This window comes from Hippoglossus stenolepis, chromosome 15 (genome assembly GCF_022539355.2).
Source record: "Hippoglossus stenolepis isolate QCI-W04-F060 chromosome 15, HSTE1.2, whole genome shotgun sequence".
NCBI lineage: Eukaryota > Metazoa > Chordata > Actinopteri > Pleuronectiformes > Pleuronectidae > Hippoglossus > Hippoglossus stenolepis.
In genome coordinates this window covers 18,947,014-19,086,504 of record NC_061497.1, presented here as the reverse complement: position 1 = coordinate 19,086,504, position 139,491 = coordinate 18,947,014, and the positions used below count along the sequence as shown (strand labels likewise).

The window sequence follows — 139,491 nt, the reverse complement described above, 5'->3', positions numbered from 1 at the left end:
GAAGCACCAGGCGTCCACGGGAGAGAACAGGTTGCTGAACTGCCACACCTTCAGTCACAAAAAGAGATGGGACATTAAATCCTGACAATGATATTCTAGAGGGAAAATTCTTCTTGAAATTATGTTGAATTCTACCAAACATGAAATATTAGATAATGCAGTGAAGGACAATGCATTTTATACTAGAGATATACCTGTACAATATTTATCTCTGATAAAGCGTTGGGTATCTCCAAGGGTGTAAGAAGTACTCAATTCTTTTTCTTAAAGTAAAATCAACACAAATACAATTAATTATACAATACAATTAAAATTCTTGTATTTCTAAATCAATAGTCCAGAAGCATTAGTGTAAAAATTAAAAGTGCTCACTGTTCAGTAAAACCTGTGACCTCTCAAGGACAAAATAAAAATAATATTTAATATGAGAAAGTTATGAGTGCCGAAATAAAAAAAGTAGTAATTTCCCTAAAATACATATACACACATCCATTTTCAAAATGCGGCAGGTGTGACCAGGTTTTCACAAACAACAGACCACACTACGGCAGTTCAAAAGTGCACGGAGGAATAGTATTTGAATGAATGCATAAATGTGGTATATGCAGTTAGCTAGTGTACAAAGTATCATGATACCACAAGTATATAGTAAGTAAATATTTGACTGTACTTTAAACTGCCCGATGCCGCTTTAATGAAAGTTTAAATACATGCTTTTCATCCTCTGTCGTTGGCTCTTGGCTTACCGTCTGTTTCACCCTCCACCTGGCTCCTCCATGTGAGTCCGTGGTCCTCTCCCAGCGGAGGGTGACCATCCCTCGGTCCTGCAGCAGAGAGGAGCACACCTGCCTCATGAGCTGGGACACCAGAGCCAGCTGAGACAGGGACAGACTGTCCAGGAAACTGGTCACGTGGCACAGCACCTCGTACGGCAGCAAGCTCAGAGAGGCCTCCTCTCCTCCTGCACGACCTCCTCTCCTGCTCTGAGAGGGTAAGGAGTCCGCAGAGCTCCTGGACGGCTGGGGAGCGTCACCCAGTGGGATGGTGGAGTGCAGGCTGAAGCAGCCCAGACTCTCACTGGAAGCAAAGTTGAAACTCTTTAAAAGTGCAGCACATTTTTCTGCCGTGCATGACTTATGTATCCACTGGGGATTCATGGGAAATTTAATTAATCACAGTGGATCAATGTTGATTCATCTGGTGCTGAGAAAACAGCTTCTTCACAGATGTTCACCTCCCTCCTTCTTCACTCTACTAGCTCACTACATTCTGCACTTCCCCTCACTTCTTTGCTTTGCCTGGATGAAATCACTGATGTTGAAGTTCTTATTGGCAGTAAAACAGTTAAAGGAGTAAAAGAAAAGAGTGCTCTGTTGAAATTTCATGGCGCGCCTGTGAAATTATGGGACTAATGTCATGAAATTGAAAGGAAAATGATAAAGTCGAGCAGCAGAACTATGTCTTCCTTTATTATTCCACGCATCCTTCTTTCTTGTAAAAATCTGAAGCCTTCATTACCCACAATGCCACTAAACCACCGTGAGTGACAGCCTCCTACAGAGATTTCATAAACTCACCTCTTTAACTCTCAACCTCCAGATGTTTCATTTTCCAACGTATTCAGAAGAACATGCTGAGACACATGTAACTGGCCTTAAGGACATGTCATATTTACAATAGTAGATTATTTTTGTCTTGTATTTGTCATGTATTCATTAACACCTCTACTGTATTTAAAAGAAGGAAGGTGGAATCAGTTCTTCAGCATATTAAGGACAAACTTTTTGCATAACCTCACTTGAAGGTGACGCTGGCTTCATGTGTGGACGGCTGGAACCTCCTCTGGCTGTAGGTGCAGCCCAGGTACGCGAGGGGGCACCTCTGCTCGAACCATCCATTCACACACATCTGGATGTCACTGTGGATATTCCTGTAAACACAGAAACATGTTGAACTGAAGGTCTCGTCTCCAAGACGAAGACCTGATCTGAGTTAAAACACAAAAGTTCACTGATATATGACAATTTCTCAGGTTCTCTATCTTACTTGAATCCTAAAACTATGAAGAAACCAAAACATTTTGTTACTGCAGTAGAAAAGAAACCCCACTTGTAATGTTTGCCGTATTCTCTGCGCTGAAAGGTGTGTCCGCAGAGGAAGGTGAAGGCGGAGCTGGCCTTGTGGTGTCGGCTGGTGACGCTCTCCACCTGCAGCTGAAGGTGCAGCTCCAGCGGTTTCCCGGCAGTCAGATGGGCCAGCGACGTGTTCCTCTGAAAGGGAGCGGACAGGAAGTTGTAGGTCTGCGTGCCCTCGTCTTGCAGCAGACCGTCTGAGCACGCGCTCTCTGCGATGAGGTGACCCCTCTGCTCCTTCTCCAGGGAGCACAGCAGAGAGGCCTGTGGGGCAAATCAAACGCACCCTGTGGTAAATATTCAAAATCTTTTTCTCCCAAATTGCAGTTTTTATGGATGTAGCCTTACATTGATTTCTCTCCCTCACCTGAATTTCCTCCCACACAGGCATGTCCTTTAACGTCACCCCCAGGTCGCTGGTGTCCACGGCCCGGCTCTCCCTCCTGTAGAAACCAGGGTTGCGGATGCGGCACTGCTTGGCAGAGAAGCTGGTTGGGACATTAAATGTGCGCACAGTGATGATCTTCATGGGCTCCAAGTATCCGTACACAAACTTCTTCTTCGTCAGTTTGCCGCTGGATGAGGAGGAGGAGGATGTGGCTGCCCTGCTCACCTGTTTGCAGGTGTTGGATGCTGTTGCACCCACACACATATCTGCTGCATCTTCCTCAATCAGGCCCAGGCCTTTGCTGTTCCCTTTAGCCGGTCCCTGGCCTGTGCCTCCCACAGCTGCCTCTCCAGCCTCCCTGCAGCCGCCCCTCTCCATACTGAACATATGCTCCCAAGCCCTGTAGTTTTCTAACAGATTAGCATCAATGCTTGAGGCCGTGGCAATAGCCTCTCTCTCCTCCTGAGTCAACAGCTGATCATTTTCAACCTCAACTTCATCTTCATCGTCATCTTTGTCTTGGATGTTCAACGTGACAAAAGACTCCCAGGTGTGAGCACCGGCCTCCTTTTCTGCTGCCTCCTTCACCAAGGAAGCTTTTTTCTGCCTTTCCTTCCTCCTCTCCTCCTCCCTCCTTTCTTCTTTTTTCTCCTCCTCATCTACACCCTGGATGAGCTCAGGGAACAGTCTCTTCATCTTCATGGAGTGAAACAGGCGGTCCTGGTCTTTCAGGGCCATGGCCAGGTCCAGACATCCTCCCTGCTTTCTTTCTCTGAGCAGGTTTTCGTGCAGCTCTGTGTTGGGATAGGAGTGAGCATCTTGGGACGGCCAGCGGTTCCACTCCATGGAGCAGCACACCACGCTGGCCGGGCACACCTGGAGGTGAGCGGCCTGCGAGGAGCGGGGCAGCTGGACCGGGCAGCCGTACCCGGCGTTGAGGCACGGCACCCTCACGTTCGGGCAGAGCAGCAGGTGATCCTCCTCTTTGCACAGGTGGAACAGAGCTCCACAGTGCAGGCGGCAGGGGATGAGGGCACAGCACACAGAGACCTCCACCCGAGCCCTGCAGCGCCGGCTGTAGCAGGAGTCACAGTGGACATGCTGCCGCTCCCTGGACGCTCGAGACTGACGACTCTGATGGGAAGAACAACGGAAAGCAACTATCAGTTAGTAGTCAAGAGAGTAACACAACAAATGTCCACATTACTTTTGCAAGATCATGTATATTTACTATAAGTTTTATTACATCATTACCCTTTAATCTCTATTTACCCTGCTGACCTGCATACGGGTCAATAATCATGCAGCCAAACTTTTTTAAACCAACAAAACTTTATATAGGAGATCCTAAAGTTTGCGAAGATACCTTCTCCTAAACAAAATGAACTTTATAGGACAGAGTCACACAGGAATGATATGTTTGACCTTTAAGCTACTTAAAGGGAAATAAAATGAGCAAACTATTTGAGGTAACAGTTGCAAAACAAAACCATACCATCCTTCAGATCCTCTTGTTCCACTTTGTGTGATCTGTAGACGTCTGACCTGGAAACAGAGACGAAACTATGAATTTCAACGTCTCACATTATAATCAGCCTGGCAATATGCAAACAACAGAGACTAAGAGTCAACACGAAGAATGAATCACTTTGGCCTACCGCCGCACGAGCTGGAGAGAAACATGTCCCATGCACTCCGTCTGGTGCTTTAAAGACCAAGTGTCCGTTTGTGCTGTGTGTGTGTGTGTGTGTGTGTGTGTGTGTGTGTGTGTGTGTGTGTGTGTGTGTGTGTGTGTGTGTGTGTGTTATTAATAGAGCAAAGTGCTGGGGGAGAAATGTTACACAGGTGCTCAGAAACGTGGTTTGAGTTACCAGTCCCATAAGGCATCAGGGAATCTCTCTTTCCTCTCATACACATGATCATGCTGCTGATCACTGATTTCAACCTGTGCGGAGCAAAATCAGGCTGATGTCACATCCCAACAGTGTCCTCTTGTGGAGATTTAAGACAATTGAAACTTAGAAGAGCCGAAGAGCTGTAGAAACTAATGAATGCAGTTTGGTGGCTGTGACTTGAATCCAGTGAGAGGAGCAGAGGGACAATCTGAGGAGGGGGGGGGGATTCCTCCTGCTGAACCTGCTCGGTGCCGCTCGGCTAATTTTAACCCGTCAGTTCAAAGAGCACGGACACTGAAAACAACATTATAAAACCAAAGAGAGGAAACAAGACGTCCGCAGTGGCTCATTGGTAAGACCACAAAGTTTGATTCTGTTGTGAGTGTATTGATAATGTATTTTTTTTCCTGTTGTATCTAAAGTGTAAGCAGTGCAGTGAAACTACCTGACAAGAAGTAAAACTGTTTAAAAGTTATATTATTTTGGGCATGTAGGCCTGTAGTTTACCATTTACCCTGAATATCAGCTCTTAAATAAAAGTAACAGGTTGAATAAGTACATTTGAATAAATTGTTTATAAGAATGCTGTAGAGCCAATGGACATTTGTTTTATTCTTAATGCATGAGTGTGCAAATGATTCCTGTCCTTGTCTTTTGTGCTGCTGATCTTTGTCACTAACTTAGTCCAGACTGAAATATCTTAATAACTATTGGATGGATTGAAGTGACATTACCTTCAGATTTGCATTGTTCTACGACAATTAAATCAATTGACTTTTCCAATAGCTGCATCATCATCCTCTAGTTTTACCTATGCTTTATTGCATCATGTTTTATTGTATCAATTACTGGGACTTGTAGCACATCAGGCCTTTAAAAACTATTCACCAGAATCATCTGTTCAAAAGAATCAATCTTTGGTTAATCTAATAATTTGACATCACATTGTTTTCTGTGTTTTCTTGCAGGATCACTAAACGTCTGATCCTGTAAAAATGGTGAGCACCTTTAATTTCTTCACTGATCAAAGTTTAAACCAACACAGTGTACCATGTTTAAAATGCTCTTATTCTATGCTGTCATCTTAGTTCATCTCCTTTCTTTCTCATTCAATCAGAGTCGTCGCTCTCGAGCGTCCAGGGAGCGGCAGCATGTCCACTGTGACTCCTGCTACAGCCGGCGCTGCAGGGCTCGGGTGGAGGTCTCTGTGTGCTGTGCCCTCATCCCCTGCCGCCTGCACTGTGGAGCTCTGTTCCACCTGTGCAAAGAGGAGGATCACCTGCTGCTCTGCCCGAACGTGAGGGTGCCGTGCCTCAACGCCGGGTACGGCTGCCCGGTCCAGCTGCCCCGCTCCTCGCAGGCCGCTCACCTCCAAGTGTGTCCGGCCAGCGTGGTGTGCTGCTCCATGGAGTGGCTCCGCTGGCCGACCGACGACACAAACCCACACAGCTACATAACCCTGCAGGAGAATGTGCTGAAGGATAACGAGGGGCAGGGGGAGGCTCTGGATGTGGCCGTGGCCCTGGCTGATCAGGCAGAGCTCTATAGCCGCCTGAAAATGAGGCCCCTCTATCCAGAGCAGATGGAGGAAGAAGAGGAGGAGGAAATAAGGGAGGAGAAGAAAGAGGAGATGGCGATGGCAGAGTTTGTCACTGGTGTCACAAACAGTGATGCCAATAAAGGTGAATGAAAGCACTGTTTCCTTCCAAACTAAATAAGATGACCAACTAAAATCAGGCCTGCAAAACAGCAATTTATGAGGATTAAATTTTTATGATGAAATTTTGAAATGAAAACCTTCATATGCACATAATCACATAAAATACTGCAACTTATTTATGTCATTTTCTATCTCTCTACTTGTATGATTTTCCATGGGTCGCCACACATCCGTCTCAGCAGAAAACAGTTCTGTACAGAACAGTGCCGGGCTCGTCCTCAGCAAAGAGAAACACAACCTGTGTGATATGATGTTCAGCATGGAGAGAGGCGGCTGTGCTGTAGCGCAGGAAAACCTGGGTAATCCCGAACAAAGCCCAAGACCTGCTGAGAGGGGTCAGGCCCAGAGTGCGGGGGATTTAAAGGAGGCTGAGACGCAGGACAGCGGGGTGATGGGACTGGCCCCGTGGCAGGAGGGGGTGATGGAGCGTCTGGGGAAGCAGCTCACGCCACAGGAGTACAGCATGTACATAGTGCATCATGGACGCATGCTGCTCAACTTCGGACAAATCCACGCCTGCACGCCGAGGGAGTTAGATTTTGTCTATGGGAGCCTGGAGCCTATTCCTGTCCAGACGCTACGCTCCTTCAAGGTGATGACTGCAATTTACTCACTGTAAAATAAAACTTTCATTTCTCAGGTAGCCTTTAAATCAGGAACACAGCTGTAGTGACAAATGCAGCCAGTGTGGTGCTGTTACCTAATGCAGCTTTAAAATCAACCTAATAATAATTTACAAAAGCTTTTTTCACTATATTCTATCCATCTTCCTAATGTAATGTAGTATATTCCCATGTGTTTCTTCCTTCAAGGTCCCTGAAAGCTATCACTACAGGAGTCGGGTTCATATGTACGAGACGGTAGCGAGGGCTCCGTGTGAGCAGCGCGGCGTGGACACATCAGACCTCGGCGTCAACGAAGAGGACTGGTTCAGTGACGAAGCCGCAGCCACCCTGCTGGGATACACTGAGGGGGAGGTCATGGGTCACAAGGTCGGGGTCAGACGACGCTACCAATATAAGAACGTATATTGATGTGTCCAGTTGTGACTGTAGATGCAAATCGGTATGGTCCTTTAACCCGAATGAATCAGGTCTGTTTGTTTCCGTGCAGATCAGCGAGTCCAAGGCAATCGACTGCCTCTACATTGACGTGGGAACGCAGACGCACTCGTTTCGCTCGGCACCGTTCAAACGGAGGACGACCCTGGCGGAGGTGATGGTGGACAGGCCGCTGAGGCTTCGTCTGCAGCTGCAGGCAGAGAGCGTGAACAGCAGACACAGCAGAGCCAGCTGCGTCTTCGCCTTTCTCTGCGGTCACACCTTCCACCGAAGAGAGTTCGCCGCACATGTCAGGTGTCGTACAACTCTACCGATGTGGTTGTGTTTGTGACGTGAATGTGACTCTGCTCTAATCCTTACTCCTGACACGTGTCATTTTCAAGAGTTTGTTTCTCTTATCTCAAAGGACCAACACTGAGGAAACAATGCAAACGATTGGAAATCTTGACATAGGATAAACTATACAAACGTCATGCAAATGTTCATATAAAACAGGACCAGGTTCTATTTTTATCTTCATAGTTTTTTGCCTTTGTTCGCCACCAGCTACTTGTGAAGGTTGTTTGATTAATCTATTAAAGGCTGGATGACCTATATCAGGAGCATTGTTGTTATATCCTCTTTACAGATGTTTTTATCAGTTGTATATAATCAAAGGGGATTGTGGTTCCTTTAGAATCGCTGACTGTATCTTTAAATCTCGTCTCCTCTCCAGGAACGTCCACAGTGACATCCTGACATGTCTGAGTGGATGGTTCGAACAGAGGTGCCCCCTAGCGTACCTGGGCTGCACCTACAGCCAGGGGAGGTTTGAGCCGTCCACGCAAAAGGCCACCGTCACCTTCAAGTGAGCAGAACTCACATTTCACCTCCATCGGTCTAGATTCACATATTTTCTGTGAATAAAATCATCACCATTTTTAAAATCCAAAATTTGTTTTCCCCACAGTCAGCAGCTGAGGAGCTTCAACTTGCGACCGACCCTCGTAGACAGAGGAGGGGGGGAGGCCTCCCTGAGCTCGCTGCCCTACGAGGTGCTGTGCCACGTGACCAGTTTCCTGGACAGTCTGTCCCTGTCCCAGCTGGCTCTGGTGTCCCGGCTCATGAGGCAGGTGTGCTCCTCTCTGCTGCAGGACCGAGGGATGGTCACCCTCCGCTGGGAGAGAACCCCCGACTCACATGGAGGAGCCAGGTGGAGGGCCAAACCTGTGAGACATACACACAACAGCATTCAATCCATACACAACTAGAAGCTCACTCAGTGGAGCACATACCTCCACCAAGGCCCAACAGTCTCCTCACATTTCATATAATCCCCTAAATATTCCTTATTATTTCAATATCTATGAATCATTCCCTGGAAAACACAACCTCTTTGGCGGAGGTAAATAGCGGTGATCCATGTTTCCTTCCTGACTCCTGTTTCTCTCCAGGTCTGGGAGTTCAGCCGACTCTTCTCCTCGGTGGACTCGTGGCACATGTCCGACATCCCTCCTATGTCTGCTCATCTAAAAGTCTGTCCGCACTATGAGACCTGTGTGCACAGCGAGCCTGTTCCCCTCCCCAGCATGAGCGACAAACAGAGGTGCAGCCAAGAAGAGAGAATGAGTCTCGTCAACCTCTTCACAGGAAACAGATGGTAGCAATGAAAAAGAACAACATTTAATTCTTCCTGCTGTGTCGACTTTTAATTATTTATTTCTGGACCAGTATAAAGATGATGGGTTGTAACCACTATGTGTCATGAAGCACCACAAATAAAATAAAACCTGCTCGAACTTGTACAGTTTTTCTTTTTATGATATATGTAATACTCAATATTTCCGAAGTAATTATCTACGTATGCATTTTTATATGAAAAATATGAAAATGTTTATTATATAATGCGAATCAACAATATTGTTAAAAAATAACAATGTTAATAATATTTATTAGATGTTTGATTTTTAAACAGATAGTTTATGATAAATATTCAGATATTTTTTAATTACTTTTTTTGTCTTTTTATCGAAAACTGTCAACATTTACTTTTTAAATCTTCATATACGTCATATATGAAATTAAGCTGAGTATTGTTGAGATACGGACAAAAAATATGTTGTAAATGAATAAATGCTTTAGAAACAGACATTACATACACCTTTCACTGTAGTGGTTTGTATAGAAATATTATAAATTAAAGAGAAATGTTATAAAGTAATGAAATTACTGTAGAGATTAGCTTGATTTGTTTTCATAAGGAGAAGCAAGTTGAGAGAGATTCTTGGATCTGGATCCGCCCCCTGATCTGGATCCACAAACGTATCCATTCACCGAGTTTTGTGGAAACCATTCCGCTAGTTTTTGTTTAATCTTGCTTACGAACAAAGCATCCAAACCAACCAACAAACAACGCAAAAGACGAAAAACAACCCTTTCTATTTACAGCAGCTGGAATCCTCCTATCCACCAAGCTCCTCCTCCTGCTGCCGGTGGCACTAATCACCCGCCATAGCACTGCTTTGTTGTGAGTGCAGCAGCAGCACGAACACACAGAAGGTTACGACGAGGTTATTTCCTCTGACTGCAGCAGGAGCCGTGCACACGTAGGAGGAGACGCCATCCAGCTGCAGCGGAGGAGCAGCTCACCTGAGGGCAGATACTCAAGAGACGAGCGTCAGTTTGCGTCCTGCGCGGTTTGCACGAAGCTCTTGTTGTTTTTCTGCATCTCTGCAGCATCAAGGAGGGAGATCTCCGGGCGATACGAGGATCCATGAGAGGCGCTTCGAGCAGCACACCGCTTCAGTATCACGGTAGGCCACAGTGAGGCTGGTGGATTCACTGGTGCAGGAAGACACTGAGCACCAGAGACCACCGCTGCAGGAATGAGATGCAAAAAAAAAATCAAACCTGTGAGATTCAATGAGAGAGAAGGCTTTTTGCAAATGAGCAGAATTGATCCAGTGAAATGTTGCAGAAAAGCACCTGTACTGTATGTTTTTATTGCATTAGTGCTATAATAGAATGCAGCTCTATAATGATGTAAAGAAGTGTGCACACATCCAGCTGCCCTCGTGCATGTGCAGGTTGTGTGGGGGTTCAGCAGCCATGGATGCTGGGAGGCTGGAGCAGCAGGTGGCCAGTGTGGAGAGAGGCATCGCCTTCCTGCAGCAGGAGCACCTGGCCATGCTGACCGGCCTGCAGCTGGAGATCACACACCTGAAGAGGCGCTGTCATGGTCAGTCCACCGGTGACCCTCTCCATCTCCTTCTTTACGTGTCTCTTAAAATCATCGTCATTGTGTCTCACCCTGGCTCATCTACTTCTACTGCTCCTGTCTGCAGAGCTGAGCTGTGAGCTGGACTCCAGGTTTCCTGACAGAAACACAGCAGGTGAGACACTAGAGCTGCTCGCTGATCTGTGGGTGAGGCTGAAATTTTATATCATAATAAGGTGCAATGGCTCCAAAGAGGAGGCCGGGAAATTCACTAAGGACGTCACAATAGAAAATGTACAGTGATGAGCTGTACAACATTAGTTTTACATCCATTTGCCTGATTATAAACATGAGTTCTGATTATGTTAACTCATATTTCAGCAGTGTAAGGTTCCATGTATACAGACTATAGCTTTCATAGTTTCCTCTGCCAAGGAAAATGTGTTTTCGTCTGCGTTTGTTTGTCAGTTAGCAGGATTACATAACCATAACAGAGAGGTGGAGCGTGAAACCAATCAATTTTAGTGCAGACCTGGATCAGGGGAGGAGATCTTCACATAAGCCGTTTTCAGACATGTCCTGCAGAGGAACTCCAGAGAATTGGATCCGTACTTTCTCAGCAGTTTGTCTTCATGCACATCACAGCAGGAGATTCTCTGCTCAGACGAGTTCACAACAGCAACAAATAATCCTCAGGATTCAGGGGTGGTGCAGCAGGCGGAGGCAGTAACGTGCTCTGCTGCGGAGATCACATGACTTTGTTTACAGCTCATCGACAACAGTGTTGGCTCTTATCGCCACAAACTCTCATGTCAACTTTGTCAGTGTATGGCAGCACTTTTCTAACCTGAGATATTTATATTATTTAGTTTTTGTCACGTGTTAGAGGCATCATCAACCGATCCTGCAGAGGATCCCCTGCTGTTTTCTCACATCGACTCCTCCGGACTTTCTGCAGACTTTACACTAGGGGGCCAGGCGGAGAAAGTTCGGAGGCTCTCACTCGAACATTTGCGTTCACAAATACAGAAACATAAAAACTGCGGTGGACCTGCAGAGTTCAGTGCATGTCTGAAAGCGGCTATATAGAACTATTTCATATCTATAAATTGACTCAATAGAAACTTTTTTTCTCTTCTCTGAAGCTTTCTCAAGACAACTGGTTAATTTTTAAGTTTTATATGTAAACAACTAACTCAGTCTTTGTGCATCATCCATTTTTACGAAATCTAAATCTTTATATATGTGTATTATATCAATAATGCACATATATGCCCAACAAATGAGGGAACACAGAAAAGCCAAGTGAAAAGAAAAATGTATTAAATGCGATATGAGAAGGATTGATGAAGCAGAAAGTTGTTTGTATACAGTGCAGTCATTTTCTATGTGTGTATCTGTGTTTCTCAGAGGAGGAAGCGGAGCTGGCTGCACGTTGTGAGGCTGCAGAGCGTCTCCTGGAAGACCAGCAGTGCATGATGGTCGCTGTGCGTGGTGAGCTGCGGGCTGGCCGGGCTCGGACATCAGCACTCAGTAGGAGCCTCAGGGACGAAGAGCGGCATTTCCTGGAGGAACTGAAACGACGCAGCCACAAGATCACGCTGCTGAGTCGTGAGCTGCAACGCCAAAACGTCACCACGACGACCCTCTGCCACGAGCTCCACACCGCACGCTTAAAACTGTTCCATCAACGGCAGAGCGCCGAGTCTGCTGCGGAAGGAGGGGAGGAACCCAGAGGACAGGATGGAGAAGGAGAAGGAGAAGAAGAAGAGGAGGACGAAGACGATGATGAAGATGAAGGGGACAGCTCAGACTGGCTTCTGTCTCCGCCTCCTCCCGCTTCCCCCAGCCAACCAGAGGAGCGACACAGGAGGCGTGTCACCCTGAGGGAGGAGCGGGTCAGGGCGTGCGTCCCGCAGGAGAGAGTGACGTCACCGCAGCGGCCACACTCCATGCCCGACCCCGCCCTCTTCTTGGTGCCACTTAGATTCCGCCTCCTGCGTTTGAACCGACCAATCACAATGCAGGGCGCAGAGGGGCTGGAGGACGAGTGGGAGGATATCGAGGACAGCAGGGTGCACAGGAGGGTGGACATGGGAGCAGGGGAGGGAGAAACCGCTCTGTGATGACGATGGAGAGGTGGCGTTGTCTTCCAGCAGGTGTCGGCCGACCTCGGTCAACACGTGATGTGGTTATTCTAGAAAAAGATGAGGGAGATGTAACCTTGTGATTGTCCGTAGAGTTAGAGGTAGTTGCACAGGCGCGAGTGATCGATCTACACGTAGACATAGTAGCGCAAATTGTCACATTGATGGTACGACATGCTACTTGGAAATTACGAGGAAACGAGTGGGTCAGCAAAGAGTGAACAGTGGTTCAGTTTTATAAATGGATGCCTTTTGGTTTTAACAACACAGCTTTTGCCTGTAAGTAGTAGCCTTTGCCTCTGGGTGTGTGAACATTGGTCTGTGCCATTCAACCAGCGTCCAGGTGCAGAAAGTCACTCGTGAAGGCGGTGTAGGGACATTTTGTATGATTTGCACTTTATTAAATTCATGCAATGTGCCTAACAATGGCAGAACGATACTCCTCTTGTCATGTTGTCTGTTTTCAGGGTTTTTAAAAGGTTTCTTCGCAGCAGACATTTTGTCAGTGTAAAAAAAAAAACAACCGTGTCACTGATGACATTAACAAAAGGCTCTGTTCTGTGTCAACGTCTCAGTGGGTCACGTGTGTATGTATACGTCAGCATGAACAATGCAAGGACACAGAAATGGAAGCAGCGAAATGGAATTCAGCCATCATTCATTTGATCATTTAGACCTGTGTTTTTCCTCCTGTGACCATAAATCCTTGTGTTATTGAGTCTCGGTTATCAATCCATCCATTACACCCTTTATCCCTTGAGGGTCGTGTCCAGCTGATATTTCTGCAGCGGTGTAAGCATCAGTGTTCATATCAGTACAACATATATGAAAGATTTTGTCCTACAGAAATGTACAATTTTAGAGTGAATATCCACAATGAAATCAGGCAGATGAACCCGAAACCTCAAGCAACAGATAACACAACATCTGATATGATCTGCGGTGGCAGCACAGACACACAAAAGAGAAGTGGAGAGCAAACCTCAACACACAAAGTCTCTTGTTGACATCATTACTGTACCAGGTCGCAGTTCAGATCATAAAGAAATGTATTGCTACCAGCTGTAGCATTCAAATATTATCATATATAGCAATGAGAAATTTTAAGAGATGTGGGGGAGAGAGAGTCTGAAAGACAAAAATTAAGAAACTGCACACAGATTTATTTGCAATGCACCCACTAATTCATATTTATATATATATATGAAGGTTTATTTTTCCATTTTTATCTATTTATTTATCTTAACTTAAACTAATTTCAACTGTCTGTGTTTGAAAAATATACAAATTAATTGAGAAAGAAAGTTTTAATTACAATCTAGATTTTCAAATCCATTTATCAACTCGGTGATTCCTTTATTAACAATTATAAGGAGTCATTCAATTAACATTTTTTATTTAATCACTGACACAAAACTACACTTGTCTCAGAGCAAATGTCCCATTCTAGACTGTTCCCACTGTTGTCTTGGCGACCGTGCTCGGAATGTTAATGTTCCTCTGCAGCGCTGCCATGGCAACCGCGGAGCTCCATCGTTTCCAGCTCACTCCTCAAATTGTGCAAGCCGAGCGGAGCCTGAACACTGGAGGTTTGTTTCCAGGACTTTGTGTTTGGAGAAGGATGTGACGTGTCGTTTTTTTTACAAATATAACAAAACACTGAGGAGCTGCAACCCTCCTGCTGCTTGTGATTCTACATCTTCTGCATGTGCTCACACTCAAGGTTGCTAGAGAGTGCATAGAGCGGTAACAGGAAGTTACATCATGAACAGCAGGGAGGTTGCCCTCTTCTGGACTTGAATGGGTACTAAGTGTGTGAATGTGCATGTGGGGCCTACAGGCTCCAGCACACACCCTCTCCAGCCATGAACGGCGGACACACACACACACACATGCACTGAAGCTCCGTTTGTGTAACGTAGTTTCGCAGCAAGGACAAAAGAGGGGAGTCTCCTGCTCTGGAGGAAAACCTGGGAGACGCCACCTCTCTGATTTCAGGAGTCTGGAGGAGAGGACACAGACTGACAGTCTCTCCCTCTCTCTGCACTGCCTGGTAGGACCCATCATGTCATCTTGATGCTGTACTTGTTTGTCCTTGTGAGCTCGAATAAGGTGTGTTACTTTTTCAAAACTAATTTGAGGTCTTGTGTGTTTTGATTCATACAATTCTGTGGAGCTCAGAGGCAGCTCTTCGTCATCGAGCCCTTTCATCTGTTTTCCAGGATTCCCACATGTCCCTCATCGTTCCAGGGCTCATCTGAACGGATCCAGTCTCCGAGGTGTTCCAGTCCGTTCCACTGAAAGGTGACACCGCTGCAGGAACACTTTGTAATCTCTCTGTCATCAGCTGTTGTCTAAGGCTCTTAGCTGCTTGTATTCACACCTGCCACACATACAGACACACGCACACATGTGACTAAGCCTGTCGCAGTGTATACTTAGCAGCTTAATACAAGGCGTTTGTGCATTTAAGATTTAAATAGTAACTCAACACCGGGAGGAGTTTCCATCATCTCTCAGGGTGAAAGCAACAAAAATACGTTACAATCAACTGTGATTCAACTTTCTCTTAATAGCTTGAAACGCTATTAACACTGTTGTCTTTTCTCCCATAGGCTTTCTGCAGAGTTGCATTGCTGTTTTGTTCAGAAAGGCACCATGGGAAACATAGTGCAGTGCTGTCACACTCTGTCACACTACTTTAAGTGTAAGGACACAGCAGGCCAGGACGAGGCAGAAAGATCCCCCCTGCTGTCCAGCGAAGAGAGTGAATGTTGTGACGACCTGGAGGACGATCTGTTGACCGTCTCCGCCGGCGTGACGAACCCATCCCTCGAACCAGAGCACTTCCTGTTCCCCGACATCATCCTGAGCAGCAGCATGGGAGGGGACATGACCCTGGTGGAGCCCATGGTGTGTCTGCTGGTGTCCGAGGAGGAAGAGGGGCGAGGGGAGGGAGTGAGCAGGGTGTTTGACCCGGGACAAGAGAGGAGCATCATGAGGAGAAACAGGGGGTTCTCTGAGGTGGAGACGCAGACGGAAATGGAGACACAGATCGGTATGGGGGTGCAGACTCAGACAGAGACTCAGGCAGAGGTTCAGACACAGACAGAGATGTTTGTGTGTCTGAGGTCTGAGGATGTTGAGGAAAAACACGAAATACTGCAGAAGGTGGAAACATCACGAGGGAGACACTCAGAAAATCTCTATAATTTGCCATCAGAGAAAGCGAGTGAACAGATGCTGGGATCTGAAACCTGGTCTGACATTTTTATTGGGTTAGAGGAGTCAGGGAAAGTGGAAGAACATTCAGAAAGAAACAAACTGTCCTTCAGAGATTTACACGAGGAAGCAAAAGAAGAAGAAGTGAAAATCTGTATATTACAAACAGAACAATACACTGAGCTACAAGAGGAGAACACTGAAGAAGCAGATGTCTTGAAGGTGCAGCAGAAGGATACGGTTGGTGAGGAACATGCAGAGTTTACCTGGACAGAGGCGGATGTAAAAGACAAAGGAGTAAGTGTTCAATCAGAGTGCACTTCAGTGATGCCGGCTGAACATGATGCAAACAACACGGAGGAGAAGGAATCACAAAGGAAGCCGACCTTTGACCCTGCAGGGTGTCATGTAGACCCCACGCAGGAGAGCGGGCAGGATGACGAGCAGATGAGTGAGCGCTCGCATCAGAACGTAAACGAAAAGGACCTTAACACGAAAACAGAGATGAATCTGTTTGAGGACGACACAGATCACTCGACAGATCGTTTGAAGGAAGAACATGTTGAATGTCAGGAAAACCCACCGGAGAGGGAAGAGGACGAGGCCGAGAGTTCAGGTCTGCAGGAGGCTGTGGAGACGGATCTGACTCAGGAGGAGGAGGAAGGAGCTGAGAGGAAGAAGTTGACCTTGTTTTTAGTCGACAGGTTGTTTCTGGCAGCACCGCATGTCAAAGGTGGGTGGTTTTATTAAACTGAATTATTCATACATGCTTCTGCAGCTTCTAGTGGAAGCTTGTACAGCAGATCATCGCACATCAGAGGCCGACTTTTATTCGCAGACGAAACAATAACAAACAATTATTATAGTTTAGATTTTAGGATAATCAGCAGGCCATGATTAAATGTTAAAAATATATGGCAAAGTGAAATTGAGAAGAGGCAAAGTGAAATGTTAATTACTTTTCCTTTTAGTTTTTTATCCCATATGTGTTAATCATTTCTTCTTCAATCAGACAATTCAGTTTTAGGTTTTTTTCACACATTTAAGAATTTTATATTTCACTTTAATTGTTTATTGTTATTCCATGCAATTTTATTTAATATTTATTTATATTTTACAACTTTTCTATTTTTAATTTAAAGTTCTGTGTAAAAAAGTGTTCCTCCATATGACAGTTTTTATCTATTTGTGTCTCTTGTGCACTGTTGTCAGCAGCTCCTCCTCTTCAGAATGCAGAAAGCCCCGAGGAAGCTGGTGTGGAACAATGTGATCCTGACAAAAAGGAACAACTCAGCATCCGTGACATAGTTGATCTCCAAGAGACGGGATGTACTGTCAGAATCCAGCCTCCTGGAACAGAGAGTTTGGAGCTCCAGGTTCTGTCCTTATTTCCCCTGAAGATTCTTCCCTGTATCTTCACGTCTCTCTGATTCACTCTCTCCTCCGCTCTCAGGTGTCAGGCCAGATGTTGGTGGCCGAGCTGCACCAGGTGCTGATGGATCACGAGGTCACGTGCCATCGCACACGTTTCTCTCTGCAGCTGGGAGGCACCGCGCTGGACAACCTCACAGAGCTGAGCTGCATCCAGGGCCTTCAGGACGGAGCGCTGATCAAGCTGGTGGAGGGTAACGCCTCCGTCTACTCTGTCCTCATTATAAGTTAGATTTTTCTAGAAGTTCAAATCAGCATCAATTATAAGTTCGACAGGTGCTGAACACATTCTCTCTCTTTGTCTCAGTTGTTCTTACTTGAATATAGAAGTGTTCATTAGTTCACAGATCTGTTGATAGAGAAGAATGTTACAGCTACAACTGGTTCGTCCGCTAACCAGAAGGTCGGTGGTTTGATCCCAGTCTACTCCATTCCGATTGCCCAAGTGTCCTTGGGCAAGATACTGAACCCCAAATTGCCCCTGATGTGTGACAGAGGAAGACGCTGCACATGGATGCAATGTATGAATGTGTGTGTGAATGGGTGAAACTTTACTGTAAAGAGCTTTGTGGTCATCAAGACCAGAAAAGAACCATATTGACACAATATATATAAAGTTATAAGTTCCTAAATGTACTGGTCACTTGCAGTTGCGTTCTGTGAAATATACAATATTTACATAGTGTGTGAATTGTTTATTTCTCAATTATTATATTGAACTGTGTATTAAATTCACCTATGAAATGATTGCATGATAAACTGTGGTTTTCTGTGAGTTTTTACAGGCTGTTTTAGAAAGTTTAAATATCTGTAACTAACACTGCTCTGTTGTTGTGTTGTCCAGAACATACACTGGTTTGTTTCTTTATCGTCTTTCATGAAACGCACCGCAGCAACAATAAACACGATCCCTTCATCATGCACTCATGGCAGATTGAATCCAGCACTGTACGAGCATCTCCTCTGATCTCGTTGCAGATTGTTACACAGTGCGCGACGCTCGTCTTCATCTACGTCATGTCTGTGATCTTCTGAGGAGCCTCGACCCTGCGGACGCTTACAACGGCGTGAACGGCAGCTCGCTGTCATACCTCACCTTTTACACCAGAGGAGACAAGGGTAACATTCTTCTCTTACACCTCCTCACGTCACACTCATTCTGAGCATTTCTGTCACTCAACATATTCATCGTTTCAGACGGTGAAAATGTGGGGAAGAGGCGAGTCTCTGAGAAGGAGTCCGTTGACCACAGGCCTCCGGAGTTCATCCTCCCTGGATGTAAGGAGCGACCTCTTCTTCCACTGCAGCCCGTCAGAGACGACTGGAAGGTGAGAGATGAACCTATTACTGCAAATATGACTTTGTTAAACATATTGTGCAAACTTCAATGCAACATGTTCTCTTAATTCATAGTGAAGTGTCCTTACAGCCTTTACAGTGCCTGCGGGTTCTGACCATGAGCAGCTGGAATCCTCCTCCAGGGAACAGGAAGATGCACGGAGACCTAATGTACCTCAACGCCCTGACCATGGAGGACAGAGAGCTCAACATTACGTCGTCTACACGTGGTTTCTACCTCAACCAGTGAGCGTTACACTGTCGTTGCTAAGTGCTTAGTTTTTAAGTTCCTATTGCTTTTGTAATCAATGAGGTTTGTAGAAACTCCTGCTACAGTTTGTGTGCTCTGACTGCTCCAGGTCCACTGCCTTCAACTTCAACCCGAAACCTGCAGCTCCCAAAATCCACTGCCACTCCCTGGTTGAGCTGCTGAATCACGTCAGTCCTGCGTTCAGGAAAAACTTCAGTGCCCTGCAGAAGAGAAGGTGAGCGTCTGTTATCACCTCCAACCATCAAGTGACGAGAAAATATCAATCTGGTAAAACATAACCTTCTGACGTTGCTAACAGGTAAATGTTGTCTCTTGCTTTGAGCCAGAGTCCAGCTGCACCCTTATGAGCGTTTCGCAGCACCTTTTCAGGTGTTCACCTGGGCGGCCCCTCACGGAGAGCACACCCTGGACTGTGTCCGAGCAGAGGAGACGCACGCCAGCCACATGGGCCAGGACAAGCACACAGCCGGGCAGGTTGCAGACACAAATTAGGGGAATCAGGCTAAATTAGGAAATATAATATTGCACTAAACTACAGAGCTAAGGGCACATGTATGTATGCACTGATAGTGATGATAATGCTGATATTTAGATTGTGTGTTCTGACCACAGAGCCGGGATTGGAATGAGGAGCTGCAGGGATGCAGGGAACTTCCCAGGAAGTCCCTGCAGGAGCGTCTGCACAGAGAGAGGAGCGTGTTTAAGGTGATTTCAATTCTTCTTTCCAATGTTCTCCCAGATCAGTGGAGAAGCAGATTTGTGAGATCATCAGTTTAGAGACTTAAAGTATATAGGATTGAGACACATAACACTTCCCATATCCTCTTAAACTTCTCTGTGCTGTTCAGCTTTTTAATAAACGTTATATAATTCCCCCATGTTTCCGCTCTGGTATTAGATTGTGTTGCTTTTTTGTTGCTCTTTTGTTTATTACCTTTTTTAAATCAATCTTCCCAGACCAACAGTGACTTTGTTGCCGCTGCAACACAAGGTGCTGTGGCCGTAATCGACGGTAACGTCATGCCGATAAACCCCAGTGAGGCGCCTCATATGCAAATGTTCATCTGGAACAACATCTTCCTCAGCTTGGGGTTCGACATATCTGAGCACTACCGACCACTGGGGGGCAACACTGCTGCTCACGCTGCTGCCACCTGCGACTTGAGAGGAGCTCAGGTAGATCCAGACGTCAACACCTGCAGGAGAAATGAGGATGTATCTGACTTTTACATTCAGTTGTTCTATCAGGGTTTGATATGTGAACATTAAAGGGAAAAAACACATTTATCAGTCATACATCAAGGTGACAATCCTCCCTGCAGTTGCATGGACTACTTTTCAAATGTTCCCTTCAGATGTTGTGTCTGTCTGATCTTATCCCCCCCCCATGCAGATGTTTTCATATTCTTATCATCAATAAAAAAATAATCAAACTGATTTTATGCAACGCAGGCATATGCATCTGTCGACACAGATGGGCTTCACACCCTTGGGACGGCTGTGGTGGATTATCGTGGTGTCCGTGTCATCGCTCAGACGATTGTTCCTGGGATACTGGAGAAGAGTCAGGAGCAGAGTCTCGTCTATGGCTCTAATGACTATGGAGCAACTGTATTTACGCACCCAAGGTAAAATTCACGTCAGCAGAAAACAAAAACGTCTATTTCAGATATTTACGTCTTGATCAAGTAAAAGTTTAACCTTACTCAATATGATCAGAAGTATTTTTTCCCACAGGTTTCTGGAGCTTCTGGATAAAACCTGTAAACCACTGAGAATCCAGCGTCACCAGGTGCTCAACCACGACAACATCCCAGTGGAGCTTTGCTCTGGCATTGAAACCAAGGGCATCCTGGGTAATGATGGACGACCTTACATCTTGGATCTTCTCCGCACCGTCCCCCCTGACCTCAACTTCCAGTTCTCGGAGACTGCAAGTGAGACGAGGGAGATGAGGGAGATGGTCGAGGAGGTGCCAGAGGAATGTAGGAGCTTGGGTTACCCACGGGAACATCGTCACAGCCTGGCCAGCCTGAGACCGGAGCTGAAAGAAGCCTTTGTCCAGCAGAGGTGAGGGAGGGGAATGTGAGGCCCCTATAGAGCCCCATGTAGGGCCCCATTAAAACCATTGGAAACAAAGCCTTTAATTCTATTAACTTGTGTTTTGTGTTGCAGGTATGAACTTTATGTCAAGATGGTGGCCCAGGGGCTCAGCCAACTGGAGGACCAGGATAAAGCTACGGAGCAGAGTGAAGAAGATCTGGTCTGTGAGCCGAGAACTGGAGATACAACCACAGCCGCAGATGCCATGGGTGACTAACACCGGCAGAATATTGATTAACCAGGAGAAGCTGGTTTACTGCAGAGAGAAATTGAGTTGAGAAACATAAGACTGAGAAAGTACAGAAGGTTGTGATCATTGATCGGTTGTGATATTTTGTAATGATTCACATTTCACTCATTTAGAATCTCAGAGAAGAGATGTGATGACGAAAGCTTGTCAGGCTGTCGGATCCGTGAGTGACACTCGCTTTGACATCCGCTTCAATCCAGATGTTTGCTCTCCAGGTACTGAATACGCACACACACACACACACACACACACACACACACACACACACACACACACACACACACACACACACACACACACACACACACACACACACACACACACACACCAGATTAAACAGTGTGTGTCTTTGCCGCAGGTGTTCGTTTCTCAGCTGAGTCTGTCGAGGACGTTCAGAGACAGAGGAAGTTGTTATGGGACGCAGCCGCTTTTCTATTGTCCAATCAGATTCCAGCAGTGGTGAGCGTTGTGTGAAGCAATAATTATGTGCATGAAGTTTAACATGCGTGATGATAATGGTGTTTATGTGTGTGTTTGTGTGTGTGTGTGTGCGTAGCTGAGGGACTGTCTCGACCACACAGCAGTGCCGATGGATGGAGGGACCCTGACGTCGGTGCTCCACCAGCAGGGTGTGAACGTGCGATACCTGGGCACCCTACTGGGGGAGCTGCACAGGGTGGAGGAGAGAGGGAGACTCGGCCACATCAAGGTACTTTTACCACAAATGTTATTAACTCTATACTAAAAAAACAACTTTATTGTCCACTTGAGTTGAAAATGATCTTTATCTCACAAAAAGATAAATAAGAGCAGCAGCACAAGAACATGCAATATGTATACCATATGTGGTAAACTCTAGTTAAAAGTACACCCAGTACACAAGTAAGGAAGCAAATAAAATGCTTAGAACAAAGCATGAAATATAACAACATAAAATAAAATATCGTGGAGCAACACTCATTTTTCTTGCTGATTACATGTTCTTTGAATAAAGCTTTTGAGAGAACTGATCAGATGTTCCCTCACAGAGACTTGCTGTCAGTGAAGTCATCATCAGAAGTGCAAAACACATCTTCAGGACCTTTCTACAGGTGATGTGCTCAAATATTGGAAACTTAAAATGTTCATGTTTTACAATCTAGCAGTAATTTTCCAGCTAAGTGTCTAATCTTCATTTTCTCTCAGGATGTGGAACCTGCAGCTTTCTCTGCTGCCGTCAGTCACTTCCTGAACTGCCTCTTGAGCTCCTCGTCCTGCACCCCCGACTCCGGCTCAGATGAGCTGCTCTCTCGCCGCAGGAGCCGACGCCGACGGAGCCACGGGAGTCGAGTCGCCTTGTTGACGGACAGCGTGTGGGCGAGGCTGACCCCCAGCGAGCTGTGGGGCAGGATCAGGGCTGAGGCCGGAGACTACTTCAACTACATGATAAACAGGTACATGGTGTGTGTCTGTGATTACTGAATGTGTGTGGCTGGATACAGGATTTTACACTTTGCCTCTCTCTGTATCCAGTGACAGTATAGATGAAGTGATAGAAAAGCACGGCCTTCAGAGGATCTCCCTCCTGAGAGAGATCGCCATCAAGATGGGCATCCAGGTTAGACATCTAACATGTCACTCTTCATCATACATTTACATAGGAGTGGCACTCAGCAGAGCATGTACCTCCACCAGGGCCCAACTGTCCCCTCCAATACAATCAAGCTGCACCACATTTCACACACTCTAAAACATGCATGAGAAATCAGTGAAAATGTCAAAAAAAAGTCCATTCTCTTACAACGTTAAAGAAAGTGACAAAAGAAATCCGTGGATCTGCCTTGTCCTGATCTGCACCAACATTTTATGAGTTCTTTTCTGAAAACGATCTGTTTTGTTGGTTTTGCGTAATGCTGCTGACAAACAAACGGACAGAGGTGAAAACATAACCTCCTCAGCGGTGGTAACAAGCAGCCACTGGGGGTCACCAAAGGGCAAAGTTATCTATTGCCGCTTTAAAATGCAGCAAGTTTTAATGTTGTATATCAGTTAACACGAGGTTAATGGTACAATGAAAAGTGTTGGACAAGAGGACAGGTCAGCTCAGCAATAAGAGCAACGTTACAACAAAAATATAAAGTAAGAAAAAATTATAATAAATAAAATTCAATATAAACAAATCAGAAAATGAAATGAAAAACCAAAGCTGGCAACTCTTTTCTCACTCTCTCTGTTTTTAGGTACAGCTGAGGGAGTATGTGTTTGAGTCTCGACACAGGCCGGTGTTTGGTGAGGAAGATGTCGTCAACATGTTCCCTGTGGTCAAACATCTCAAGCCCACAGCGACAGATGCTACACGGCTTGTGCAACGTGCACAGGTGGCAGTGCAGCAGGGTGAGAGCTGCACAGACATCAAGTAGAGTGCGTGTGTTTACATTGAGAATCACATGGTGGCCTCGCCTGGGTGCTGGATGTGACTGAACCTTGACAGGAATAGTTGCTCAACTGGACCTGTAAACATGACTCCACTTGATGGAGGTCCATTTGCTCACTTATACACAAACATTGTATTTAGGGTCATATCCAGCTTCTAAAACGTATATCGTCCATCCACGCTTCAGTGATTCACACAGACTTTAACTTGCTAATGTGTTAAAATCATTCAGCGTGTTAAGAGCTCACATCTATATTCTAATGCAGGTGTCCTTAGCTTGTTGTGTACATGTTTTGCTCATGTTTTTGCTCTCAGGGCTTCTCAGAGACGGCTATGAGCTGATAAGCCAGGCCCTGACTCTGTTCAGCAGCGTCTGTGGGGTCCTGCATGAGGACGTGTGCGTGTGTCTGCGTCTCCTGGGACGACTCAGCTACATCTTGGGGGAATATGCGGATGTAAATATTCAATAATGTTCCTTTCATGACTTATTGTCTGGTCCCAGACTGTCATAAAGCACAGTTTTCCTCATGTCTCACAGGCTCTCAGCCACCAGGAAAAGGTTGTTATGAGTAGTGAGCGACTCCAGGGTATTGACCATCCACAGACCATACAAGACTATGTGAGTTCCTTCACCTTCTTATCGATCTACAGACAGTGGAGCACGTCAATCTTCTTTTCTCTTACAAACATCTCACCTGACTGGAGGGTTTCTCCTGTCTGTCGTTCAGACTCACCTGGGCTTGTACTGCTTTGCTGGAGGCCAACTCTCCATCTCCTTAAAGCTGCTGTATCGAGCACGGTACCTCACGCTGCTTGTGAGCGGAGAGGACCATCCGCAGGTCGCACTGCTGGATGTAAGTGAGAACACATCTGCAAAGTATCGCCTTCTTTCTTTCTACTTCACAAAAGAACCATTAAGATGTTATTGATCTATTCTTGACATTTAAAGTCATTTATACACTTTCAATGTGGATTTGGTTCATTAGGAAAGCCTGAACAATGAAAGCTCAAATGTTAATAAGTGTTGTCTTTGCATAATCCTGCTGAAACAAACCGAGAAACAACTGACTCGGGCAAAAACATGATATCAGAGGTAATAATACAGCAAATCAGAAAGGAGGGAGCAATAGAAAGAAAAAAGCCTTTAAGTAATGTTGGGGGAGACTTAAATGGGAATAAATCTTGAGGAGAGATTTTTTACAAACTAACAAAAAGACTCAGGTACTGGTAAATTCAAATAAGCCATGACATCTTTTTGTATTTGTTATTAATGTGCCTGTTGTGCTCCACTACATCAGAGTATGCTGGGTCTCGTGCTTCATGGACTGATGGAGCATGAACTTTCCCTGAAGTTCCTACAGAATGCCTTAAATTTGACCTCAAAATACCGCGGCGCCACATCTGTGAGGCTGGCACACAGGTGACTACAAGTTTATTTCCATGTTCCGCTGTTTTTTCCCCACATTTTTCTATTCAGAAACAGACAGAAACACATTACAATTACAGAAAATGCGAGAAATGCTTCCTCTTCATTTGCTATTGTAACGTCTCTGCGTCTCCATGACTGTCTTCTCCGCAGTCATCATCTGCTCGCCACCGTATACGAGACCAAAGGAGAGTTTCGATCAGCTCTGCAACATGAAAGAGAGGCTTATACGATATATAAGAGCCAGGTGTGTTTTTAAAGTGTGGAATACCGTGTTTGCTGGTGTTGTGTTGATGCTACATGCTCCTAATTTTAAGTAAAACCCTTTTGCTGTTGCACATATGAAGGTCGGTGAGAACCACGACAGTACGAAGGAAAGCTCAGAATATCTGAAGAGCCTCACTCAGCAGGCTGTGGTCCTTCAGAAAGCCATCAACCATTTCTACAGTGACACGCCCGGTGCCTGTGTTCCGCCTCTGAAGGTTTGTACTGATTAAGTCCACGTCCTTAAGTAGTAAGTCAATTTCTGCTTAATCTCATGAGTGTTTCTGTCCAGTTTTCCAGTCCGAGCCTTCAGGCGATTATTCAGCAGCTCAACCTGACGTGTGGAATCATTCTCATCCCCCTCAGGTGAACGATTAAACACTTCCAGTTAGGCTATCAATTATATTATGGTTTTAATCCTGATCTCTCCTCTCCTTGTTTAAAACTGCTGCATCCGTTGTGTCTTTCTCTCTAGTGCAAAAGATCTAGCAGACCTGAGGAAGGGGATGAAGAGACAGGATAAGGTTCAAGTGGAAGAGCTGGAAAATCAGTTGTTAAAGCGGAGGAAAGACACAGGACAACAAAACTGAACCATGCAGCTACAATAGAACATTGTGTTTTCTGTCAGACTTCTGAAAATGGCCGATGAAAGTTGGACACATTGAAGGTGAACATACTTCGGACATCCAAGGAACAGACAGGTGCAGGCAGTTTGTTCTGCTGTTGTCTGTGAAGGATGTTACAGCTCTTATAAATGGAATCCATGAACGAAGCTGGGTGGCACTCTGGTAAAGCGGTAAAGTGGCTTGCACTGCCCCTAATAGGTTATAGATTTGATCCAGATGGCTAACTTTCTATGTTGAGTCTGCATGGTCTCCCTGTGTCTGTGTGAGTTTTCTCCAGAAACTCCATCTTCCTCCCACAGCCCCAAAACATGCAGCTTATGTTAATTAGACAATAAATTGAGTGTGAATGGTGATCACTTTGTCCGACAAATGCATATACCCTTGACTTTATATTATTATTCTGCTGCCAGATTTGTACAGTATGTTAAGTGCAACTTCTACTGAGAAACAATAATGTAGCTTCACTGTACTAAAAGGCCAAAGTTCCTGTATTTTTTAAATGATGTGCTGTCGTCCTGCAATCCCCTGTGTGTCCACTGGGTCTCACACTTGTGCCATGAACACCTCTACAAACATGACTGATGATTTGTTTATGATTATTAAAATAGCCCCTTTTATCGTTTTGAATGTGTACTAGCAGACCTTTAATATCCATGTTACTGTAGGTAAACAATAAGCAGATAATTTTAAAAAAGCAATAAATGGAGTTAGTGGAAGGCTTTTTTAATGTCTCTTTAAGCTCTTGATCAAAGCCTTGGATACACTTTGATGTGCTATTGTAATGTCATCATGTGACATTTTGACAGTTGGTCTATTGACATAAAATGAGGCGATATTGACTGTGAACTTAGTGAAATGTATTTTAGAATTTGACAGAAATTACTGATATTTCAATGTATTGCTCAGAACTGTTAATATGAAAATGCAGCCACGTGGCTGGTGTAGAATTATAAAAGGTCATGTTAGTTTCCTTGGAGTCGTTTCATTATTCACCACCTTTGGAGCAGCTGCATGATTTTTCATCATCACTACAGCTGCTCATATAAAGAGAGATACACTTGTTTTTCAATAAGGTTGTTTAAATTCAAACTTGTGCACATAATAATACTACAAAAGAAACTATAAGAATTGTTAGTAAAACCACAGAGAGCCAACCAGCCCATTCTTTATATAACTAAAAACACTACAGTTTAAAAAGTTGGTCAAGTATCAGCTGTGATGACAAAATGAAAATAAACATTAAATCAATTCAAACAGATGTTGGAAACCAATATACTGAGTATATATGAAATGGATGAATGTGGAATGGAAGTAGCCGAGTAAGAAAATGAATCGGATCTGTTTAAATGCTCTCGCTCAATGTCTTTGTTTGCTGGTTGTGATTTATTGTCAGATTTCACAAAAATGTTTGGATGAAATATGAAAAAAGTGGGTAGGATTCAATAAGTGAACATTTGCTGACATCATTTTATTTATTTTGAACATTTGTTGTTCATTTGTTTGACATGCCTTTTTTCTTACTTGCTTATAGAGATATTATTTTAATGTTAAACATGTTCAAATAAAAATCGAATCTAACCTACGTCTACTACTACTGTTATTATTATTATTATTATGAATGTCTATTGTTATCATCATTATTTTTTATGTTGTATCGTTATTATAGTATATTATTATTATTATTATTAATGTTTTATCATGATTATTATTATTATCTGATCCACTTTAATTACCAGAGGGGGAGATGTGCACTTTGCGCGCGCCCTGCTCACCTCTACGTGCGCGCAGCCGATATCCAATCGCGACCGTTAGCTGGAGCGAGCGCGCTGGTACCAAAGAGGAGAGAAATCTGAGCGGCGGCACCGGCTGATGTGAAAAGTCACCATATCTCATCCAAACCCGGCTTCCCGTCGCCTGCTCGGACCCGTCGGGGGGAAATGAGAATCGCCATTTGCCAGACGGTGAGTTAGTCATTGCGACACGCGGCTGTATTTTTGTTGAGGCACTTGGGAAGACTTGTTATTTTGGACGACGAATCGCCTGCAGTGTCTGCGCTCTCCCGTCCCGATCTCAAAATGGCGGAGAGGCCGAAGGCTAAGCTAGGCTAAGCTAAGCTAGGTGGCAAAGTTGCCCCTCGCAGGCGCCTCGGTTTAGAGGCTGGACGTCACGGTAGTGTCGCGGGGATACAAGCGGACTACGCCTCGTGTCACTATCGCCCGTTGAAAGCGGCTCTGCGCTCCTCGGCCCACGCGGGACTCGCATCGAGACACTTGTTGTGAAAGCTAGCCGAACATTTGGCTAACGCTAGCTTCGGCTATTTATGGGAGTTCTGCGGCGAACGAGCTAACGTGGTACGTTAGCAGGCTGAGCTAGCTTTCGCTGCTGTCAGTTTGCTGCCATGTTTTTCTACAGCCGGGTGCAAACAGTATGATGATGTTGTTGAGGAAAAATGCACAATTTGAATGTCACGCGTTCAATCGAACCCGTGATTGTTGTGGAATCACTTGATTTGTACGGGTAACTTTACGCGCTGATAGCCAGTGCTGTTTTCTGCGAGTGAATAACAGCTAATAGCCCTATAATCAAACTTGGGTCGCTTATCACATCCCCCTGTACACGTTAACGAGGTGTCGGTTGACATATCGTCAAGGGTCGGTTGTGTTGCTCGGCTTCTCGATGCCACAGACCAACGCCCTTTTGTGTTTTGAAACGATGACTGGGTGTTAGCATAAATCTACTCGGCTCAAACTGACAGCTCCCCCGGTTTAACGCGTACGTTGCCGTGCTAAGCTAACGTTAGCTGGAAAGGGCGTTGCTGAGCCATTGCTGCAACTTTGCCCTTGTGGCCATCGAAGCTTGGGAGAGACATCACCGGGGCCAGATTTCCTCCTCCATTATTAAAACAGTGTTCAGCCCATTTTGGGTTGTTTTTTTTGTGCATGATGCGCGCTCCCTTAACGCAGTCTACCCAGGATTTACAACCAGGGTGGAGGCTGAAAGAGGATCAGTCCGGGAATAACGATACTGAACCTGGCTAACGTGCACAGATTTCACTTGATTCATAGAAAGGTCTCGTGTGCTGAATTTCATCAAGCCAACTAAAGGCCTGCAGGTTGTCTAGTAGCTGGTATTGCGTAGCATTAAAGGTGAAGGCCTATTCCTTTAGAAAAGGTTATGAGAGAAATTATCATTTATTTCTGCTTAATTTTCTCCATCATCTTCATCATCTTCTACCCAGAAAATGTTGAGCTACATTAACGTTGGTGTTGTTGCCACATTCACCTTTTTTCCCCTCTGTATGTTAATAACTACACTTGCTTAATTGCAATACTTTTTAATGAAAGGATAAACAAATATGTATTGGTGTTATGTTTTGGATATAACGTGATCTTCTTGTCACATTTAAGTCCAGAGCATTGAAAACGCATGCAGTATGTCATATATACTGTTTGACTAACTTTTGAACTGTTTTTATTGTGCAGCAATACATCATTTACTTAATATTGTCGGGAAATCCTGGAGTTGAGAGACATCATTGTTTTCAAAGTAGTCATGAAGTGCTGTGTAGGTTGCCAGTTGAGGGAAACAAATGATTTTCCGTGCTGTTTTAATTTGTCATCAAACATTGCCTTGTCAGTTTGTACTGTCATGGTCTTGTTTGGCCTGAAGGTCACCCCATGAGGAGGGGCATTGCTCAGCAGCTCCACACAAACGGAGCACGATGACTGAAAGCTTGATGTGCTGCTTTCATTGCCTTTTTGTCTCCTGGTGTTTACGTTTATTGGCTCCTCTTCTGTAGTCAATGGTACTTTTTGTATATCACTCCTGGTTTAAAAAGTACGTTAAGATTAAAGCAATACTCTAGACAAAAGAATTAGCATCGGCCATATATATTAAGGTAGTTTCAATTCAAGACTTTAGGATCCTTTCGAAACAGCAGTTTGGGGCATATTTATCCTCTGGCTCTTCTTCTAATCCTGATGCACAGTTAGGTGCCCCTCCAACTATTACTTTAATTATGTTTGTACAACCTACAAAATGACAAACAATTTGTTCATTAATTGATTAGTTGCTCCACAGGTAGTCTGCAACAGTTTTAATTAAATGATTGTTTAAATCAATTATTAAACGCGAATAGCAGCAACCGTTCGTGGTTCCAGCTTCTCCAGTGTGAGGATCATTGTAAATTAAATATGATTGGGATCAACTGAACAACAAGACGTCCAAGCTCATCTCCTGGGGGTTTAAGAAACATGACATTTTTGTATTATTTTTATAAGGATCACACACCGTTGCATTTACAAAGACATTTCTTCACATGTTCAGAGAATGTTACATAAATGTAAAGCTTGAAAAGTGTTGTCTGTGTGGAGAATAGAGGTAGAGTCTGTGTCACATCACTGCTGTAGGCGACGCTTGTTTAACTGAACATGGCTCTGTGTTGACGTAGAACAAATATCCGGTGCCCTGAAAAAGACAGATGAGGCAAAATTGACGTCACAGCTGGCTATCGTAGCCCCAAGCTAAGTCAGATAAACTTTTCACCTTTTATATTTCAGTGTTAACTAAGAGGCTATGGTATAGGAACATTATGTAGTTCTTGAGTGAGCAGGAGAGGTATCCAAGTTGTATTTATGTACTTTGATCATGAGTGGATGCAGTAAGAAGGGATCCTACTCCATCTTATATTGGTTCTTTGAGAATGTTCTTGTTATCTGTTGAAATGTTTTACTCAAACCAATCTGCCTGTTTTTTAAAATCTTCTGACAGTTTTGTGTTCCAATAGTTTATTCGTATCTATGTAAGAGCTGCTATGTTTACAATCGATTTTAAGTCTATGAAATATCGGAGTGAAAAGTGTCCATCACAATTCACCAGAGTTCAAGGTCATGTCTTCAAATGTTGTCTTGTTTGACAGTCAAAAAGTAAATATAAACGTACTCCTAATTGCTACAGGCAAAGAGTGCTACACACTGTTCCACAATGAAGTAACTGTGCAGAGCACAAAGTTAAGCTGAGCGTACACTGTACGATTTAAGCCTGTTTTTGTTCCAACTCTTTTTAGAGTCGTACGATTTTCAACTTTGTCATTTGCTGTGCATTTTGCGATTTATTGCTCCCGAGTGATCTTCAGTCTCTCCGATAAATTTCTGACATGTCAGTGGATTCCTCAAACTCGGTTCCTTTTTCCTGACCTGCCTATGCTAAGTGAAAGTGAATTGAACTGAAGAAGCCGCTTGGATGAGAGATGAAACGTTTCACTTAATCACATGACGTAGCCTCTGTAATGGGCTTTCGTTTGATAACATTGTATACACTGACACAGGCATTTTACAAGTACAGTGTGAGCAGTCCGGTCATGGCTGACAATCAGACCGTACAAGGAATTTCATAAATAACTAAAGCAGTTATTTAGTTAAGTGGTTGGCAGTTATTTTTATATCAACACTTTCAGCACTAATCTAAGCTTAATTCAAAGTCAAACTGCTGACCATCTAATCTGTGATGTTGTCAAAAGGCACCATCTTGAATGACAGATTTGAAAAGTTGTGACTTCATAATGGAATATAAAGCTTATTTCGATGTTGAAGTTCTGAACCAAACGTCACCAGGAAATGACCACCTGCATAGTTCACACATCAACAGACACGTTTGTTATGAAAACAGTACAAACCCTCTGGCTCTCCTTTTCCTTTGGTAGAATCTTGTTTATGTGTGCAGGTGAATTCAAAGTCATCGTGACCTGTTCAGAGAAACGGACTGTGCCATCAGACCGGTCATAAAGAAATGGCCTCTGCATTATGTCCTTTTGATAAACCTGACACAGACAGGACCTTGAACCCTTCGTAATTTATGACCCTGACCATGTTCCCACTGACTCACACTAAGCAAAGATAACAGCACATTTGCCTCTCAGTGCAATAACTGATACCAACAATCTTAGTGTAAGAAATAGAGACTTGAAAATGCTTTTACAAGATAAAATTTGTATCTATTAGTACATGTGTATCTCTCAAATACAGTAGGTGGCGAAGCTCAGGAGTCGAAGACAGGTGCAGGAGCCACGGATTGTCTTGGTTATGTAATAGTTTGGAGTTTGGTCAAATGGCTATTTTTGAAACACACAGAGTGCTGCTCTGCTACAATCACTAGTGTCCTGTCAACTCAGAGCATTCATCACGTTGAGTTCTCTCTACGACACTTGAGGTGCGGCCCTGGCTCAGTGTTTTCTGGCCCTTGCCGCTGCCATGCTTCCAATGGAAAGAAATGCTCATCTGCAAAGTATAAATACATGCAGAACAAATAACCAATCTGAAATCCAAGACTTGTCTACAACACCATTCTTTATTTTCTTGAAGCAGTGTTTCGTGTTTAGAAGCAGCAGCTGTCAATAGACAAAGAAATTAACAAGAACGATGCACCAGACAAAGATACAGACAAGGGCACCTGCTGTTTAGGTCCTCTCCCAATGTCTGGGGTTAATCCTGTTAGCTACCGTCCAGTCCCTTTACATTGCACTGTCAGCTGTGAGGAGGACTTGTGGTCTCTGTCACTTTGAAACACACACACACACAGACTGTAAATTGTCTCGTCTAGCCGCTAAGCAGCTTAGTGAAATTGTGGCCCCAGGTGCTGTGTGGAAGCTTAGGAAGTGATTCGTTATTAGTTTAGCGATCACTGAGGGGTGAGTTGTGATTTTGCAGCGTGTGATGTTGATCTCAGCTCTTCTATTGGGATGGTGGGATGATCACATTGTCCCCAGAAGTCAGACTCAAATTATAGTAAATGTTCGAAACTGCTACAGTCATAAATTGTTTACAAAGGTTGGTAGAAACATAAACTGGGCTTTTGCAACATCCACAGATCAAGAAGGTTGAGAATTCCCTATTCTAGTTGTACAACAAATATTTTTTCTCAATATGTGTGGAAATGTTTGTCATGTAGTAAAATCTGAGGCAGCGATGAAGGGTCTGAAGTAGGGCTGGGTGATATGACTTAAAATCACGATTAATTTACAATTATTTTCAAACTAACACAAAGTAAACTTCAAGTCCTGTACATGTCCTAATAGCTTCTGATTGTGTTTCTTGTTAACTTGTAAAGGGAGCTCAGGTAAAGGGTACCCGGGCCGCTGCAAAATGAACAAAGCAGAAACCTTACAGTTCATGAATGCACGCATTGGGGACGGTTATAACAGAATTAACCGACATGAGCAAGATTAATTTGGTTAGAGGTTATAAATGTCGTAAAAGTTGCCCAGCCCTAGTCTGAAGATCCATGACAGAGCCTCTAAAATAGTGTCTTATGTGTCGTTCATTCCTAGAAAGTACAAATACTTTTCCTGTATTTTTTTTAACTCACTCCTCTCTCTCCCTCTTCTCTTCATCAGGTGATGGGCACGTCTGATCAGTGAGTGAGATTTGGACCATTGTGAATACTCGTGGAGCCTTGTCACGACGGTTGATTGACAGCAGCACCTCCAGTTTAACTCCCCCCTCGGTGGCCCTTTTTCACCACTTCCGAGTCTCTGAAGGAAGAAAATCCCAGAGGGGCCAGAAACCTCGTCGCCACACACTTCCTAGCCAGACTCCCCCAGTACCTCACCTCACCCTCACCTCCCCAAGAGGGAGAGAACAGCAGCCACCATGGTGCTGTCACAGAGACAAAGAGATGAACTGTGAGTGCTTGGGTGTAAATGTGTGCCGGCTCATTATACATGCAAACAAGAACAGACATGTTGACGAACAAACATTTGTGCTCGTGTAGAAGTGTATTTAAGGCCATGTACATGTAGGCTTTTTAGCAATAACTCAAAGCTTGTCCGCAAACACAAATGTACATCCCCTTAAGAAAGCAGTGGATTATGATCAGCTGTTTGAGTCATCGTGAAAAAGTTAATACAGATGTAGTGGGAAAGTGCGTTCATTAACAAGAATGTGTAACCATTGAGGAAATGTGACGAGATGTGAGCTTCAAGGTGCTTCACTTGATAGCTACTTAGTGAATATTTCATAACCCACATGACCGGAGCAAAGAAGTGAGGGGGATGGGGAACGAGGAGGAACTTGAAAAAATGATGTTTTTTTAATGTGCGCCACTCTGTGTAGTGGTATCTGGCTCGCTGATCGCATGGCATGCACTCCAGTTCAGCACAGCCCAGTCTAGACAACACAACATATTGTATCATCTTTGTCGAACTCTTATAAGTCAAGAACAAGTGGACTGTCTATGTTGAGTTTGTTAAATGGTTCGATTGGGATCGTCAAGTGGAAATCCTGTTGCCCGTTGTGGTTGAATGTTCAAAGTTTATAACACACAGTTGTATCAGGGTTACAATTATAAGCTGTTCAAAATAGCTGCAGCCCTAAATTTAGCCCCGTTACTCATTAAATATTCAGCCATCATCTCAAGGAGCTGCTCAACTCATTTATTCAAATGTGTGTGTCTATACGTCTGTATGTTTGTAGAAGAGCCTCAGTGTTTAAGGTTGTCTCCATGTGCTTGTGGTTGCCCTGTGCTTGTGTTGCCAGCGTTCAGTCTTTGTGGCAAGTGGTTTCCAAGCAGCAGAGCAAAACACAGTTTCCACATGATTCAGCCCTTACATTTTATTTTCTGTGCTGGAGATTTGTAATTTCTTTTGGCACATATTCAAATTTGTGGACATTTAAACTGAAGCTGTTAAACTTGAATCCAATGGCTCCCATTTGTTGGGTGTGGCCTCCTCTTTTTTAAGGAGCAGCCAGCATCTCTGTTAAGGTGGAGTTGATATTTAATAGATAAAAGGCTTTATCTGTTTAAGTGTAATTCATTTTACTATTTTAGGAATAATAACTTGAAATTGCCCTGATAATGACTACCTTAGAATTGGCTCTAGGTATATGCATCTTTGACGAGCTGATCTGTAACTGATGACGTGTTAACGCCTGAAACCTTTTTAAAACATGTTTTTTTCAACCTTTTCACAGAAACCGAGCTATAGCCGACTATCTCCGTTCCAATGGATACGAGGAGGCCTATTCCACCTTCAAGAAAGAGGCAGAGATAGATATGGTAAGGAGCGACAGAAAACACCAAAATGTTTAGACAAATGACAAAACTTTGTTAACTTGAATATTTACTGAGAGGTTAGTGGATCCTTTCTCACTGTCTGTGTCTTTCCTCTACCCACAGAATGAGGAGGTAGATAAAAAGTATGCAGGGCTTTTGGAAAAGAAATGGACCTCAGTCATCAGATTACAGAAAAAGGTAAGGAATGTTGAACTCTGATTGTGTTTTTTGAATTTGCCGAGATATTTGATACATGCTTTACAATTCAAATGTAATGCAGACTTATCCTGTGGGCTTGCAGTGTAGCTGTTGGTACTTGTCACCATGCTCCCTCTCCTACCTAGAATAATGTAAATACAAAAACAAGTTAACTTCAGCAGCTTTTTCGAAATCGTAATTAAGAATAGACATATTTCTTTATATTTTATCGGAACAAGCTTTTTCTGATCGCTTTCTTCCAACTCCTCTGGTCCTTGTCTCGTCCCCCTGCTTCAGGTGATGGAGTTGGAGTCAAAGTTAAACGAGGCGAAGGAGGAGATGACACATGGAGGATCTGTGGGTCAGAAGAGAGATCCCAAGGAGTGGATCCCCCGTCCCCCAGAGAGATACGCCCTGAGCGGGCACCGTGCCCCGGTCACGCGTGTTATATTCCACCCTGTCTTCTCTGTCATGGTCACAGCCTCTGAGGATGCTACCATCAAGGTCTGTGTGTATGTTTACAAACAGGGTTTACACAGTGATCTGCCCTTTTATTAAGTACAGCTACCTACATCTGATTTAATACAGCACAATAATCCTGATCATCAGTTCCAAATGCAACCCGTCATATTCAGTTACTGTTGAAATTTATGATCCACCTTTACCACCATTCAATCTGATGCAACAAAATCCAAACCACTGCAGCCTCCAGAGAGTCCATAGACCTAAATCAATACCTGTCTAACAGTGTAAACAAGGAGCTCTGCAGCATGGCTTTTGCATTGTATTATATTGTATTACATTCACATGTATATGCCTACAATACTAAAGGCAATTTGTAACTGTATAAATATATCTTAGTACAAAGGGTGTGTTGTTAATATATTATATATAATTATTCATAAAAAGGATTTGTTTAAGTCACTTAAGTTTTTTGGAAAATGTTTAACAAAGTTAGTGGTGTAGTGCAGACTTTAACTACTTTTAATTCTGCCCTAAAACATTGTTTTACAGCTTGAAAACAAATATTCATGGACAGCAATTAACAAGATTATATATTATGCATTAATTTATGTATCGCGAGGTCCCATGTCTGCTCTCTGCAAATGTCAAAATGTCTCTAGAAATGACTCCTTTTGCTCTTCTTATCTTCACATAGTCTAATATATAAAAGTGTCTCTAGCAGGAATATTGAAGGGCTGTGGTGGCTGAATGCAAAGTGAATGAAAGCAAGATCAGTGAGCGTTGCATCTCAGCACAACACAGCCTCTGCAGCTCTGACCCTTCAGATCAAAGCTGTACTGCAGATCTGAGGCTGCTCTGCCTTTTTATCCTCCCTGCCTCTGCTTCAGCATGCACCCCCCTCTCCCTCCCTTTATCCTCCTCCTCCCCCCATCCTCCTCTTCCCCCCATCCCCTCTTCCCCCCATCCCCTCCCGGCCCTTCCTCCCTCACTCTTGTTTCTTTTTTCTGCTTTGTCACTGCTCATCTGTGTGGAGATGGGCTGATGCACTTGTTGTCAGAGGCAACACTCCCAGAGCAGAGCACCATGGGAAACATGCAAATCTGTTCCCCCTTTCAGCCACTACTCTTCATTTCAGTTTAGAGTAAACTGTTTAATATTTAACAGTTTATCTGTGTGTCTGACTGCAGGTTTCATTATTCACTTTTCAGTTCAATGTTAAAACAAACGATGTGACCTGAAACTCATCCCACCTGTTGAATCTATCAAAAAATACATTATTCAAACAACACACTTTTTGCTGGAAACTCAATTAATTAGAAATTTCACAGTAAAATGTGACGTTTAGAGTAAGGTAAATAGCTCGAGGCAGGTGAGACTGAAGTTCCTGTGTCTGACTGACTGTCTGTAATTGTAGGTGTGGGACTACGAGGCCGGGGACTTTGAGCGAACCCTGAAGGGCCACACAGACTCTGTGCAGGACATCTCCTTTGACCAGACAGGGAAGCTGTTGGCTTCATGTTCAGCTGACATGAGCATCAAACTCTGGGACTTCCAGGGTTTCGAGTGTATCCGAACAATGCATGGTAAGTGATATTTAAAATGATAATGACTATAGTACAGGAGCACCTGAAAAACTGCTGTCGCTTATACACAAACATACATATACAATAATATATAGGCTGATACAGAAACTTAGAAATTTCTTAACTATCTCATTTTTGATTTGATGCAACGTTATTTTACTTAGAAATGGACCCAACAAATACAGTAAATGGGTGTTCAATCATTTTCTGTGTATTTTTAGTAACTGAATACAAAAGTCTTTTTCTAATGAAGAGTTGGTCTAATGTTATGAATCTAAATAGTTTTGTACACATCTGACTCTGTGGTTTAAGTATTTAGATGAACTCAGACCAGTCGCACAACTAAACTATTGACTGTGTCGTCCAGGCCACGATCACAATGTGTCGTCTGTAGCCATCATGCCAAATGGTGACCACATAGTGTCGGCTTCCTCTCACCACCACAAGCTCACATAGCAGAGGAAATCATAATGCATTTTGATCATTTTTTCCATATTCAAAAATTCCATCTTTTCATTCTTCCTTCCCATGTTTAAAACTATAGAGCTGATACTGTTTCTTTAGCATAAAATTTGATTCATGCTAAAAGCTGCTCTCTCACAGTTTGACTTACAATGTATCCATGTACAGGTACTGTGTGAAGACCTTCACAGGCCACAGAGAGTGGGTGAGGATGGTGCGTCCCAACCAGGACGGCTCATTGATCGCCAGCTGCTCCAACGACCAGACGGTGCGTGTGTGGGTGGTCACCTCAAAGGAGTGCAAAGCTGAGTTGCGGGAGCATGAACATGTGGTAGAGTGTATCGCCTGGGCCCCTGACACTGCTCACCCCACCATCCTGGAGGCCACAGGCTCCGAGGTAAATACGGCTGCTACAGGATCTGACCTTAACCCACAGAGGATGTTTGTGTGCGTCTGGTTCAGCTGCAGAGTTTCCCACAATTGTTCATACCAAAGTGGAATCACATGATCTGCATTGACTGCTTTATTAGAAATCAATGTTCTTATTTTAAGAAAATGTTAACATACAACAGAACAAGCTCTGTTTCAGTGAGGCCAGTGAGGCTTTAGTAAAGATGGAAATGGAAAATGTTCTGTTTTTAGCAGTAGAAGATTTTGAGTCAAACTAATCAGTCTGTCACAATCAGCTGCTTTTGTATTTAGAACTCCCCACACTGATCTTCAGGTAGTGAGATTTCTTTGCTGGTGTCTCTGTGGGGCTGTACTTAGAAACAATGATACACTGGGCACAATGCAAACAACTGTATATCATCAGGTTTACAGTGACAATGCTAACATGCAGATGTTCAGCAGGGTTAGGATTTGACTGTCATAAACTACTTATACACATTCACTGATGCTCACATCTGGAGATTTTCATGAAATATTTCAGAGGGGCTGTATGTGAATTTTTAGTTTCAGACATTTTCACATTCATATTTGAGAATACTGTGCACAAAGCAAAAATATTAGACAAATTTAAATTTGCACCTGATGTTGGTGTTTGATTGAAAGTCAGCAAATTCATCTGAACAACCCACACACCAACATTCCTGCAGCCTTACCACTGTCATGACTGTAAATTCCCCCTTCATATCTTAGAAGCATCTTTTTGATGCATTGTTCTCTTTCATGTAGACTCACTGTTTCTTACATCTTCCCTGTCTCGGTTTTGCAGAGCAAGAAAAGTGGAAAGCCTGGCCCCTTCCTTCTCTCTGGATCCAGAGATAAAACCATTAAGATGTGGGACGTCAGCACTGGGCTCTGCCTTATGACTCTGGTCAGTTGTTCAAGCGATGGTTATTATGAATGTCTCTGTGTTCCTGCTAACGAGTAAAGGGAGTGGTGGATAATCGGTCTTTGTTCTTCAGGTGGGACATGACAACTGGGTCCGTGGGATTTTGTTTCATCCTGGAGGAAGATTCATAGTGAGCTGTGCTGACGACAAAACCCTTAGGATCTGGGACTACAAGAACAAACGCTGCATGAAGACCCTGTGTGCCCATGAACACTTTGTTACCTCTCTGGGTAAGACACAGTTACCTATGAAATTAATTTTGCATCACCTCCTCCTCCTCAAACGACAGAGGTACCCTGTGAAAATACATTAACTGTTTACCCCTCTTGCAGATTTCCACAAGACTGCTCCATACGTGGTGACGGGAAGTGTCGATCAGACAGTCAAAGTCTGGGAGTGCCGCTGAGACCACGTCCGTCTCGTGCCCTGTCCTGCCTCCGACTCCCCCCCACCCAAGCTCCAGAAGCAGTCCTAACACCCCACCTGACCCTCTCCCTTCTGTCCTGACACCCAGCCCCTCACCTCTCGCACTACAAACCATAGTTGACCATGGCGCTTTCCCTTCTCCCCGTCCCCTCCCCTCGCTCCCCTCTCCTTCCCCACTCCCCTACATCAGTCCAGCCCTATTAAGAAGACTATTGTCCTTTTATGTAAATTATTCTGGATGTAGGGTACGCTTAATAAATGTCACGCAATCTCTGACACATAAACACACTCAAAAGAATAAGAAGTATTCCTTGCATGGTGAAACAAAAAAAAATTGTATACTGTTAAATTTGCCGAAATTAGCATTCTGTTGTCATGACTTCCTGTCGGGTAAAAGGGTAAATATCCTTGTGTGCTGGCACAGGTGGATTTCAGGTAACTGACAGTGCACGGAAACCAATGGCACCCCACGTTGAAGGGGTTTAGGTTTATCTTTAGATTTGTTTTACTCCATGCCTCCATTGTTGTGGTCTGCCACTGCACAGATGGTGATAGAGAAGATGTGTGGAAAGTCAGCGTAACAGAAAGAACGAGTGGAAGCTGTCCAGGAGGAGATGAGAATAAGTTGGAAGAAAAAAAAGCGTTCAGCTTCCTAGTTGAATCACATGAGGTTCTGTGGGTGAGTGTACGTGTACGTGTGTGTGTGTGTGTGTGTGTGTGTGTGTGTATACATGATGTGTGCGTGTGTGTATGTATGTGTGTGTGTTTGTATATTATGACAGGAGAATCTCTCCACCGTCTCTGCTCTGATGGTCAGAGGAGAGAGAGAGAGAGGAGGCAAAGCTTCTCACCCACTTGTGTTCATTCATACGACTTCATCTCTTTTAACAAACTTGCTTTCTAGACACTCACAGGACCTTAATGATCCCTAAGCTGCTGAGAGCACAGGCACACACCCCATAGCAAAAGTGTGTTTTACAGAGGAAAAAGTCTGCTCACCTTTTATGAGATTTGTGTGTGTGTATGTCGCCCCGGAGAATCGCCCGGTGCCCTCTTGCTCGCTATCTCTGCCTTGTTAACCCATTGAGGGCTCCCTCACGGGATTTTCATTCTGCTTTCTGTGGTGTCACTGCTCTTCTACACACACACACATACACATACACTCACAAAATGCACATACACCCACAGTAAAAGTTGTGTATCAATATATCTGGATGTCATTGTTTGCAACATAATGAAATAAAATTCTGTAAATATATGTTTGATCTATTTGTGTGGTTTCTTTGAGGGAAGGAGGTGAGATGAAGGATGACTTCTGGGAGTCAGACAGGATTCACCACGGCAAAGTTTCATAGTGAGGTCAGATACTGGTGCACGTTCGAGTCCACACCACATTAAACATGCTGTTCATTCACGTGCTCCTCAGATGCTCCCATATCCAGCGTTGTTAGGTCATCACCTGCACTTTTCACATTTTTTGCTCCATCTTGTGGTCAAATTAAAATAGATAAAATGTCCAGAAATTATAAGACTTCAAGTAATGAAAGACAAACTTAACTTTGAGAGAACATCTTGAATATAACTTAATTCAATCCATGTGGTGAAATTGGATTTAGTTTTTGTTCTCAATGCTTCTCTCTAAAGCAGAAGATCCAGATTACCACCCAACTATAGAGTTGACTTTTTAAATGCCTTGGAAACCTAAACTCGAAACGGTGTGTTTAAGTAGAATCCTGTCTCCTCACTCTCCCTGTTCTGAAATGCAAATTTTAAACCGTCACTTTGTGTGACACACGCACATGAGCCCATATGAGCACTTGTGAGTGTAAACTACCAAAAGCACAGTTTGGTCCAGACAGAAAAGTCTGTTGCCAACAAAAGTAGGTGTTCAATTTGTTTTTGTTTTTTTTAAAGAAGTCTTGCTCTGATATTTTAAAATCATCAGGGTAAGAAGAAATGGGTCAAAATCTTGAAAGCTGCTGCTCCACAAAGCAAATATCATTTATGTATAAGTGTCTGGCTGTGATGTTATTTCTGTCTCTTAGCATCTGTAGCTTCTTCCCTCTGAGCATGAGGTCACACACTGACACTGTGTTTACTGTTTCTAACGCAGATAAAACAGGAACAGATCAGTCGTGACCTGGAGCTGTTTGTTAATCAAAGATGAGATGTGAGATGTGAAGGATGCGGTGCTTCGATTTTAAGCTGTTCAGTGTCTTCTTGAGTCAACGATAAAACAAGTTGTGACATTTATTCCTCTGGTGCAGCTCAGCTACTTCTACCTCGAGCTCCGACTGGGGAGGTGAATACATCAGGAGGCAGCAGAGACAGTTCAGGCCCCCTTATCAATTATGTACGGTACCCCAGCCTACTTCTGTGCTCACGCTCGCACCTGCTCACGCACCCACGCGGCAATTACTCTTTTCTCTGAGCTCTGCGGTATCCTGGCAACAGTTGCCTGAACGGCGAGTGTGCATGCACCACACCTTGCTCCGTCCTGCTGGTCTGTGAGGGTGGAGAAACAGGGCGAGTGGTGGAGTCGAGCGCAAGGACAAACGCACACTCGTGGGTTGGTGTAGTAAAAGGACAGTGGCGACAAAAGGGAGCAGTAAGGTGGAATGAAACTGCTGAGCCAGACGTCTGCAGAGAAGTGAGTTAATGAAAGGATAATAAACCTGTCTGAGTCCCAACAGAGGAACTGGAGTAGAAACATTGGCCTACATCCGCCCGACACCACTCATGCCTCCTGCACACTTTTCCTTCTCATGCAAGCCTAAGACGTAAAAGGAGACGAAGCTCACTATTTCATTTATTTGCCCTCAAGGTCACAAAATTCTCCCTTTCTTTCTTCTCTGATAAAACTGTTAATATAGATTCACCGCAAAAGAAATGAAGTGAGCAGTGCTGCACTGAGGTGTAAGTCGGCATTGATTCAGATAAACTGGCAGGATGAGGAAGTGCTGAGAGGTTTCAAGGTCAACGTATGCAACAGAGCCGTCTCTGTCAGATGCAGCAGTATCGATTCTCACACGGGCCTGAACACTTCCATTTCAGCAGGCCCAGCTCCTCTTTATTCACGTGCGCAGAGAAATACAGTTTCCAGTGCAGAACTGAGCTCAGACGCCTGCAGGGCCTGTGTTGATATATAGGTTTGTGTGTCATCCCACTATAGTTTACGTGACCAGCGTTCTAATCCCTGAAAAGCCTGAGGAAGACAATGAGGAGAGAGGTTTAGCTGCACTGGTATCAAGCATGTTGCAGGATGTGGCGCTCTCTGGTGGCAGCACGTGTGGGGGGTGGGATCCATGTCCCTATAAGGGCAAAAAACAGCCGTGTCCCTGCTCCGTGTGTAAGTGATCAGCGGTCACATGGAAGTCATGGAAAACATAATGAGCCTGAGGGTCTGAGCAGAGGAGAGACGTGAATGTGAATTGGTTTTTGTATTCATTATGACATGAAGTCCAAGAAGACTTGATTAGCTGTCAGTTCTGTTATCACTAAAACTCAATTGCATCTTTCTGTCCTCAGTTTGTCTTTGCTGTCTGCCGTCACCCGTCGCTGTATTCAGTCTGTCTTCATGTCCCTGTGTGTCCGTTTTCTATGTTTTTATAGACTGTGCATGCTTTATGTCTGTGCTTCTACTTTGTACGTTTCAGTTAGCGTCAAACAATGCAGTGCAATGTTGTGTTAAGTCCATATTTCTGTTAACATTAAAGGTACAGTGTGTAGAAATTACAATTACATTATCAATTTGCACATATATATTAGATATAATTGTTATTACTATGTTAGTGACGGTGTAACCGCCTTAAATTAAAATCCATTTTTGGTTGGACAAAGCTGCTGGATGTGGCCTTTAGCGTTTGCACATTGATGCAGCAGCGTGAATTCGACAAAGAAGAGCTGCAAGTGTAAGGATGTGGTACGAGTCAGGGAAGAACCCATTAAATTTAAATGTTTGATTTCTTTTTCACTTTCTTTAACATTGTGAGACAGGGCTTTTTCAACATCTTGGTTCATTTCTCTGATGATAGTTCATGGATCTTTTCTGGTGCTTTCCTGAGGAGACTGTGTGGCCCTGGTGAAGATATGCACACTGAGTGTCTTTCTAGTTGTTGATGTATTATGAGTCTCTGTGTTGCATGTTTTAAATGTAATCAATATAATATAGAGGTGTCCTGAATGAACAGGAGTCTTATAATATAATATTTTTTATTATTGCTCTGTGTTTATAAATGAGTCATTAATGCCAAAATTTCAATTTCATGCCTGTTCTCTTTTAGGATAACTTTGTAACATCTTTCCAGGGGAAACAGATGAAACGCCACTTCTTGGCTGACTTTACAGCAATTTGTGCACTGTCACTGTTTGATATATCAACTCAAACGTTGAATTGTATGTAGCTGTGGTTAAAGTAAGTCTTTTATCTTAGTGAAGGTTGAGAAAAGGAAGTACATTTCCGAGAAATGTAGATTTTCAACTTTTTACCAAACAGAAAATGACAAAGTGAGGATATGTTTCAGTCTCTGAGATGCTTGACATCCTTTGACATTAAGTTGAATTCTTCATTCTTGGTTTACTGTTTGTTCTGACTTGAAATTACACTATTCATACTTTTACAATTTCCTCACATACAATACAAGCAACATGTCCAAAGTTTTAAGGCAAATAATGAAGGTTTTCTTTTGTTCCTGCGTGTCCGTGAATCCACACACGATTTCTCAAAGTCAGTTTCAGCTTTATGCACTTCCTCTGTTTAAAGTCTCCTGTGTTGCATTCCTTCCTCTTTGTCTCTGCTCTGTAGATCCACCAGTGATGCAGCACTTCTATCTGGGTCAGCCCGTCCCTGCCTCATGTCCCTCCCACCATCTCTGTCTCTCCAAGCCACCCCTCCACCTCCTCCTCCTCCTCTTTTTCCTCTGTATATGCATACCTCCCAAAGGACGTTTTTTTATGCAGATCATGTGCTTACCATGTGCTGCAGCTCCGTCTTCCCTGCTCCCGCCCTCCCCCTCTGTTTGTGCCTCATTCATTTTCTCTCATGCATGCTGTCATGGTATCTCAGCCTGTTGCAAAGTGACTCCCTCCCTCACACCCACACACACACACTGACACTAGCATTTGTCTCTTACCATCTTGAGCTTCTGGTTTCCTCTGACAAACCTGACAAACTCAATTGTAGCATGACAGTCTAGACAGTAATGGTGTTATTAGCGTTTGTACGTGCACGCAGCGCGCATGGCGTGGCCAAGGCAGCCCCCTATGTACCTCTGAGCTGCTGCTTTGATTGGCTGAGACTGTCAGATCCTATGATGTGTTGGAGGATGTATACGACTCGAAGGCGTCCAATCAAAGACTGTTACCATGCAGCCACGCATGCACTACATACGTGCATCTGTATACAGTGTGCAGGCAAACATGCTACTGGAACACAAACCATTAATCCCATTCAAGATTTATTTATCCCCCTGGGGGAAATATTGCATGAACCATCACTGCTGTTACATCACATAGTACATATCATCGTATAACCTATACACACATATATCCATCATTAGTCACTGCCTACATCATTCATTAGTCACAGCATAGTATATACAATAACAGAGGTAGACCAGGACTTACATTCACTATGCACACAAGGAGTTGTTACACAGAAAGAGAAAATCCTTGTGATGCGGTGAATCTATTTTTTTCAGTGTGAGAAAAGACAGAGAGAGGGAGTGAGATGCAGTAAAGTGGCAAAAAGAATATAAGGGAATAAAATATTAGGGAAAAAATGAATAATCAAGTATTAAATAATAAACTTACTTCTTTGGTTTGAATATATTCTAACAACTATTACACCCTGATTAATACATACGAAATATATTTTTCAGTTGGTACATTTCCCATGGACGATGTCTGTTGTTTTCAGAATATCCCTTTCATCTATTATCATTGTATCTGTCTTTTGGACCTCATAGACATTAAAAATGTGACAGTGCATCCACGTGCCTGTAGTCATTCATTTTGTTGTGGTGTTTTTCTCCATAAAGAAAGTTTCCCTACTTCTGATTTTAAATAATACAACTCCTATGGAGAAGCTGTTCATCTACACGTGTTTTTTTTTGTTGAAAGATCATAGTAGCTTTTCCCCCTCCATAATAAAAACATTACAACTTCTGTTTTTAAATTGCAGAGTTACTATATAAGAGTTCTCCTCTGATTGCAAAACCCATTATCATGTATTTCTATAATTTAAATAAAAGGCCTTTCTTCTCATTGCTCTATAGCCTGAATCATTTACATTGTATTGATGCAGTTGTATCTGTGATGCAGAGTTTAACCTCATTAGTGTTTCACTGTCAACACATACTCGAGTATTAAGGTTTACAAACATCCACCAGCTCAGTCTCAGTAACACTAGTATTCTCCTCCACCTTCTTAACGTGGTAATCACGCTCACACACACACGGATAGGCCCCGCCCCTCGCAGTTTGATCGACAGCCCTGATCTCGAGACAGCAGGGTGGCCAGTCACGCTCTCGCCATGCAAATGAGCCGCTCGCGCCGGGCGGGTGCCCATGTGGACCAGCACCATGCCTTGTTGTTCTGAGCTCTGATTGGTCCGCCGGCGCCCCACTGCTCTTCATGCGCTGCGGGCCACGTGCGGGAGCGAAAACGCGGAGGCCGGCGCGCAGCGGGAGGATTCACCGTCTCCCGGGGCCCTGCGGGGAACGCGACCGCAACCGTGTGCGGGGTTTGCACCGGGAGCTTGTGAATAGACGAGGTTCCCGCTGTGACGATGAACCAGGAGACACAGTGGAGCTCGTGAGGGCGCGCGGCTGCGGGGGAGGAACCGCGCGGGAGCGGTGCGGGCGCCTGGTTTTGCGGGCGGCCGTAGTAACGGGGCGGGGCAGGAACCCGGGAGGGGCGGATCTTAACGAGAACACGACTCGCCTTGTTGTGTGTATTCCCGTGCTCGCATCGCCATCTTGTTGCAATCCTGTTTTTTTTTTTTTTACGTATGCGAGGATCTACTCTCCGTTCAGACGGATTAGAAATCTCCCCCTCAGCCTCCCGGAGCCACACAGGGGACGAGCCGCTCGGGTCTGCGGCTGTGAACCGTGCACACGGCGCTTCCCAGCGGGACCTCACCCTCCCCTCGCTCGGGTCTTTTTCCTCCCTCGCTCTGTCCCGGGCCACCGGGTCGCCTGCCGCGAGGGTTTCCGCGCAATGAGCATCGACACGCTCCTGGAGGCGGCCAGATACCTGGAATGGCAGGCCCAGCAACAACAGATCGCACGTGGTAAGTGGACCAGCGGAGCGGTGCGTCGTGCTGACCGGACGTGACACCGAGCGGCGGCGGCGGCGTGCGCTCGGGCACCGTTTCCCGTTACTACCGAACCCCCGGGCTCGCGTTTGCAACCGGAGAGGAAGCGAACGGAAGTGTGTGTAGTATTTATTCGTGCTCCGAGAGGAAAAGGGACTCGAGTCACCGGGAAGTACCGACTCATCCCCGAGCGGTGCGTTAATCGTCAGTGCACGCGCTGCTGTTGTAAAGGCGGAAACGGACGAAGTTGTTTTTCCGAACTACTTTGCGCGCTCTCGCCCGTGTGTGTGTGTATGTGTGTATGTGTGAGTGTGTGAGAGGAGTTCCCGACAGAGCCCGTGCACAGTTCATGTGTGGTGTCTTTGTTGTGCAGCCGCGTGCGTTTGATCCCGGTGAACTCATCTTAACTCGGTAATGGCGGACACGGTGTGATAGTGGAGCTCCGTCTGCACCGAGCCGCCCCGGGCTCCGCGGCCGTCGGGCGGCGGCAGGGCGGTGGCGAGCAGCGGCGCGTCTCTTTACATAACACCGCGCAGCTCCCGCATGACACACACGCACAGGGGCGGGTGTACTCACGCGCTCACTCGCTTGTGTGCGTGCACGCGAGCGTATTTATATATCAAAGGATCGATTATTATTGTTCGGTGTCCCCCGATCAGAAGCCGATGAGCTGTCAATAGACATAATAATGGGGGGAGGAGGGGGGGGCTCTCAGTGTTTCTCCCCCTCTGATGACGTGTCAGACCAACGACCCCACCCCCCCTCCCCCCTCCTCATACTTACCCTACCGCGTGCTAGGATGCGCCCACAGTGACCACGTGCACACCGCCCCCTCCCTCCTCCTAGATACACAACTACACACACACACACACTTGTACACGCCTCGTCCCCGCCCCTCCCATTCAGCCTACTGACAGTCGTGGGGGGGAAGTGGGGCAAACCTCTTGTGCGCCTCGTCCCCCCCCCCCACCCTCACCCTCACCCAAAGCCCAGCCTCTCTCAATGCAGGAGTTATGTAATTTACGTGTGTGTGCGTGTGCGTGCGTGGTGTACTACAAGAGCTAGAAAAATACATTAGGTCAGTAAGCATCAATGTCAGACTTTTATTTTCCACTGCAGCTTTTATCCCCATTACCCGTTTTCTATGAATTTACTCGTGTGGGGATGATGCTACAAAAACATATCTGGTCAATAAGAATCAACTCTCATGTCAGATATTATCCTTACTTCCCGTTTGATCCCCCCCCTTCCTGAGAGAGAGAGCGTTTTATTAGCAGACGGAAAGAAAATGTACAGCGTGTTCACTTTGCTGTGAGCTGTTCCTAAATGACCCCGGTGCATTCTTCAAACTCCAGCTCTCAGCAGGAGCCACGGTGCTGCTGAGCCCTGCTTTCAAGAAATCTTTGTCACGGTAGAACTGCAATGATTAATCAGAGGATCGATTTAGTTGATTCATAGATTTAGAGACTAAGCAGCAATTAGTTTAATAACAGTCTATAATAACAGTCTGCTGTGTGTCTACCATCGGGATTATGAGGATTTAATGCTTTTCAATGATGGCTCTTATTTCCTCTGACAAATCCTATTGATTTATTTGTGTGGTTTAATTCGAGGTTCATGTGTGGTTTTTATCTTTTTTCTGCTCATGTTCCATTGTATTTTTTCATTTTATTTACTTGTTCTTTATTCATTCAATCATATTAAACAGATTAATAAAGAAAAATGGCAGATTAATCAATAATGTAGTTGGTCTATAAAGAATATGGTAATTTCCTGTAGTGATGTATATTAAAAATGATACTTTCCTGCATCACAATCACACTTGTGTCCAAAGCATAAATATATGTTACTGGAGAACAAACTGACAATAGCTGTGAATCAGAAACTATTGCTTGACAAATATTATTAAAATTTTACATTCTGCTGTTTTATAGACGAGAACGATGCCTTTAGTGCTGCAACTTATTCTTATCTTTCTGATTAGTGACAGATGGACAAATGGTGCAATATGTTCAGTTGGCTTTGATTCTATTATCGTTTCTTGTTGTCACATCCAATAGAATTAAAAAGCTGTTGTTGTGCATCTCATCGTGACGACAGTATCTCGCTGAGCAGGCCTTCTGTCTCAGCTGAACCATTGAGGTGAACGGAAGCTGTGTCATCATCGTGTGTTTGCAGCGTCACGTAGAGAAGAAATGTTACTTAACACGCAGCCGAGCACGCTGGCATGTGCTGCGTCTGTTTTCATGATAGCTGCGGTGGTGGCTGGGCTTTGTGTCGGCGTGGTGCAGGTTTGAGGAATCCCTGGGATCTTCTGTTTCTCAAGTTGCTGTCACCATGGTAACTGAGGGCTTTCCACATCCCTTTTGAGTGTGCCTGGCACGGTGTGCACTAACTACTCACTCATATCATCGTGTGTGTGTGTGTGTGTGTGTGTGTGTGTGTGTGTGTGTGTGTGTGTGTGTGTGTGTGTGTGTGTGTGTGTGTGTGTGTGTGTGTGTGTGTGTGTGTGTTCTGTGGGCGCAGCGTGGGAACATTCCTGCACGTGTGTGATTCTTTTCTTCAAACATATTTTAGTTTCCTTTGCTTTTGTTTGAAATGCAACAATGCTTCACTTATATTGTGGCACGATGCCGACTGTGGTCGACCCAGCTGAGGGGATCTTTGACATCAGTCCGCGTCTGTCAGTCAGACGGCCGTGACACAGCTCATGGGTCGGAGCATGCTCAACGCCGGACTGGTCCAACCGAGGGCAGACGGGGGGGGGTTCTCTCCAGTCAAGAAAGAGATGCAGACTTTTTGTTCTCCCTACCCACTGTCTGATTCCACCGATGACATCATGCTTTGTGTGCACATAGTGTGAACGTGTCCACTCCGACAAAGTAATCGTCAGTACAACAAAGAAACAGCAAAGATAGTTTACATCCTTTGCTGCATTTGGTTGTCTAAAAATAAGATGAAATTAGTATACATTGAATTTATAACATGGGATGGAAAATAAATGAAATGAAAAAAAAAATAGATTGTATTCCCAACTTACTGGTGTCATCCATTTGTTTCCTAAAGTCCAATCTATTTATGCTCATTTTGAGTGAATTAGTGAAATAACCTCTCAGGTGAACTGTGCAATCTGTCCCTGGAATTTAATATATTCAATATGTGCAGTCCCACTCCCCCTCTAGTGATCCTCTTCACAGTTTATATATTATTGCTATTTTCATATTTCCTTTTGTCTTATTGGCATGTAAATGATTTATCACTTTTTTACTGATGCTTCCATTTTGTTATTTCTCACAGAGGAGGAGCAACGCAAAGCGAAGGAGCTCATCAACAGGGAGGCGGAGTCAAGGCGTGTGGAACTTGTGACGTCGTCGTCGTCTCCGCCAGTCAGAGTCAACCACATCAGCTGGGGCGATGACACTCACCGTCAACAGCCGCATCACCCTCCCGCCCCTCCGCCCCCCTCCCTCCAACCTTATCAAGTTCCCATCACCGTCATCCCAATGGTCCCCGTTGTCACTTCGACGCCGTCGGTCCCACCACTACCACTCCCAATGCCAATTGCTGCGGCAGCGACGTCATTCAACGGCTCCCTGCCGGTGAAGAACTCCTCCTCTCCTCCTCCTCCTCCTCCTCCTCCTCCTCCTCCGCAGCAGCCGGCCTCTCGTCACCTGTTGTGCGCACCCCAGATAAAAGTAGAGACGAGTCAGCAGCTGATGGGAGCAAAGCCCAGCCAATCACAGCCTCAGGTTCAGATTCAGTACCCGACTTCCATTAGCATTAATGGTTCTAGCTCTCATCATACACTGGTTCCCCATCAAGCCCCGCCCACACCTCAGCCACGGCCGAATGGCGTGACGATGGAAGACATGAGGGGGATGGAAGGGAAGAGGAGACCAGGAGGGTCAGTTTGTCTGTTGATCAGAGTTGATACTAGTAACTAACTAATGACTTTATGGTTGTGTTTGATCATTTACTCGTGTGTTTTCAGAGCGGGGACCAGAGAGGTTCATAATAAACTGGAGAAGAACAGGTGAGTCATAATAATCAGAACTTTGTTGCACTGACCAAACAGCCGTGTTGTTTTTAGCTTTACCAACACATACATACATACATGTTTTTTTGTTTTATCAAGTTTGTTAGGAAAGGTCCTAGCATTTCCTAACACAGAAAACTTCACACGTGCACACCCTCACCCCTTCAGACTGTGATGATGATCGACTTACTGCTACATTGTGAATATTCTCCAAGACGTCTAGCAAATGACAACCAAATCAAAAGTGTGGGTCTTTTCTCGTTTTTGATTCTTGGCCCTCCAGGCGAGCGCACCTCAAAGAGTGTTTTGAGACGCTGAAGAAGAACGTTCCAAATGTTGATGAGAAGAAAACGTCCAACCTCAGTGTTCTCCGCAGCGCTTTGCGTTACATACAGGTAAGGAGGGATTAAATACATTTCTCACAGCTCTTCCAGTTAACGTTTCCAGCCTTTTTTTCGGGTACCACTCGCTTCTTGTTTTTCATCATCTTTGTTTTTCATCTTTCTCGAGCTCTGAGACCAGAATTCAGTTTTAAAGATACAATGCTGCTTTTTTCTAAGCTGGGCATTTTTTGTTGGTTAGTGTCTTGTGGCCATTAGATGACATCTGCCAAATAATGATGAATCAGTCTATAAGAAAGTGGTGAATAGTCTGCACAATATAATGATATATATCACACCTGAGCTGCTTTCAGACATGCACTCAACTCTTATAACCTTCTGACATTCTCCAGACATGTAGAAGACACAGATGAATATGTCAAGAGAGTTTTACGGTGATTAAGGGCAGATGCTGGTGCTGATGTGCTGTAAAGAAAAACAAGTGATCTCTGCAGCGAGAATTTATTCATAGCTTCCCTCACCTGAACGCTCCTGAGATTTCTGTGTGGTTGTGAACGGGTCTGACCCAAGAATCTCCTGCTGCTTTGTTCATATGTGAAAAGCAAACTCCACAGAAAGGTCCAGACCCAATTGTGCAGGAATTTTGTGGGGTTCATGTCTGAAAACAGCTTTGTTGACTTGTTGTTGGCCTTTCAGTCAGACGTTGTGTTACTACATCCTGTAATCTTGTTCTGTCGGGGAACCAAGTATTAAGTAACCTGAAAAGATGAAGGAGTTACATGTGTGTGTGTGTGGAAAGACTTGCAGCATAATGCACTTGTGTAGAAAAATAATTAATATCGGGAAATTGATCTGAGGGTGATGTGGGGGAGGGGGCTGTACAGCTCCAAGGGGTGAGCCTTCAGTCCACAGAAGTAGATGAGAGGAGATTTTTGTGCTGTGGCAGAAATGAATTGAGGCCCAGAGCTGGATTCAGTCGTTCTTTTTTGTGTCATGATTGGGACTTCAATGGGGAGTCAGTGGAAGAAGCTAAATTAGTCTGTAAGATGGAAGAACTTCGAGATGTTGGGATCAGCCTTCAGGGAGCACAACAGCAGGATCTGAGGCGCTCGATGACACGAGATGGTGTTTGAAGCGCGGCAGATCATAGCTGCTGGTGAGGAAATCCGTACTGCACCGTTTTTCATGTTGTAAAAGAAATGTTATCATCCCACTCAGCAACAGTACTCAATTATTAAATAGGTCCATCCACAGGAGGTTAATTGAACAAATTTAAGAACTGATTACTGATTTATCAAGCAAAAAAATTTTAAATATTCACAGACACAGCCTCTCAAATGTGAGTCAGAGGTCTGTTAAGCAATCAACACGATTTTTGCGATTAAATAAAATGCTATTGAGCCTCGTCCCTAAACACTGGTGACATAACTTCCTGCATCCATGTTGTGAAAAGTATATGCCCCCATTTTATCCAACTAAACCTCTAGAAATAGTTATTATCTTTATATTTAGGCCAGTACATTCATCGGCCAGTTTTATTATAGATAAGTGACTCGCCGCCCCTCCCCCTTCTCCCCTCTCTTTTTTCCCCTTCTTCTCTTGCTACCGCTTGCTAAGCTCAGTCCCTCTCCCTCAGCCATGTGAGATCTGAGCACATGGCTAGTGCGAGCTCGATGACGTCACCGTAGCTCCACCACTCCGACCTGCTCTGCATCTCTCAACTGCAGAGAGAGAGAGAGAGAGCGAGAGAATGAGAGAGAGCGAGGCAGCGACAGACAGCGTGAACGGAGCAGGGCAGCACCACTGCCATGGTTATAACAGGGGGAATAGTTCAGATCAGATTTCCTTTGTCTTCCGACCCCTGTCTGTCTCGCCCTTTTTTTTTTCCTCCTTACCTCGTCCTCTCTCGCCCTGTTGTCTGTACCGAACACTTGGTAACCATAGCAACAGGCAGCAGGTTGTCCAGGACACCGTAGTCAGTCCGTTCCTCCCTGTTTGTCTGCACAGGAAAGTGCATATGAGGTTGTGTGATGTAAAGATTAAACCAGTCAAATCCAGGTTATTGGTCATTTTGTCGATGGTTATTGATGCTGTTGGGCCGCTGGGATCATCCAGGGCTCTTGGTGCTGTCGTCATTCCTATTGCAGGTGTGTGTGTGTGTGTGTGTGTGTGTGTGTGTGTGTGTGTGTGTGTGTGTGGCTGTGTGTGTGTGTGTGTGTGTGTGTGTGTGTGTGTGTGTGTGTGGCAATGACCTTGTGTGTGTGTGTGTGTGTGTGATTACTGCAGAGACGCCTGTCAGGACAAATATCATCACTCTTGAGATATTTGCACCTTTTTCATCAGGGAGTAGTTGTGATGAAAGAGGAAGAATAAAGGAGGCATAGATGAGGTGAAGGAGGAGGGGAAAAGGGGGGAAGGGAGTCCAAGGAGAGATGGATGGGGGTGTAGAAGGAGAAGGAGTGTGGGAGGAAGAGGGGGAAGGGTGTGGATTGATCTGACGCACCCTACAGGCAAACATCCAGTAACATCACCCCTTAAATATAATTACCCCCTTGTTCCTTCAGCAAATTGGATAGTTCCTGATGTTATTTTTTATTTTTATTTTTTTAACAAACAGTTTTTCAAGCAGCCAGATCCTTGCAGATGAGGTTGCCAAGGAAACGGTAATGGGTGGAAGTTGTTTCCTTGGTGATATGGTGCAGGACTCAGTGTCTGGGTTCGTATAGGAAGACCTTGAGATGATGTTCATGGATACACATGCACACGTACGTCGCCGGTTGTAGTTCCTCTGTGGTCATCTATTGGCTGTGACTGTGTGTGAGGAAGCAGTGTCGATCTGTTACACAGTATATTCAGCCAAGTGTGCAAGTATAAATTATGATATCACAGACAAGAAGCTGGAATTAATTCTAGTAACGGCAGAAGGTTGCGATTAACACAAGCGTAATGTTCCTTAAAATCCCAATATCTTCACCTTAAATGTGTCCGTGCTGCTGACCTGAGATTGTCTGGGTCTTTGCATTTTCAGAGTTATTATCCATTTTTAGCTAATTAAACAACAACTGATTCTTCTACGTACTGAGCTGAGCTTCACAGAACTTTGAATGAACAGGTGAAAAGCTCTTTGTGCAGCAGCGGTGGTTTCAGGGTTCTGCAGCTGGTATTAACTTTACAGGCTTGTTTAGAATGAGCACTGGGCTAGTTCTTACAAATTCCTTATCTCACATCCTGGCTCAAAAGTTCTTTAATCGACTCTGCCCCAAAGTGTAAAGTGTCTTTCTGGGCCCACATCACATCCTTCCACCAGGTTTCAAGACAGTAGGCTCAGTAGTTTCTGTCTAATCCAGCTAACAGACAGTCATTGGTCTATTTAAATTACTAAAATGAATATACTAAGACAACATGTGCAAATTAATCAGGTTTATTTCCAAAGCAATAACAAAGGAGTGATAGCACCAGGACATAATTTTAATCTTCTCTAATCTCATGGAGCTCATTTACTGTCATTTCTAAAAATCTCCTCTTTCTCACTTGACGTCTGTAAAAACGGCCCCTTCCACTTATTGTTATTAGGTGCAGGGGGGTGGTGTCGGATGAGAGGTATTGAGCTGTTATGAACGAGTTTACCAGGTCTGAATTGTTCACCGTTTCAAAGAGCGCAGAGGAAACGCGTGCGAGGCCGTCAGGTGCCTGTGGAGTAAACAGCTTTGCTCAGTGAAGTGAGTGAGCGCCCTGTAGTAGGATCATGTGTCCCCATATGCTCATTTCCTGTATTTCAAGCTTTCTTTTCTCTCTGGGCTGCAGGAATCACTTCTCTACCTGTTTTTTTCTCAGATTTTTAGATTTCAGTTTTGTTATCATCCTCTGCCCTCCTTTATCCACCCATTTCCTCCCCTGTTCCTCACCCCCTCCCTCCCACTCGTACCTCCCAAGTAATCTGTGTTAATGTTCTTAGTCTGTGGTAATGTTTGGCGTTCAAGCGTCAGCTGACCCACACAGAAACTGGGTCACAGAGATAGCGTGGTGAGGCGGGGAAAGCTGTACTCTCCCTCTTTCTAAATAATTCTTGCTGTGTTTTTCCTCCTCATTGCTAAATCTGCAAACACACGTGTCTCTTACAACTCTGCGTACGACAGGGAGTGAATGCTTTGATTCAGTTGTATGTGACTGTAAGCCAGTGACATAAGCACGGCCGGGTTGATGATGAATTGGTGTGATTGTTGGCAGCAGAAGACAGCAGGACGTCCACTCCCACTCCGACCCTGTTCTCTCTCTCTCTCTATATTAAAAACAACAAGCGGTATCCAGGAAATAGGCGGAGCTGTAGATGACGCAGACAAAAGCAGCGTGAACATGCTTGAATTTGCAGGCATGCCTTCCTGCTTGTGTGTGAAACTGGGATGGTGCAGAGACCATCGTGTTTCAGGATTGTGTAAGGGAGCGAGAAAGACAATTGGCCTTAATTCCTTTTTCCTTTGCAATGCCAGTTCCTTGAATTGTAGATATTTTAAAAACTAATCCTCACTTCATAGTGTGCATGAGGTTTATTCTTCAACACCGGCCTGGATCTTTATTTACAAGAGACACAACCAGGCCCTCATTTCTTACTTCCTCATTTTCCTACGTATGATTTATTGCCCATCTCTCCTGTTTTATGATCTTCTCTTATTTGCCTTGTTAATTTGCTGCTGCTGTTAAAACAAACTCCACACTTCCTCCATCTGTTTCACATTAATAGGTTTTTTGTGTTGGGCTTTCTCAACACAGAGGGAAAAAACCACAAAGCAGCATCAATCAGGATGAATTAAATGAGCGATGACAGTGTTTATAATGATGAGAGAATCTCAGATCAACACAGGTAGATCTGAGACTGTTTTGAAACAATGAAAAAGATGCTGTGGGAACCAACCTTATGTGAACCTTTTGTAGTAGATATTCTTTTTTCCACATATGTTGTCTGGCCTAAGCTGAACAAAGACTTTTATCTGAGAATGAATTGCCTGTGTTGTATTTCTCTCATCTGTAGCATGGTTTTGCAGAAGAGTTTAGAAGCGTTTTAACAGTATTTTCTCCTCTGCTCTCTGTCTCCCCCTGGAAGACTCTGAAGCGCAAGGAGAAGGAGTACGAGCACGAGATGGAGCGTTTGGCCAGAGAGAAGATCGCCACGCAGCAGCGGCTGGCCGAGCTGAAGAACGAGCTCAGCCAGTGCATGGACGTCACGGAGATCGACAAAGTCCTGCGACAGACCATTCAGCCAGAGGACGACCAGGCCTCCACGTCCACTGCATCAGGTACAGTGACGATGCAACAACTAGAGTCGATACTCTTACACAGAACCAACCACAAGAAGTACAATGGTAGGTAAAGATTTTCAATAGCAGAGGAGGCACGGGAGAGATAGATGGTTAGATTTAGTTTGAATTTCAGTTCAACTGTCTCTCGGTTGGGGTTGGGTATCGTTTGGATCTTTTCCAATACCTGTGCTTTTAAAATGGTTTTTCATGTTCCTCCCTTTACAAGGAAGTGTTTGCAAACATTTGCTGCACGTCCTGGTGTCGGAATCCTTTTGAAATACGGACACACTTTCCACCGTTAGGCTTCAGGCATTTTGTTGTCGACTCAAGTTTGAGGTATCTAACTATAGGCTAACGTAATGTGTGTTTCCACCAGAGTTAAGTGTAATGATAACTAGGCACGTGCAGTGATGGTTATGTTGCCGGTAAGCAGGACGACTTGTTCAGTAAAAAGCCTTGGCACCGAAATCTGCGCTGTGATTTGGTCCCTGGATTTCGGTACCCAACCCTACTCTCAGTGGAATATTATATTTCATAAATATTCATGTTCACACAGAGGACAGGGAACTGTTTTCTTGCATCATGACATGATGACTGACAGGTTTCCTCTCTGCTTTACAGAAGGAGAGGACAACCTTGAGCAAGACATGGACGAGGATGTCTCCGCTCCTCCTGCTCCAGCACTCCTGACCAAACCAGCGCCTCCCATCCTACACGCCCAGCCGCTCCTCACCCCTCACCTGTCAATCCAGCACACCGCCCTGCCTTTGTCTGGAGTCTTGACCACGCCCTCCCCCTCAGGTCCCCCTCCTCCTCAAGCCATCGCTCCGGCCCCAGGTCCGCCCCCTCTGCCGCCTGCTCATCCCATCCAGCCCCCGGTTTTGCAGGTCCAGCCCACCGTCATCGCTCATGCCGCCGTCTCCCACCCTTCGGTCATCCAAGCTGTCAATCACACACTGCCAGCCAATCACAAGCACCTCACACACATTGCCCCATCACCCGGCCCCACCGCCTCTACCCCACAGCCATTAACGGCAGCTCAAGCCAACCACCAACATATAACCGCCCAGCCCATCGGACATATCACCGTCCACCCGGTGGCTCACCTGGGAGCTCCACTGCCATCCCACCTCCCGACTCTTTACCCCCAGGGTGTATCTGTCTCCCAGCCCACCATGGTGGGCCACATCACTCACACCTTCACCCATCACACTCTGCCGCATGTCCAGGCTAATCCTCAAGCTAACACTAACGGAGCCCAGGTAAACAGCGCTACCATGGTGAGCCAGGGGAGCTCGTTAGGGAAACCCACAGCGGTGCTGGCCCCCCACCCCCACCCGCAGCTGGTTGGACAGGCGACCGTCCTAAACCCTGTCACCATGGTTACGGTCCCCACTTTCCCTGTCAGCACTCTCAAACTGGCCTGAAAGAGTTACAAAAAAAAAGAAGATGGGTCGGACTGAAGGAGAGAAAGATTCAGAACTTCTGGATAAGTTGTCACACTCCAATCAATAACCAAGAGTCTCTGACAGACATGAATTCACAAAAACGTCATCAGCTGTTTTTTGGACAAACTTGTGACAAATATCTCCAGAGATATTCGGTCACAGCTCTGTTAGTTTGTGAACAATAGGACTAAAGCAGAGTCAGGGGGTCCGGCCATTGTTTATGAGAATGCGACTGACATTTGTCTCCGCTGCAAAGACAGGAACTCTTGTTTTACCTTCCTTCCTTCCTTCCTCTGCCTTCTTCTCTACTTCCTTCCCTCCTCTCCTCCCTTTACAACAAGAAGCACTAACACGATAAGCTCAGTTCACACTCAGGCATCAAGGATTTACCTTAAACTCTTCATTCACCCGTCGAGGGACAACGCACGAGCGAGAGACAGTAGTTTGTCGTTTTGGCTGTTGTCATGGTGATACAGTCTGTGCCCGTTTTGTATTCATGTGATCTCAATGTCATGTGGGACATCGTTGGGGAATAATGTCACTGACGGGTTTGAGAGCAGCTCAGTGGTCTCACTAATAAATTGGACACAGAGTGTGAAGTTGACCACATCACACACAAAGTTAGAGCAACACTAAGCAACTTTATATCTAAAAATAGCAGCTTCATTCAAAGGTTTCATGGTTCACTGACTTGGAACAGAGAGAGAATGTTTCCTCTTTCATTCCCACTCCCCCCCCCCGAATGACCGGTTTTGCGCTATGTAACTGGTGAGCGTGTACGATCTCTTCTGAGAAGTGTGGAACTGACACAGATTCAATTGTCAGAATCAGGTGCAGCGAGTTGAAGAGTAAAGCTGAACTGTAGCTCAGTTAAAAAGATGTAGAAGTTATTAAAAAAACAGAGTTTATCTCCAAAATTCAGCTGCAAACTTTTAAAATATGAAGAAATCTCAACTGAATTTGGTGGATTTGTTACAGCTGCAACTATTCTGGTGCAGGAAGCTGAGGATCATGGGTAATGTCCACCGTTCAGTTGCGTTTCAGGTCAGTGAGTAGAGTTAGAGTTTAGTTTTCTCTACATGAAAACCTCTTTAATCACTCTGGCTGTGGCTGCAGGGGGCGCTGTTGCTCAGTAAAAGTTGCATAGTGTTGCTTTAAATGGAGCTAAATCATGAAATCTTAACGACAGTTATTCATCATTTGTTATCAAAGAAAAGCTCCTCATTTACATTGCTTGAATTTCTTTTCACCCCTTTGTTTTTGCCTTCGATCTTAGTACAGAAGTATAGAGTAGAGAACTTGCTTCAGGAGGTTGGTCGTCTCCAGCTTCCTCCAAATGAAGGTTCTTCACCATTTCACCTGGAAAATAGTTACAGAAAAAGAGTGAACAGCAGGTGGTGATGCTTTAATGAAGTTAGAACCAATCTGCAGCTAAAATATACACAACCTCGTCTTCTTTGTGAGAGATTTCTGTCCTGCTTTCAGCTTCTGGTGGCGTGAGTGGAGGTGTTTATCCTTTCTTTCTTTTTGGATGGAGAGTCTGAAACAGTGGAGTGTCCCCCACGGATGAGGCGCAGGTTTAAAGAGGAAGAATTGGGGCTATGATTGCTCAGCTCGCTCACATCGACGGACAACAGGACCTTGGCCTGTTTGACAGACGTTGAATTTCAACCAAAATACAGAATCATGAGTCATAAAACACATAAAGTGAGACCAAGTAAAGTTTGAGTGAGATTTTCGCATATTGTCTTGCTTCATGCAACCAGTCAAATGTATAATGATGCTTCACTGCACTACCTGTCCCACAGTGAAATTATTTATCAGCTGTTTTCTACAGGATTTTGAAAGAGTCGTGAGAATGTTAGTCTCTTGGACATATTTTACTGTCCGATTGATTTAATCAGTGCTGATCTAAACCAAACAAAAGCCTGTAACAAATTTAAGCCGACATGGCAAGTTTTTAACTCATCAGAATTACTGGAAATACGTTTGCTGACTTTAATTCCAAAAGACGGCCAAGGACAATGAAGACGTTCACACAACCATGTTACTGCTCTCAAAACCTTCAGCGACAGGGTTCCTCATGATGTTCCTCTAACACACCGCAGGGCAATACGGGTTTCCATCCTCTATTCTCTCTGATGCAACAGCTCCCTCTGCTGCCTCCCCCTGGACCTCATTCTGACGTCTCTCACACACACACACACACACACACACACATGCAACACAAACTTCCTGCACAAACCTGGACTAAACACTTTCAGTGTAACTCCTCAGTCTTGTCCTTGAAAACAGTCGAACGTTATCCTGACTGGTGCTTTGTGCTGTGGTACATTAAACACAGTACAGAACATTGGCCACATGATAAACTGCAGAGGAGACTGAGAGGAATCCCAGAAAACATCTTTTTAAAGCTAAAGCTCCACGTTTGGATACAGCACAAAAATATTAAGTTGAAAATCAGTTTTCATTTTTTTCCACTCCAATGTTTTATAAACGGACATCAAGCTGACTCCTCTGCTCCAGACCAGACATTTTTTCTATATTTCAAAAATGGAAAATGTGTTGTGTCGCACACTTTCTTTGTGTGTGTGTGTGTGTCTGTATGTGTGTGTGTATGTTCAAGGTCATACTCAAACAGCTCGTGGCTCCACAGCCTTCTTCTCAGCCTACACGTGTCACATCATCAGATCTCCCATCAGTGTGTGGATGTAGTCGGCGTCTCGCGGATCTGCTCTTTGCCTCTTCTGCTGTTTCTCAATGTTGCGTCTGTACATGTGAGTGTATTCAATGTTTTATATTCTGTACTATAGTTAATCCTATTGTACCTGTAGCATGGCTCTGTTTCTTTGGTTATACAGTTTGCCCTGTGCATGAAAGAGTGCGCGTGTGTGTGTGTGTGTGTGTGTGTGTGTGTGTGTGTAGCAAGCAAGCAAGTTATTTTTGTACACAGAGGTGATTTATGGTATGAGCCCGTCTGGGTGCTGTGGTGTGTGCCTATACTCAGTTTTCCTGAACACTGTGACAACTCTGGCGAAACACGTACGCACTGAGCGAATGGAAGAGACAAAGATTTACTGTCATACATGTTTTGTTTTCTTTTTTCCTGTTGGTTTGTTTTTTTTAAGTTTTTCCATTTTGTGAGTTGGACTGAGTCGCGCGGGAGTGAAAAAAGAAAATGACAAAAAAAGTTGTTGCTCTTTTTCTTGACAACAAACTGATGTCTAATATTCAATTTGAGTTTTGTAATATTTGTATGTATGTATGAAAGTTTTGTAAATTTGTGATGGTATGCACGTTTTGGCATATGAGTGTATGTATCTTACAATTTGAAATGCTTGTTTCTTTGTTTGTTTTTTTGCATGTAGATTGCCGTTTAGGTTCATTTTGTTTAAAGGTTTTGTTTTCATGTTTATTTTCGGGACCATGTACAATACTGTATAACGTGGGCAGGATCTTGGACCTCATGCTACATTGATATTATATATGAATATAAAAACATGTTTTCCCTATGGAGAAAGTTTTAAGTTATATATCGCCTGTACACTTTGGGCTGCCTTTTAGATCTATCTGTCCACTGTTTAAGATAACAATGATGATAATGGATAAAACATATTATTAATGAAGAATTATGCTGATGAAATAATAAAGATTCTTAATAAATCTTATTACATTTACAACACATCTTGCTCCTGTGTTTTAATGGTCGCGTGAAAAAATATATACAGACAAAACTTCCTTGCAACACAAAAATTGAAAGATAAAAAAAAAAACACAAGTTACAAAAACCTTGAAAATGCAGTTTACATGTTACAAACCCAATATCACCACAATGACCACTAGATGGCAGCGCTACACAATTATCAAAGATACTAATTGATGAGCTGTGCTATTACATTAATAAAACCAGAATGGCTGCCAAGGCTCAACAGTTTCCTTAAGTTCTATCAAGCTGCACCAAATTTCACACACTCCAAACATATGGCTGATTATTTTCATCATATTTCCATGAATCAATTCCTTGGACATTGGTGAAAATGTTGAAAAACGCCTCTTGCTATGATAAAGAAAGAAAATTCCTGGATTTGCCCCCTGATCCGGGTCTACGCCGAAATTTGATGGGTTCTTACCTGATCCATTTCACATCCTCAAACCTTCGTGATAATCCGTCCTGTAGTTTGTTCGGTAATCTTGCTTACAAACAAACCAACCAACAAACAAATGGACAAGGGTGAAAACGAAACCTTCTTGGAGACAACAGAACGAAACTGTTGACTCATAGTGAAACTTACAGATTAGATAAATCCACCTGTGACCTGCTGAAGTGCTCTTGAACACCACACTGAGCCTGTGGCTGCTCCTCATGCTTCTCCTGGCTGCACAAAGAAGAAATCTAACAGAGCTCATGTGTCTGTTTTGTCGTTGTGTCCTTGTTCAGAGTTTTCACATCGGGCTCCTCTTTGATGCTCATTGTCGATTACGTTTGTTGACGTGAGTCTTTTTCAAAGCTCAAGCTTCTTCTATTTATCTGGAGTTGTTGTCAAAGCAACAAACCTTAAGTGCAGCTTATTGATATTTAGATTCATCTTGGTCAAGAAGTTTCAAGTTGAATTTGATGCACAAAGAAATCTTTAGATACAATTGTCTTGTTTTGTTGACGATATAATGAAAGTGTTGGGTTGAGAACACGCAGCTTATCGACAAGTCATTATGATCATAATTTAAAAGCCTCTATTTATACATAATAAAATATAAAGCTAAATAAAAGTAAAAGGAAATCGGTCAATTAACAGACAACTGAAGCTATTTCACATTCTTTCATGTAAAATTATGAATCTGTCATTTGAACACTAAAACGTATTAAAGATTTTGCAGAAGTCACTTTTAATTTGAAGAGTTTTTTTTTTACGAGATTTTAGTTTCATTTTAAAAAGCAGGTTTATGATAATCACTTAGAAGTCTGGTGCACGTACACTGGGGAAAACCTCACTATTCATGCATTGTCCTGGAGAACAATAATCAGACAGGGCTCTGGATATCATGTGGCTCGTTTCCTGTTCTGACATCATATTCAATAAACGGGGGCTGTCTCTGTCTTCCTGTTCGCTGCTGGTCCGTCTCCTCTCCCAGGGAATCGTGGGAGGATCAGCAGTCGCCTCTGTGACTGTGCTGCATCTGCTCCTGAATCCTCTCCAGCACCTCCTGCATCCTCCTCAGCTACAGACACCAACAAATAAAGGAGTAGATCAGGGCCGATCACATTTGTCAGTGAGTGAGTGAGTTAGTGAGTAAAAAAAACAAATGTACCTCTTCGTCTTTCTCAAAGATGAGTCTTTCCTTCTCACTGTCAACGGCGGCGAGCGGCAGAGGGAAGTTGTCCTCGCTGCCTTCTTGAAACTTCTCACGCAAACTAAAACACACACAGACAAAGAAGAAGAACAAAATCTGCATAAACATCTATTGTATGTTTCATTTTTTACTAACTTTTATTTTAAAATGTTCTGAAACATCATAACTGAGAATGTAAGAAAAGGCCTGAAGAAATCTTTAAACGATTTATATATGATATGGAAAATTCAGGCTTAAGAAATTACCCATTCCTTCACAATTGGTATTTTAACAATGTGTTAAATAAGCCATTACATATGTAGTGAAAGACCATTTCATGTACCAATTTAATGTGGCCGATTTCAACCCTTTCTTTCTGCCTGAAAATACCAATGGAAAAGAAAATTTAAATACAAATCTCTCTCCTCCAGGAAGCTACAGTTTAAGAGGCAACCAACGAAGTACTGGAAGCTCAGTGACTCAAACAATGGATGTGTATATGTCCTGCCTCGTCCCACCTGCGTTTCCTCTCCTGCACCACCATGCGGGTCATGTTCTGGATGCACTGCGCTCGGTAGTTCTCGTAGTGCGTCTCCCGCGTCACATCCTTCAGGTCCTGCATGTGCGTCCTCACCAGCATGTTCCTCAGCAACAGGAAGTCAGAGTGAGCCGGGTTCTCCACTGAGATTGGAACAACATGACAACATGTAGCTGGATCACACTGGTTTTGATTTTATTTTTAACAGGACAACCACAACGAGAACAACGGATGTGAACGGGCTCAATTCACATTCACAGAAATACGAGGATATTGTGACCTTTGACCTTCGAGCACCAAAATACAATCAGTTCATCCTTGAGTCCAACAAAATATTTCCTTGGGCTGTCCTTTAGATATCGTGGTCACAAGATTGGGACGGCAACCAGAGAACATAATGTCACTGATTGTCACTGGAGTATATGTTTGTGTGTTTTACCTTCGACCACCCCCCAGGGATACAGACGACCTCTGAATCTGCGACCTTTACTCTCCACTTGAACGTTACCCCCGATCACTGCAAACGGGATGCTGTCCTGCAGAGAGAAGGAGAACCAATGAGCTGTCAGTCTCGAGGTGGATCCAACAACTCATTTATAACATGAGGATTCAAGCGAAGAACCTTGAGGATCTGGTCGTGCGTCTTAAAGTCTTCGTCCTCGTCTGAATCACACTCTGGAAACTGGTAGATGTTGATGCCAAACTGTTTCATCTCCTCTTGGATCTTGAGTCCGTGGAGACAAAAACAAAAACAAGGCTTTAGAGCGATTATCTTTTATGTGATTGAAACTTAAGACAACGTGAGATCTCGTACCTTCATCTTCTTCCTGCAGACCTCTGCCTGTGTCAGACTGTCGGCTTTGGCCAATATTGGAACTATGTTGACTTTTTCGTGGATGGCCTTCATGCACTCAACGTCCAGAGGTCGAAGGCTGATGGGAGGAAAACACATAAGTGCGTACATACAAAAATAAACCCAAAAGAACAATTTCTATTTCAGCCACATGTGCACAAGTCAAACACCAGAACGTCCGTGTACCCGTGGCCGAAGGGAGAGATGAAGTAGAGGCAGCAGTGAACTCTGTTGTCCTGGATGTTTCTTCTGTTCAAGCCGCTCTCATCTCGGAAGTACTTTTCAAACTGCTCGTCGATGTAGTCCTCTATATGCTTCCAGCTGATGCAAACACATAAACTCTGAGTGAGTGAAACAACAACAACTAATGTAATCCCCTGAGAACAGGCGATTACATTAGTTCACAGCAGAGAAAATCTTTTGAGAACCCTTGTAAATGCCATGATCGGTTGTTTGTTCCTGCGACATCATCTATTCGCCTGTCGTCTCTGACTAACTCTTCAACTCTCTCCCCAAAAAGTTTGTGTCCACGTCACGCTTGAACTTTTGGCTACACTGCCCCTGTCATGATTTTCGTTGGTACTGCTTTGTTTCGTCTGCTCTATATGTATCCGTAAAGTTTCAGAAGACAAATACGTATGAAACAAGCACAGAGAACGGAAGGATACATATTATTTATATGTTAGCAAAGTATTAACTTTGTTTATAATTTTGATATTAAAGAAATAGTTTGAAGATTAGAATTAATGTGGTTTGGTATCATGTGTTTCTCAGGGGTGGGGGCTTGTTTGATGTAGGCTCCCCCAGGTCCCTCTTGTCTGGGGCCCCCAAATCCCTTAAAACATTCCTGGCTGACCACTGACATGAGCGATTTTTCAAAATAAAAGCCTATTTTCTGTGCTTGTGTTGCCTTGGAACCAGTTCAATAAAGCAGCAGTGATTCCTGTCTGGGTTTTAACCTGCAGAGAGATGCTGACCTCACCTTTCTGAGTTGTTGACGGCGTCTCCGAACCCGGGCGTGTCTATGATGGTGAGCCTCAGTTTGATTCCTTTCTCCTCGATGCTGACGGTGTGTTTGATGATGTCGACTGTTTGACTGATTCGTTCTGCAGACGCACACAAGTGCAACGTAAGCTGTGGCAGCATCACTGACAGCTGATGACATGAACCTGTCCCATATGCAAGTGATACATGAAGTAACCTCACCTTCAGCATTAGGAACCTTCCTGTCTTTGTAGAGGTCAGTGAGGAACAAACTGTTGATTAGTGTGGATTTCCCGAGGCCAGACTCACCTACAGAGGGAACAAGAGAGACACTCTGCAACCCAGATTCAAAACATCACATCCAACTGTGCAGTGTTTGTCTCTGAGCAGACAAACAGAGAGGGACTGACCTGCCACCATGAGTGTAAACGTGAAACCTTTCTTCACTGTTTTTCTGTGAACCTGGTTGGGCAACGTGGCAAATCCCACATACTCCTTGTCCTGATCCTGCAGACAGAAATGGATTTAATAGATGAGCTGAAATACTTTGCTCAAAACATCATAGTAAATATTGTTTTTGATTTCATTTCAAGTAAATCACAGGTAAAAATTCATCGAGATTAACTCAACGTTTCAAGAAGCACATAAGGATGTTGAGCCAAACAATGAAAGTGCATTTCAAGGGCATATTGAAAACTCAGTTACTCCAAAGTATACCTGAATGCAGTACCATGCTATATTTATAGTAATACTTACTTTAGTTTTATATTCAGATATTATTTTGTGTGTTTGAAATAACTCACAACACCGCACTGCCGTCACAGAAAAGCTTTGTCCAACTTTACCCAGAGAAAATGAAATGAAACACTGAAATTTCATCATTGGTTTAGAAATCAGTTATTAGTTTTGATCAATAACCAAAATGTGTCCTGATTTCCCCTGTGATGCTGCAGCCTTATAAGCAGGTTTACTCATTGACCATCAGTGGCATCAGTCTTTATCAGCGAGGGGGAACTTTGCAGCTCTGTTTTGAAATTGAAAGCAGCTGGCTGACCTCTGTGCAAAGTAAAACTCTTTTTTTCACAAGTGCATGTGAGAGATTTGTCAACAGGATGAGAGCTGTGTATCTGACAGTGGGTCAGGGTTTGGTGATGTACAAGGAAATAAAATGAAAGGTCATGTGTTTTTGTTCTGCTTCATATTTTGATTCGTTTTTGTATTTGGGAATTAAAAGGTTCATAGAGGGTTAGGGTTAAAAATTCTGTTTGTTTTCAATCGCCAAATGCTCTAAAAAATAACTAGATCACAAGGCAAACATCACGACTGTCATCTTGGGCACTGACAGATAATAACACACAAACAGTAATGATACACACAGGTAAAAACACGCAGAACACACCTCTGGAGAGTCATAGGGGTCAAAGCGTCCCCACGGACTGTGTGGACGGGAGACCGAGCTGCCCGTAGAGTCCAGAGACGTCTGAGAGATGAGCTGCTTCCTCAGCGGCAGAGGCTGAAACCCTGAGTCCACTCCTGCACGGTGTGGTCTCTGAGGGGCTGTTGGAGAATCGGTGGTAGGGAGGCAGGGGATGGGACGGGCAGGAGGGGGGGTCCCGGGAAGGCTGGGGCGTCTCCCGTTGGTTGTGGCACGGGGTCCCTCTGCCCCGTGGTTCACTGACATCTGGTGACCTGGTTCCTGGTGCTGATCGCCAGGCTGAGAGACAGCAGGCAGGTCCCTCATGGCGAAGGGAAACTGAGTGTCCTCCTGATCATCAATGGACAGACTGGAAAACTAGGACAAGAGACAGCAAAAATGTCCATATTTCCCCTCATCTGTTGTGTATGACACATGGATTTACATTTTATTTATTTCACATTTCAGATATGGGCCCTTGAATAAACATGACGTGATAAGTTTTCTGTTGCAGTGCAGCTACACCCTTTCTACACTGATTGGCTGTGACCCGGGATCCCTTTATACCATTACAGAGGCCCTCATCCATCTGTCCAGCGATGGGGGAGATACACACAACAGTCAGTGTTGATCTGCAGGTTCGCAAACACGAGGGTCAAATTGGATGTATTGACTAGACTCAAGTCTTTTGTTTAAAGGAGAATTTTTCATTGTCACCCTTCTGTAGACAAAGCAAGTGGATGAAAATAGTCATGAGGGCTACAAGTCTCTGTCTGTTTTTGTGCTCTCTTCTTTTTTCCAAAGGCCTCGGTCCACACCTGCCTTGGTAATTTCCTCACAGGAGATACACATCACTCTTTTTGACCCTGTCTGAAGGCAGCAGCACAGCTCTCACTGCTGCTGGTGGCCTGAGCAGGTTGGGTTTGGCATCCCTCTACCTGTCAGCTCTCATTACCCACAAAGCTTTGCAACGGGGCTTAACCCAGCTTAATGCTCTGTCGGGGTGGGGGGAAGTTGGTGATTTAACTCTTAAATACACACACGCACACACATTTTCACAAGCTATCAACACTATGATTAAAGAATATTCCACAAAGTTGTCCTACCTCTGATAAGGTTGCAGCTTTTTTGCGAGGAGAGCATGAATAAAAAAAATATGTGGGAAAAAAATGATGGTTTGTAATATAATACAAATGCAAAAGGGCTCGATGTATAAGCTGGATATTAAGAACAGAAATGGATGTTAATTCACCTTTGCCAAATAAATCAAAGAATAAATTGAACTAATAAAATGTAAGAATTACTTACTAATACAAGTAAACACAACTTATACATTTTATCCTTTAGTTTGAATAGATCACATAAACCCTGTAGAAATACCACAGGCTGTTCTATTGGTTTTTCACCGGGCTGAGAAATGTGATTTCCACAAGCTGTTGGTAAATTCAATAAAACAATGAAGCAGAGGTGTGTGTGTGTGTGTATAAATGCTGGTGTTCAGTGTGGTGGTGGACGTACCTTTCTTATGGTTGCGGAACCTGACCGGAGAGGACATGTGCTGCATGCTGCTGCTCGGTCCCTGGATAAGTTACACAGTGACCACACAACAACAACTACACGAGAAGTGATAAAATGTGAAGAGCCATATGGTGTGCGTGTGTGATCACTGCTGCTCCATGTGCTGGACTGAGCTCAGGGTGCAGCTCGCTCACTGGGGATAATGTGGTACAGTGGAGGACAGAGGAACAACAACAACAATAACAACAACAATAATGAAAAAATCATAAAATATCTATGATAATAATAATAGAAATACTACTACTACTACTACTACTACTACTACTATTACTACTACTACTAATAATAATAATAATAGTAATAATAACAGTTAAGTGAAGTTTCCAAACGATAGGTTATATTCTAGCTCAAGGTTTTGCATCTTATTTTAACACGACTGGGATAAATACAGTGTCTTGAGTAATTATTCAGACTTCACTTCACCCTTCACTTTATGCAATTTACTATCTTGCAGGTTTAAATTCAAAAGTGGAATTTGCTAAAGTCATAATGACAAAGGGAAAACATGTTTTTAGGAATATTACTATTGTTTTCTTTTTTTGCAAAATATATTTCCTTTAAAAAGGTATCGATGCCCTGCTTTTATTTTCATTGGCAGATTGTAGATTGATTCAGTTTTATCCAGTTAAACATTTGACCTACAACACAAGTGAGTGAAGGAGTCTGAATAGTTTCTGATGCACATTCGTGATATATCCACCATCAATTTAGCCTATTAGTTCCAGGTGTTGCTTACATTTTATTATATCTATATTTCTATATATTTATGTATTTGTCGCAAACGACCTATGAGTTGCCAGGTTTGAGTGTTATTTGGATAGATGGGGGATGTGTGACTCTTACCTGGCAACCTGCACTAGCACAGAGGAGCTAGCAGCATTAGCAGCAGGTGTTTGACACTGAAATGGTGAGTGAGCGGTTTTATTGGCAGGTTTTTGTTGAAAGTGTGAATAAATGCATTGACCACAAAAGATGGACGCTTCTGACGTGACTGTGATAAAGTTGGAAATCTATTGTCAGAAGCACAACCAGCTAAAAGCTAATTTCATCCTAATGTTATGACAGCTAGTTAGCTTAGCAAGTAGGCTAATGCTAAATATCCTTAAACATTTTTGTATCTGCGAAAAAACAAAGCAAGAACAATGTAAATGACATTTATTAAAGATGCACACAAAAATATTAAGTTTAAAATTTTAGTTTCTGTCCAAATTTAGCAAGGAGCTAGCAGAAGATTTGAAGGTATGAAGGCTAATGCTAACATTTGAGAGGTACTTACATAACATTACATTTCCTACTAAAGAGCATTTGATATACCTTGTGTATATTTTCTATTTGTTTAATTATGAGTACCATGTATTAAACCTGCAGGTTAGCTTTTCATTAATTATTTAATTCATTATATTCAAACAAGTAGTAGTACATTTAAGCTAGTGAGTATTTAATGGTAAAAAGTAATTTCAATCGAGTCCAAGTACTTTTTAATCTTCTTTATTGTCGTAGTTTGTTCACAGCTCAGAGTGTTGAATGTGGTTTTTACATTTTTAACAGAAAAATTCATATAAGGCATTCTGATAAATATGTGACGCATGCAATTCAAAGCATAAAGTGCTATGTGTTTCACAGTTTCTGGCCACAAAGTTGATACTTGGACCCAACTAATAGATTGACTATGAGGTTTAGCTTATCACAGATATACTATTATCATAGTATTGTAGAATATGGTAAAGGGAAATTGTAAATACTGGTTCACAGAGCAACATGAGGCAACTGTTATAAGATGTGTGCACTGTTTCTACTTTTCCCTTCACGTTCTCTGAGCAGTACTCCTTACTTTCAGTTCTCTCCCCGTCGTCGAGAAGGCACCGGTGTGTTGATAAAATGTTTTTACAGCAGGGCTTTGCAGATGGGTCCTGTCTCACCCAGCAGATTATAAGAATTCAGAGGAAGGAGCTGTCCTCCGTAGATCTGTCCCACAGCGCTCTGCACGTCTTCCTGTGCTGGCCGAGCAGAGAGCTGTTGACTTGGACTCGTCCTGAGGGGTTGTTGTGTTCACAGCTTTCAGGTCTGTCCTTGTCTGACTCTGCGCTTGCAGACATGCAACACTGCCTGTTGTCTTGTGAGTGGTTCGTACAGTCTCTGCTCAAGCAGCTGAGGTCGTGCTCTGTCCTCACGTCATCAGTGTGATGCTGTCCATCCAAATGACTGTCAGGTTTACTGTCTTGGTCTTGGCTTTGAGGCAGGTGACTAGACTCCATGTGGTCATTTGCATTGTCTGTACAACTCTTAGGATCAGGGCTCTGTCCTCGTGGCTGTGAGCAGTGGGTTAATTCATGAGATGTCAGGGTGTTGCCCTGGTTGTGAGAGTTTAGTTGTGTGTGGTTTTGCCAGAAAGCTCGACGGAGCTGCTCTAACTCAGAGAGCAAAGGCAAACCGATGTCCAGGTGCATGAGCAGGTTCTCCAGCCACTCCTCCAGCTTTGAGAAGGAAGGACTGAAACGGTGAAAGACAAAGATTAGTGATAATGAGGGGGCTTCAGGGCCTTGCATGCTGTACTGCAGTAGTATATTAAATATTTACTAGACCGGTCTGCACTATTTTAGTTTGCGTAATGCTTTGCTTGGTACAGAATTCACTGTTTGGCCAGCAAACACCCAAGCGCTCTACTGAGAAGCTTGAAGCTGTGTGCCTCATACTTAAGTTATTATGAGACTATACTCTACATACGTTTTGCAGCAACAAACCAGGAACCAGTAAATGATCACATGACTTCCTGTAGTAGTTATGGCAACATTTTGTTTAGCAGCTTTCTTCCCAACAATATACCGTCATTGCCCTTTCACATCATCAACTTGTGACTCACAATAAACTGACTTACCACAAATCAAAACTTATTTCAACTTTTAAGTAGTGTAGATGTTTTGTTAACAATAACAAAGTAATGACATTTGAGCCAAAATACTAACTAATATTTACATGCCGATTATATTTTTGCTTCAATAGAAATTTGTGTTTGCAGTTCTGCTTGTGCGGTCATACCGTTTATCAGCGTCCATGTCACAGCACAGGGCAGCCAGTGGCAGGAAGGCAGAGGGGCACAGTGGAGGGTGGTACTGCTGCAGGAAGCTGACTACATTCAGCCCAAAGTCGTTTGTACGGGGAAGGTAGTCAGGGTCGGCACTCACTCTGCCTATTATCTTAAGAGAGATAAAGAAAGATACTATACTTAGATTTCAAACTAGAAGTGAAGATGCTTGAGTTGTGGAAAAACCCAGAGAAAATATGGATACTATCATTTTTTTCCTCTGACATGTACACAACCCTGTAACCTCATCACCACATCATTTTGATTATTAGAAATCACGTGAATTGTATATTTAGGAATGTTTTACCTCTATGGTCTTACCTCACATATCATGATACCAAAAGAAAAGACGTCCACCCGTTCATCATAGGTTTTTCCTAAGAGGTGAAGAGGAGAGTTGGAGATGTAGAGATCAGTGTGTTTGCTTTGGATCTGCTATTAGGCCTTAGAGTAACTACACACTCCTCCTTAATGCCTTTTTGCACATTTACCTCACTGTGGCACTTGTGATAAGGAAAGTGGAAGTTAGTCAGCATTTATTTGGAAACCTCACTAACAACAATGTGTTCATCACTGTTTAGAAATCTTCACACTCACATGCTGTGAGGTCTGACTTGACCTTTATTCACAATCATTGTTTCATTGCTATTTATATTTATTTCCTTATATTTGAGTATGTTTCTTCTATCACTACTGGCAGGCCGATGTTACAGAAAAGGAAATTAGGCTTACAATGGATTTTTATCATCATCTTGTTTCATACAAATCATCCCAAATTTTAATTGGGGTGAATGAACTAAAGCATTATAACTAGTTATATTTTACTGGAAACAAACAATCTTTACTTATTGGGTCTCAGAGACAAATTGGATGCCATGGAGGTTTCTTGATGTAGAGACTGCTGTGCTGATTGGCTGGTAGGATTGACATTGAGCACTCACCATGGATCATCTCAGGGGCCATCCAGTAGGGGTTTCCTACCACAGTGTACCGCTTCCTCCTGTCAGGCCTGCGGAGCTCCGACAGCGTCCCCTTCGCAGGCCGCTCCATAGAAGATGTTCTGATCTGATTCTTCTCCTCCCTCACCAGCCTGGCCAGTCCAAAATCTGCCACCACCACAGACTGGTTCTAAACAAGCAGACATGGAGAGAAAGAAATAGTAAGAACATTCAATGAAGGTGTTATTCTCAGTTTTATTTAAAAGAGGAAATAGTGAGCACACTCAAAATTCAGATCGCCACTCGTTTACCTCTCTAACCAGGCAGTTGTGAGAGTTTAGATCTCGATGGATAACATTCATGGAGTGTAGATAAGCCTTCGAAGGAGAAATGTTGAATATATTAGACAGAGTTTATAGGAGATTAAGCAATGATTTTGAACTTTTAGAATATTGACCAGAGAGAGACTCACCATTCCAGCCGCAATATCTTTGGCATAACTAACTCTTGTACTCCAGGGAAAGTCCTTGTCCTGCAGCAAAATTAATGTGATCAGCATAGAGTGTCTGGGGACTCGTGAAGAACCATTAAAACCCAAACAATCTAAACTTACCATTTTTATGATGGTTTCTCGAAGAGTTCCTCCCTGGATGTATTCAGAGATGAAGTTTATTCGTTTGTCTTTGTAAAACAGCCCAATGAACTTTAGCACATTGGGATGGTCCAGACATCGCATCACCTTCACCTGTACATAATCAAAACATGAAAATAGACATATTGACCATGAGAGGCCCTGGTGCATATGAGTGAGTTTATCATCTAGAATAAGAAATTTAAGTTTCCCTGCTACTTGCATCTTCAAACACGTGGTCATTCCCAGTCTGAGGACAACTTACCTCATTTAAGAAAGTCTTGTGCGTCTCCTCATCAAATCGAATCAACTCTTTCATCACCATCACCTCCCCTGTCTCACGATGCGTCACCTTGACAGAAACAAGATGGCTGTCTTACATAACTTACAAAGAACGGACAATAGGCGCACATGTTGTTCGAGATGCTTCGAACAAGTCAAGGAACAAATTGATTTGAAAAAAGTAACTGTGGTACCTTGACAGCCTGACCAAAGAAGCCCTTGCCAAGCACTTCTCCATGGATGAGGTCTGAGGGTCTGAAGATGCGATGAGTCCGATCTCCATGGTCGGCACGAAGAGACTCTGAGCGAACCATGTCTCTCCTTTGACATAACAGCGTCAGTGCTCCAGTGGACAGAGGACACTTATCTATACTACAGCTGCGCCTGGGAAACAAATGGAAGATTTAGACAGAGAGAAAGAGGGGAATCGTAAGTCAAAGTAGGCTGGAAATCAGCACTTACAGGATATGTCTGGATCGCATTCCCATGGTTCCTTGGTGCTGAGGTGGTGAGAGGCTCAATCTGTTTTTTTCAGCCGTCTCCTCCCCTGGATTTGGCTCTTCCTCCAGACTCTGGAGTTTGTGGGTTGATGAAAGTTTTTTGTGAGAACAGGGGTCAGAACAGGCGATGCTGTCCTGAGGACTGTTTGAGTGCAGGAGGTCGTCAGGAGGCCGCGGGTTGTGTTCAATGGTGAGCTGCAGTGGTCTGCTAGTGTCCAGGATCACACAGTGTATCTAGAGGAAAGAATATTGGGTTGGCCGTTGGGGACATTGTGGTTTTTTCAGTAAGGTGGTTTGAGGCCTACCTCATCCGGGGAAATGTTGCGAACAGGAATGCCGTTGACCTCCAGCACTCGATCGCCGGTGTGGACAGAGGACAGCAGATCTGGGCTGAGGACAGCTGAGTCTAACCTGAGTGAGAATGAGTGGTGGGGTAGGAAAGATGGGGTCGGACACAAAACAAAGAGGTTTAGCGAGGTTAAGGCATAGTAAATAAAAAATTCACTATTCATCATCTTCTAAATCCAAACACTCACTCTGTCACAACGACATGAGGACTTTTGTCTTGACTGTGGTCAATGTCCACAGTCAGACCTCGGTGTTCACCTGCATTGGGTGGGAGAGACACCAGCGCCACCATGTGGGGACTCTTGGTGAGTTGAGCAGCTGGTCTCACAGCTGACGCCACATCCTGACGGAAACATTGACCACTGCAGAATAGAAAAAAAGGAGCACACATCAGAATCAGAAATGTGCTGGACCAATAATTAAATGTTTTCTATTTTTATCATCTTTCTTTCTGCTTCAAACTTACCAGTAGAGTTTGGTGCGTTCAACGAGCGTGTACGTTTCTCCATCGCCAATCAACATATCGCAGCTCATGCAAGTGAAACATTCAGGATGGTACTTCTGCTCTCCAGCTACCTGTGTGTGTATATGGAGGTACTCTGGTAAAACACAATGCAAAGGCTGTAGGAATATCGTTTTTTTTACAATATGATATTTGCTGGGGTCAAAGTTGAAAAAATGCAGCTCTGAATTTTAAGTTCTTTCTGGACATTCCTGCATCAATGCTTTTTTTAGCGTCAGGATGTTTTCAGAGGATTTCCTCTGGTTTGAAAGTTGAAAGGGACAAAAGTGAACACATTTATTTTCTTATCAGGAGGGAACCAAGAAGCAGGAAGGCTTTGAATGCTTTGAATACTTGAATAGTTGTTATGACTGTTATGCCGAGATTCTGAACGCAATGTAATATTTGATTGTAGCCGCACTCTAATCTATAAATATTACATAAGGTGCACATTTGATATTTGAATGAGCTCCTGTTAGTTTGAACAGCCGGTGGTTCTGACTGATCAATAAAGCAGCTATTTTTAAATTAGCTCATCAGCTATCAATCAATTTGCTACTGGTTGAGTTCAGACTGTTTTGGAAAGAGTTAGCAGGAAAACAGGAAGGATTCTCTGCCAAGGTGACTTTGTGCCAGTTATTGGGTCTTTATCTGTGATGTTATGACTTATTATCATGGAAGTTCATCAACATCACAAAATAAGACGAGAGTGTTAAAACTAGCAGGGAAATGAGGCTTTCCTCTTATGTGTAATCTTGTGGTACAGGTAGACTAAAGTTTGTAGTGTGCACAGATAAAAGGCTTCAGTAAGGAACTATTTTACTCTGCTATTTCTTTGAGGTGTCAGAGTAATAGCATAATCAAAATAATACACACTGAATTTGTAGTTGCTTTTATTTCCTTTGATCGTCTCCCTTTTATAATGATCTCCACCAAGGAGGTTAGGTTTGTTTGTTTTTCAGCAGAATTACGCAAAAACAACCAAACTGAATCTTATATGAAACTTGGTTGAAGGTTGGGACCAGGGCCAAGAAAGAAACCATAACATTTTTGATCCAGATAAAGGGATCAATAAAGGGCTCGATACAGGAATGTTTAATGTCACTTTCTTTAGCATTTTGAAGTTTTCACAAAGTTCCCTGGGATGAATCCGTAGATTTTTATTTAAGAAATCTGACTTATTTAGGGAACCCTAACCCTATCTATTTGAAATTTGGTGCAGCTGGAGTGAATTTAAGGAGACTGTTGGGCCTTGGCAAAGGAATGTGCTCTACTGAGTGCCATTTGGTTGAAAAAATATATTGGAATGTCACCATAATTAGTCCTGTTGTGATGGTCTCCTTGCAGCCGTGGCAGTGCTCTCCATAACGGCCCCAGTAGTGCTTCTTACAGAAGAGCTGTCCCTCTCTTTCATAGTACCAGTGAGACAGGATACAGCCACATTCACAACACCTAAAGAAAAGGGGGAAGCGTGATGTTGGTGGTGTGAGTAAGACGGAGACGGAGAGTCAATAAGATGTCAACAGATACTTCTGACGTGTGTCCAAGCAAAGTAACATGAGCCTCATCTGTCATGGAACACGTGAGACTCGAGGAAAGTCGACCCGTTGGATCGTCTCATACAGGATCAGGTAGAACACTTCTAGGTCAGCTGGGCCATGTTCTCCTAGTTTGCCTATATTTAACCACACCGTGTTGTGTTGTGTCACTGATGCCCAGTTCCGTTCCACTGTTTGCTTGTTTCACTCTGCTTGTGTGACAGTGTGACTGGTTTTGAGGTTGAGACATCAACAGTTATCTTCACTTAACGGACGGTGTTGAAATGATGCATTACAGATCTCAAATGGCTGATGACACTGCGCCAGAGTGCACATTCAGCTGGACACCATAATTATATGGCTTCTTACTAAAGGAGAAGTCATGTAGGATTCCAGGCAAGTCACATTTTTTCACAGAAAACAACAACTTAATGTTTCCCATGGGCCCACCCACTCAAAACACTACTAGAGAGAACGAAACAAAGTGCAGCCATTACAACGGTCACCACTGAAAACCCAATTCTTCTTCAAATGCAGTGCAGCACGTTCAGTCCTCTCAGTAGCTAAACCTGGATGTGAAAATAAATTGACACAAAATAAAAGAATTGTTTCTTATCTCCAACACAACAGCCAGAGTGGGAGGGGACTTCCTGGACAGAGTACAGCTCCATGTTTCCTCTCTCCCTCCCGCCACTGTAAAGGCCATGTTGCTCTTACAATAGAGAATGAAAAGCTTACTATTGAGAGGGAAGTCCGGGATGGTTCGACTTAACTTTTCTCCAACGTAACTTGAAGACAGCATTTCACTGTGATCGATCAACCTTGATCAATCAAGCTTTTCTTGATTAATTGTATCACCATTGCAGGCATTAAATATTGTTACACAACTCAAAAATGGTAATAACCATTTAACCTGCTTCTTGTAAATGATGGTACTAATCAGTCACTTTGGCGGTTGAGTATCATGCTCACCAAAGACTGCTTCATTGTTATTAGTGAGACAACTACAACCAATAGGTCTTAATTTGAACTAAAAATGAATTAATTTCATGAACTTGGAGTAGGATCATCTTTTATGCCATTTATTGTATGAGGATCAATGTGGACATGATGAATGAGGGTTATCTTTACCTCTGCCATGGAGGTTTTACCCCTGTCTGTCTGTTTGGGGGTTTGTATGTTTATCGTATACGTTTTAAATCAAGATTACGCAAAAACTACTGGACGGATTTCCCAAAACTCGGTGAAAAGATGCGGTATGTGTCAGGGAAGAAACTATTCAATTTTGGTGCAGATCCTGGATATTTCTCGGAGAATAATTCATGGATCTTAATGAGAAAAATCTGGTTTATTTAAGCATGTGATTTCTATACATCTGGTTATTTGGTGCAGCCTAATTGAATGTAATAGGACTGTTGGGCCTTGGAGGAGGTATGCGCTCTACTCAGTGCCATTCTAGTCATTAGTCCTTCTTTAGGTTTCCCGCAGCTCGTATTCAGTAGAGTAAATGCACTCATCGGAATCATTAGTCTTAACAGATGCTGGGGAAATATTGCATGGTGGGAAGAACTGAGATCTGTTAGGGCCATCTCTCGCTCGTTACTGAGGAAATAATTAAGTACTAGAAGCGTCAGACAGCTGCAGGTTTATTTTTGACCTCCTGTCTTTGTCGTTGTGCCGCTGGCGACGGATGTGGAACCTTTCAGCTTCACATCTGCGATTCCGCTTCAACATCTGGTCATGAGAAAACCCTGGATTCAGCACAGGAGAACTTATCCACCCTCTGTTTCCTACTGCAGCCCTTCTCATTACACTTCTCATTTTCTCCACCTGAAAGTGTTACCGTCATCCGACTCAAGCTACATCTTCATCCATTAACCTCCTCGCGCTTGTCCCTGTTGTGTCTGTGTCACCCTGCTGAACTTCCTTTTTAAGAAACAGCAGCTTTTAACAGGAAACATTAGATTTTGATCTAATTGTATTGTGTTGGGTGATGCAGGGATGTGTATATGGTGTTATGGACAGTATGTGGTATAGGTGTGGGTATTTGGAGTTTATTCTGTATGACATAAGGAAGTGTATTTGATGGCAGGGATCAGAATTAACAAAGAGAAAAAGTGTATTTATGGGTTTTACTATTCGCTGCTTCAGTCCCTGACAATGTAGTAACGTTTCCTCTCATTGTTTTGGTTATACAACTTTCTCATACATATGTTGATGTGAAAGTAAAGTAGAAGTTCCTCATGTGTCTGTTAGTCACAGCAGGCTTGTGTTTGAGGAAGTGTTGAGCTACAGTTTTCTTAGATTCTCTTCTACCGCTTTCTCTCACTTTTACTCACTCTTTCTCTCCATTCAGTCACTCACATCTCACCAGTTAGAAACAATGGCACTTACCTTCCCTTCATTCCTCTCCGAAACCTCTGGTCCCGCCGTGACATCGTGCCCTGTCAGTTCGCAGATAGACAACCCAGAAACAATCCACCCAGTGAAGAATAGGCCTCGTTAGTTCATGAGCGGATCATACATGTACTCTGCTGTGAGCGGTGGCAGGTCTCTGTCCATGCGATCAGAGGCTTCCTGTGTACCCTCTCTAATGTGCAGAGACAAAAAAAAACTATGACCCACTGACACCAGCAGCCCAGTCTCCCTCTGCCGGCTGCAGAGAAACAGACCTATCCCAGTAAAGAAGCTGTGCTCCACCCTCCCCCTTGTGTTCCTTCCAGTATGTAGACCTCTGCAAGATACAGTTACAGTCTTCTGCTGAGTCAAAAGATCGTGGGAGGGATAAGCTTACAGGCTCTTACACGTGAACCTACATGAGTGTTAATAGGAGTAAATATGAGTCTGTGTTTTTCTCGGAAGTGGTGTGAGAGAGTCTGCAAGCCTGTGTGTTTGGAACTGAGCTCTGTTTCCCATCAGCACAGGCATAATCTCTTTATGAATGCCCCAATTACTGCAATGTCCTGATCCGACAGCAAAGCGCTCTATTCATCACACACAACGAACAAAGAGGGAGAATTCAGTGAAAGTGCAAAGGAAAGGGAAGGGGTTTGAATCAGAGGAAATAAACTGGTGATACTGTTAAATATGAACTCAAGACACCCTCGCATGATCTGTAAGTGAGGCTCTGCTGCTGTTTTTGTCTTTTGCTGGAAGACACCAGACTTATAACAAAGTCATTGAGAGTGCTTAACATTGGTTAGTTAGAGGGTTATTAATTGTATTTTTAAGTGCATTTTCTATAATTAGATCCAAATGAATTTACGTAATGGACAGTGCAGGTCCTACAAACTGATTGACAGAAACAGGTGTTTGTGGTGCTGGTGTTTCTAAGAGACTGTACATAAAGTTGGAAGGCACGTCTCCACTTCTTCCTGCTATTCAGAAATGAAGCCAAAATATCCCAGATAAGAACGCTGCCATATTGCGCCAAAGATGTCATTTGGAGTCATAGCCTTGACCGTAAGTAATTGGGGCATGTAGCCAAGAAGTTCTGCCAATACATCCCTTCAACCAATTGTCAGTCTCAGCTGTTAATCTTCATGTTTCACTCTGTTTTTATAGCATTCACAAACGAATCGAAGCCAAACATACAAAAAAAAAAAAATTAACGCTTAACACTAAAATCCCAGAAATTATCTTTCAAAAAAATGTATTTCACTTGACTTTTTAATTTGGTCCATGTCCCATCCGTTAACATGGAGGTGGTGGGGTTTGCGACCTGAACTGCAGCCAGGCGGTTTTTGGCTTCTCTGTTGGGGGAGCTGTCTTTTTATCCATCTTCATATCATGTCTATGCATTTATGTCTGTCTCTTACATCTAACAAAATAATGAAACTGAGCCATTTGTCCGCCTTGAAATCACGTGATACATATTACATTATACTTTTGTTTTATTGGAGTGAGGGTCCGTTGTGTTCCATGTTGTTGTATGTCCTTTTTGATTTTGTGTGTCTTCTACGGTTGCATGAGGAACAGTCGACCTGACTAGAAACTGTGCTGTGTGTAGTCTTGTGAAGTATGCAGCATCATGTGTGTACTTGCTCGGTATTTGGTTAGTTTTAATATGAAGACACTGTTTGCCTGTGGCTGATATTTCTATTTTCACCTGCCGAGGCTGTGCTGTGTTGTTTCCCTTTTGCGTCTAACATGTGGTGGTTAGAACCACAGCGGATCAACACATCGTAAAAAACCCACATCTGCCTCCAAAACTGCAGCTTCCTTCTGTCGCCTTGTGCAGTCGAAACCTTGTGTGACTGTTTCACATTTCATGTATATGTGCAAAATGCTAAATGATCGTTTAAATAACAACAACAGTAGTAGTTGGTCATTTCTTTATTTTAGAGAGCGCTGTCAGAAAGTGTACAAAAGTGCACAATTGTTTTTTTCATAGGCCATGTAAAAAAAAACACAGGTATTAAAAAAGACATGTTGAGCTACATGATAGAAACACAAATGTTACGCTCAAATGAAAGATGAGATTCAGTTACACTGTTTTATCCCCATGATATCACAGGCTACAGTGTGATTCAGCACACATTCAAGGTCAATGTAACAAACACTTATATTTATCATAGTACTACAAAACTTTAAAAAAATGTTAAAACGCACTCACACACAATAACTAAAATAATTCACACCGTATTAATTCATTTGAATTTGTTGACTAAATAGCTAAAGAATTTTTTCTGCTTTTCCTCAGCATAATTTAAAACGACGAGTAAACGTGAACAATTTCCAACAGTGTTAAAGCAGTTAAATCAAAAAACGAAGAAAAAGAAGAGTACACAGAAATCGCAGTAATGCTCCTCTGATGTCATTTAAATGCATCATGGCTTCAAATCATATTATCTCACATTTAGATTTAATTCTTTCCACAACAGCAAATGTAAAACTCAAATCTAAGCCACGTCAGAATATCATAACAAATACATCCTTCTAACAATGTAAAAATATGCATGTTAACCATAATCTTACATTAAAACCAATTTAGCTATAAAACAGTAGATGGAGTAAAAGACGAGTTTATAGCTGGAGACCTTCAGCCTCCGAGGCCTGAGCACAGTCATAATGAACACTGACGGCTTTTCAGAGATCAGATAATTGCCGCTCAAAAACACAACACCATGAAAAATTCCACCAATGACTGTGTTTCTGTCTGCTGGACAGACTGTGGAAGAGTTTGCACTTCGATGTAAAAAGTGAAAAAACAAGCATGATACTAAAGTCCAGTCTTACTGGATAAAAACGTGACCTTGGAGAGGTTTTACAAACCAGAAAGGAAGGAGCTGCCCTGAAGGACTCACCCACCGAGGATTCATGGTGACACTTGCACCAGAACACAAATGATTTTCAACGCAACAATAAGCAAAAACTGTAGTATAGCACAGTTTGGTCATACAATTTAAAAGAAATCCTTTATTTCAGTGGTTCCCAGCCTGAAAGTCAGGATCCCCAGAGAATCACAAGGTGATTTATGGGTAAATATTTGTACATGTACTTCCTCATTCAGACATATTTTAACATGTGCTTTTACAACTGATATGCTGAATATTTTAGATTAATTATTATTAAAACAACTAAAAAACAACAACATGACAATGATGCATATTGTTTTAAGGAATCACGACCCTAACAGGCTGAGAACCATTGCTCTTTTTGAAAGAGACCCTTGTATAATATCTAAGCAAATGAAAAGATAACATGTGTAACGTGTTTAAGCTTTAGCTTCAATGGCAGGTTAGACATTTACAATCTGGGATCGTGCAGTAGCACCACTATTGTTTCAATGAGGTCACTTCCTGTTCGTTGGTCGCTCACTTCCTCCTTCGGCCACAGTACTTGCCCTGACAGCCAGCACCTAAAAACCAGAACATAGAAAATTTGTGTTCTCTTGCCATAAAACAGTAAAAAAAAAAAAAATCTCATTGTTCAATTATAATTCAATTATTGAGTTAGTTTATCATGAAAACACAAACAAATTTGACGCGGATAAAGAATTTGTTTGAATTTGTAATAATAATTAATAAATTCGTAATAAGCCAGTAAACGTTCTGTCAACTTAGACTGGGGTGAGTTTTAATCATCATACAGTGTAACCTGGGAAGTGAGATAATATGCTGTGTGTCTATGTAAACCTCATCCGATGACTGCATTTCACATAAGTCCAGCCCAGTGTTTTACAGTGAACAGATAGAGATTACTGTAAAGCAATACAATATGTATGGTTGTTACCTCTGTAGGCTCCGGATCCTAGTAAAGCCTGCATTGCTGCATATTTGGCGGCCATCTGTGCCTTAGCTATATATATAGGACAAGAAAGAAAAACAGAAAGTTATTTTGCAGATATATAAGATTCTACGATTACAGATTATGAAAGCCTCCACAAACATTTTTTATTTGCAAAATACAACATACATTCAGATGTTATAATTTGTGTATTTTGTGCTAAAGATTCAAGCCTCCAAAACTTAAAGCAACCCTATGTAACTTTTACTGAGCATCAGCGCCCTCTACAGGCCAGACGTGGAGATAAATTGTTGGGCTCTGTGTCTGAGCGACTACGTGGTTTTTCTAGGAGACTAGGAATGTAAATTGTGTCCGGCGAATTGAAGATGGAGACTTGGCCCATGTATCCACTGTCAACACCAGAAGCCCACCGTTGCCCCCAGGGCCTGCCACATGGTGTTTTTGATGCCCTTTGTGGCCATAATTTTATGATTTATAATTTATAATTAGTATGGTGTTCCTAATAAAGTGCTCAGTTTCAGTGTATGTGTATGTGACTGATAACCAAAGACACAGGAAACGGTGAGTTTTCTTACATTTTTGCCCGGCCCCTGCATATCCTAGAAAAGAATAACAGGAAATGAATGATAAACAACTGGTTATCTTTACAATGATGTAATTTACCCTGTTTATGATCCCAGCAATGACAGGAATGGAAATTATTCACCATGCAAGGTCTGACATGTTTCTGTTTCATACCTGGTTTGTGTGTCACCATATTTGTTTTATCAACACTTTAAACTTATGGCTGATCATTTCATAGAGTGGGAAAGTGAATAATTCTGTGTGTTTTACCTGTATATCCTCCTCCAGTTGTCCCACCATAGCCAGGGCCAACTCCCCCTGCTGGAACAATGGAGATTTTACAATCCACATAGCTGACATAGCAACTCTCAAGCTTGAAGACAAGGTATTTACATGTGTCTGAATTTTGTGAATGCATCTGTTGTCAAATCTTAAACTGTAAAAGTATTATACTCTGAGATGACTGTCTTTTACTTTGTCAGTGCTTCATTTAAACTGACCTGGTAAGCCGCCCACTCCTCCTGCCCCCGGGCCTGTTCCTGCAGCCCCTCCTGCTCCCCTCCTCCTCCTCCTCCTCCTCCTGCTACACTGCCTGAATACATGAGTGAGTATAAACTTATTTAGAAATAAGCCAAGTGCTTAAAAACCCTAGAAGATAATCATAACAGAGGAAAGGCTCCTCTGTCATGATTATCTCCTCCATCAATACCAGACAAATTGTCCAGTACGTTCTTTGCTGCACAAAATGTGGTGCAAAGAGATATCAAACTGTAATTTGATGGATCTTTGTAATTTAATTATTCTCCTCTGTTGTATGTATTCCTTTAAAAAAAAAGAAAAAAAGGCCTTTATAAACTAAAAACTCACCTGTGCCACCTCCAGTGAGGCCTCCTGTTCCTCCACCAGGAACCCCCCCTGCTCCACCACCTGATGAACACAGGTCTGGTTAGAGGTATTAGATTCCACAAATGACAAGTAATATAAAAGATCCGTTTCTCAGGAACCTAATTACTGCAAACTGTATTTCTGCAGTACTTTTACAAGTTCCTAGTTCCAAGGCTGACCAGACCTTGACTCATTTCCTGTTGCTTTGAGGTATAACATACTCCTATGAATGATGTAATGTCATGGTTCCAGTAAGCAGCATTCAAAATATCAAGGTATTTGAGGTAATTACATTTTACATTTGTTTTTTCAATATCTCCTTGCCATAGCTCACAGAAAGGTTAAATGAAAATATTCACATTCATCAAAGGAGAATTTTACCTGGTCTGTAGCCGGTTCCACCCAACGACGAGCCATAACCTGATTTAGAAGGCTTCCTTGTCCCAAGTGCTTGGCCACCAGGCCCATATCCACCAGCCCCACCAGGTCTGAAACCCCCTTGCCCAGTTCCAGCACCTCCTGGACCAAAACCACCTTGTCCAGCACCTCCTTGGCCATAACCACCAGGTCTAGCACCTCCTTGGCCAAAACCACCAGCTCCAGCTCCTCCAGGTCCATAACCAAAAGGGCCTGATCCAGTTCCACCTGGACCATAACCTCCAGGGCCATAGCCTCCAGGTCCAGCTCCAGCTCCACCAGGTCCAGCTCCTGCTCCTGCTCCTAATCCTCCTGCTGGGAAACAGCACAGTATATTTATATATGAACATGAAAGCAAAGTTTACTTTCTACATTTAGCTAAAACTAATACAGTGTAATAATATTGGTGATATTCCAGTGATAAATCCTCCCAGCATGGAGGTTATAATGCTCTGTTTTAAAACTATTGGAATTTTAATTAAATAAAGGGCTATAATAAAAACATAACAACATTAATGTATAAAAACATACTTTCCATCCCCAAACCAAACCCAAACCTCACCTGATCCATAACCTGAAAAAAAAGATGAGAAAGGGTTCAATCAATCATTATTCTACTAATCACTCTTCTTATTCTTATATTAATCTTGATCAAATTTGTTTCTCCATCAGTACAATTCATATCTTTAATATCTGGCCATATTGCTTCACTTATATAATCATAGTTTACCAGATTTAGAAGGTTTTCTTTTTCTATATCCTTGTCCCCCTGGTACGAAACCTCCTGTTCCAGTGCCGGCTCCACCTGGTCCGTAGCCTCCTGTTCCTGTGCCGGCGCCGCCTGGTCCGTAGCCTCCTGTTCCTGTGCCGGCTCCACCTGGTCCGTAGCCTCCTGTTCCTGTGCCGGCGCCGCCTGGTCCGTAGCCTCCTGTTCCTGTGCCGGGCCCGCTGTTCCAGCGCCTCCTGTTCCTGTGCGGCTCCACCTGGTCCGTAGCCTCCTGTTCCTGTGCCGGCGCCGCCTGGTCCGTAGCCTCCTGTTCCTGTGCCGGCGCCGCCGGTCCGTAGCCTCCTGTTCCTGTGCCGGCTCCACCTGGTCCGTAGCCTCCTGTTCCTGTGCCGGCGCCGCCCGGTCCGTAGCCTCCTGTTCCTGTGCCGGCTCCACCCGGTATGAACCCTCCTGTTCCAGTGCCGGCTCCACCTGGTCCGTAGCCTCCTGTTCCTGTGCCGGCGCCACCTGGTCCGTAGCCTCCTGTTCCTGTGCCGGCACCACCTGGTCCGTAGCCTCCTGTTCCAGTGCCGGCGCCACCTGGTCCGTAGCCTCCTGTTCCTTGGCCAGTGCCTCCCGGCCCAAAACCACCAGGCCCATATGAGCCAGCTCCAGTTCCTGTTCCTCCAGGTAAAGCCCCTGCACATGGGAAAAAGCAATACATTTTTAAAAACCCTACCTTGGTTTTACACTGACGAAAAAAAGACAACAGACAAAGTATTTGTATTTGTAATGATTAGCGAGTTATGATATGCATATATATAACAGGATATGTATGTATATATCATGTAGAAAGACAGAGAGAACTACACTAAATAAGTTTCATACCTTGAGCTCCACCGAGTGAAGATGATCCATAGCCTGTCAGAAGGAGATGGCTGTCTGAATTTATCTTAAAAAATAATACATTATTAAATATTGTCAATATTACAAGTACACGGTGATTATACCTGATTTGGGTGGTTTTCTTGATCCTAGTCCTTGGCCACCAGCAGTATAAACACCAGTAATGCCCCCTGATCCACCAGGTCCATAGCTGCCTGCTCCTGTGCCTACACCACCTGGTCCATACCCACCCGGCCTGGTTCCGACACCACCAAGTCCTGCCCCGGCACCTCCAGAGCCACCGCGTCCATAACTACCAGCACCGCCAGGCACAAAACCACCTGCTCCAGTCCCATATCCACCAGGCCCAACCTGACCCCCTGCTCCATAACCTGTACAAATACAGTAGCCCAGTTTAATTAACTCTTGTCAACTGTATGTTGTCACTCTGATTCTCTTTCAGTTCTTATCTTACTTTTAGGTGGTTTTCCGGTGCCGGTACCCAGACCTGAACCTGTGCCATATCTCGAACCTGATATGAAATATACACAAAACCAATATTTCAATGACATATCTTTTAAATTACATGTGTTCTTTAATTATACTGGTTTCACAGAGGTCAACTTACCACCAGGACCCACACCACCACCATATCCCCCAACTCCACCTGGGCCCACTCCACCAGGGCCCACTCCTCCACCAGGACCAATTCCAACTCCTCCAGCACCAAGTGTTCCAGCACCTCCAGGACCACCGCCAATGCCTCTGCCTCCATACCCTCCAGGTCCAGCTCCATATCCACCAGGCCCAGTGCCGTAGCCCCCTGGGCCGGCCCCGTAACCTCCTGGTCCTGCACCATAGCCTCCTGGACCAGTACCATAACCACCAGGACCGACTCCATATACTGATGGAAAGATAAAGACATTCAATGTGATTTATTTCATGGCTGATGCCAGAAATTGTGCTTATCAACAAGATGACTGTACAATTCAAAGTTTATAGAACCTTTGCCGGATTTTCCTGCTCCTCGTCCTACTCCAGCTCCAGTTGGGAAACGTAAACCTGAGAGAAGAAGAAGATTTTAGGTTGTTTCAGTCATCAGTTTACTATAATTTAGATGGTAAAGATGATGTAAGTCAGCATACCTCCACCTGGTAAAACTCCACCAGCACCATAGCCTGTGATGGAAAGTGTGTGAAATGTAAATACTGTATGAATATATCATTGTAGTATAGGTGTAGGTATGAATGTTTGGGGTGAATACGCAAACATTTAAGAGATTACAACATATAGCAGCTCACTCTTTCCAGGTTTAAGGGCTCCTACTCCACCAGGCCCACCAGCACCAGTGACCAAGCCTGCTCCTCCAGGACCGGCTCCAACACCACCAGGACCGGCTCCAACTCCTCCAGGACCGGCTCCAACTCCTCCAGGACCGGCTCCAGCGCCACCAGGACCTCCTCCAACTCCCCCAGGACCACCTCCAACTCCTCCAGGACCGGCTCCAACACCCCCAGGACCTCCTCCAGCGCCACCAGGACCTCCTCCAACTCCCCCAGGACCACCTCCAACTCCACCAGGTCCACCACTTGTGCCTCCTGCCACAGTGCCACCAGTTGCACCATCTGTTCCAACTCCACTTCCATTAACAGCACTGTCTCCTCTTCCCACACCTGTTAGACCACCTGCTCCTCCTACTACTCCTCCTGTTCCTCCGCCAGTGCCTGTTGTACCTTCTCTCAACCCATCAGGACCCCCCTCGCCGTCTCCTTCACCTGGTGTGTCACCTCTGGGGACACCTGCAGACGGGACACAGAGGGAAAGCAAAACTTTAACGAGGATTAAAACTGAAAGAACAAAATCAGTAACTATTAACATCCAAACCACCTTTACAGAGAAGACGCCAGGTGAGTAGAGCTCCCATGTGGTATAAGACTGAAGTTTTGCTGTTCTGAATTTATCATATATTTGAATAGGTTTATTTAACAGGTTATCCAGATAAATTATTTTATCTGGATAATTCATTTTTGTCACCTGGAGGTTTGAGAGGTTTGACTCCAGGCAGAGTCCCACTTGAGACATCACCAGAACCTAAAGAAAATATACAGAGAGACTTTAGAAGAGTCAGGAAATGAATTCCTAATATTTTTATGTGACAGAAAAAGTGAGAGGCACAGGTGAATTCACCAGCTCCTGTGGAACCTGAAGGATATGAGATTAAAAGTTTTTCCAGATATAAAGGTAAGTAAATGTGTTGCTTTTAGACGTTGCATGCAGTATGTGAGTTGAGTATTTCTCTAAATTTCATCTGAATTCTCGCAGTAGTGTGGATATTATGGCTTTTTCATTTTTACTTGCGATTATAAAGGCTGCATCAGTAAATTTAAGGTTTTTTAGAACACTATGTAAAAAAACATTTCTCTTAAAATCTAAGCAAACATGTTGCCAGACCTTATGTAAGGGTGATGTAAACATAAAGTCAAAATACTTTCAATACAAGTATATTAAAAAGATCCAATTCAAAATGTTTGCTAGAAATGTAAAATAGCCCAAATAGTGATATAAGTTATATTATAATAAGTGATGACATAAAGTAAATGGCCACATGGTGGCACTGTTCACACCAAAATAAGATCCACTGTTTCTTTGCTTTCCACCAAATTTATGTGTAATCTGTGAAACAGTGAGAGACTAAAACCTAATCTGTGTTTTAATAGTGACGCCAAAGTCTCTGACAGAACTGGATGAACACACACTGTTCACACACAATCATATAAAAGCTCAATGAAATAAACACTGACCTGGAACTTCGGTCCCATTGAGTCCTGTTTTATAAAGATAAATAAATAAAGTCATTAATTTTAAAAGCAGAAAAGTGTGAATGCAACAAAGATGAAGTCCAAGTATAGAGACTTAAGACAGTGAAGTTTATTCCACCACTAACCCTATTTACAAAACACTGAATTAATTATTAGCTAAATAAATTAGCACCTTTATGTTGCATTAAAATGTGTAATGACAAACGTACCTGGTTTTGCTCCGATGATGGGGATTCCTGTTCCACTCAGGCCGTCTCCATCACCACCTGCTCCCACTGGTCTGCCAGCTACACCAGTACCTCCTGTTTCAATATTGGTGAAGCAGACTTTTCACACCTGTACACTTCACTAAATATACATTGCAATATATAAAAGCATGTGTAAATAAATACAAATGTTTCATATTTTTCAGCTAATGATATTTGAAAGTTTTGCAGTGAAGTCTGTCTCAGCCTTGGACCTGAACTTTAATTGTCATCTATGCACATCATCTGTGCACGGTTTCAAATTAAGGGTTAATGTCTCAAATTTCCCAGTAAATATAAACCCACCTTCTCCTGCAGAACTCCCAGACCCTTCTATCACACTGCCAGCACCACCATCACCTGGTACAAGATTTGAAAGTGGTGTAGTATGTGTGGTTATTGATATATTCTTGATATGTAAAATCAATGAATAGGATAATGATCACATTGGAAGCTGACAAGGATTATTAAATGATTATTAAATTCTAAATGAATAGGTGTGACAGAAATATTACACATCCCAACTAAAGATGTCAATGTTTTTCCATCCCTGTTACACATATTTTACATTAAAACTAATGGAAACCATGCAAACACAATGTAAATGTATTGTTGTGTTAATTTGTGACTATACAGATACCTTCTGATGCTGGGGCTGTTGTTCCTCTTGCTTCTCCAAGTCCTCCTCCTGATCCCAACAGATAATCACATAGATAATCTTATTAGTGATGAATAATTGACCAAATCATTTTACAAAATTTACTAAATCCGTATTCTAAATCCTCAAAACAGATGCGCACCACTGGGTCCAGCTGTTGTCCATGCACCGCTGCCAGTGCTGGTGCCATTCACTGAACCACCAGTGCCGGTCCCTGTTCCTGCTCCTCCTGTACCAGTTCCAGTAGTAGTACCAGTGCCAGTGCCAGTACCAGTTCCAGTTCCAGCACCAGTTCCAGTAGTAGTAGTACCAGTGCCAGTATCAGTTCCAGTTCCAGCACCAGTTCCAGTTCCAGTTCCAGCACCAGTTCCAGCACCAGTTCCAGTAGTAGTAGTACCAGTGCCAGTACCAGTTCCAGTTCCAATACCAGTGCCAGCACCAGCTCCTGTCCCCAGTGCAACTCCACCAGGTTGTCCTAAAGTTTATGAATGAGATAATCTTGTGAAATCAAAAAGAGGTGCGTGTGAACATCTCTCAGTTCAACCACATTAATGTGACTTGTAGTATTTCACTAGGCCTCAGTATAATGATGGGATGTAAGATGTTAACTTTGAAACCACTTCTATCTTTCTACCTTTTTGCTCACATGATGAAGTCTCAAACTACTGTTACAAATAACAACAATAATAACATCCCATATTTCTGATATATTCCTATATCTTCTATAGCTATACTTTTATGTTGCATTCCTGTTAGTATTTATATAACCTTAGTATTTGTTTATTTACGGGCCACGTGTAATCATAGCATGTAATGCAAGGCGCCTGCAGTTCTGAATAACCACCAACAGAGGTCAGTGAAAGAACTGTTCATTTCACAGAGAAAACCAACTACAACCTCTGTACAACTACAGAAAATAACAAATGGAGAAATAGAAAATCCATCAATAGGGATTCAGAAAGTGTTTCATTGAAAGATTTAACTAGCAAACAGAACAAAGAAGAAAACAATCTGCGTCCTTGTTCTCATTTTGAAACTCACCATCTCGTCCTACTCCACCTCCAAGTACTCCACCACCAGTTCCAACTTGTCCTACACCAGTTTATTATTAAAAAAGATGTGTTACTGGAATTTGGATGAAACCTACATCATCATGTTTTTAATTGGCAAAAGTTTTTTTTTATTTTTATACCGTATTTAGCAGCTTTTGATCCAGGTCCATAGCCTGTAAATAACATAAATCATTTCAATCATTTAATTACAGGATTCCAGCAAGTTTGGATTTGGAATAATCTATCATGGATTTAAATTGCCCCCAAACCTGTTCCATATCCTGCACCATAGCCTCCTCCTGGTCCATAACCAGCACCAGGCACAGGTCCATATCCACCAGGTCCATATCCTGTCCTGCCTGTCCCTAGTGCTCCTCCGGTCCCAGGGCCGAAGCCCCCTGCTGCTGGGACACCAAATCTCACATTCACACCAGATCCTGGAGCTCCGCCACCACCAGGAAGCCCTGCGGTGGAGCAAATGGGTGATAGACGTAGCTTTAATAAAGACGTAGAATATAATGAGTCTTAAAATGTTAGCTGTTCAAGAAATATACCTACTCTGACAAGTTTGGTTTGTTTTGCATGAAAGTATATTTTCAGTCATGAAGAGGTTGAAACTTACTTGACAATTTAACTCCCTCAGAATTGTCTTATTATAAAGACCCATCTTATAATGAACATCAAATTATTGCTTTAACCTAATTGATTATATTGATATCACTTTTGAGCCCTTTATTTGTTAATACTAATTGTAAACTGCACGTTTTCTCATAAACATTATTGACATGATGTTTATCCCAAAGATACTGTGTAATGTATAAGTCGCACCGTATTTGAGAGACTTGGCTCCCCCAGGATATCCTATGAGAGAAACAACATGAAAAGAAGTGCACACAGTTTGGGTTCAGTATTTATTTTTCATGTGCACAGATCAAGTACTGTTTATTCAGTCCAGTATCTCTGACAAGGCTGTTGTAGCTGCAGTTTGCTGGTGGTAAAACTCCACTAATATATCTACATCAACAAACCACATGAATTAAAGTTATGAAAAGGTTCAGGAACTAATGAAGACGTTCTTCTGTTTTGTACCTCCAGCGCTGCCTGGTCCAAAGCCACCTGGTCCACCTCCCGTTCCAACACCCGAACCAGGTATCCCACCAGTTCCCTGTCCTGCTCCTGGTCCACCACCAGTTGATACTCCAACACCTCTTCCTGGGACCCCTCCTCTTACTCCGAGCCCAGAACCAGGCCCAACTCCAAGTCCTCCACCACCTCCTGGCAGACCTGCAGCAGTTTATTAGAAACTGTAAACTAATCTGAGAGCTTTTGTTTTTATATATAAGCACGATTGGTTTTTACATGTATTTATTGATCTTTTTGTTGATGACAAACAGATACATTTGTAAATTAAGTTATTACCATATTTCCGGGCTTTAGCACCAGCATAACCTGCAAAGTACAGACACATTAAGTCGTTAAGAATTTACTAACCAGTGGATGTATTTGAATTTTTGACATTTGTCTGCATGTCCTTAACTTTCATCTTAAACCTTCATCCTACCTCCAGGTCCATAGCCAGCACCGCCAGGTCCATATCCGGTACCTGCACCACCAGGTCCGACTCCACCTGGTCCATAGCCGGTACCTGCACCCCCAGGTCCGACTCCACCTGGTCCATAGCCGGTGCCAGCACCACCTGGTCCATAGCCGGTGCCAGCACCACCAGGTCCGACTCCACCTGGTCCATAACCGGTACCTGCACCACCTGGTCCGTAACCAGTACCAGCACCACCAGGTCCGACTCCACCTGCTCCAACTCCACCTTGTCCATAACCGGTACCTGCACCACCGGGTCCAACTCCGACCCCAGGTCCATAACCAGTGCCAGCACCACCTGGTCCGTAGCCAGTTCCTACACCGCCAGGTCCGACTCCACCTTGTCCATAACCGGTGCCAGCACCACCTGGTCCGTAACCAGTACCAGCACCACCAGGTCCGATTCCACCTGGTCCATAACCGGTACCTGCACCGCCAGGTCTGACTCCACCTGGTCCATAACCAGTACCTGCACCACCAGGCCCGATTCCACCTTGTCCGACTCCACCTGGTCCATAACCGGTACCTGCACCACCGGGTCCGACTCCACCTGGTCCATAACCAGTGCCAGCACCACCAGGTCCGACTCCACCTGGTCCGTAACCGGTGCCAGCACCACCAGGTCCGACTCCACCTGGTCCGTAACCGGTGCCAGCACCACCAGGCCTGACTCCACCAGCTCCTGTTCCTCCCAGTGCTCCACTTAACATTCCTTCAAGGAGAAGAATTGTCGTAATTTATTTAAATTCTTTTTTAAATACAGTTTTACAACAAGAAAACGGTTTGATACCAATTTTCAATTATATAACCGTTCTTACCATATTTACGAGCTTTGGCACTGGCATCATACCCTGAAATAGAAGTATAGTTACAATATGTTTGCATTTGATATTATAATACAGTTTCCACTTTTAATATTGTGCTCAATTTCTGTGATTCAAATCAGCTGTTACCTCCAGGTCCTGTTCCGGCTCCTCCTAATCCAGCTCCAGCACCACCTGGTCCAAACCCAGTTCTACCGGGCCCATAACCAGCTCCTCCAGGTCCAGTGCCAGCACCACCAGGACCAAGGCCACCTGACCCCACGCCGGCCCCACCTGGACCAAAACCGACCCCAGAGCCAGGTCCTACTCCTGTGCCGGGGCCAACTCCTCCTCCTGGTCCTCTACCTCCAAGGCCTCCAGCTGCACCAGTGCCTGCGCCGCCTGGACCGAAACCATAGCCCCCACCTGCTCCACCTGTCCCGATGCCTGAGCCAGGTCCCAGTCCTGTGCCAAGGCCAACTCCAACTCCTCCACCTGGTCCTCCTCCTCCAAGGCCAAACTGACCTGGAGAGATTGAGTCATGTGTGTGTCTCAGCAATACGATAAAATGTATATTCATCATGCTATTTTGCGTGTTTGTGCAAGTATGTCTCACCATATTTGCGTGCTTTAGCTGAGCCAGGGCCGTAACCTGTGGCACAAAACAATGCTTTAATATATATCATATATATATATTACGTATGTATATTTATTGGGTGCATCAGATTTACCCAAACCAGGCCCGCCTCCTGTTCCAAACCCAGGTACAGCTCCCGGTCCACCTCCTGTCCCGACTCCTCCTCCTGATCCAGGTGTGACCCCTGCTCCTCCTCCAGGAAGTCTTCCAGCTCCAACCCCTAAAGCGCCTCCTTGACCAAGTGCACCTCCTCCAGCTCCAGCTCCTCCTGGTTCAGAAAATAAACAGGTGAACTAAAACATTTTTAATAAATTTACTAATTAACACTAATGCATCATGCCAGTTATTTAACACATTAAATGATCACGTAACAGCTGTTTAACTTAAGGGTGACGCCCACACTAATGTGTCTTTACCGTATTTAGCTGCAGCTTTGGCTGGATTCTTTGATTTGCCTGCTCCTGTAGTTGAGAGAATAAATAATTCAAAAGACAATGAGCATATTTGTTCCTTTACATTTATCATTGACTTCATGTAACTCTACTGACAGCTGCGAAGGTTACTACACTGCTGGTTCCTGTGTACCTGATTTCGGTGATATGAGAGGGTAACCACGAAAAACCCCTGGCAGTTGTTGTCCACGACCATCTAAGGTAAGAAACACACAGAGATACTCATCCTGTAAAATACCAAAATAAAAGCCTTGGATAACATTTATTGGTATTAATTATTTTCTATTATATTTAGATTAAAAATCTAAAATGTTAATTCAAAATCTGTATTATAACACAGTTTATTTAGGGCTTTAGACACTGACTGCCTGCTCCTCCTGGTCCAGCACCACCCTGGCCGAGTACTCCTGCCCCTGCAAGGAATAAAGCAGTGATTCTTATTTTTAGGCCAGTCGCCTTGTCAAGAAGTTCCACTCCAACATTACTGACGTAAAAAAGTATTAACACACCAGTCTGAGGCCCAAGTCCAGATCCTGTGGCCACTCCAGGGAGAACACCGCGGCCTCCAAAACCTAGTGATGGGCAATGAAAAGACAGAATTCATCACAATGTGTTTTGTATTATTCTATGTTTATGTATTTTTTATGTTTCCTGTGTTACAACATACCTTGGCCTGGTACGAATCCTCCTTGATAGAGCCCAGGCACTCCTATTCCTGTGAGCAAAATTTAGAGTATTGTCCCAAAAATCCAGTGTTTTGGTTTGATGATACATTATGAACTGAACTTAACAGAGGAGGTGTCGTATTCCGGAGTTTACCTGGAACTTGTTTTGATGCTTTACCACCGCTCTTCCCTCCAGGGCCTCCCCCAGTGGTACCAGTCTGCGGAAGGAATGGAACTGAAACAGGAATGAAAGAAACAATCACTTTACTAAAAGAATGTGATTAATGGTCAAAACAAGTTTTTCTATAGAAATACAACATTGTCTTTTTCTGTATTATAGAATACACACTGTATTTGTTTTTATCATAAACAGTAGAATGTAATGTATAATGTGAATATAAGTTTACTGTGAATCATTTTATCTACCTCCACCTTGCCCAACCCCTGCACCGCCAGGCCCAACTCCAGCTCCGCCAGGCCCAACTCCAGCACCGCCAGGCCCATATCCTGCTCCCCCAGGCCCATATCCTGCACCGCCCAACTCCAGCACCGCCAGGCCCATATCCTGCTCCCCAGGCCCAACTCCAGCACCGCCAGGCCCATATCCTGCTCCCCAGGCCCAACTCCTGCACCGCCAGGCCCATATCCTGCTCCCCCAGGCCCAACTCCAGCACCGCCTGGCCCATATCCTGCTCCCCAGGCCCAACTCCAGCACGGCGGCCCATATCCTGCTCCCCAGGCCCAACTCCAGCACCGCCTGGCCCATATCCTGCTCCCTGACCCAGCTCCAGCACCGCCAGGCCCATCCTGCTCCCCAGGCCCAACTCCTGCACCGCCAGGCCCATATCCTGCTCCCCCAGGCCCAACTCCAGCACCGCCAGGCCCATATCCTGCTCCCCCAGGCCCAACTCCAGCACCGCCAGGCCCATATCCTGCTCCCCCAGGCCCAACTCCAGCACCGCCAGGCCCATATCCTGCTCCCCCAGGCCCAACTCCTGCACCGAATTGCTGTCCATATCCGCTCGCACAGGCCACCTCCTGCACCGCCAGGCCCATATCCTGCTCCCCCAGGCCCAACTCCAGCACCGCCAGGCCCATATCCTGCTCCACCAGGCCCAACTCCGGCACCACCAGGGCCATAACCTGTTCCACCGAGTGATGTTCCAGCTCCACCTAAGGTCAGCAAATAAAAAATGTCATATTCTCAGCATTGAAACTATGTAATGTAAATATATAAACAGCAGTTTATAGTTACTTGTTTTAGGAGGTTTGGGACCAGTTCCACCAGGACCTGGATATTGACCAACACCACCTGGTCCATAACCACCTCCATAGCCTCCTAAGCCACCTGGGACATGACAGAGCTTTGATTATTACACATACAATACGTCCTTCGAGGTAAGATCTTTGTAAATGTAAGGTGGCTTAAGAAAAAGACTTTGGGGTGAAACGTCATGATTGACCACTGAGACTGACTTGTGACACTGACACTTGGTGTCTTGGTTGAGCATGTTTAATAGTGGTTACCCTGTCACTAGGATATTTTGTCTTCATTTATGTACAAAGTGACTGGAGTTGCCCATCTTCAGTCTGATCCCAAGTGCTCTGACTAAATTGATGAATAAATTGAATGTACAGATATTCTTAGTTACAACTTAAGACACGTGCACTTGAACCGCTATTATTAATGCATTCAATTGTTCATCCACTTGTTGCATGTAAGAAGACAAACCTATACTTTTAAAGCTGTCATTGTGTCTCATGTGAAGACGAAGAAGTTGTAGGCAAATGAAAACCACTGACCTCCAGGTCCGTAGCCTGTTCCAGCCCCGAGGCCTCCTGCTCCTAGGTTAGCCCCCCCCAAGCCTCCTGCCCCGAGGCCTCCGAGTCCTAATGAGCAGATAAAAGAGAAACACTACTTAGTGCTTTCTATACTTTCTCTAGTTAGGTTACAATCCACTACATCATGCATTAATGAATTCAGCGTGTCTCTGTGCGACTCCACCCTTTTGTAATGTGATACGTACATGAAACCTCACAAGGATTTACTTTGAAAAGTTTTGAAATATGGTTTGAAGTTTTCACGTTTGACTTCAAAACCTCTTAACAATACACCGACTTAGTTTCTCTTTTCTTCAGGTCCCTGCATTCATGGAATAGTTTGTGCACAATTTGTCTTGACTTTGTGTGTTATAACAGCACAGTGTTTGTAATTGCATGTCTCACATTGCTTGTTCAGGTGAACCAGGATGTTTGTGTGTTATTCTTCTCGGGTGGAGCAGGACAACACAAACACACTTTGTGGGCATCATTGTATAGCGTAGATGTGTGTGCTGAGTCGGCCAGACGTTTGGTAAACTGGAAAGTGTGACATATAGTACGAGTCTTGTTTTCTGTGCTGACCCTGACCCCTTTCATACACCGACATAATGGGAGGAATTCAAAAGGTTCCACAAAGCCGAGGTTTAACCTCTTAAAAATCGTTTGGATATTATCACCAACATTCCTCATCCTGCGTAGGCAACTCACATGTTTGGGGGGGATGAAAAACAGAGAGGCCTGAAATTCCAAAGCAAATCAGTCTTTCTGACTGACGTGATGACTTCCGTCCTTTATCTGGGACCTGCCACGCCTAAGACATGAGTCGTTATCACTGCATGTGAGCGTGTGTGTGCGCATGAGGGTGGGTGGCTCTGAGGCGATGAGGAAAGGAAATAGCGGTGCATGTATGCAATCCTTATCCTGCTGCCCTGAATTTTCCAGAGGAACAATATTTACAGTACAGAGGCTGTTGACCACTGATCCATGTGTGCATGAAGTAGTTTATGACCTGATTCAGCTTAAATATTATTAATTTATGTCCAAACAAAGTTCTGGCTGAACTTAAACAATCTGTTTCTCTCAATGACACTGATACGATTATTATTGCAGAAGATAAAGATATATAAGACGTATACTTTTATCAAATATTTGACGAATTAATCTTAAAAAAAACATTATTTCATGCTTTGCCTTTTTTTGAGGAGTAAACCAACGTGCTTTCAGTTAACTCAATTTAATTACTGAATTATTGTTCCTCCTCTCAGCTCGTTAATGGGACATCTTTATCGTCTACATACCTGTACCAGTCCGGCCTGGTTGGAAGCCACCTGGACCAACTCCTCCAGCTCCAGGTCCGTAGCCCCCAGCTCCCTGTCCTGCTCCAAGCCCTCCGGTTGTTCCTCCACGACCACCGTAGCCACCTTCGACACACAAGTATGATCCCAAAATAAGTAAATCTGATATACATTAGCAGTGTTTTAAGAGTTTATAACCATCTTGATGAATCTCTTCTATACCTCATCCAAACAGCAGAACATTTTCCATGTTCAAGTTCATTACATTTGAACTTTCTGTCTAAGAAGCCTTTTTGACCTAATTAAAGACTCCACACTAATTAATATTGTTTTTCTTGAGGGTTCTACGAAACACAATCTTAAATCAGTGCACTAATAAAACTGTCTTACCTGTTTTTGGAGGCTTTCCACCTGTAAGAAGAAAGTAATCATGACAATTTAATCAACAAGAGCATAATGGAAAATGTCGCGCTACAAGAGGTGGAATTAACAATCAATACGTCAACCAGCCGTATTTTGCTTACCGGCCCAAACACCTTCAGGGCCGACTCCTACACCACCACTGCCTGGACCAAAGGAGCCGGGTCTGAAACCTCCTTGTCCGACTCCGCCCGGTCCGACTCCCCCAGGACCGACTCCACCAGGTCCAACTCCTCCAGGTCTGAATCCGCCTTGTCCTTGACCACCATAGCCCCCTGAAGAATATGCAGAGTACACCTTGGTACAGAAAGTATAAGCAGCAGCACATCATACACACACTTTTAGTCAGATTTGTTTCCTTTTGATTGCAATTTATATGATTCATATACAATTCATCTGTGAGACTCACTAGCAAATCACTACCAATTCCTCCAACAACTGATTTCATTAATACAAAACTTCTTAATAATCTTAAATGTTTTTAAAGTATTAAGTTGATCACCACAAATGCATCTGAAAGCTGATTCCTGTGAGTTACTTGCAGTGATTCTAGCAAACAGTTGAAGATGTTACTCCTTAACGCATCCACCTCCACCAACTCCTGGACCAAACCCCAGATACCTGCACCAGCTCCTCCGGGTCCGGCTCCTCCACCAGGCTGAAATCCAGTCCCGGCTCCTGCACCAGGCTGAAATCCAGTCCCGGCTCCTCCACCAGGCTGAAATCCAGTCCCGGCTCCTCCGTATCCTGTTCCAGTTCCACCTGGTCCAAATCCAGGTCCTGCACCGGCTCCTACACCAGCTCCAGCTCCTCCACCAGCACCAGCAGGTATGTATACACCTGATGCACATGATGTTCAAAACCAAATGATTTATTAAGTGCTTCAAGTTATAATTGTTTTTTTTACTGCAGCGCTCTTCTAGTAAAATGTTATTTTTATTATTGCACTGTTCACTTGAAAAGAGCAGAAAAAGAGCAGGACGCCAGCTGTAAACACATGAGCTGTGTTTTCATTGTTGCGGACGTCTAACACATGACAGGAATTTATGAGTCATCAGTAAAGACTAATGAGGCATCATTTTCTCCTCATTGCCAGCACTTAAAAAACCACATTTAATTCGTTTAAATAAACAAGGATTATATTTAACAAGTGGGATCAGCTGCCACACAAGCTGAGTCAAGAAGTGTGTGTGTAGCGATTATCAGTCCCTGTGCTTTCTGAGTTTCTCTGCTGATGATAGCAAACAGTGCCTCATCCAAAAGGCATTCTTCTTTGGTCATGATTCTCACACTTTTCTGTACCTATATTCTGTTTCACAAATCACGATCGCCAAGAATAGAAACAGGGCAAGCAAACAGCTATAAAAGGAAAGGTTCTTTAAGATCCCACAGTCCAGATGTGAGAAGAAGAGGTCTGTAGGGATTCCTGAAGAATGTGAGTTACTGATCTCACAGTAATGCCATGTACAGCACATTAACAGCGCACAGTAAATAACTGAACTGCTCAGTCATTCCACTCTACCCGCTGCATTCTGCAGGAGAGGAACCTCCCCCCCCCACAAGCTTTTGTTGTTTTGGGATCTTTATTGAAATGGGACGTTGCACAGGTAAAAGAGCAGCTTGGCATGGTCACACTTTGTCAATTTGAGATTTAATTATTTTCTTACTGAATAAGTAATAATAAACTAATTTCATTACTCTTTTTTCTTTTTAGCCACTTGGCAGTTTATCTCTGAAGGGATGACGGTGACTAGTTGGAGCCAAGCCCAGCTGACTCTAGGCGAGAGGCGGGGTTCAACCTGGAGGCATCATCAGCGTATCGCAGGGATGAACACAGACAATCAGGGTTGTCTTAAATCTCTCAAGAACAGTGACCGGGGTAATTTGCTGCTGAAATTCATGGTTTTAGAGAATTTTTTCGTTAAACCCCGGCTCTTCATCTAAATATGTTCAATACTTAGTTTCGTCTGTCTAGAAGTTTGGTTTTCATTACAATGAATATTCCAGCTACTATCTTGGCTGTGGACTCTGATACGGTCACTTAAGCTGCAGAGCCAAGAACAAACGTTCCAGAGTTGTGTCAGTGGCAAACAAAATAGTCTGCAAACCCCAAAAGCCCTCGACCCAACTCTGCACTGAGAGGAGGAGGAAGAACTTGAGGAGATAGCTCTCATCCTCCTTTCAACCAGTTTGAGCCTTTGAGCTCTGGGAGGCGCTATAGAGCCCCTCTTGCAACTAAAAAAGTCTAATTTGTCTTAACTCCACAAAGTGACATCCAATCCACAGATGACAAGAACTTTCTTTAACCTTCAACCTCTAATGACAATATTCCACTTAGGTGGTCAATAAGTTCTATTCTTAATCTGGTTCAAGGTCCACTGGTGCAGTCTTCAATGTTGATTTCAAAATGGATTTTAAATGATGATGTGCACATGTTGTGGAGATTAGAAAGACAGTATACATTCTTGTGGCCGACTATGTAATCACATCATACTTTGTTTTAAATTTCGAGACCTTCGCTCATATCATCCTCTCTCTCTCTCCTCTTCTCCTCTACATTCAGCTCCACTGTCTCCTCCCTATCTCTGTCCCTGTCTTCATCTTCATCCAACATCTGTCCATTGCTGTTATCACAAATATTCTTTGCCGGTAACTTCTCAGTTTACTTATGACTGTACAAAAATATAACAACCTAAGCACAAATACTGACTCAGTCCGTTTTAGTAAAACCAAATCTTTAAAACGTACCAACCAATGACAAGTCTCCTCACTCTGCACTGAGTTTTCACTGGCTCAGCTTGACCTTGTAAGAATTGAAATTACACAACAGCCTGAAACACCCGTTCAAACCACCCACAGTGCACCCATTAAAACGAGGAGGAGACTGAGGGCGTTCTCCTCACATCAACCAGATATCAACTTAACCAGAAGAGACAACGAGACAGCATCTGCGTGGAGGAGGTCTGGAGAACATGGTCATAGGTAAAGCTTTTTAAAACGTGCAGTTCCTCATTAAAATATTTTATCCTAATTCTAAACCTCTAACATTGAAAACATCCCTGTGCTTTGTGAAGACACAGAGAACTTTGTACTTTTACACTTCATTCAAGCAAAACTCCAGAAACTGAATTCTGAGTAGTTCTGTTTAAAATCACATGTTAAAGTTACAGCAACAACAAACTAGAAATCATTCAACAGAAATGTCAACAGAGGCATGTTCTGTTTATTACCAAGAGAGAAGAAATCTGAGTGGAGTTGGAAGAGTTCCTGAAGAGTTAAAGCCCATCCAGCACGAGCTGTGTTTGTTTTGCTCCACAGTTACATTATTAATGTAAAAAGAGACTGGAGTTGAGTTTGACCTTTGATTGAGTTAATAAATCCATGCACTCATTCATAACGTCTTCACAGACCTGAAGACAAACCTGCAGAAATTGGAACAATGATAACTAATAATAATGATTAATATACTGTCAAATAATATTGAAAATACTTCTTGCAGTTTGCATTTTAGGAAAAACCTGCAGTTGGATTTTCTTTTCATCATCATCATCAATAATCTGCAGCTGCAAATTTCTTCTAATGTTAGACAAACCTCATCATCATGGTCACTATCATCACTTTTATATTTCCTGCAGCTCACACATAAATATAAAAATGACTGAACTACCAGTAAAGAAAATAGGATCTGTGTCCATGCATCCCTCTTCTACTAAAACTGCTGCATAAGTTCAATGTGACACCTGATGCACAGGTGCTGAGCTGCTGCACACATGCGGTAAAGAGGACCCACCTCCTTGCAGTGACGGTTTCCACAGAGCCAGGAGAAGGACTCCGTGTAGGTACGTGGCCGCCGTCCCTCTCGCCATCTTGCTCCCAAATGTCCCTCTCTGCTCCAAAGCTCCAGGTTTTATCCCCAGCAAGCCTATCAGGGCTCAACGAGGCCTTCAGAAAGAAGGAGGGAAAATGAGTGAGGGCAGAAAAAAAAAGGAGCAGGGGGGGGGGACAGGATGCAAGACAGGACACTGCGTAATTGGCTAAGAGACACGCAGTAGAAAGATAGACACGGTAAGAGGCAGAGAAAGCACAATGGATCACCTCATTATACCAAATAGGTTGTTCCAACCCCCCCCCAGTGACTCTTGCATTTATTTGGTTCTCTACTGCCAAAAGGAGGGAGTAGGCAGGGTGGGCAAGGAGACAGAGATGGAGGGGGGGGGGGCAGCATGTATGAGATACAGGGGAGTCTGTGAATTGTAAAAACTGGGGTTCCCTCCTTTTCTGTTTCTCCAGACACCTCAGAAAGAAAAAGGGAACGGTGCCAGAAGTTCCTGGTGGATTTCCAAACAGCGTCATGTTTGAGTTGAAGGAAAACACAAGAGTGACTCAAGAGGTACTTCATGAATCCATGGTATGTATTTATGAAATACAGCTTTAAAACATGAATATATGACTAAAAATGAAATCATAATATAAATATTGTGAGGCTCACGTGTAACCCATAGAAACAGATGATGGTTGGACACACTAACCCTAACCCTAACCCTTAGAGGTAGTGTGGCACAAGAGAGATTGTTTCTAAGACTAAATGAAGTCATGTCAAAGCCTTAGACTGGTCAAATAAAAGAAAACCTCAATCAGGTGAATTCATGTGACCTTGAAGTCAGATCATAGCATCTTCTGCAGAAGAGAGAAAAGAACAGAAAACCGAAAAAGGAAAAGCAAAGATGGAAAAGATTTTTCTCTTAATAAGATTAAGTCGCATCATGATCAGAGAGGTCATTTTACCAGTGAGTCACCTCTGGGTGAGTCCCAGCGGTCGTGGAGACACACACCGGTCAGCATACCTGGAAACAATCACTGTTTCTTTTGTTGTTGTTTGGACCAGTGGTATCGCTGGGATTTTTTCTCCATGTTTGGGCTGGCTGGTCCTGTCCCAGCTCCTGAGGGCTGAGGTCGGAGTCTGGCAGCATTCTGAAACATTTTCTTTGTTTGGTGGAAATGGGCCTGGAAACAGATGAACTAAACGAGCTAATGGCACCAAAACACAGAGTTGGTGAGGATCGGAGAGTGAGAGCAGGAGAAACCATGTTACAGAGCTTCATGGCTGATGAGAGGACATTCAGGAGGACAAACGTATCCATCCGTCTCTACATAGTTTATACTTGGAGGGTGGCAGGAACCATTCTCAGCTGACATAGGGCGAGAGTAAGGGTTCACTCTGCACAGGTCATGAGTCCATCACAGGGTCGACTGAGGCCCCATTCAGACATGGTATTACCATCTGTCCTGAGAGTGTGATTGGATCGTACCTCCCGGCTCTATTTGCAAATAAACACGTACGTCATCCACGAAGACCCAGTCTGTGTTTACAGATGTGTCCGACAATGACAATGTTTTGTGTGTGTGTGTGTGTCTGTGTGTGAGCGAGAGAAAGAGGAGTCATGAGGCACTGAATGAAAGAATGCGTACAGCGATAAAGGAAAGTATTAATCATTATGTGGTGATATTGTGGCGACCAACAGATCAATGAATGAACACCGACAAGTATAAAAATATATTTAAACTGTAGCAGGTCAGAGGACGTCGAGTAGATGTTTTTTTATTGCGTACAAACATCTAAAAGAATTGGGCCACAGACCGAATGTGGTTTGAGTGATCGGATCAGTCGGGACGCATTTGATCGCGTACAAACCTGAACTTAGCTCTAATCATTCACACTCACACCTTTGGACGATCTTAGAGTTAATTTATCTTAAGCATGTCTTTGAACTGTCGGAAGAAACACACAGAACATGCAAACTCCACACGGAAAGACCCCGGACGATCATCAGGTTTGAACCCAGAACCGTCTCGCTGTAAAGAACAAGGCCTCTTAATATAAAATCTTGTCCCCTGTAGTCCTATGACCCATAGCTCAATGCCCCTTTACAAAACCAGGCAGAAGTCTTCAGTCCCGTACGAGGACTCCTACCTCAGCCACGAGATGTTAGCAGGAAACAATAGAAGCAGCAGCAGAAGCCAACGAGAGTTACTGTACATGAGAGTCTGAATTGTGGCAGATGTTTCTGAGATGTGATCATGTAGACAACTCTTGAGTTCTGTCAGAAATGGCTCGATTAGTAAACAAGTGCATCATCCGTATATTTGTGTTTCTGCCGGAGTGTTTGCTTGCACTGCCGAGTTGTATATTTACATTTGTATGTTGGAGAGATGAAGGAGAGAGGCAGTGCTACCTGAAAACCCATAATTGGTCTTAAAGTGTAGTTTTATTGCTGTGTTTTCAGATTTGGTCTTTGTGCTCACATTTGATGGAGCTACATAGTTATGCAGTGAAATAATACAGAGGAAAATGAAGGGTAAAAATGAAATGCATGTACCTTATAAGAGACTTTTACACTTGTGGTCATTAGTGCTTGAAAGTCCAGACTTAGAATAAACAAAAGACAAAAGAGTAATTTGTCAGATACTCAAAGACATAATTGTCAATTATTAAAAATTTGGAATGACCACAATTTAGAGGTAGAAGGTTTGAATTGGCCAAATGTCACTGAAAATGAGTGTAATTGTTTTATTCTATGTATCAGTCTGGTGTTAAACTTTTCAAACTTTTCAAATAAGACACTTTTCCTTCCATCGGTCTGACAACTGAGATGTGTTTGGGGACTTAGTTTGTACAATGATAGAATGAGACCTGTTTATTCATTCTGAACACAAGTTTCCACCTCATGGGGACACAAGTACACTGACGCCTGCACATGCAAACACAAAATGAAGCATTAACTCAGCTTAGTCAATAAGAGCATTTGTTTTTTGTTTTTTCCTGTTTGGCGTTTTCATGCTGCTCTAATGTTTACGTGGCTTCCTGCCCAAAATCTAATAACATGCAAGTCTGGAGAGATGGAGACTGTAAGACTGTCAATGTGATGGACAGGACCTCAATCTGCATCATATGTGCGTCTGACGGAGGAGAATGGGAGAGAGTTTGAAAACACACACTTGTTCATTTCCTCGAAGTCAAACATGTCACAAAAAACAGATTAATGACTAATAACAGTCTTTAATTTACAGTAAAATGTTGGAAAATACATTTCTGCTTTCTATTGTTTTGACAAAACACTGATGACACGGCAAGAAAATGTTCAGTTAAGACAAGTGAGAAAATGCACGAACACATAACATGAAAGTATCGATCTGTGCTTCTTCCACAAAAGATTTCAGTTTCCTTTGACTTTAAACTATTATCATGGATTATTATATTTGCAATGAAATAACATTGCACTGTTACTGTACTGTAACTGTTATCATGGAAACATGCAGGCATGACATCATGTTGCCTGCATTTGGCCGGTGTTCGGCTGGAATGAAAAAAAAAAATGGACTGAAATGGGCAGAGAGACGCAGGATCTGCTGCCAACATTTTTTATGCAAAGTTAAGGTGATTTTCTTAAAATGACTGCAGCCGTCCGTGTGGTAATGGGTGTAAATGTTGTGATTAATATTCGCTTTGACAGTCACTACTACACACACACACACACACACACACACACACACACACACACACACACACACACACACACACACACAGCCGCTCTCTCATCCACCTGCCGTCCACTTCCCACATCCATCCACACAACCTGCGGATCCGTGTGCCAGCGCAGAGAAGCGTATCAGTGTTACACATGAAGGAGCCAAGTGAGTAGTGCCTGTTCGGAGTTTACCTAACGTCTACCTAGCGTTTACCTAACGTCTGCTGCCTATATATGGGCGTGTGTGAGCTGGAAGACTGCTCGCCCCCTCCAGACTGGTAATTTACCCCTCTGGGTGATGGAGAGAGGGAAAGCGAGCGATAGAGAGAAAAAATGCAAGAGAAAGGGGAAAGGGAGTGAGACAGACAGAAAAACAGACAGACAGACTCAGACGGGCACTGGTTTGACTTGATAAATGAACTGGACTCCTGGTAAATGTCAGGCTTGAGGTCTGGGTAGGATCGACTTTCACTGTGAACCCGTGCCATAGATTTACATCTCCATCTCTGATGGCAGCCCACAGGCCTCAAGCCCACCCACACTGACACACCCTTCAAAAACCTGGTACCATGGAAATAAGTCATCTTTCACTGCATGCTGGGATCTATTTAGAAATGTGATGGATTAACTTGTTAAATAAAAACATGAGGATTTGTCTGTTTTAGCTTTTGATCAGTTTACGGATGTGAGTTTAATGTGTTGCATCAGCAGTGAGGTTGACAGGTCATAGGTACTAAGATTTTTGAATATGATTAAGAGTCGAAGCTTTTACATGATGTGTGATGAATATATCAGCGTCATTGTTTATGGGTTAACTTTTCATACTTGGTAATGAATGTAAGGAACTGATTTATAACAGAGAACTGACCCTGGATCTGCTGTAAGTGATCCAGTCCCTGCTCTGCTTAAGATGCTGCCACTGAGGATATTAAACCTCTTCTTATCTCAAAACTTTTGTTATATAATTTAAATACAAACAATCGTGTTTGGTTTATGGTACAAAACTTGTGTGTCTGTTGTCTCATGCTACGTGACCGTGTGTCCTGAAACATGTATAAGAAATGCAGGCCTGCAGTTGAAGTCAACTTGGGGAATCAGTGGATGCAACAGTCTGGATTTGAATGTTGCCCTGAAAAAAACGATAATTCTACTGTCAAGACCACTGTCTTTGGTTTTCTCCACCTTGCAGTGATACAGGCTTCTCCCCTTGAGTGTGGAAACCAAACCAGAGCCCATTGGGACAGACTTGGATAAAAACTGGCAACATGCGGGTTGAAGTTGGCTGAACTGTTATACTTTCTTTTTACAATGGATGTGCCTGTAATCGGTGTAAACATCAGGTTCGGTCGGGTTCAGACAGAAAATTGTGGCTCAAGCCCCACTCTACTCTACTAGTGGACAATGACTGGCTGACATGAGTAACTACTAAAGATGTCCAACTGACAACAGCAGTATCCCATCCTCCAGTGTTGCTGTGTGTCTCATCGCACTCTGTTTGTTTGTCTGTTTGCAGGAAATCTCTGTGAGGAATATATTCGCCTCAGGATCAGCGTGAAATGATTTTTTAGACTTTCAACTGACATGATGATACTGATGAAGTGACATCAGAAACATGGCATGTAACCTCCTCGGTGGAGTCATGTACTGTGATGACAAAGCTGTGTTTACTGGCTCAGTTTGTAGCAGGAGAGAGAAGCTCGTCATTTGAATAACATTCAGGACGCTCATTCAGCGCTGCAGGGCGTCTCGTTCTCTTCGCAGTAACCTCTGCACACATCGTGCTCTCCTGGTGAAAGTCCTCTGTGGTCCATTAAAACAAACAGAGCAGCTCTCAGTTGTGGTGCTTGAGGCTGTGGACTCCTAACCATGTGCAGCAGGAGAGGCAAACTGGCTTCTACACTGAAGCACTGACAGCAACTGACAATTACCTAATTGAAAGTTGAGGTATGATCCAGTTATTACTGATCCCACATGGGGTCATTTAAACCGAAGACAGTTTACCTAAGTGGCCTGATTTAGTCATTAAGGAAGAGTTAAATCAGGAGTAAATGGAGACGCTTCGTCCTTAAAAGTGTTCTCTCCTCTTGCATGTAACATATCCAAAGACGAACATTTAATATCACAAAATGCAGCGAAGCAGTGTGACGTCAGATGAGTTATGCGCTTGGATGTCGCCTGGCCCCTTCCCATGACTCATAACGACCCTCGGCACGGAGGGGAGAGGCTTCTCCTCCCACGAGGGTTGAAACAACACCAAATCAAGAGCAGCGCCTTACACAAACACTGCAGTACTGTAACATACGGAGGGGCCATCCATCAGAACGCAGCGAGGAGAAAAAAGAGAAGACTCCGAGATGAGGGACACGAGAAACAGCTGGAGGTCACGCAGAGAGGGATGTGGGGTCGGAGCACGTTGTGTGTGTGTGTGTGTGTGTGTGTGTGTATTTGTGTGTAAGGGATCAGCAGCAGTGTCTTGTGTCAACTGTGAACACTCGAGCTCACCAAAGTGAGATGGAGAGTGTGATAGTGGAGGGAAATCAAAGTCACACGTGCTCGGCAGTGAGGCTGTGAACTCAGCATAAATCACAAGATAAATTCCCTGCGATATCCGATATATACGGTTTCACATACAAGGACATGAACATGAGGTGTGTGTGTGTGTGTGTGTGTGTGTGTGTGTGTGTGTGTGTGTGTGTGTGTGTGTGTGTGTGTGTGTGTGTGTGTGTGTGTGTGTGTGTGTGTGTGTGTGTGTGTGTGTGTCATCAGATGTTTTGCATAAAACTTTCTCCTGAGGCCGACTAAAGTGGAAGGATGACGTCAGTGATTCACTTAATGCCAGGCTCACACAGAAACACACACATTCCTACCTTACCAACAACAGACAAGTCAGAGTATGGCCCATTATTCAAAATCATTTTGATAAAACAAAACAGAAACACAACATTAATTCTTGTTCTTCTTTCATTTTTTACATTATGGATAAAACTATGTGTGTATTTTTTTGTCAAGATGAGGCCCTGCAACTCTGGCTGGTGTTTTAAAAGTGAGGGTCTGTGCTGAACACAGACTGGGATATGAACACATACTAGATATCTTTACATTTAAAGATATCAAGCTTAAATATATTGGTATACCAGCACTATACTATACTGCCAACCCTTTGAGTGTTTATGTTGTTGCTTGTGTGATGTTTCTTGGGTGAAGATTGAATTTGTTTTTAAGTTTTCTGCCGGTGATGGACTCGTTCAAACCTACAAACAAAACCTCCCTGTTGTCTGAAAAGGTTGACATTGCAATATTTGCACATATTCAAAAACCTGTTGACGTCTAATTTCCTCATATGTTGATATCCAAATGTGCTGCATATGGCTAATATCAGCATACTTACTATTGTCATATTGGGAATCATAGTGGAATATTAATGTGCATGTAACAGATGATAAAGATCGATTTTTCTACAATTATGTCTTTCAAAGTTACTGTAATTTCCAAATGAAAATCTTTATTCGCGTTTGGAGACCGTTGGTGTGACTCCACAAACATCGACACAATCTGCCTTCTACGTATTGCTTTAGTTTTCCACCCTCCACCCTAAAGTTTTCACTTTATAACCTCCTGCCCTTTATCCTGTTTCACCACAGACAGTTGCAGACATTTATACATTATACATGCTGCCAGTGCCAGAACTGTAATCCATCCAGGGTTGTGCGTGGGTCAGGCGTGTGGCCCCAACTGATTGAATATGTAATTCTACATCCCAGCAATAGGAAAGCCGTTCTTGCCATCTGAGGTCATTCAGCTTCCCGTTAAGTGGAGGGTCACACGGCCGAGGACGCTGATGATGCGCCCCTCGCTGTCATCGCTATAACATCAGGTCAGAGGCGCCCAGATGGAGGAAATTATGACGCGGAGATCATCTCATTCTTCTGCTGACATCATCAGAGGGGGCCAATTAGACAGCAGGCTCATCTATCTCCTCGTTCCAGATAACACTCCTGAACGTGCATGCTGAAAACCTGAGGCTCCCACTGTTTTCTTCTGGGGGTTTTGTGGTTCCTCTGTGATTGGTCACAGTCTGGGAGATGATGATGAGTTTGGTGATGTGACGATGAGGATGACTGCAATTCCACGGCTTTGTTTATGTCTGTAATGACAACATTCAGTCAGCAAGTGAGTGCGTGTAGTGCATGAACGTACGTTGTGTGAGCCTGTTTGAAGTTGTTCATACTCGTCTCTCCCTTGACTCTCTGACCACCTGAAAACAAAGCTCTTGGTCCTTTTCCAAGAGAACTGAGGTGGAGTTCATGAGGAGTGAGAACATAATTGTACCAGCTACAGGAAATTGCACTCAAACAGACCATTTTACAGGCGTAAGGAGGCCGACTTCTGACATGTGATAGCCAGCAATTACTCATAGTGGAGGGTCCAGTGTAAAAAATGATTCATGATGTCCTTTTTAATCTTTTGTCGGCCTCATGTTCTTACAGGGTATGAACACAGAGACATCAGGAAGAGGTCAGAGAGCGGCGTGATGCTGCCAGATGACAAGTAACCAACATGTTCTCCAGGACATGAGCAACATGTGAGTCCAGTTTTGTTTTCAATCCCTGTTCTGCTCGTATTTGGACCATGAGGACAAATAAATGCTAACAAGTACAGTTTCCATGCATATGTGAGAGTAAAGGAAAACTGTCATGCACTTTATGAATAATGGGCGATGACAGATAAACCAGAAGAAGCAGTGCTTTTATTTAGTGTTTAGGATTGATATTGTTTTATTAGCAGAGAGACTGAAATGGTTTCTCATGAAGAACCAGTTCCTCCTGTCCTACTCCTGTTTGTCTGAGTCTTTGCAGTGGTGATCGGGAAGTGGAGCCAAGGTATCGAGGTCCAAGCGACGATCAAGCTCGACCAATCGCGAGTCAGACTAAGTTGTCCGTCCTGAAGTTTCACCCCATTTTTATAGCATCAAATAAGTAATTAAAACCAAATCAGTGTACTTTTTAATTTTTTTTGTCCCATCCACAAACATGGACGAGACTTGCTTTAAAACATCTAATGCAGCCATCAGGGGACGATTAAGATGATTTGGCCTCATCTCAGCTGTCATGTCGTCCATCTTTTAAAGAAACTTACACACAGACAGTAATTTAAATCAAATTTTAAACACCACTCTATAATCTTGAACCTGGATCCTCGGAGGTGTTGAGTTCACCAGATGTCTGCGTTAACAGGCTTTTTTCAGCGAGCACTGTGTCTGTACATTACAGGTTAGAGCTCATAATCAGGTCATCAATCAGTAGCCTGTCGAGATATATGATACAGTACGTACAGGTGCATAATGGCTTGTGTAACAGGTTTGACCCCCACACACTAATTTAAAATAGCATGTAGCTAACGGACCATCAGAAGAGAAATCAGAAGAATTGATGCCTTTGTTCAGTGTTTACAGTAAATACCTGAACATTTAGTGTAGCTGGATCTCAGTTACTGCACAAAGAGACATTGTACAAAGACTGTACTGACATTACATTCATTATCATTAGTGTAGACCATAGACTGTATATAAAGATGGATGATATGACATCTCGCCCAAAAGATGAAGTCAGTGCGTCTCAGTCGCCAATGGAACAAACAAAAACCACAAAGATCATTTTAGGTCTTTCTTATCACACTGAACAAACGGTATCATTAGTACAGACCATAGACTTTCTTGTAAAAGGACATTTTTTAAAGTAAGTGACGAAGGTGTTGTCTTCGTTGTCTTCATTTCGTTGCAGGACCACAATCAGGACTGATGCTGTGGTTGGTCCTGCTTTAAGCTTACGTGACATTTATTCAGTATCAAGACTTTCTCACCTCGGTCACATTCCACTCGTTCACTCGAGCCCTTTTCTGTGATGTGTTCCTATCAAAAGTCAAGTCTTCTCATTGTAGTTAAGACAACAATGGAACAGAAATGAAAACAGGTTTCATAGCCAACTCAAATGTGTCAGTGTCCAAGTGTGTAAGTAATGTGTGCGGTGTGTTTGAGTAATGGGATCGGTCTTGACCCACTGGACGTGATACGGTGAGAGACTGAGCGTGTGACTGGGTTTCGTCAGGTCTGACGGACCCACCGGCCGCTCCACCTGTCCACTGCAGCGGTGGCATTCAGACGACATTAATCACGGCGATAAGAAGCTGGAACTTGCCGACCACTTGGTTTGAGTATGAGACCACAGAGTCAGCAGTTACAAGGAGAGCAGAACGTGTGTTATCAAAACTGTTCCTCTGGCCATATACAGTGACGTTTTTTACGTTTGCATGCACAGTGTAAGATACAGTAATAGATTTGAATAACGGAGTGAAATAAATAAATGTACCTTTACATAAAGGGCTAAGACACAAAATATATATCAATAAAAGTGACTTTTTGGGGGGGAATGCCCCCTATACAGGCCTCCACATCTTTGGGTTTTCCAGAGGATCTGTCAACTAAGCAAGAGGGAAGTCCTCAAAAAATATTCTTATGTGACTTTCGGATGGAGAAAGAGGAATTGTTTAATCTTTATTGTCAAAAAAAACAAACAACCTTCAGTAGAACCTGACTGACTCAATGATTGGCCGATAAAATCTGCAAATGTGAGTCTGTCACAGACATATCGGGATCTGCGTTTATGTTTTCTGATATGAAAACGTTAATTCTAGAGAATAAACAAAAAAAGAGAATAGAAGATGCATTTATAAATTTTACTTAAACAAAATTCCATATATTTAGTTGTATTTGTGTTTCTTGTAATATATAAAATGATAATTTTATGGTTTGAATGTAATGAATTTAAGTAAAATGTGGTTCAAAAGAGGACTGTTGCTGTTGACTCCCATTCTAATTATCAGAGCCTCCGCTTGTGGATAAGAACTATGTTAAATGTGGAAAAACCCAATTTAGTTAATGATTTAAATGATCTTCAACAATTAAACCAAAAGCCAAAAAGCAACTGGAGGTCAGTCAGACTGAACAAACCAAAAACAGTTCTGAAAAAACTTGTGAAAACGTTATGGAGACGGGAAAGTTGATCAATAAACAACACATATTCCTTGTGTGGCCATAAAGAGACAAAAGGTAATTTAGATCATTTGCTGTTATTTGTCCGTAGTTTGCTTTTTTTTCTCAGGAGACCAATGAACAAAGGCAGTCAACTAATGACTCCATTCAAAAAGCTGGTTAGATTTGTGCCTACCAGAATAGATTCATGGCTTGTCAGATGACTTAATGCAGCAATTACAATTATCTCTCTCCAGTCTGATTGTCTGAACCCTGAGACTGAGAGCATAAACACACAACTCACTTGTCTACACATGGATGTCTGTGCAGAGCTGAGCGGCGCGTGCTGCCAACACATGCCACAGCCATGACTGTAAAGGGTCTGATCTTTGACTCGCGTCCAAAATGCAACAGGAGAATTTAATCACTTCGCAGAGAGAGAGAGAGAGAGAGAGGGAGAGAGAGAGAGAGAGGGAGAGAGGGAGAGAGAGAGAGAGAGAGAGAGTGAAAACGAGGCAGATTGAAAGAGAACAGCAGGGAGGGGAGAGAGAGACACGAGGCGTTTGGAGCGAGCTGCCACTCAAAGCTTTGGCAGCAGGATTTATGAGCTCTGCTTGTGGCGCATACCTGCGATATGTCCTCTCCTCCTGACCATACATAGAATCAGGCACAATCAGACAGCCGCGATATAAATATTGAGTTGAGACAGTTTGGCAGCCGTAGCTGTGACCTAAATGCTGAAAGTATGAGCAGTGCTGACGGCTTTTTCTTAGAAGCAAGAGAGAAAATAAAACTAATGAAGTTACTGTAATCTTTTTATATCTGCGCTCTCTGGTTGGCTGAGCCATTAATCATACATGGTGACAGAATGCCCCTCGTTGGTTGGAAACCGTGGTTTGACTCACAGAGTTACACGTAAACTCGAGGGGAGAGTTGTTTTGGGGAGATTCTGGTGGTCGACAGTGGCCATGGAGACGATTTGCTATTATTGTTTTTACCGTTTACAGACAGAAACCATCACAACAGACGGAGCTGAAGCTGTTTCCCAGATACATTAACTATTTATTGTTCCTTTATAACAGATACACTCAGCTTCTTGAAATCTTTTGAAAGTTTATGCTAAACCGATCATACTAATTCCCTCAAAACAGATCCTGGTCCTGGAAGAACGTAATCAATTTGGATTCAGATGCGGATTAAGGCGTGGATCCAGGATTTCAACCTCGGTGGAGGTGTGTGCTCTGAGTGCCGGTCCAGTTAAAATCAGTTTGAGAGCTGTTCATTCAAATTAATTTTTACTGCTGAGACTGTTGTTCTATTACATTACACAGAGAAGAGTTTGTAATACTTTGCTCTCATCAGTATGAATAGTGAGGACAAACTAGGAGAAACTGTGCTTCAAAAAAGGGGGAGAAAGTGAAAACATGACTGATTCAACATTAGAAACACTTTTATACAATTATTAGAAGAAAATATGTTTCATTATCTGTAATTTGTAGTTATCTGAAGTAGGATCTTGGTTTTTGTTGATATTGGCAGTTTTTCAATAACTCATGAACCAAAAGTTACTGTATCAAACTTTACTCTTAATGTTAGAAGAAGTAGAAGAACTGCCTGTGGTTGTATTCTTCCACTGACCAGTGCAGTTCAAGTCTATATAAAAAAAGTTCCAGACTTATATAAGGTCACTGTGACCTTTGACCTTCAACCAGCAAAATCTGATCAGTTCATCTTAAATTCATTTGAAGAAATCTTACAAAGGTAGACTTGAGATGACGCCTCTGGCCACTGTCTGTCACTAGTGGAAACAGGTTCAGACCATGTTTGCTCTAAACTGATGCAAACGGGGGGAATCCGATTTTTTCATATGTTAGAACACAAAATCAGTTTAAACCAATATTCTTCTTCACAATCTGAAAAACTTGTGTTTGTTTTTAACTTGTAAATATAAATAATTTTCCTGACATCACGTCTAATAGAAAAGCAGAAAAAGAAACATAGACCTGGGAATGGAAGTATCCATACAACTCGATACAGCTGTAAAAACTTGATTTAAGAAATAAAAACTGTTCTTTTGCTGTAATTGCTAATCTGGGTCCAACATGCTGCTCTGTAAATATCCTCCAGAGGAGAATTATTTGACTGGTAACGAAATCAGTGGAGACTTGTCTTTTCCTGGGGATCAGAGATCCAGCTCCATTATCTGTGGAGGTCCCTGCAGACCTCCAGCCAAAAGCATGACCTCACTGCACTGTGGGAAACGTCCGTGGTATTCTGCCTCCCTCGCTGCTTAATTCAATCAGGTTTCTCTCTGCTGGTTTAATAATAGGGATTCTCAGGATGGCAGCTGGGATTCCTGGTGACTCTTAAAGGAAAAATACCCTGTGCGTATCAGACCCATGTAAACTTGAAAGGTGTCTCTGAAAAGTTTGTTTGTTGCTCTTTCACATGGGATGAAGCTGTGGTGCGTTTGGGTTTCGTTACAACAGATTCCATTGGCGAGCCAGATTCACCACAAACAATCACAACTTTCCAATTTAGATTCACACAAACACAAAACATTGTAACAGCCTCAGTTTACCTAGTTTACTTGTTACCATGTCTGATAAATTCAAACCATCCAGTTGAGCACACAGTCCATTTATTTTCAATTAACTCAATTAACTCAAACATGTTTCCAATAATTAACATACAATTTACTTCAGGAACACGAGCAACAAACTGCAGCAGCTCTCTGCTTCAGTTGTTAAAACACCCGACATAGTTTGCTTCCTATTTATAGAACTGAACATCGATTGGCTTTTACAATCACGATTTTTCTATTATAACAAATGAAAAGGGTGAAAACAGTGAGATGATGAAACAGTTTTCATTCACTCTCATCGTTCTCGTAGTGTTGTTGTTCAGCTGGAGCTGTTCTCGCTGTGCACGCTGCCAAACAGCAGACTGACAGTGTTGGCTGTTACCTGCTGAACGTGGTGAAACAGTTGGCAGCTGAAGAGTCAGGTGTTTCCCTCAGGAGTCAGTGGAGACAAAAGAACAAAGTGAATAGTTGACATGGATTAGATTCATCTGATAGAAAGAAACTTTAAATCAATGATTAAACAATTCTTGTTCTCTACCTGCTGAATGAGCAACTTATCATGAATTCAGTGTTGTGTTCACAACTTGTTCCTGCTGCCTCCATTATTATTTATTGCAGATTTAAATGAAGTCAATACAGTTTTTAACATTCCAATTTTCCATTAATCTATTCCTTCATTGTTTCATACACAGTTTTGCACAGTATTGCAGCACTTTAACTTTCTGCCAGCAGGTTTTCTCTCCTGCTTTAGTTTCTGTCCTGATGACGGAGGAGGAGTTTGATGAAAAAAAATGTTAAAAGTCCCAATTTTAACAGATCTCCTTTAGTTTTGCCTCTAAAAAGCACTGTTGAGTTGTTCTCTTAAGCACATACCAGCAGTCTGACCTGCTTTGGGTCCTAGTCTTGGAATCCTTGTTTTAAAAGCCAGTATAAATTATCCTGGAGGATCCACAACCATCATCTAAGTCATCTAAGTACAGACAAAAACAATGTTAAAAACACAAGTTTACAAACCATTTGGATTAATGACAATCTACACTCTTTGATAGGACTTTGTAAACTTCTGCAGCTTTACACAAACCAACAATTCACGATTGTATTTCTCACATTCAAGAGATGCTCAGCAGACACTCAAAATCTGTGAGTGTGGGAGGTTTGAATCCTGCAGAGGCCGCGGGTTCGATTCCAACCCGTCAACAAGGGTCGAAAATGCTTGAGAAATATCTTAATAAATCTTAAAAAATGTGTGAGTATTGTTTATGAGTCAAAGTAAATCAGACTCACACCTCAGATCGTGTTCTGTTGACTGGTCTCCAGGTTTGTTAAATGCAGCTCTCGTTGATGTCATTAGCCTCGGGGTTCACATTCATTTTTCTAACTCTGCACAACAACTCTGAAAGTTTTGAATAATGTTTTCAATATGGACGAGAACAATTCAAGGATCTGTTTGCTGTTAGATGTAGATGAAGACCAATGTATTGGTTTCAGTCCCTTTATCCTGCCGGTGTATATGTGAGATTACACCGTTGTAGAAAGACAGCCTTCACAAACCCAATCAACGTGTTTGACCATGAGTCTTAAACTGTAGCTCTCCTCAGGGGTATGACACACAGCTCAAATGGGAATACTGTATCTCTTGTGTTTCTACCACAGGTAACAACAAGGATATTAACGTACGCCCCATCGTGCGGCGTGGAGAGGGCCGGCTGTTCGATGCCGGAGTATTCGCTTACAACAGGCACTGCACAAGGTCAGGGGGCTGGCAGCGGAGACAGGAAGAGATGATGTCACCACCCGGGGAATATCTCTGAATCCCTCCCCACTTGGATGTTTAATTTACAGCACATTAGCCAAAGTGATACCACATTGTTACATATGACCTACTTTAATGTTCAATGTGCATTTGCTATAGGACATATGGCACCGAACATGACTCTGGTGCCGCTACATCCAGGGAAACTCAGCTGCCTCGCTGTCTTCCACTCAACCAGGACTTGTTAATATTTGCATATATTCCATTTATAATACACACAACAGTATATACATGTTTCACTCTTTTCATGTTTTTGAGTCTATATCACAGAGGACAGTTGAGAGGTGATAGAACTACACTTAAACCTAAGATATTGTGTTGTATACTGTACTTAAATTGTCACATTTGTTTTTTAACACAACTGAAAGAGCTAGAATAGCACTCAGTACAGTACATACCTCAGCCAAGGCCCAACCCAGATCCTTTAAATTCAATCAAACTGCACCACACACTCTTAGATATCAGTCTATAATAAATGAGCCTGATTTTTCATCAAGATCCATGAAATATTTCCTGGGAAATCAATGAAAAGGTTGAAAAATGAAAGATCTCACTATAAAGAAAGAGAGCTATTTCGGATGTCATCGAAATAGCTTTTTACGTAATCCTGCTAACAGACAAACAGATTAACAAACGCAGAAGAAAGTAACATCTATCAAACCACGTAAAAAATGTATTCAAATGTTGAAGTTAAAAATTTTACAGAAAAATACGAATGATGATTCTTATATAAAACATGATACGTTCGTATGGACCCACCAACATAGTGGAGTAACTTTTTGCTTCCTCCACTGACTAATCCACTGTCACTGTACCTGCAGCTGGACAACTTAAGTTATGATGTATCTTGTGTATTTTTCAGTCTTTGTTTCCAGTTAATTTCTTACTTTGAGAAAGTTGAAAGTAATTCCTGCTTTGCACAAATGTAAGAAAATATAACTGAGCAGATGAAAATATAAAGAACAGCTACATTAAATCAACTACTCTGCACAGACACTCGAATTTGAGTTCAGTTCAAATCCAAACACTCAGAGATTTTCAGAGAATTGCTTCTGAAAAGTAAAAACACACACACGGCTCGTTTCTCAGCGTGTGATCCAAAAGAGCTCCATATTATTTTTGCTAATACTCGATGATTTATGCTCCAGAGGACCCGGTGTTGGATGTTGATGTAATAGCTGCACGTCTGTCAGGACGCAGACGGCTGGCCTGCGCACACCAGAGTAAACAGAGCACAGTAACACATTCGCCTCACAGTCACTCACTGCATGCAAAACCTGGAATAAACAGTCACTTTTAATTATTGTTATTAGCTGTGACAAGAGGGGGGTGAGAACACACTTTGTAATGTGATGGAAGTGGAGCAGACAGGGTCTCATGTGTTGTGACAGTGTCGCACTGTCGAGGAGGGGAGCTCACAGGCTTTTTGAATTCTCACCTCTCTCAAACAAATAGTTGCTGAGGGAGGAGTCGCTGTGTGTGTGTGTGTGTGTGTGTGTGTGTGTGTGTGTGTGTGTGTGTGTGTGTGTGTGTGTGTGTGTGTGAACCAAGAGAGTGATCGTCAAATTTACGTATTTACAGGATTCATAGATACAAGAGTTTTACAGCACAGGAACAACTTTGATGAGGTTTTTACGTGCGAGAGGAATTACTAACTGTCCCTAACTGGATGTATGGAAGTAACCGTGTCTCCTGATGGAAGATTAGTCCTTCACCACAACATTAAAGGAATACACAGATTTAAGGTTTAACTTAATGCAGCAGTACCAGAGATTACATCATGTTTTATTCCATGCATTCTTCTGCTACCTACATTACCCACAATGCATCAAGTGTGTTAAGCGACTGAGCTACTTGTCTCAGGCAGAAATGAGTGAAGGGATCTGCAGAGGTCTGAGTAACTCACTCACTTGAGGAGGTTCACGTTTTCACCCCCATGTCGGTTTGCTTGTAAGCAAGATTATACAGAAACCACTGAACGGATTTATATGAAACTCGATGGAAAGATGTGGTACAGTAGGTCAGGAAAGATCCCATTACATTAAAGTTATTTTATTCCTGCTGCAATGAACAGTTTCAAAAACCACTCCGTCATGCTTATAATAATGATGCTGTGTGGCTTGAATCCAAATCTGCAAGAGAATAATGCTAAATGTCCAATTCTTCATGTCTGTTGATGATTGTCAAACCTAAACCAACTTTACGAGCTTATTACCACTAACAACTTGACATGACTGATGTGGTGCAGCAGAGAACCATGAACAGTGTTTTGCATTTACAGTAATTTCACAGCGGTATTTGCAGAATCGTGCATCGAGGTAAATGTTTAGCATGTTGGAGTTTTTCCGTCTAATGGAGGTGAAATGAAAGTGCACTTCAATTGAGAGGAATAACTGAAAACAGGCGCACGAATGAAAACAGGCAATTCACTGTAAAGGAACTGAACAATGGAATCAAGCCACGAGCACAAACCCATTATTCAAGCCTGGCGAACGTGTTGCTTTAGCCGCGTGGCTTCGTGAACCCTCTGCTCAGAAAACATGACTAACGAGCTAATCTCCGAGTCAAGCGCTCGGTAAGTGACATTAAAGCAACACTTGCACCGTATCTGTACAGAAGAGAACAAAAGAGGAGAGGACGTGCACAGATAGTCAGAGACGGACAGGATAAGCATCTCTGTCTAATCATCAGCAGCTCTGTTTAAACCTTGGCTGCAGCCCAAGAGGGGGAACAGTTTCATTGACCCCCACGGTCGATCCACTGTGAAAACAAACACATCAGCCTGGCAGACTGTGTGACTCACTGCCCTCTCACGTCGACCACAAGCGCTGCCAAGCCTTTTCCTGCTCGCCGGGCCTCGCCCTTCCTCACCTCTCGCTGCCATCGCCGTGCTATCTCGATCTCAACTTTTAACCCACACGTTTATCAGCCAAATAAAAGAGAGAAAGAGAAAAGAACGTGACCTCTTTTCTATCTATTCTCTTTCTTAGTTGAACTCCCTTTTTACAGCTGTTAGCAGGTGTGCAGGTGTGTGAGGTAGTCGAGGCCTCAAACTTCTCACCCACGTGCGACACTGTTGATGCCATTGAGGATAGAAAGTGTGCAGCTTTATCCTCAGCTGTACGATTCGTGTGTTGAGACGAGCGAAGGACACTGAGTTCTTAGAAAGCTCAGGGAGGCAATAAGAGAAAACAGGTTTTATAGGAGGTTTTCTACAAAATTGTTTCTTATCATTATATTGTTGTATTGCTTAATTTATCCATATTTATCATACTGCAGTATCGTATGGTATATATATAAGTACGTTTTAAGCTTATCTGTACAGAATATTGACATTAACATGTAAAATCTGCACATTTGCTTTCCACGTGAAATGTACAAACCCAGATTTACCTCATTGGGTTTTGGCAACAATTCCCAGTTTCATAATTATCATATAAGGAGACAGTCTGTGAATCTTCATCTACCTTTGTGTACATTTTCTATTAAATATCTTGGAGTGATCTCATGGAACGAAAACACACATTTATCGGATTCCTCTGTGTCATATATGTCAAATTTTCTTTTTATACTATTATATAACCTTTTTGTTATATTTGGGTGAGGTTTTTGTATAAGCCATTACTGATTTCTACCACATCCCACCCATATTTTTATATTTTATTCATATGTTTTGTATTTACATTGTGTGAAATAAATTAAATTAAACTAAAACTAAACTTTGATGTAACCATGGTGATGGTTTGTGGTTTGCTCCACCTTTGTGCTCATTCCCAGTTGGAACAGGAATAAAAACTTTTACTTTTACACATCACACAACCAAAACCCAACCGTGGCTCTAATCTCCTCCTGTCAATACTGTAAAGGTTCATTAGTAGAGATTTCGTGGACATGCAGTTCACGACCTGAGAAACATTTCTGTTCATCAGTGTGTGGGATACTGTGGGCTTTTTTTTTTTACTCAGAAAACAATAGTCAGTATTGTCAGTATTTCCACAAAACAGTCACTTAACTTTTCCCAGCTTGAAAACGACCCCATGCACAGGTCCTCCAGGCTGATTTTAATTCGGTTAGAGTCCAAGTCGTACACAAACACTCGAGCTAAATCGTCTAATCTTTTTGAAAAATGTCATATCTGGGGACCAATAACTTACACGAGAAGATGTAAACCAACGTCCGCTGTGGTTAATCTGAAAATGTAGAAGTTGCTGATTAAGGGGGTCAGTGTGTTATCATAGAAAACACACATGTGTAATCGCAGCGTCTATGTGCTATCGGGCCTCTGTCTTGTGTCACGGCCGCCGCGGGTTTCACATGATTCAGAGCTGATAACCGAGCGTGTCAACTTTCTAATAAAAGAAAACACGGGCTGCGTTTGCAATTAGGTATGAATGTGATTATCTGTGGGTAAATATTTTAATGTGGCCACTGATACCATGTGATTTGCACTCGTAGGCGCAACCACAGATTTGATAAGACCTTCTGGTGGGACTGTGCTTTTTTAAATAATACGAGTCTATACTCCCATGACTGTAGGTTACATGATGTGAGGCAGCCAGTGTTTGCATCATCGGATCATATGTATGTGAGAACACGTATGAAAACAGTTGCTGCCACTATGTGAGTTCTCTCAGTGTTCTCGTACGAAGGAAACTAAAGTTGTCGAATGCTGTAATTCTGGCAGCGGTGTACCAACGCTGCACTGCCTTAAATGGGAAACAGAGACCCAGACCTGGGCTTTACTACAACGTGGCTCTGATTAAGACCAGATCGGTCTGCATGTGGTCGGCCCTGAGTCACAGCCAACTCCTGCTCCGGGACAGGACTGCTAATGTGGGGCTGTATGAATTCACATCTTCTACCTATATCTGCCGTAGAGGAGATCAGAAGAGTTATTATCGTCTCCAAATGACTGGATGAGCTATTAACTGGGGCGTAAAGAAATCAATATTAAAGAAGGCGCAATAATTTCCACCATATGGATGTCAAAGGATGTCATTTTCTATTGTGTTATCTCAACATCATGATTTGTTTTCTCACAATGGTCGGTTAAGAAAACAAAAGAGCTTTTCCTCCGGAGAGCAGGACAATTACCTCGTCACAACTGTTGTTTTCTTAAGATAACAGGATAATTTTATCACTTGATTCAAGTCACTTTTACTCATTCAAGCAGGAGGCTCTCACAGGGAAACGTATCCCACTGATACTCGTGGCTCCAGGGACGTCACATTCATGATTCCAGTTCATTCATGACGTTTTGGGAACCCTTGGTTTTTATCATCAAAATGTGAGTTTCTCATTTAATGACAATCCTGCCTGACCTGTACTTTGTGTTTCCTTCTAAAACATGTCAGCATCTTAACCTTAGCTGCTTTGGACTGTGGGAGGAAACCAGAGCACCTGCAGAGATCCCACGCAGCCACAGAGAGAGAACGTGCAAACTCCTCACAGAGAGGCTCAGGTCAAACTGGGGTTCGAACCCAGAACCTTGTCCTGTGGGTGCTAACCACTGTTACATTACATTACTTTTCATTTAGCTGACGCTTTTATCCAAAGCGACTTACAATAAGTGCATTCAACCATGAGGGTACGAACCCAGAACAACAAGAATCAAGAAAGTACAATTTCTTCAAGAAAGCCAAACTACAAAGTGCTATAAGTAAGTGCCATTTAAGTGCTACTAAATTTTTTTGTTTAAACTTTTATTCAAGGTATAGTCGGAAGAGATGTGTTTTTAGTTTGTGGCGGAAGATGTGTAGACTTTCTGCTGTCCTGATGTCATTGGGGAGCTCGTTCCACCATTTAGGTGTTTAGCTCGCAGTGAGGGAGCAACAAGCCGATTGGCAGATGCAGAGCGGAGTGAACGGGCTGGGGTGTAACGTTTGACCATGTCCTGGATGTAGACTGGAACCGATCCGTTCGCAGCACGGTACGCAAGTACTAATGTTTTGAAACGGATGCGAGCAGCCACCGGTAACCAGTGAAGGGAGCGGAGGAGCGGAGTAGTGTGAGTGAATTTAGGTTAAAGACCAGTCGACCTGCTGCATTCTGGATGAGCTGCAGAGGTCGGATGGCACCAGCAGGTAGACCAGTCATGACCTGTTCCACCGCGTATCACTAATTCAGACTTGGTGAACATTATACCTGTTAAATATCAGCATGTTAACATTGTCATCAGGTGGAGTCATGGGAACAATCTGCTGGTCAGTGTCAGTTTTACATTTACACTTTTTATTCTTCACTCAAATTCTGAACTTTAAATGTACTCCTCTCCTATTTTCTTCTCTGCTGCCATCTTGTGGCAAAAAATATAAAAGTAGTTCACAAGACATTGGTTATTCCCAGTTGGTCAAACAGCGTTGATGAAATATGTCAGATTTGAATAGACAAGAACAACACAACATTTTCATCTTGGCTGAGAAATGGTAACAAGGCAAAATATATAATATATATGTTGTTTTATGTGTTAGTCCTCCAGTATCTTACTTCTTACATCTGGTAAAGCATGTTTTTTAAATTTTGTCTTACAATCTGAATTAAAGTCGACTCGTGTTTAAAGAATCTTTTCTTTTCTTGTTGAGAGGTTTTTATCTGCTATGTAATAACCCACATTATAATTCATATTCACATCATGTCTGCATCAGTCCACCGACAACTCGTTGTTTAGCTTTAACACTGTGATGCTGTTTTTCTACAGGAGAATTATCCAGTTCTGGACAGACAATTATTATTTTTTCTTTTATCCTGAAAAACCAGTATATGAAACAAATTGGACAAAATTTAAAATAGTGTATTTTTTGTATATCCTATCACATAAAAGAACACCAAAGCATCAACGTGTACTTAAATTAAATTTAAATTAAATGTTTAAAATATATATATATATAAACTAATACTGATTACATTCTTTTTACACAAAATATATATATGTTAATATATTTACAGGTCTAATTCTTTTGTCTACCAGTTACATATTTTACAAATAACATGAGACATCATCTTGATCTATCGTTTCACTTTAAAATCACAAGTTAAACTTAAATTAAGCTGCAATTTATTTTTTACAAACTCCAAAATAAAACACCCGCTTTCAGCTTCGCTCCTTATTGTACCTTGTCACTGGCCGTAGTTGACGTCATCAAAACAGGCCGAGCGGTCGCAGCATGGAGGAGCTGCTTCACTGAGGGATTTTGACCTTTTAGCGTTTGTCCTACATTCTGTTGTTGGTGAGTTGATTTTTGTACGTGTATATTAATTTATCTTCTCGTCTGTGTTCATGTGATTTCAAGTATTTGCAGCTTGTAGCCGCAGTTTTTCAGTGAACGTGTCTGTGAAGCTAAATGTTGCTGTTTGTCTTCGTCCCTTCATTCATAACAGTTCTGACAGAACGTCACTTCAAAATGTACTGAGAGGTCTCTGCTTTATACTCGTGATACTACAGGTAATGTAGTAATGTTTAGTTCTTAAATTGCTTTAAATCCCAGATCTACTAGAGGCAGTGGTGGAGAATAACTGAGTATATTTACTCCAAGTATTGCATTTAAGTGTACTTGTACTGGAACATTTCCATTTCACTAGTATATACTGATAATTTCTACTTCATTATATTAATTTGAAGAGGTAGCGCCAGGAGTGACTATTGATTTTAATAAACAAATATGGTGATGTTGGATTATTCTGAGATTTACGTTTCAGAAGTCTATGTGTTAGTGGTTTCACCTTAAATACTTTTACTGTCTTAACTTCTCTGTAATAACGTTGGACCCAAAGGATAACACATTTTTAAACTTTATTTCCAGGCTGGATCCTGTCGAGCCCTCGGATTTGTCTGGGTGACTTTTGGTTGAAACTTCTGTGTTGATCCTGCCATGTGAGCCCTGATTTGCCTGCGACTTCGCTGAGAAACTTTTGAACTTGTTAAAAATCATTTCCTCCTCAAGCAGCAACAACAGTTAAAGGCCGTGAACACAGTGATGCTTCAGTATTAACAATCTAATAACCACACATGCTGTATAATACTGTCATTTCACTGCAGGTTGAAAAGTTTCACTGATTCTTCTTCAGTACTTTGAGGATTTTAAATGCAGGCCATGTACTTGTAATGGAGTACTTTTATATTTCGATCCTGGTTCTTTTAAAGGATCGGATTACAGTACTTCTTTCAGAACTGGATAGAGTCATAAGCCAGTTACTGTGATCTCATAACATTCAAGCCCCTCAGCTGATCGCCTTGTTTTCTTTGTCTTGTGCACTACAGGGTTAAATAGTGTTTTCCAGAATGTCGGTCAAGCAGGCGTCGGTCCACGCCAAGTGGATCATCGGCAGAGTAATAGGGACCAAGATGGCCAAAACTGCCAAAGTGAGAGTCACACGCCTGGTGCTGGATCCTTACCTGCTCAAGGTGAGTCTTCATTCTCTGCTTATACACACGTGATGGACTGGACACATGGTTGTTACTTCCCAAACAAGGAAAGACTAAATCTGATGGTTTCTCTGTCATGTTCATCTTCTATTTTTTATTCTATTACGTGAAAACCCATCAATTGCTCACGGCAGGTTAAGGAGTTAATACGACTTCTGTGTCTCAGCCCATAGATTAACAGACATAGAATAGAAATAACACTCGTAAACATGCTTCACCTTCAAAAACACACTCAGTTTGAATATTAATCATGAAATTATATTATTGGTACTTGATTAGAAATTATTTATATCACCGGATCCAGTCCTAAGTTTAATTAGACTATTTTCCTCTTATAGCAAGTAATGCCAAAGCCTTGTTGTTCTCTTCTCAGTTTCATATTGTAATGAAATGGAACACATCCCAAAGGTTTGTTGACCTGTAGTCACATGTAGGACACAACTTTATTTTGTAGAACCAAATCTTATTTATTTTCTGATCAACGATTGAGTCCTGTTCAGCGATTACGCATTTAAACAAGTCTAACGGTGTCTTTTCTCCCCGGTAGTACTACAACAAGAGGAAGACTTACTTTGCCCATGATGCTTTGCGACAGTGCACCGTGGGAGACATCGTCCTCCTCAAGGCTCTGCCCGAGGCCAGGTCCAAACACGTGAAGCACGAACTGGCTGAGATAGTGTATAAAGTGGGTCGGGTGGTCGACCCGCTGACAGGAAAGAGTGTTGCAGGAGACGAGTTTCTGGAGCCTCTGACTGACCTCGCACTCGGCCCGGAAGGCGAGACAATGTTATCGGAAAAACTGCAGGAGCTGAACATCTCTGCCGCCGCCAGCGGAACCGAATCCCAGCCACCAGCAACTCCAGCACCATGATAGAAAACTATGTTCTTGTGTTTGTTAATGTTAGTTCAAACATGTTTCAGGTGTTCATGTAAATATTAATCTTCAAACCAATAATCTTGTCATGTAATATATGAAGTAAGAGGGCCTGAATACATCGTACTCTCTGCCTGCTCAGGTAGTTTGAAGTCACACAATAAAATTACAAAACGTGTGCATTTCCGCTCTCAGTCTAAAGATGGTGTTTTGAAAGACAGCAAAAAGTCACAATAAAACAAAACACAATTATTTTTTTTTTAATCAACATCAGTGATTGGTGCTGTTTTTACCTGGTGTTCTGTTACAGATGTACTTTCACAAAGTGCTGTGATTCCTTTACATTTCCTTGTTGACATGGAGATCAATAATTCAACTATTGACCTTTCTCTGAAAAATACATTTTGATTATGATATTTACATGAGTTTTATAGTATAGTACATACATACATACATACATAGTATATTTCCTTCATATTCCCAGCTACATGTTTTACGAGCATACACTGACTATGATGTCAAGCAGCTTTACATGGTTACAATGGGATTAAGACGAATACGTGTCTCGGGGGTTTTGGTGGTTTATCCTCAATAACAAATCAAGTAAATTGTGAACAAACATCAGCTCTGATTGGCTACACAGTCACTTTACTCCCCACACAGGCTGCTATCGCTTCTTAAGGCAGATTTACGCTCCGTCGTGGATGCGAACCCTCAACTCCTCCCCCCCGACCTCTACCACTGAGGAGAAGAGAGGAGAGGAGAAGAGTCTGTCACAGCTTGTTCAGCCCGATGAGACAAATTGTGATTTGTTTTGTGTACGAATGTGATTGATTGATTAGTGAGGTGACTAAGATCAGAGTACACACACACTAAATTGATTACTGCTTATTCTGACTATTATTGTGACCTTCTTCATATTCACTGTCTTATTTAGTCTGTTGCATTAATCAGGTTAAAAATATACTATTATTGTCCAAGTAAATATAGTTATTAACATGTGCATGGACTTTGTAAGTTACATTCAGAATAAAAAGTTATATTTATAAGTAAAATAGAAGGGTACAGACACAACACCGGGGAAGTAATGTCTGCTCCTCCGGGTCCAGCCTGCTCTCTGACCCGGGTCCAACCTGCTCTCTGACCCGGGTCCAGCCTGCTCTCTGACCGGTGTCCAGCCTGCTCTCTGACCGGGTCCAACCTGCTCTCTGACCCGGGTCCAACCTGCTCTCTGACCCGGCCCAGCCTGCTCTCTGACCCGGGACCAACCTGCTCTCTGACCCGGGTCCAGCCTGCTCTCTGACCCGGGACCAACCTGCTCTCTGACCCGGGTCCAGCCTGCTCTCTGACCCGGTACCAGCCTACTCTCTGACCCGGGTCCAACCTGCTCTCTGACCCGGACCAGCCTGCTCTCTGACCCGGGTCCAACCTGCTCTCTGACCCGGGTCCAACCTGCTCTCTGACCCGGGCCCAGCCTGCTCTCTAACCCAGGTCCAACCTGCTCTCTGACCCGTACCAGCCTGCTCTCTGACCCGGGACCAACCTGCTCTCTGACCCGGGACCAACCTGCTCTCTGACCCGGGACCAGCTTTCTTTGACCCGGGTCCAGCCTGCTCTCTAACCCAGGTCCAACCTGCTCTCTGACCCGGTACCAGCCTACTCTCTGACCCGGGTCCAGCCTGCTCTCTGACCCGGGTCCAGCCTGCTCTCTGACCCGGGACAACCTGCTCTCTAACCCGGGACCAGCTTTCTCTTTGACCGGGGTCCAGCCTGCTCTCTGACCCGGGACAACCTGCTCTTTGACCCGGGTCCAGCTTGCTCTCTGACCCGGGTCCACCCCCCTCCATCAGTGATCCGAGTAAAGATGGCGACCCGAATCCTTCAGAGAGTCGGCTGCGGCCTCACTCGGACCAGACACGGGCTCCATGCGGGCGGACGCGCCGCTGTGGCAGCGAGGTGAGAGTTTTAACACGTCGGGGAAATGACCACTGCAGCCGCGGGACCGCAAAATAAACACGTTTTGAGTCAATGACACACAAAAAAGTCCGACATGCTAGGTGGCTAAGCTAATGCTACGTCGGCTACGTCCTGTTGCGCGTGCAGCGGAGTTAGCTGGAGCTAGCCTCATAACTTGCTAACCCGCCCCCAGCTAATGCTAATGCTAATGCTAACTGTCAGCCTCCAGGGTCAGAAAGTTATTTACTTCTTCATCGTAACTGGAAAAGAAGGTTTACAGCCGCCACGTGCAAGAATAACACAACATGACAAGTGTGTGTGTGTGTGTCTCAAACTTCAAGGTCAACATGCAAGTCGCTGCAGGGAAGTGTTTTGATTGTGTGTGTGTGTGTGTGTGTTTACATGCTGCAGCAGGTTTAACCTTCTGCAATGACAAAACTTGAACAAGTGAAAATGTGCAAATAAAAATTCTGTAGTGCAACATCTTTAAAGAGTTAGTTTTTCTTCAGCTTCCAAACTTTCAAATATATATTTATATATATATATATATTTTTAGGCACAATCACTGCAGGGATTAGTTTTAAATAAAGTTTAGCAGCAGGGAATTGAACACTGCTCCTGTGTGACACGTCCACTGATCCTCCTGTTATGGGCATTATGTTCAGCTTACAGCTCTCTCAGCTTACAGCCTCCTCTGAGCTGGAGCTCCTGGACATGAATGAGCTGCACACTTTTATCTGTCTTCTGTTGTAGTCATTCATTTACATAGTATATATGCACTGATCACACTCCCATCAAGGAGTTAAAACTTGTTTAACACGTTTTATCACAAGCAAACATGCATCCCATGTGCAGAAGTAAAGTTTTATATACTGTATTTTTGAGGCTGGAAGGTTTTTAACATCCTCAACCATGTGCACAATCTATATCTTATCACATAACAATTTCATAACCAATCTGTTTGGTGATGTATATTAAAATGTGAATCTGAGCTCTGTTTGTGTGAACACCAAACCACAGAAATCAGTGCAGAGTATTGATCATTTCAAATTCATGGACAGTAATTATTTCTATACTGAGCTGGCATATACATTAATTTGGATAAATCTGCATTGAGTTAATATTGTTTGACACATGCGAGAAAAAAACATGCATATTGTGACTAATTATCTGCCTTGAAAATAAATAAATAGAAAAGTTCAGTTTGCTTTTAAACTTGAACAACAGACATCAGGTCATCACACAGTTTGTTCCCATCAGACCAGGTACAATTAGAAAACAGGACAACATTGCACTGAGGAGCCAAATAGCTTTAACGACTATACGTACTATAACAGACCTTTCTGTTGTTGCTGTTTTGTGTTTTATTTCTTTATTGTGTCGTAGACGCGGTGCAGGTTGCAACTTCTGTACTTTGTGTTTCACCACAGGAGCTTTACAGTTCTGCGTGAGGACAGCTGGTTCAAGTCTCTGTTCGTGAGAAAGGTCGACCCCAGAAAAGACGCTCACTCTCATCTGCTCGCCAAGAAAGAAGACAACAATCTGTACAAAATCCAGTGTATGTGAACAAGATGACTGTAACTTTAAAAATACAAAACATTTCCCCTGAGGTTGATCTTGTGAAATATTCTAGATGCTTAAATATCAACTCAGATTTTGTTGTTTCCCTGCAGTTCACAATGTCAAGCCTGAATGCCTTGATGATTACAATGAACTTTGGTAAGACTCCCTGTTCCTTCATGCAGTTGTCTGGTCAAAGCGCTGGTTTTATAAACTGTACTGATATTTTATATTTATTTTCATGTGTGTATCCTCAGTGAGGACGTCTTGCCTTCTATTCACGCTAACCCTGAATACCCCTGTGAGTTGGTGGGCACCTGGAACACATGGTATGGAGAGCAGGATCAGGCAGGTAAGACCACACATTAAGTTCTGCATCATGTTTACATTAATCACACTCTTAAATACCTGCAATAATAAATACTTGTGAACTGATTGATCAGTCAGGTAATCTAAATGAAAGCTATACTTCCTTTTCAAAATATAAAACAGGAATTACAAAACTCAGCAAATACCTAAAAGGACCAGGGGATTAAACAACACCTCAAGAGGAAATTAATTGACAATAATAACTGATCATGCAGGTGACACAACAAAAATGTGCAATAATTCCTCAAATGTGAGGATTAGTGTTAGATTAAAGCTTAAGCATTGTCATTTCTTATCATTTCCTCACTGACCCTCAGATGTGTCTTAACAACATTACAGTTGTTTACTGCTGCTGATGGGAAATAAATTGAGGTTTTAAGGGTTTTCTGAACTGTGATATTTTCTCCTTTTAGGGACTCGAAGGAAATAAAGAGAGAAATCTCATAGGAACGTTTTCTTCTCAGTGTTACAAACCTGCACTTTGACAGCTTTTATATTGCAGTTATTTATATCTGCGAGTGTATTCCACTGTTCTCCTCTTGTGGTGACTGTTCCTCAGTTGTGACTCTAAAGTTAGTGTTTTATTATCAGTGAGGATAATCCAACAGGCTGCATTAATAAAACATGCACACAGGATACAGTACTTTGCTCTGAGAGATTTTGTTCTGTGCCATTTTTGACAAACACTCTCTGTTGGAAACATTAAATAATGTACATAAAAAAATGTCCACGATTGATTTATTCATTCAATCTATGGATGTCACGATACCAAAGATTTAGTAGTCGATACCGAAACCATGAAATTTCCACGATTCTCGCTACCACAGCAAAAAACAAAAACAGAACAATAAATCCCATTTACTTCAACACACACTCTTTTATAAAGATATTTAAACACACGGAAAGCCACAGTGGCGATGTAGTAATAAATAAAAAGAATAGAAGACAATATAGAATAGAACACCAGGCATGCAATTTCAATTCAACCGTTGACTTTTCAACAAGATGTAAGTGTTGGACGTAGATTTATGGTTGAATCTCATCATGCCAGGTAGTCTAGAGATATAAAAATATATTATCAACAGTCATCTAGAGAAAAGAATATCCTGCCCAAATAATTTCAGACACACAGATCTATTTGAGGGCTGCAATATTCTTGGCTCTTCTGCTCCTTCTCTAGTTCACCTGTGGAGATATCGGGGAGGATACCCGGCTCTCACCGAAGTCATGAACAAACTCAGGCAGAATAAGGTAACGGGTGCTCGGATTAGTTCAGTTAACTGACGGCTGCTGATCTCAAGGCAACCTCCTCTGGCAGTGCACCCATCAAGTTAGACCCTAAGAGCATTTTTCAGATGTTGTTCTGAGATTTTTCAGCTGTTTGGTGTGACTCTAATTTTTGTATAATTGTCTTCAAAGCTCCCTTACAGAAATGTGTACTGTAAATAGGGTTTAGTGTTGTTAATGGACCCGATCCTGTCTGATCCGTATGGTGTATTCTTCTTTAATGTTCACAAGACTGTGTTTCCTTAAACTCTAAGAAAACAATAAATAACTTCAGAATGAAAACAAGTACAACATTGGTAAATTAAAAATAAATTTAAAACTGTTTCAGGTGTCTTGCAGATGTTGATGTGACTCATTACTGGAAACTTAAGTATTTAAATTAAGATGTAATTAATCAAAAACAGGCAGATTTAAAATACTCTGTGGCTTTTCAACATCTCATGGAAGTATGTCCTCATATGTATTTCAATCAAACACATTAGTTTTTATATTTCACAGATGTTTTTATGGTTTGGGGATCTGAGCAGGATTAATGTAAACGTGTTCCTGTTTGTCGTTGCTGTAGGACTTTACTCACTACAGGACAGAGAGGGGGAAGATGCTGCTGTCTCGTAGGAACCAGTTGCTGCTGGAGTTCAGTTTCTGGAACGAACCTGTGCCTCGTTCAGGGCCCAACATCTACGAGCTCAGATCGTACCAACTCAGGGTAAATCTGTTCTCCTACTTTACCAGCCTCAGATAAATACATGTTCATTTCTATTGCAGTAGCGAACAGTCCGACAACTTATTTTCCTCATCTCTCACCTCTTCAATTTGTTTTTTCAGCCTGGAACGATGATTGAGTGGGGAAACTACTGGTAAGACTTAACTTTCTAAATCGTTTTCCTTTTATTGTACATGTACTTTCACAGTTATGGAACAACCTCTATCACTGTATTTAACATTTTTAAAACTCCTCACTATTTTATTGGTTTCACAGATTGTAGCAGATGAATATGAGTCAACGGTACTTTCTGACAACAAAACCTATGCATGACTCCTGAGCATGACTACATGTATCGCACTTCATTTGTAAATCTCAGGCATAATTGACCTTGTTACCCTGGATTTAATATGTATGTGTATTTGATTAACTCAATAATGATTATGTGAAATTTGCCTGTTAATGTAATTAAACCCAACATGCTGAAAAGTTTTGAACAATTCTGAGGTTGCAACGTCAAAATTTGATGCTCTAATTTCTAAGGAAATTATTGGGATATTGGTGAATGTCAGTTTCATTTAAATCTGAAAACCTACAAATTCATACAAGTGGTTTAATCAGTACAATAACAGTTTTTCCCCTCTTGTTTAACACAAGTCTTTGGTGCTCTGCAGGGCGCGAGCTATTGACATCCGCCAGCAGAACCACGAGGCTGTGGGCGGCTTCTTCTCTCAGATAGGAAGTCTGTACACGGTTCATCACTTATGGGGTGAGCAGCATTTATGAGTTCAATACACTCATGATGATCTATATAATTTAAAGTGAAAAGAAAAGTTATTTTCTAAGATAAAATTTTATTAGTCCCACTATGGGGACATTTTCTGTAGGGACAGAAAAAACTGATGCATCCACCAAAGTAATAAATGAATAAACATACAATATAAACACAGGGAAATGTGAAAAATGATATATACAATGTAAACAGAATATAAAAGTGTAATTTATGGTACATATGTGATATTGAAATTGCACGGATAGAAAATGGTTATTGCAACGTCAGGAGCCATCTTTTTTTCTTTCAGCTTACAAAGACCTCCAGTCCAGAGAAGAAACCAGAAACTTAGCGTGGCAGCGTGAAGGCTGGGACGAGGTTGTTTATTACACAGGTGAGTTCTTTACTCTTTCATAACACTGTGCAGTATTTTTTACATATGTTACTACATACTGATTTGAAATTGTAATTTTAGAACAACAACATTTGTTATAGAGGTTATCGTGTTGCATGTGTGAAGACCAGTAAGAGTGGATCACAGTTTACTGTATTAAACATCAGCTTGCCTCTTTTACATTATGATCTTGTGTTTATTTGCCATGTTGTGATATTCTTATTTTATTTGAAAATAACTGGAAGTGCATTTTCAGACCTAGGCCTGTTTTTGTTTTTTACAGTGCTTTGTATTTTCAAATTTTTTGCAGATGCGTATTTGTAAACAGTTAAGAAAATCCTGTCTTTGCATTTCATTTGGATCAAAGCCTGTTTTACTAAAAGGGATTCTCACATTTCTCCTGTGGCTTTGACTCAAAACTGAACACTTAGCTCTTTGTAGAAAATACTCAGATATTGTGTTTCACTATTCAAATGACAAATATGGTGAGAAGAAGTCTGGGTCAGAAGAAGACTGACACTTAGATGGTGCAACTGAATTAACTATGAGGTTGGACTTGAGCACCACGTTTCATTCATCGGACTGAGCTTGAGACCAGACTAGTTGGTGCAATATAGGATTCTCATATTATTCCAAAGTAAAAAAACACTTGAAATTTTGATAAAATGTCAGAGTTGAAACACATATGTTGTCTGTTTGTCCAGGTCACTACAGTACAATGTAATTTCTTCTGTTATGATTTTCTAAACATGACACAGAGGTCTGTTGCTAAGCGTGTTGTTTCCTCCTCATCCACAGTCCCTCTTATTCAGCACATGGAGTCCAGGATTATGATTCCCATGAAGACTTCACCCTTGAAGTAACCAGACTCACAGAGAAAACCTCTCAGCAGCCACCACGACTACCACCCACAGATCTGTAGAGAGCGTATCCAGCCGTCGGAGCGTGCACTGCCAGGGATGTGCATGTAACATCAACACGTTGTTTCAGTTTTTGTTTCCTTTCTTTCTGTGCTCCTCTTTTCCTGCGTGGGCCTAGAATGTCTGATTTTGATGATGCGCTTGAATTGATTTATCATCTAAAACTGTTTGTTACTGAAGTTACTGGGTTACTGATCATTTAATGCATCATTTCATTTAATGTTTCTAATCTGACACGCTCCTCCATCTCAAAGTCTCCATTATATAATTTATTGTCTTATTTGTGTTTTTTTCTTTTACGATGATCCCAAAAAAATACTCACCAGTGTTTGAGTGTTGAGATACAGGGAAGAGAAGTGACTCAATCGGTTTAGCAGTTGTAATGCTGGTCATCTTCATAAATACATGTTTCACAAAATGTATACGTAGCCTGACTTGGTACAAGCCCTGTTGCACTTCAGATAAAATCAAACTGCCTCCGGTACTTCACCGTCAATATTAACGGGATGAGTCTAGTTAAAAGTTACAGATGTTCAGTTTAACAAACAGGAGTGTGTTGTTTACAAATCAGTGTTGTATGATTAGTAACACTGATTGTTACAGTTAGTGTGTTACACAACTGATTACTGTGTGCGCCAGTGCTTTGTTTTCTTTTTCTAGTGTCCAGATTTTGAGGTTATGTTGTGCAGAACCAGGAGACATTTTCTCAGTTTGTGCCTCCTCTGTTAAACCGACCACATCTCCAACGTCAACATCAAGCCACCCTGTGACTTACCGCTGTGGCGAGGGTGGAAAACGTGATTTATTAAAATGATTCGAAAATGTGTTTTGGATTTCACCAGAACTGATCAGTCTCCACAGTTCAAACTTCCGTTCACTGGCTAGTTTGGCCTTTCCCTATATCAAGCAACGAATTAATGCCAAGCGGGTGATTGTTTGCTGAGGTTCATGGTTTTTGTTTAATGGTCAGATTGTAGATATACATAGTGGGCTTATGAACCAAGCCAGAGATATTGTTGATCCTGTATAAATGAGGTGGGGTGTTCGTATGTTGACAAACTCAAGGACAGGAGTAATATCTCAGTGTGGTGAAAGTGAAATGCAGTGCTCGTTAAGATTAGTTGTACATATTGAATTAAAGTTCTGATGAAAATCTAAAAGTCCAGGACTCTTTATTCTTTCATGTTTTGTGTTAAATGACAGTACCTCCTGTATATCCTGACTTCAGCTCTCTGTCAGAAAACAACCTGATGGTATAGTTTAGTTGCTTAGAAGTAACCAAACTGCAGCTGAAAAGTGAAAATAACAATAAAAAGAATTCCCGAAAATAGTTAGTTATTCAAATCCAAAAATAAAATGTGACACAAACCCAAGTCTTGTTGGGGAAAGTCCTGTGTTCAACTCATCCACTGGGACCAGTGACTGTCTCTCTTTATACAACCACACCTGACTTAGTACAGCCTTGATGCCTAAAAGGCTTTTCAGCTTTAAAGACCAACTTCATCCACTAACATGTTCAGATCCAGGAGTGAACCACATGAAGCTGCAGCTCACTTCCTCACATCAGAATCTGTCATGGCTGGAGGGTTTTTCTGACCCTCGCTGTACGTGTCAGTTTCACTTCTGCAGGCGGCAACCACAAACCAGCCAGTGCTCCTGAGCAGAGAGTAGGAGATCATTTTGTATAATCGACCAATAGTTTGAATCAAAAAGCACAAATTTTCTTTAGTGTTTCCTTGTGTCTTGTTCAAAGTCCATAAATTTCAGAGAATAATGATGAGAAATGTTCACTGTTTTTTGTTTTTCTGACATTTTCAACAATTAAACCGTTATAACACAAATAGATCTTTTGAAAGAAGTTGCAGAATCACAAGGCTGGCCTTATGGATGTGACGTCATCACGCCGTCTGGGGTGTGACGCGTGCTGCCTTCACTGAGTGTCGTATTTGAATCGCTTTGATCAATGTAAAGAGAGGCAGCATTAATGGATGCTAAAATAGTACTGCTTAAATATTGTCGTTGAGCAGTGAGGTTTTACTTATTTAAATCTTCTTAAAATAAAAGAAGCCCTGGTGTAAACAGTGGGCGCCGGGTGAGAAGCAGGAAGTCGGAGCTCAGACGGGGTCCGTGAAGGCAGCAGCAGACCACGTGTTGGACTCTTCTGGAAGCTGCTTCCTCTCTCTGGAGCGACCGGGCCCGACTAGTGCGGACTCACACCCAGCGGCTCCTTCTCACCCTCGCCTCAACATGACTGCCGTGAAAGCTCTGAACCCCAAAGCGGAGGTGGCCCGGGCCCAGGCCGCCTTGGCGGTGAACATCAGCGCCGCCCGCGGGCTGCAGGACGTGCTGAAGAGCAACCTGGGGCCGAAGGGGACCATGAAGATGTGAGTGTATGGCGCAGCTCTTTGTGCAGCACGCGTGTTAAGCTAACCCGCTAGCGGCTAACGTTAGCATCAAAAGTTCACCACCCGGTTTCACAGTTGATTTGAAAACATGTTGATCCGATCATCCTCCACCTCCCCGGGGGTAACTGCTAATCACCCCCGCTGTAGGGTACTTCACCACGGGTTGAGTTAGCCGAGGCCCCCGGTGGCTGGACGTATTTTCCCGGGGCACGTTGCCCTGCCCAGTCATCGTCACGATCGGCTTTGGCAACCACCAAGCTATCTTTAGCATCACGCTGTTAGCCAATGATGCTAACGCTGCGATTGACAGAATGAATGTCCATTAGCGGTTAGCTAGCTTCTATAATAACATGCGGGATTAACGAACTAATTAACGACTCGGTTGTTAGTTGGTTGTGTGTATTTTAGGTCGTTATGGTTAATAACAGCTAATTATCCATCATGCCTGTCGTCAAGGTTTCTAGCCCCGACTGTCCGACAGCTTCCACCGCTGCTGATCATCTGTTGCCCGTTAGCTTATTAGCCCACATCGGGCTGTGGTTACCGGCCGTGGCTCCGCTCGGTGCTCGGTCTAAACTCTAACCCTCCCCCGCCTGTCTGATCCACAGGCTGGTCTCTGGTGCAGGAGACATCAAGCTGACCAAAGATGGCAACGTCTTGTTACACGAGATGGTAAGAAAGGGCTGTCACAGTATCTCTACACCATTTGTTTGATGCTGACCACACCCACTTATGTGCATGCGTACTTAAAAATGATTATAATTGTATCCCTGTTAATGTCTGATTTAAATATCCGACTATGAACCCTGGGAATCTAAATGCGGTCGTGTTATGGTACTGACTGTTTTATGTCTGTAGCAAAGAAATAAAATGATTATCGCAAATTAATTGTCATCAGTAGCAAAATACAGCTGCTTTCAGACATGGACTGAACTCTGGAGAAAACAATTCACTGAGTCAGAGGCTCTGGACTTTCTGAAGATTTCCTCCTGCCAACCTCCTAGTAAGACACCAGATAATGTCATGGTGAGCCCATGTGAGAAAACAGCAGGAGATCCTCCGGAGGATTCACCACCAGCGAGAGGGTGTGTTGATGAAGTTTCTAACCCATAAGACTCTGAACTGATAGAGACAATAAGAAAACAAAGAAATCCTGGATGAAACAGAGAAGCCGTATATGTAGAAGACACAAAGATGTCACTGAGGAAATAAGAGATTTGAGAGTTTGGTGTGATAATGGCTCAAAAAACGCCTGATCTCTGCAGCCTGACATCCTGTCTCTGCACGTTGTGCTACCCCTGATCTGAACACTCCGGAGATTTGTGTTAACGCATCTAAGATGAAAATCTCTCGGTACATTCATGTGTGAAAGGCAAACTCCTGAGAAAGTCCAGACCCAGTTGTTCAGACGTGCTCCAGAGTTCATGTCTGAAAACGGCTCAATAAAAGGCCCATATGTTTTGATTTAATGTTGATGTTTCCCTCAGATTTGTAAAATGTTTTGCTGTGTAGTTAATAGTTTGTCGTTCTCTTTTTACAAAACCACAACTTTCATTCAGGAGCCACAATCAGCCTTTAAACCTAAAAGAAATGATAATGTGACATTTATCAATATGATTAATAATATTGACTGAGCCTCAGCTCAAGAGTGTTTTTTTTTAAAGTTGTAGTTCACTGATCGCAGGCTTAACCTGGACAGATTTGTTCCAGGTGGACGATGAAGGGGTTTTGCATAATCACCATAAAAGGCAATTCTGCTTTTAACTGTTTGTTTTCCCCCATTTACAGCAAATTCAGCACCCGACAGCATCGCTGATTGCAAAGGTTGCCACAGCGCAGGATGACATTACAGGAGACGGAACAACCTCCAATGTCCTCATCATCGGTGAACTGCTGAAGCAGGCGGATCTCTACGTGTCAGAGGTAAAAACAGAAAGACTTCAAAAACCTTAAAGGTCTCAGGTCTGGCTGGTTTCCCACCCAGAATGTCATTTTTTCTAATGTGTATCTTCAGAATCCATAAATCTATATTGAGTATTTCAAACCAAATTCCCTTTTTGTTTTCTTCCTGCAGGGTCTTCATCCAAGAATCATTGCTGAGGGCTTTGAGGCTGCGAAAGAGAAAGCCTTGGCTGTTCTGGAAGAGTTGAAGGTGACTCGGGAAATGGACAGAGAGACGCTCATCAACGTAGCACAAACCTCTCTCAGGACCAAGGTCCACGCAGAGCTGGCCGATCTGCTCACTGAGGTGAGACGTGAGGGACTGACCCTCTGCACACGAGCGCTGAGGCTCAGTTTGACTTCGAATTCAAATGATCTTATAGTTATCATAAGCTTCTGTAGCCCACAGTGCTTAGTC

General features: G+C 43.0%; 11 protein-coding genes and 1 long non-coding RNA gene across 24 annotated transcripts in view; 9 read left to right on the top strand and 3 right to left on the bottom strand.

Annotated features, from left to right (window-relative positions):
- The window catches only part of LOC118122054 (F-box only protein 40), a 5,165-nt gene extending 850 nt beyond the window's left edge, over positions 1-4,315 (bottom strand). The window contains exons 1-7 of one of the 2 annotated variants that reach the window (XM_035178473.2): positions 4,179-4,315; positions 4,016-4,065; positions 2,500-3,654; positions 2,110-2,396; positions 1,799-1,930; positions 747-1,077; positions 1-48 (exon numbers count right to left, since the gene is read on the bottom strand). The exon at positions 1-48 is cut by the window's left edge and continues 850 nt beyond it. In XM_035178473.2, coding sequence (XP_035034364.2) covers positions 1-48; positions 747-1,077; positions 1,799-1,930; positions 2,110-2,396; positions 2,500-3,654; positions 4,016-4,018 — 1,956 coding nt within the window. In that variant the 5' untranslated portion in view covers positions 4,019-4,065; positions 4,179-4,315. Of the gene's footprint in view, positions 49-746; positions 1,078-1,798; positions 1,931-2,109; positions 2,397-2,499; positions 3,655-4,015; positions 4,066-4,168 lie in introns of both variants that reach the window. The other variant, XM_035178474.2, reaches the window with a different exon arrangement.
- An 81-nt stretch (positions 4,316-4,396) lies between these two features.
- On the top strand, positions 4,397-8,978 carry LOC118122411 (F-box only protein 40). Its single transcript, XM_035179119.2, has 9 exons — positions 4,397-4,767; positions 5,384-5,413; positions 5,533-6,097; positions 6,315-6,727; positions 6,948-7,127; positions 7,249-7,490; positions 7,912-8,043; positions 8,146-8,404; positions 8,630-8,978. Exons 2-9 carry the CDS (start codon positions 5,411-5,413, stop codon positions 8,837-8,839), a joined length of 2,004 nt encoding a protein of 667 aa, XP_035035010.1. The 5' UTR covers positions 4,397-4,767; positions 5,384-5,410; the 3' UTR covers positions 8,840-8,978.
- Positions 8,979-9,690: 712 nt separating this feature from the next.
- On the top strand, positions 9,691-12,978 carry ccdc92bb (coiled-coil domain containing 92Bb). 2 transcript variants are annotated; one of them, XM_035177882.2, is made up of 4 exons: positions 9,691-9,988; positions 10,262-10,413; positions 10,520-10,567; positions 11,803-12,978. In XM_035177882.2, the coding sequence occupies exons 2-4, from the start codon at positions 10,284-10,286 to the stop codon at positions 12,516-12,518; spliced, it is 894 nt and encodes a 297-aa protein (XP_035033773.1). In that variant the 5' UTR covers positions 9,691-9,988; positions 10,262-10,283; the 3' UTR covers positions 12,519-12,978. The 2 variants fall into 2 exon arrangements, with proteins under 2 accessions (XP_035033773.1, XP_047199304.1); XM_047343348.1 differs by lacking the exon at positions 9,691-9,988 and having other exon boundaries at positions 10,005-10,413.
- A 1,378-nt stretch (positions 12,979-14,356) lies between these two features.
- On the top strand, positions 14,357-27,141 carry LOC118121677 (clustered mitochondria protein homolog). Of its 4 annotated transcripts, none has more exons than XM_047343486.1 (30): positions 14,357-14,592; positions 14,762-14,843; positions 15,155-16,494; positions 16,974-17,137; positions 17,215-17,386; positions 18,171-18,311; positions 18,390-18,520; positions 18,622-18,776; positions 18,890-19,015; positions 19,128-19,275; positions 19,414-19,506; positions 19,759-19,977; positions 20,254-20,429; positions 20,539-20,871; positions 20,977-21,113; positions 21,268-21,369; positions 21,513-21,613; positions 21,711-21,863; positions 22,183-22,245; positions 22,340-22,587; positions 22,667-22,751; positions 23,374-23,527; positions 23,883-24,022; positions 24,106-24,186; positions 24,296-24,421; positions 24,866-24,987; positions 25,147-25,240; positions 25,341-25,475; positions 25,550-25,623; positions 25,733-27,141. In XM_047343486.1, exons 3-30 carry the CDS (start codon positions 15,198-15,200, stop codon positions 25,845-25,847), a joined length of 5,085 nt encoding a protein of 1,694 aa, XP_047199442.1. In that variant the 5' UTR covers positions 14,357-14,592; positions 14,762-14,843; positions 15,155-15,197; the 3' UTR covers positions 25,848-27,141. The 4 variants fall into 4 exon arrangements, with proteins under 4 accessions (XP_047199442.1, XP_047199444.1, XP_035033613.1 ...); XM_047343488.1 differs by having other exon boundaries at positions 14,357-14,651; positions 16,977-17,137; XM_035177722.2 differs by having other exon boundaries at positions 14,357-14,651.
- Positions 27,142-27,673: 532 nt separating this feature from the next.
- On the top strand, positions 27,674-40,659 carry LOC118122123 (lissencephaly-1 homolog B). The gene is made up of 11 exons (XM_047343489.1): positions 27,674-27,844; positions 33,274-33,561; positions 34,850-34,934; positions 35,055-35,129; positions 35,427-35,633; positions 37,009-37,177; positions 37,545-37,623; positions 37,781-38,036; positions 38,856-38,957; positions 39,049-39,205; positions 39,308-40,659. Exons 2-11 carry the CDS (start codon positions 33,530-33,532, stop codon positions 39,379-39,381), a joined length of 1,236 nt encoding a protein of 411 aa, XP_047199445.1. The 5' UTR covers positions 27,674-27,844; positions 33,274-33,529; the 3' UTR covers positions 39,382-40,659.
- A 5,650-nt stretch (positions 40,660-46,309) lies between these two features.
- On the top strand, positions 46,310-61,517 carry mntb (MAX network transcriptional repressor b). 4 transcript variants are annotated; one of them, XM_035178208.2, is made up of 6 exons: positions 46,310-46,692; positions 50,014-50,620; positions 50,708-50,749; positions 51,036-51,147; positions 56,192-56,450; positions 57,009-61,517. In XM_035178208.2, exons 1-6 carry the CDS (start codon positions 46,620-46,622, stop codon positions 57,812-57,814), a joined length of 1,899 nt encoding a protein of 632 aa, XP_035034099.2. In that variant the 5' UTR covers positions 46,310-46,619; the 3' UTR covers positions 57,815-61,517. The 4 variants fall into 4 exon arrangements, with proteins under 4 accessions (XP_035034099.2, XP_035034098.2, XP_035034101.2 ...); XM_035178207.2 differs by having other exon boundaries at positions 46,311-46,692; positions 51,027-51,147; XM_035178210.2 differs by having other exon boundaries at positions 46,316-46,692; positions 56,192-56,384.
- On the bottom strand, positions 61,504-68,651 carry sept4a (septin 4a). Its single transcript, XM_035178211.2, has 13 exons — positions 68,471-68,651; positions 68,059-68,075; positions 66,938-67,330; positions 65,949-66,045; positions 65,761-65,847; positions 65,537-65,660; positions 64,741-64,875; positions 64,516-64,633; positions 64,324-64,425; positions 64,141-64,237; positions 63,682-63,844; positions 63,143-63,245; positions 61,504-63,052 (listed from the first exon to the last, which is right to left on the bottom strand). The coding sequence occupies exons 1-13, from the start codon at positions 68,514-68,516 to the stop codon at positions 62,981-62,983; spliced, it is 1,554 nt and encodes a 517-aa protein (XP_035034102.1). The 5' UTR covers positions 68,517-68,651; the 3' UTR covers positions 61,504-62,980.
- Positions 68,652-70,002: 1,351 nt separating this feature from the next.
- Positions 70,003-79,020, bottom strand: LOC118122048 (LIM domain kinase 1). 4 transcript variants are annotated; one of them, XM_035178459.2, is made up of 15 exons: positions 78,746-79,020; positions 76,127-76,265; positions 74,778-74,887; positions 74,500-74,673; positions 74,269-74,374; positions 73,926-74,197; positions 73,658-73,847; positions 73,447-73,533; positions 73,164-73,295; positions 73,023-73,082; positions 72,862-72,927; positions 72,554-72,740; positions 71,934-71,989; positions 71,567-71,724; positions 70,003-71,020 (listed from the first exon to the last, which is right to left on the bottom strand). In XM_035178459.2, the coding sequence occupies exons 1-15, from the start codon at positions 78,787-78,789 to the stop codon at positions 70,468-70,470; spliced, it is 2,334 nt and encodes a 777-aa protein (XP_035034350.1). In that variant the 5' UTR covers positions 78,790-79,020; the 3' UTR covers positions 70,003-70,467. The 4 variants fall into 4 exon arrangements, with proteins under 4 accessions (XP_035034350.1, XP_035034352.1, XP_035034354.1 ...); XM_035178461.2 differs by lacking the exon at positions 76,127-76,265; XM_035178463.2 differs by lacking the exon at positions 76,127-76,265 and having other exon boundaries at positions 74,570-74,673.
- A 23,251-nt stretch (positions 79,021-102,271) lies between these two features.
- Positions 102,272-121,189, top strand: LOC118122050. Its single transcript, XR_004698425.2, has 4 exons — positions 102,272-102,359; positions 102,811-102,928; positions 110,534-110,628; positions 117,311-121,189. It is a non-coding gene; the product is annotated as an uncharacterized LOC118122050 (long non-coding RNA).
- A 3,403-nt stretch (positions 121,190-124,592) lies between these two features.
- On the top strand, positions 124,593-127,034 carry mrps17 (mitochondrial ribosomal protein S17). Of its 2 annotated transcripts, XM_035178567.2 has the most exons (4): positions 124,599-124,696; positions 124,848-124,911; positions 125,728-125,871; positions 126,440-127,034. In XM_035178567.2, the coding sequence occupies exons 3-4, from the start codon at positions 125,749-125,751 to the stop codon at positions 126,761-126,763; spliced, it is 447 nt and encodes a 148-aa protein (XP_035034458.1). In that variant the 5' UTR covers positions 124,599-124,696; positions 124,848-124,911; positions 125,728-125,748; the 3' UTR covers positions 126,764-127,034. The 2 variants fall into 2 exon arrangements, with proteins under 2 accessions (XP_035034457.1, XP_035034458.1); XM_035178566.2 differs by lacking the exon at positions 124,848-124,911 and having other exon boundaries at positions 124,593-124,696.
- Positions 127,035-128,547: 1,513 nt separating this feature from the next.
- LOC118122104 (protein NipSnap homolog 2) lies at positions 128,548-135,887 on the top strand. Its single transcript, XM_035178565.2, has 10 exons — positions 128,548-128,722; positions 130,153-130,280; positions 130,396-130,441; positions 130,540-130,634; positions 131,832-131,902; positions 132,504-132,644; positions 132,764-132,795; positions 133,316-133,410; positions 133,724-133,807; positions 134,606-135,887. Exons 1-10 carry the CDS (start codon positions 128,631-128,633, stop codon positions 134,668-134,670), a joined length of 849 nt encoding a protein of 282 aa, XP_035034456.1. The 5' UTR covers positions 128,548-128,630; the 3' UTR covers positions 134,671-135,887.
- A 992-nt stretch (positions 135,888-136,879) lies between these two features.
- cct6a (chaperonin containing TCP1, subunit 6A (zeta 1)) overlaps positions 136,880-139,491 on the top strand; it is a 6,764-nt gene continuing 4,152 nt past the window's right edge. Inside the window, exons 1-4 of the mRNA XM_035179007.2 lie at positions 136,880-137,111; positions 137,741-137,804; positions 138,921-139,055; positions 139,207-139,380. Coding sequence (XP_035034898.1) covers positions 136,975-137,111; positions 137,741-137,804; positions 138,921-139,055; positions 139,207-139,380 — 510 coding nt within the window. The 5' untranslated portion in view covers positions 136,880-136,974. The remainder of the gene's footprint in view (positions 137,112-137,740; positions 137,805-138,920; positions 139,056-139,206; positions 139,381-139,491) is intronic.

Excerpts from the sequence above, each read along its gene's own strand:
- mntb (XM_035178207.2), top strand. The coding sequence starts at position 46,620 with ATGAGCATCGACACGCTCCTGGAGGCGGCCAGATACCTGGAATGGCAG. Across the intron at positions 50,750-51,026 it reads AATAAACTGGAGAAGAACAG|GCCCTCCAGGCGAGCGCACC; the intron begins GTGAGTCATAAT and ends TTTTGATTCTTG. Across the intron at positions 51,148-56,191 it reads GCGCTTTGCGTTACATACAG|ACTCTGAAGCGCAAGGAGAA; the intron begins GTAAGGAGGGAT and ends TCCCCCTGGAAG.
- LOC118121677 (XM_047343486.1), top strand. The coding sequence starts at position 15,198 with ATGGGAAACATAGTGCAGTGCTGTCACACTCTGTCACACTACTTTAAG. Across the intron at positions 18,777-18,889 it reads CGTGGTTTCTACCTCAACCA|GTCCACTGCCTTCAACTTCA; the intron begins GTGAGCGTTACA and ends TGACTGCTCCAG. Across the intron at positions 22,246-22,339 it reads TCTTCAGGACCTTTCTACAG|GATGTGGAACCTGCAGCTTT; the intron begins GTGATGTGCTCA and ends ATTTTCTCTCAG.
- ccdc92bb (XM_047343348.1), top strand. The coding sequence starts at position 10,200 with ATGCAGCTCTATAATGATGTAAAGAAGTGTGCACACATCCAGCTGCCC. Across the intron at positions 10,414-10,519 it reads CCTGAAGAGGCGCTGTCATG|AGCTGAGCTGTGAGCTGGAC; the intron begins GTCAGTCCACCG and ends TCCTGTCTGCAG. Across the intron at positions 10,568-11,802 it reads TCCTGACAGAAACACAGCAG|AGGAGGAAGCGGAGCTGGCT; the intron begins GTGAGACACTAG and ends TGTGTTTCTCAG.
- LOC118122048 (XM_035178459.2), bottom strand. The coding sequence starts at position 78,789 with ATGTCACGGCGGGACCAGAGGTTTCGGAGAGGAATGAAGGGAAG. Across the intron at positions 73,848-73,925 it reads ATGCGATCCAGACATATCCT|GCGCAGCTGTAGTATAGATA; the intron begins GTAAGTGCTGAT and ends TTTGTTTCCCAG. Across the intron at positions 72,741-72,861 it reads ACAACTGCCTGGTTAGAGAG|AACCAGTCTGTGGTGGTGGC; the intron begins GTAAACGAGTGG and ends CTGCTTGTTTAG.
- LOC118122123 (XM_047343489.1), top strand. The coding sequence starts at position 33,530 with ATGGTGCTGTCACAGAGACAAAGAGATGAACT. Across the intron at positions 37,624-37,780 it reads GCTTCCTCTCACCACCACAA|TTTGACTTACAATGTATCCA; the intron begins GCTCACATAGCA and ends GCTCTCTCACAG. Across the intron at positions 39,206-39,307 it reads ACACTTTGTTACCTCTCTGG|ATTTCCACAAGACTGCTCCA; the intron begins GTAAGACACAGT and ends CCCCTCTTGCAG.
- mrps17 (XM_035178566.2), top strand. The coding sequence starts at position 125,749 with ATGTCGGTCAAGCAGGCGTCGGTCCACGCCAAGTGGATCATCGGCAGA. Across the intron at positions 125,872-126,439 it reads TGGATCCTTACCTGCTCAAG|TACTACAACAAGAGGAAGAC; the intron begins GTGAGTCTTCAT and ends TCTCCCCGGTAG.
- sept4a (XM_035178211.2), bottom strand. The coding sequence starts at position 68,516 with ATGCAGCACATGTCCTCTCCGGTCAGGTTCCGCAACCATAAGAAAG. Across the intron at positions 64,876-65,536 it reads GCCGTCAACAACTCAGAAAG|CTGGAAGCATATAGAGGACT; the intron begins GTGAGGTCAGCA and ends TGTTTGCATCAG. Across the intron at positions 63,246-63,681 it reads GTGCAGGAGAGGAAACGCAG|TTTGCGTGAGAAGTTTCAAG; the intron begins GTGGGACGAGGC and ends TGTGTGTTTTAG.
- LOC118122104 (XM_035178565.2), top strand. The coding sequence starts at position 128,631 with ATGGCGACCCGAATCCTTCAGAGAGTCGGCTGCGGCCTCACTCGGACC. Across the intron at positions 130,281-130,395 it reads CAATCTGTACAAAATCCAGT|TTCACAATGTCAAGCCTGAA; the intron begins GTATGTGAACAA and ends GTTTCCCTGCAG. Across the intron at positions 133,411-133,723 it reads CACGGTTCATCACTTATGGG|CTTACAAAGACCTCCAGTCC; the intron begins GTGAGCAGCATT and ends TTTTTCTTTCAG.
- LOC118122411 (XM_035179119.2), top strand. Across the intron at positions 7,128-7,248 it reads GGGAGGTCATGGGTCACAAG|ATCAGCGAGTCCAAGGCAAT; the intron begins GTCGGGGTCAGA and ends GTTTCCGTGCAG. Across the intron at positions 8,044-8,145 it reads AAGGCCACCGTCACCTTCAA|TCAGCAGCTGAGGAGCTTCA; the intron begins GTGAGCAGAACT and ends TTTTCCCCACAG.